We start from the raw sequence: 144,179 nt of genomic DNA, 5'->3' as shown, positions 1-144,179 counted from the left end.
ACACGGTAAACAAAAACCAAAGGCACTGCATGCTCCTTACGTGAAGTACTGCTTGATGTGGTCCATTATGGTCTTGCGGTGCCTGTACACCTTCTCATGGTCCTCTGCAAAGGAGTCTTCTGAGTACAGCGGCCTGGCCACCACATACTGCTGAGCTCCTGGTCGTATCATCTCGCCTCTGCTGCCTGGAGGACTGCTGCTTCCTCTCTATGTGTCTCTGAGATTCATTAATCACATTAGGTAAGGAAGAGGGTCCTGTCTTGTCTTTGAACATCACTCATCAAATAGTATTAACAGCAAACAACAAAGGTCCAGACTGTCAAATAAAGGCAGTGCACAAGAGCCAGGTCAGTACCTGCACTGTGCTGGGCCAGGGGGGATTTGTCAGGCTCTTTGAGCTCTAAACAAAAACACCAGAGAGGCTTGGTTTAAATTTTACCACTGAAATGTGTTCCTAACTTTTCTGAGATCAACTCAAACCCAAAATACATCAGCACCTCTGGAATTCCAGCTGCTCATGAAGATCATCTGATTTCAAAGACTTCACACCCAAAAGCTCAAAAAAAGGAACATTTCCTTGTTCCGGTAACATTTATATCCTCATGAAAAGTTTAGCAGCTTGTCCCACATACCTGACAGTGTCCTTAACTGTCTCAAATCCAAGCTCTCCACTCTTCCTTCTTCCACCTCCCGCCCTTGGAGATCAACTGGGACCTCAGACGACTCTGCCATCAATAAATGCCACCTCTGACGCTTATCACAACTGTAATTATTAACAGCAATTATGATGAAGTCCCTGTTTCGCACCACCGCTGGACTCCTGCCTTATCCTTGACCATTGTTCTTACTGATATCTTCAACCCACAACTTTCAGTGGAGACTTTCCGCCCCCAAAGAGCATTTGGAAGATATTGTACCGATGTGCAGGATAGGGAGGATGTGGACAGGGCAGACAGGACAGGACAGGGCAGGTCATTGTTATGAAGTGGAAATCAAGTAGCTTTTCAGGATGGGAAACACCGCTAAAGGTTGGCTGCAGCACTCTGCAGTGCACGTCAAGGGTAAAAATAGTCTGCAGGAACCGAGATTGTTTGAAGCAAATAATTGCTGAATGCAAGAGTATCATTCCAAAAAGCTATCTATTTATCGAGTGTGTGATTAAACAACACTGCAGGTCAAAACTGATGAATCATTTTAAAAACTGAACTGACCTTTTAATGTTTTCCCTCCACAAAGTTGACAGAACAGAGAGCTAACGGAAAAGAGAAAGTCTTTCTTCAAATTTAAGGCAACACCTACCAAACTGATAAGAAAGAGCAGAAACTGTAGGAGCCTAAGGTGCATGCAGGGGTGGGGGGTTGCTGCTTACTGGTTTCAGGGCAGTCTTATCAAAGTGTCTACTCAGAATTAAGTGGAAGTAATGCCTGCCTGACCCCGTTGTTTGCCCAGGATCAAGCACAGTTCAGGGCAGGTTCATGGGAAATGTATGTCTGCATGTGTGTTTTTATGTGCGTGTGTGTGTGTATGTGTGTGAGACCCCAGATGCATGAATACATCTCTTTGTGAAAATCCAGTCTCCAGTTTTTCCAAATGGAGACTTTCCAAATGGTGCATAATTGTGAATGCACATGTTTTTTTTATCTGTGAATTTGTTATCATGTGTGAAGTTCTGACTGTGGATGCGACCTCATAAAAATGACTATAATAAATTAATCCACGTGATTTGATCGACTGGCCATGATCAGGTGGTTTCGGCCAGCCTTTGTTCTGTCACACCTTGCTCAGTGATAAATGAATGCTGGAATAATGATCAATGACCAAGGTCAGCCACTTTCCACTTGGTATGCATTTATTTCCCTTGATCAGACAAAAAAGGAGACTGAAGGAAACAATATCTTTATGGACTGTGCGGGCATGTGCATGTGTATTGCATTCACTATAAACAAAATTAATGTGCACAAAACACAAAATATGAATATGTTATCCTGTAATTTTTCACAACTATCTGTAATTAAAATAAATCAAATTATAGGTTATATGACAGAACACACCTGTTTTCCTTTGCAAATTATCTTGCAAGTTGCAACTGACCATTTATTAAACCCCTCCCCCAACCATTTTTGGAGTGAGAGCTATATTCTGCTTTTATAAAGAGTGGCGTCTTTTTTGGGGGGGTTCTTTTTTTATGTGTTTTCTTTTTTTTTTTTTTTTTTTTAAACTATGAGGAATGCATTACAGCATGACAGAGTCCAGATTTAGCCAGAACTGTAGAGGCTTCTGTCAGACTCTTTGAGTCTCTGCTGTAGTGACTAGGGCTGTGTTCAAAATCACTCACTACTCACTATAAAGTCCATTAACTAGTGGGCTCGCCATTTTGTAGAGCTGTTCAAATGTATAATGGGATTTATTACACTCTATATAGTAGACTCAGAGTATCCTACAATGTATTGTGAAAAGTAGTCTAAAACCAGTGGTCACTAACCAAGCAATATATCCCATAATACGTTGAGCCAAAGGAGCAGACTGTGTGGGATGGACACAGAGACAGACAAGAGGAGAGAGAGCGGCTCGATTACAACCTGTTGTACATGTTTACAAGATGAGCTCACTACATAGTGCACCACACAGACCTCCCTATGTAGTGAGTAGGGATAAGTGAATGATTTCAGACACAGCCACAGTGTCTAGTGGAGCTTTGACAGTCTCTAGCAGCACATTTGTGTCTCTTGTCCCCTGTCACAGAGGCACTGTGTGGGTTTTGGTCTCTAGTTTCGCCATTCATGACTACTGGAAGGGGAGTGAATTTCTATATAACTCACCCATTTAAAAGTTATTAAGGCTTAAAGTTATGTATAATTAAGGGCCGAGCTGCTTTGAGTGACTGGTAGGTGCCTTCTGTTGACAAGGTAATGCAGGTAATGAAACCATGGTGTGACCTCAGACTCAGAGAGTATCATATGAGCGCTGCCGTCGCTGTCGCCATTTCAGTGTGTATTCAGTTCATGAAAGATAATTATAATGTTTTGGTCACTTAAACATGTCATATTTGGCATAGGGTTGTGTGTTGTGTTTACTGCTACTGCAGAAGAAAGCAACTAGCAGCTTTGTGTCAGAGGCATTAATTGGAGTTTCAGTTTGCTAGTGTTACGCACTTTATACTTGAAGGTCTATTAAATAACATGCCAACAAGAATCTATGTAGTTATGTGGGAAAAAATAATTTAGTGTACGGTTCCTCTTCAACTGCTTCAGCTTTGTTTGACTAAGCAGCAGAGGCAACACACTGAAAGTGGTGGGTCGCAAAGCAAAGTTCGGTTCTGTCTTGTGATTCCACTGGATTTTGCTGGCCTGATGTAACAATCCAATTTTTGCATTTGTTGATCATGAGATATGTTTCTTTGTGTGTATGTTTGCCATATCCATTGCTTATCAGTCAGGAGAGAATGTACTCTTACTACAAATGAAAGCAAAAAAGAAAGCAGAGAACAAGAACAACGTGCAGCTTCAGTACACAGTGTCCTGGACTGTCCTGCTGGTGTGAACAGGATTTGGTGAGACAGATAGAGGGGATGTGAAGTCAGGAAAGTAATCTGCTTGACATTGCAACACTGTAGGGTCTCTGCTCTGATAGTCATCCTATTTACATAAGGCTGAGAAAAACATACACTATCTGTCTATTGCTACTACTGTATGTTAGAATGAAATCGAGGCCTTTGGGAATTGTAGCCCAACAGGGAAAGATGGAGAAAATGAAAGAGACACAAATGTCTGACAGTCGTATGGTATCATCTGTGGCTCTGGAGGAGCTCTCTAAGAGCTACTACACATTAGGTTTCTGTTTCTGTTTTAAAATTAAAAATGATCTCTGTAAACACAAGTGTTTTAGCACCTGAAAACATCATAATCATATCAAATGACCATACATGATATTAGGCTGTACATTAGGCATGCACATTGAGGCATACAGTAAACAGGAAGCATATTGTCAACTCTGTGGTTGGTTGCTTAGTTACAGAAAGTAGTATAGAGATGGACATAGTACGAACCGTTGTATGATTGTACTCTCTTTCCTTTTGCTGGCAGTTTGTTATCCTTTACGTATCTTGTAATTTCTTAACATTATTATCATTACTATTACTTTTATTATGATTTATGTTGTTTTCATCGTCGTCATTTGTGTATTGTTAAAGTATTAAAAACTTAGAAATCTATTAAAAAAAAAATACTATGGAGATGACGGAAAGTAAGACCAGAGATTTCTTTGCATGGACCAACAACGAGGTTGAACTGTTATTAAAAGTAGCATGAGGATAAGACAGGCAGGGTGGAGGAAAACATATTGGGAGTCGGTACAATGCAAATATGGCAAAATAAGAGTGGAACTGGTTGGGCACATTATCCATCATCAGAGGAACCCATGACAATAGTAAAGGAGTACCTATGCAAAAAAGGATAAAATTACAAAAGGTATGTGGACCTAGCAATACTGTTTTGTCCTGACAAGCTGTGACTGAGAAGACCCAATCGGGAAGTGAACGTGATTGTCTGCGTCATTTTTTCCGTAAGTCGTTTCTGCCCGCTCAGACTAAAATGCAACACCTGCTTTTTCAAACTCAAACAAGGTAAGCAGCATTTTCAACGGTTTCCATTTTAGGGGTTCCAAAATAGTGGAGAAGTGTGGACGCTAGGCATAACTGTAGCAGTAGTTGTGTGTTTTCAAACAAAAACATTTAAGTATGGATGTAGCCCAAAAGACTGAGAACATAACCCTGATGAACATCAGTGTTTTCTCAGCTTGGACTTGGAGACTTTTAAAACCCACATTACAAACTGCAGTATGTAGTTTTGAAAACACAAGTTTTAACCGAGCAGGGTAAGTCTAAATAAATACACCTTTGAACAAAAAATCAGGATATTTTAGCATCTCCTGCAACAGTTTGAACCATTTTGTACATTGGAAGTCACCTAACTGTACAGAAGTACGATCCTAAATTACTGGAGTGCCTCTTTAAAAAACTACCATGTAACTCATCCACTGGCTATGTCACTTTTATGCTCTATACTGAGAACCAAAATGCACTTTTAATCTCACCACCAGGGATGGTCTGTTGGTGATGATGGTGGTGAAGGTCTTATGTATTCTACATACACAAACAATGCTTTTGCATTCTCTCTCACATTACAACAGAACAATATTTTACTCAAACTATAGACACCCGGCTCATAAAAAGTATGTTTTTTTTTTTTAATGAAATGCAAGCTGCATAATAACGGCATGCTAACCATATGTTATGAACTCTTTCACTTTTTCTTATTTGCACTGGTACCCTCTAAAATGCATCATAGTAAATCTTAATGAACTGAGAGCAACACCTGCAACACTTATGCATCACTCTATTATATACTGTTATCTCCTCTGGCACATACTGGATAGGTTAGCTTTGATTAGACAGATGGAAATGTTGAGAGAGATACAATATAGATGCCCAACAAGGACATTTAGCCGAACAAAAATTGCTCATAATACAGGATACGCAAGCCAAATTTGACCAAGAAATACAGTCAGGAAATCCATCAAAAGAAATAATCCTTCAGGTAAAATGTTTGTGTACATGAAACACTCTCAGCAACTCAGGCTTAACACATGAAAGGTGTTTTTTTATGACACAGACTTTAAACCCATCACGGGCAATAAATAGCAAATAGATTGTGTACAAAGATAACAGATGCAATCAAAGATTACTGACAATGGACTGATAATAAAGATCAATAGATTTTGGCTCCAGACTTCAAGTGCTGGAGAAACATAATGCAATTTCTTAGTTAATAATAGTTAAGCTGAGAACTTTTAACAACCCTGATACAACAGATTTACAGTGTCATGAAGATACAGAGAAAGTGTAAATATTGAGCAGTTAGAATTTCACTTACTGATGCAGTAGGGTCAACTCATGATCAGGCCTCCAAGTGTTTTTTAAGTCCTTGTTCCAATATGTCTCCTCCTCTACTCTTTATATATTCGCCGACTCACTAAAAACCAAAGTGCTTACAGTGTTCACCCAAGGACCACAGACTGCTGTGACGTATATTTAAAGGGTATTTTCCTGGGGTTGGTGTGTGGGAGAGAAAGCTGTGTATGTGAGCATGTTTGCTTGTGTGACTAATGTTACCAACCATGCAGTGTTCTCGCACGGTGGCTGTAGCAATCATGTTTGAGGACAGAGTAAACATTGTTCTACCATTAGTGGAACAATGTTGATGCTCAGAACTTCAAAGCTTTTCACCCTGGAATCAATGCCAAAATGGGGTACAAAGTTTATAGGTTCACGTGGGCCAAGAAAAAAATCGATAACAGTAAAGAACAGACATGACAGTTAAATGTAGTTTCAAACAGGGGTATGAAGTTATGTTAAAGGTTTCATCCAAAAATGTCGCCTCAAACCAGCTAGATTTTGTCTTAAATTATGGTCAGAAATCTGAAATGTAGTCAAATTTCAGGGTGGATTAAATGTGTATTTCAAAAAGTGCTTTATTTTAAGTAGCCTAATTCATTCTGGTAAATTGCAAGCATTACCTAGAGTCTTTAAGACAGTTGGACATGCTGCTGAACATGCAAAAAATTACAGGCTCTTCATTACGACTCAAGAGTTATGAAAGTGGTGCCAATCTGTTTCAAACTCTTGGAAAGAAGTGTATTTCCCAAAATGCTGACCTTTTCCTTTCAATTTTGTGAGGATCTCTTGTGTTTAAAAAGGTCTTAAAGTATGCTATGTTGTTTTGAAAGCAAAAGTGTGCCAGCTCTTTTCTTATCTGGCACCAGCATGATAATCTGATACTTTTTACTCTGCTTATCACAGACTTATTCAACACTAAAGGGTAAAGATAACTTTTAACCCAAACTAAAAGATAACAGCTGTGTGTTTCTGTCTCTCTCCTTGGGGTCAGTGGTGTTTTCAGACGTCCGGTAGCCCATCAGAAAAAGGAAACAAAGTGTTTATGCCTCCAACCACAGCCACATGGCAAGTAGTCCTAAACCAGAGTGGTATTCCATGTTTATTGTTTAGTTCCTCTCTACGCCCTCAACTCACACTCGAACAAGTGTTGCAGGATGTTTGCAGGAAATGAATACTGAACTTGTGCCAAAAGATGAGGGCTGACATTACAGAGATTGATTGATCTTAAAAATATCTGTAATTTTGTTTGTTTCCACAGAGGCCACCAGACTGATTTAAGGTTACCCTTCAAGCATCATTAAATCATTGCAACATTCATGATGTGGAAGCACTGGCAAAAAGACTGTGAGCCTCTTTATACAGCGCTCTCAGAAAAGGCTAATTTTCACTGACTTCCAAAACGTCTTATATGACCAGCCCAAACACGACCACTGTTGGGCAAGCTGCTTGGAAAATGTATTGAGCTAAGCTGTTAGTTAGGCTACTCTACATCAAAATAAACTTTCACTACATTGAAGCTATCTCCAGAGAAATGTAGCATGCTAAGCTATGAGAAAATGGCAAAAGTAGCTTTATGCTTTATGTCAAATCAGTGTTTTCTCTGTGATAAGAAAAACTGTCAGCCAAACAAATAGGCAGGCAAAAAAATGTCCAGTTGAACTGTTTACAATAAAATAACATACTTAAATTAAAACTTTCTTCATTTCTTTTTTTTTCTGAAGACTTTGTGACATTTGAACATGTCCTCCAATAACATGACATCATCAGTCAGCATATTGCTCTCTCTCTTTCTCTCCTTTCCTCCTACTTTATGCATTTCTCTGTCTTGGTCTTTTACAGTAGGCTATCTGGCTACGTCACTAATTCAAAAACAGAATTCCAAAATGTATTTTCAGCCAATAAAACCATAGACAGTAATAAAAACAGTAAAAATAATAGACCTAAATTGAAACTTTCTAACATGTGACATTAGTATGTCACTCTCTCTCTCCTCTCTTCCTTCTTAATACTGCCCTCTGTCTCCTTAGCTCTTTTCTCAGCCCTTGTGTCTATTTCTCTAGTGTCCACTACAAATGCACTTAATATATACAGTCTATGGGCAACACATGTGAGAGGCATGTCAAGAAGTGCAATGTAGCCAGTCAGAGGCAAAGTAGGGCAAGTCTTGCCAAGAAAAGCCAATAGCGAAGCAGCAAGCACAATAAACTAGGATTAGTAAGTGATGTCATACGGAAGTGCTTCCCTTGTTTACATGCCTCATTGTGTTGCTGGCGTCAGTCACAGTACTCATCCTGAGTTGTATTATTCTTACTTTCATTTAGACCTCGGCAGAAAAAAAATCAGCTGCGGTTCGGAGCTTTTGCTGGGAAAAACAACTCGTAACTTTTATGGACGCTATCGCGCTATGCGATCAATTAATGAACTTCCCTACAGTTAAGCTGTTTGACTCAAAAAATAGTGACGATATTGCCACACTACTGAAAAATGTAGTTAACACTGAAAATGAGATATATTGCCAACATTACACATCCTCAATGTCATTAAACTGTGGCAGTTCAATTTGAAAACTACTTGGTAAGTTTAAGGCAAAAACTACGTAGGTTAGATTTGGGAAAAACATTGTGGTTTGGCCCTTAAATAGGAACTTTTGTCACTAATATAATGTGAAATGTGTCACGTGACATACATCACTAGTGTAGCATGCTACACATACTAGCATACCAGGCTACATTGTTAAAAGAAGTAAATATTGACTTTAAGATGCAAATACCAGTCTCCTGAGTGAAAGAAAAGATGGACGTCAGAGAGGGCAAAAGTACAAATATCCTCTAAAGCCACCAGGATGTGTAGTTTTCATTTTAATAAATAGTAACAAACACAGAATATCAGAATATAAAATATACAGAAATGTGCAGGCTGTTTAACTTGAGGTCTACTTTCTTTTTAGATGTCACACAGAGTCCACCCATTGTATGGATATTCATAGCTTCCCAGAGGATACATTCCAATGACTGTGCTGATCTCCTAGCTTTTCAACATTCTTATATTTACCCAGTATTTTGATTTTAACATTCCCATCAGTTGTGACGGGCAAAAATGAACAAATAAATCCTTTTGAATTACTCTTTTTAGTGTCCAGTATGTATGCATCAACCTATTTAACATCCAAGTGCTCATGAGTCCCCTACTTTATCCACTCAGCCAGTCGCTATTATCATAATGTACTGCTCACACTTCCTGCCATGGTGAGTGAATGAGAAGCAGTTGAATCAAGTCAAGACTTCCATGAGCCAATGCCAATGGTGCATCCACATACTCCTTGAATGGTGGTTTGTCCAACTTTAGTGTGTTCATGAGCTTTAAGTTCTAATGTGAAAAAAATGGATGCTACAAAGATGTGTTGTATTTTTTGCTCAGAGCGTTTTTGATAATAATAATTTACATAGCCTACCTAGATACAAGTGGAAGCTGAGTCAATGAATTAAAATGAATATTCCATTATCATTAACGTGAACTTATACATGATGACTGGCAATGATTGTACATGATGAATTAAGAAAAACTGACCACATATTTTGCAAAAACAATAAGTTTACATGTCTCAACTAAACGGAACTGATACTGGGAAAAGAGTCAGTCCACCCTTTACGACCTATCAGCCATAGCTGTTCTTTGTGTTTAGTAATAGAGTGCTCAAGGGATGACGTTTTCCTAGAGGCCAGTGCCGATGGGATTTTTCTGCTTGATTTCGGATTATTGCAGAAAATAAACCCAGTGGCAAACAATAGTTCAGCAAGATAATCTTCACAAATGAACACCACTTTTATGATTTTTGAAGCCTAAATGCACACTTCAGAAGTAAAAAGTTAATCTTTACGAGACTGTAAAGCTGTGTTCAGCATGATGATGTTCTGTACTCTCGTTTAACCCCTTGTCAGCAACCACCTTTTTTTAAGACACACAAAAGCTTCAAAATGCATGAGTGGGGTATTTACTAACATATCATATGTTGCAGAATGAAACATAAAAACTCTCTCAAGCTTGTGTTAACCACCAACCTGATTTTAGGCATTTGCCCAAAAACTTCCAGACGAGGGAACCAGGAATACTAAATGCTAACTCATTTCTGTGTTTTAGGACTAATTCCTAGGGCACTCTATTGGGCCCAATAATATTTTATTCCATAGACTTACATTGTGAAAGAGACGTCTGTAAATCAGTGGATATTTTTTCTGAGCATCAGGACCCCCTCAAAATAATTTGTTTCTTTGTCACTATTTGATTCATTTTTGTCCAATAACATTTCTAAATCTAAAGAGCCACACGATTAAATCATTGTTGTCCCCATGTAAATTGGCAGAGGGCTGAACTAGAAGTCAGCTCCTTGGCTGACTGAGATTAACTGGCAAACAAAGGTTTATGATACTTTCACGTTTTGTTCAGCAAGATAAACTTCACAAATGAATCATTTTTATGATTCCTGAAGCCTTAACGCAATCTCTAGAAGTAAAAAGCTAACGTTAGGCCATAAAGGAACTACACCACGGTTGCATGTCTTACCGTTGCCCCCACAGCATAACTGTAAAGCTGTGTTCGACATGATGACGTTCTGTAGTCTCATTTAGCCACTTGTTAACAACCGTCTTTTTTAAGACACATAAAAGCTTAAATTTTTACGGGTGGGGTATTTACTGAGGTATTATATGTCGTAGAACAAACTAGAGAGGATACCAGTGCACTACTGTAACTGGACTAGAATGCCACATAACATGGTCAAGAGGCTGATCAGTGCACTGATGATAGTCAAGGACTGAAACGTTTTCTACTGTCTTTACTCATTCTTTATCTTTTTTTGTTTGTTTGTTTTTTGCACTTTGAGCACCTTTTTTTTCTGTGCACAGATGTGTTTTGTGGTTTTCTAGCCCCTGCTGTCCTTTCTAGTTTGTTCAATGTACCAACGCACCTAAGACAAACTTTTTTGTTGCCCCAAATAGGCACAGTTTGACAGCAGCCCTAAGACTAGGTAAAAGAACAAAACATCAATGTCTTTTAATCTTGTGTTAACCACAGACCTTATTTCAGACTACTAACAAAACACATAAAAAAAAACAATCAAAAAACCCATTGATTCCATTGATTTCCAGACAAGGGAACCAGGAGTGCTAAAATGCTAACTCATCTTAGGGTTTTAGGTCTCATCCCCGGGGCACTCTATAGCCTACCGAGTTAATGTTAGTATGCTGATGCAATAACCTAACACGGTGAATGTCCATTCATTTTTTGTAACCACTTATCCTGTCAGGAGTCACAGCTGACACGAGAGCTGGGCGAGAGGCAGGGTACACCCTGGACAGGACAAAAGACTACCCCAGGGCAAGCATTAGCATTTAGCTGGAAGTCCTCACAGAACTGCCAGCATGACTATTTACAAAGTCTTGAAACAGACTTATTGTTACATATGTGTCATTTGACATTTAAAATGTAACACGTGTAAGTATGTAACAATAAGCATGATACAATGTCTTCTCAAGAGATACACTCAGATATTGTATGTATAGTTCTGTAGGTGCAGGATCTGTTATTCAAGATACTCGTGTTGAATTAAGAAAGAGGCAGAGGAAACAAAGAGAGACGTGTGACCTGTGACAAAGGATGCTGTGATTACAAAGCATTCATCTGACCACAACCAGGAATCTCTGTCGCCTCTCATATCTGTTCCTGACGATCATTTTCATCACCAGTTCCTCATAATATTAGTCATTCTGGTTTAGCTTGGTTCTGTCACATCACAGTGGCATTTTGGAGAGTTAAAATCCCGCTGTTCCCTACACTATTTCACGCTAAAATTAATAAAGGCCTATACCTTTTGGGCTAGTGTCAATGTTTATGCCAGGTATGTTTTAAGTTTGGAGCATGCATGACAATGGATGAATGACAAGATCCTGAACTGACTCACCGGACTGAGACTAACATTACAGTGATGTAGCTGTAAACCTCCTAATATTCAAGGATGGAAATTTCCTTCCTGAAATCTTCAAGATTGATTGGGTTGCTATTTGAAGACGAGGAAACAAAGGCAAACACTTTATTTTACAATGAGCTTGGAAACATGTGATTCATACTGATACAGTCAGATTTTATAGACTTGGGGTTATTATCTTGTAGCAACAGTCAGTGGTATTGAACCATAAAATCATAACATGAAACAGATATCACATACCTCAGGTGCACGTGTCAGCTACAGCAACAAGAAAATATTTGTGATTAGGAATCCATTTAGTGACTGGAGGATTGTTAGAACAAACTGTACTAGAGGCATGACTTTGTATACAAAGCAAGTTTATTTTGATGAAATAAATAATAAAATAGGCCACTGTCATAGGTACATGTGCATACACATCAAAACAGCGTTTCTACAGAGCAGTTGCACAAAAGTAAAATAGTTTGAAATCATCGTGCTCTGTAATGTGTCACCTGTAAATTGTTAATGAAACACAAGCAATAACTGCAGCATTTAGTATTGCAGTGTGGAGTTCTACAGCAGGCAGCAACAACTAAAGCCTTTGAATTCTGACCTGACCTGTCCTGTATCTCCACCTTGAGGACTCAGTTTTATTACCTCCCCAAGGGCATAACACATATCAAGCGTGTTCAACTGGACAATCTACAGTGCACAGAGTGAGCTCCCTCATTTGCATTTCCGTGCTTACATTGAGAATGTTTTGGTCCTAACTGTGCGACTGTGTGTTGTTCCTCAAACCATAACCTAAAACGAAAGCTAATGCCACTAGACCTGAATCCTAAACCTACAACCAGGTTGGACTGTTTGAGTGTTAAGACTTGGTTTTAAGGTTCGGGTAAGAATCAGGTTGAGGTTCAATTTAGGATAAGGGTTGAGGTTAGACATTTAGTTTTGATGTTTATGAATAAGGTTTGGGGCTAGGCAATCGAAAACCTCTGGGGCTGAAAGACTAAGCCAACGTGAAGTGTCAGAAACTGCACTTCCAAACATAGCCGCTTGAGTCTGGCTCCAGAAGCTAATTGATCCTCATACACCACCATATTACAATCACAGACTATATAAAAAAACATGGACAACATGACGACTCGAAAAAAAATTAATCAAAAACATATCAATTGCCCCCTGGTGGCTGGTTTCAGTCATGAACCCCGCCCCCGATATGTTGGTGGATGGGACATGGGCCAAACCAAAAACTCAAAGCAGACATCAAATACATTTTTCCCAAAAATGGTGTCTGTTTTCATTCTAGGTAGTTTTAGGTAGTTATGTAATAGCTGACACACTGATGTGTGTTCAAGTGTCCATTTTTCCGCTTGGTTTTAATTAGTTATTTGATTCTATAAAAAGTTGGACTGGCATCATGACTGACAGCTTTGTGTGCCAACTGGTGCGCTCGAAATGGGTTGAATGGATGTATGGGCAGGAACTCAGTACCATGGAGATTACTACTGTGCAGTCTCTGGCTCCAAATGACGTAACCAGTGCAAGATGGCAGTGACCACGTCCCTTTGAGTTGTGTACTGTGGTACTTCTGTAATTTAATATAGAAAATGTCATGGGATTTGCTTGAAATTCTGTTTATAGAAAAAGCTTTTAAGAGGAGTTGGGGGCCAAACAAGGAACCAGTGGTTAAAGATTGTTAAAGAAAGCATCTTCATGTAAGAACTGACATACAGTACAGGCCAAAAGTTTGGACACACCTTCTCATTCAATGCGTTTTCTTTATTTTCATGACTATTTACATTGTAGATTCTCACTGAAGGCATCAAAACTATGAATGAACACATGTGGAGTTATGTACTTAACAAAAAAAGGTGAAATAACTGAAAACATGTTTTATATTCTAGTTTCTTCAAAATAGCCACCCTTTGCTCTGATTACTGCTTTGCACACTCTTGGCATTCTCTCCATGAGCTTCAAGAGGTAGTCACCTGAAATGGTTTTCCAACAGTCTTGAAGGAGTTCCCAGAGGTGTTTAGCACTTGTTGGCCCCTTTGCCTTCACTCTGCGGTCCAGCTCACCCCAAACCATCTCGATTGGGTTCAGGTCCGGTGACTGTGGAGGCCAGGTCATCTGCCGCAGCACTCCATCACTCTCCTTCTTGGTCAAATAGCCCTTACACAGCCTGGAGGTGTGTTTGGGGTCATTGTCCTGTTGAAAAATAAATGATCGTCCAACTAAACGCAAACCGGATTTTTACCAATAAAGATTTAAGTTGAGCAAAATATGACTTCTCAGGTATAAAATTATTGATTATCAGCGCTGAGTCTTTTTAGACCACAAGGCATCACATGATGGACCTGGAAGTTGTAATTCTACAGTTTGGCCACTAAGTCAAAATAGCCCCAAAGCCCGGCGCTGTCAACATGATGAGTATTGGCCAATCACAGCACAGTAGAGACTAGTCAAAACACTTTCGTGGTTCGATGGGTACTGTTTAGCATCTACCCTTCTCTGTGGCTCCCTTCCATCCTTGGAAATAAACAGAACATTAAGGCTACTAAGTTATCGTTTCACATTTTGATGTGTTATATCATCATCATCATCAGCATTGAAGCTCAGGAAAAAATGCAAAAAATGTGTCAACTATATTTTATTTCCCTTTCCTGTTCAGACATTGTCTTTTCTCCTCATATCTCCCCTGTAATGCAAGTGAATAAAGTATTAAGAATGTATTTTTTCTGCATCTCAACTAATTAAACTGAAGGAATGGAAATCAAAAGCTATTTTTATTGGCAGAGCCACCTTGAGCACAAAAGGGACAGAAGTCCTTGTTGCTCCACCCATGGGAGAGTGATACAAACACAGACATTTTTTCAATGTCAGGAAATGAACGGAGTTATAATGATGTTGCTCAGTGTTACTATGGTGTAGAGACTTTAGCAGGATGGGGTCATGCTGTTTGTCTGTAATTTCTATAGATCCCCCATGTCACAAGACTCCTGCAGAGGAAGTAGCACTGATTGGACGGAAGCCTCACACACACACACACACACACACACACACACACACACACACACACACACACACACACACACACACACACACACACACACAGTCTGACTTTGGGCCTCTTCTTAGAAAAATCCCAGTCAACTTTTTGTAAAGCACAGGTTGATTGATTGGCTCTAGATTGGGCCTTTAGTGCTTTGGCCCTCTGTGACATGCCAAACAGCATTGGAAAAACACAAATATTTAATGTGAATTGATTTATTTAGTGGTTTTTTGTGTTTTTGTTTTGGAGAGGAAGAGACCTCTGCAAATAATTCCGCCCCCGAAAAACCTCCTGAACAATGACCACTGGAGGAATCCTAACTGGTGGTTCACGCTTGGCAAACAGGAGATATCTCAGCTGGTTGCAATGTACAATCCTCACTGCTATGCTACTTAATCCTACACACTGCCCCTTTAAAGGGAACCTCTTTCTACAAAATTTTGAGTGGATTTATCCCCTGAAAGTGTAAATCACTTGACTCAGAAAAGGGTTACAATTGATATTAGTAATTGGGCACTAACAAGGGTTTTAAAATACCTTAATTGCCTCCATGAGCTATGAGTCACAGACCTAATGCTTCAACCACTGACTGTGTTCATAGGTGGGAAAAATCATCAGCCAGTCTACACTAAAGGCCCGAACATACTCGGGCAGAACGTATGCCCGGAGCAAAAGCGGATGTCCGCAAGCCCTGTGCACGCAAAGCTCAGATTTTACGACAGCGCGGACTCCACTCTGCGCACCAGTGACTGCTAGGCATGTATTTTTCACATTGACGCGCAAGAATTGTGGGTAATGTAGTGTGTTTCACACTACAGGAAACTGCAACGCCGAAGTGCACTCGACAATGGAAGCCCGAATGAGTCCGCTCCGCTTATAGTACGCCCAAGTATGTTTGGGCCTTAACTCCCCCTTGTTTTCTGAAAACCAGCATGCACCTGTTCCTTTAACCACACATTGGTTTGTTTCTCCTGTGCAACAGCAATCGTGTGTGCCAAACATCAAACAATAAGTACACAGTTTTGAATTCTGACATATACACTGCTGGATCCAGTCATTGCACTTGTGAACACCTTTTCAAATTCAGATGCAATAAGGACATGCTGCTTACATGCTCATTTATGAAATAAGGAAGAAAACTGTTAAATAAACTTTGCTATAGATTATCATGAGGATATGAAAACAATGTTTTTCTAGGTTAAGAAAAGGTATGTACAACTTTGAGATATGTGTACTTTACACATATCTTTTCATTTTCTGCTACATTTGTTGTGAGTTGCTGCAAATGGACCGAAGCACAGAACACAGACAGGATGTATATGACATTTATCAGGTTTATTGCAGGAGTACTAAAGCAGGAGATGACCAAGGTGAGTGAATGGCTGGAGAATTGCAGGAAGGAGAGTGGGAATGGAGCGTAGCTAGTCGGCATGGTGGCACAGGAAGCAGAGGAACAAACAAGCATTAGATGAGGTACAAATACTTCACACAATTCAACAAGCAGAGTCAATATAGTAGAGGCCTGAGTGTAGCTACCACTGAGACTGGAGCAACAGTCTGGAAACGAGTGGAAGGAAAGCTGGGGCTGATATACAGAGGGTTGATGAGTTGATTGTAGCCAGGTGATGAGCTGATTGCAAGCAGGTGTGGTGGTAGGCTGGGTGCAGGTTAACAGCGGGACAGAAATGATCACATGCACACACACAAACACACACATGAACAAACTGGGGACATGGAGTACAAGCAGGGACCACAGGAAAACAATGGATAGACGTGTTGGCAAAGATTCTCAGTCTTCCTAAGTGTTAAAATGTAGGCAACTGGACGTTTCATCTTTACACTGAAGTCTACATTGAACTGAAGAAGCATCTTAGATGACAGGTGAAATGTCTTCAAGAAACTCAAGTAGTCCAGTTGCCTACGATATAGCACTTAGGACAATAGAGAGACAGGAGCATGGCAGTGAAAACAGTATATTCAAAGTCAACTACATTTTAGAGAGAATCAATGTTCTTTTGGCAACAGAAGTTAGAAATAAATATATATGCAAATTTAGATTTTATAAAGGATGATGCATCACTACAAAATAAAACCCAGTATTAAAGAAGCTGTATGTGACATTCAGAGCATATCTATGATTCTGAGTCTGAGCTGAGATTGCCTGCACACAATTTTGAAGATGGAGATGACTAAGCTGGTGGCTAGAGGCTAACAGTACTAGCTCAATAAACAGTGCTGACAACGACAACAATGCTGACAGAGCCAAGACTGTTCACTTGGGGAAACTGGAGGGTGGGCATTATGCCTCTGCAAGAACGCCATCCCAATATTAGGGATAACCGCTGTATGAGCTTAGTGCGACGATTAGCTAGCCAGTGGAACACACACATAGGAGCCTATTTTACACAGAGATTCAGCAATACTGCTGTGACGAAAACCCTTTGTCGTGCTGCCTTGCTTTTTACACAGAACCAGACAACGGCAGCATAATTCCACCCCATGTGCATTAATAGCCTGCCAGCACTGCGGAAACAAAAATAATGCAACATGTAACAGCTTTGGCATCCAGTGTGACATATAACACAAGTGGGCAGTGCTTTCTAAACATTAAGACAACATAACACGGCATTAACAATCATTTACCATCCCAGTTATATAGCAGTTGAGCTCATACTCTGCTCGAAAAGTAAGGAGCTGCCACACCTCATTGACGGCCCAGTTTGCTGGCATTTTCGGTTGCCGTTCTTCTTCTTTGATTAAGCTGCTGCTAGTGGCTTTTGAAATCACTCAGCCGTGGGTTGCACACATAACATTAACATTGACAAAACGTCACATCTGTCCCATCCTGCAGGCTCACACTTTTTACAAAGGTGTTAACTCAGCACTGTTACTACTTCTGCAGCTGGCCTAAAGGGGAGACAACACTGTCTCCCCATTCCATGGTTGTACCAATACAGAATGGCAAGGTGGAATAAGGGGCCGTACACATGCCGCATTTCTTGTGCCCTCAAATTCATTGTCTTTAATGCAGACGTGCGGCAGGCAAGCTCAAATACCAGAGCAACCTTCTTCTTAAAATCAGTCTGTGATAAATATGGAGAAGTTAAGTTTATTTAGTGCAGGGCTGACAGAGCTTCACATCTAGTCACCTGAGATCCCAGCCGACGTTCCTGTCTTTCAGAGGTTATAGAAGGCTGAGTTTTAAAGATAGAGTGATGGTATTGGTATCATATGAAACTAGAAGACATAATGATTGCTACTAGCTTCTCAGGAAGGGGTCTAAATAATGCTCCAAAGTTAGTCTAAATTTTGGCGAGGGAAAAACAGCATGGCCATTTTCAGAGAGGTCTCTTGACCTCTCACCTCAACATATCAGAATGAAAATATTGGTTCTGTGGGTACCTGCAAGTCTCCCCTTTACAGACATGCCTACTTTATGCTAGTCTGATACAGACCGAGCCTAATTTTGTTCATGTGTGGTGAAGTTAGCCCCCACAGTGGACATTTCATTGTAGTGAGACCATTTTCTTAAAACGGATATGACTGTATAAAATGACATTTAGTGATCACAGTCTCATGAAACTTTACAGCCACAAACTAGAGACCTTGAGTATTCAGAGGATGGATGGCTTTCATGGATATTTTTGTTCTTAGCAGTTTCCAGAACAGAAGTGCTCGCCATCCAATCGCAGAAAAATGCTATTCTTACAGAAACAACCAAATATCATAATGTTTTTTCACACCAAATCACAGCATGGATTTTTCTGTGGTGTTCCTCAAGGTCCTGGTGTCTTAATGTGGTATTCTGGTGGGATCTGACCTTTTTTTTTTTTTATCAATTCTGGAGTGGTAACATATGCTTAGATTTAGCACCAAATCTCTGTAACAAATGGTATCAACCCACATATTGCTGCAACAACTTATGAGACATAAGTGAGCATGGGAGTATGGCTATCATATATTTCGATCATAATACTCTAAGCTCTTATACACTCCAAACCTTTAAACTCTGAACAGGCGCCTAAGCAAAACAAAATGTTTCTTACAAATTTATGACATCTCTAATGAATCTTCAGGTTCCCAGCTGATGTAAACCACTTCTGTGTGGCATCTAATGTTGACCTGCTATCTCCCCCAATAGACCCCCCACTCACCTAAAAAAAAACAAAAAAACAAAACAAAACAAAAAAAAAACAAACAGACAAATGGGTCTATGTTGGTCTCAGGTGGTTAATTCAATGCACAGGACTCATTGACCATTGTTATTTCTGGCACCACATAATAGACTGTATCTGCTGTATTACTTAGCAGTGACAATGCAATTAGGTCATTTAAAAAAAAATAAATCAAAGTGAGAACGGGGAACAGGAAGTGTTCTCACCCGGACAATGCTGGCGCCGCACTGTGGTTTTAGGTCAGTGGTGTTGTAAGATATAACTGCTGCAAAAACATGGAGACATGAATAAATTTTAAGAGACAATGTTCAACTTGATGCCTTGACAATAATTTATAAAAGACTGAGACACAGGGAGAATAGACACAGTTTTACGTAGCATCACTGTGATTATAATTCTTTGTCCATCTGGACGGAGCATCAGGCTGAAGGCCAAAAGACGCAGGGAAAACCCATCATGATAACAATGTTCCCCCACTCCTAATTCAAGAAGCAATAAATACTGTTTTTACTGCCCAACAGAACAAAACAACATTGTAAAATATTTATAAAACTGGCTTTGAGATCGCAGTTTATCAACGCCAGTGACTCAGTAATTACTTCATCACACGCTCAGAACTCATTTACCTGTACGTTGTTTTGGACTCAGAAGTTTCCTCCTAAACGTCCAAAACGTTTGGTGTGGACCTGCCACAGCTAGCAATGTGAATAGAACACAATAAAAGAATACATAAAGTTCACGCAGGGGACACATCCCCCTCAATATTTAGAATATGCACATCTCTAACCCCTAAATAAAACATGAAAGTAAGAGAGGAGTTTTATTTTATTAAAGTTAAAGACCTTTCCACCATAAACCAGTGACTCATGCAGGACAGTAAGTGTTTGGTGCTCAAAATTTCCTGGGGGATGACCCCCTGTTTCATATGTGCCCTCCCGATATGAAACCTACACCCTAGTGCAGTGATGGAAAACACAAAGCAGCAAGATTTTTTTTTTGTGATTGGTCAAAGCTGTAGCAAAAGCTGAATAAGACTGTTGTACTGTAGCTTTATCACTGAGGTCATTGACACCAACCAGCAAACAGCCTGCACCCACTCCCTTTTAACCTACTGACCAAGATAAAAGAAGTTACAGTAGGTCCTTGTTTTCTTAGTACAGCACTTCTTCAGCAGCGGTGAGAAGTAACTAAGTACATTCAGTCAAGTTTAGTGCAAATTTGAGATAGTTATATTTAAAGTCAGGGGCGTAAATATAAACAGTGCAGGCAGTGTGGATGCACTGGGGCCCGTGAGGTAGCGGGCCCATGGAGAAAGTGAGCCCTCCAACAATCTGTTGGTTGGAGAATGGGCCCTCATGAGTGTCTGCCACCTTGAAAATATGCCTGTGTTCAAAGAAGTACTGTCATTAAATTAGAAACAGTGCCATTTGCTACATATGTCCTTGAAAAAGGCAAAGCCATCTCCCTCATGTTAATTTTCTTTATTTGTAAAATTGTCAATAGCAACTATAACAAAGTTATATGTTTATTCTATAACTATAAATCCACTATTAAAATTGTTAAATTAAATTAATAATTTCTTATTTTCTTTGGGATTTTTTTGTTATACACAGATATGCATTGATGATTGCTAAGTAATATGTATGCTGATGTTATTCAATGTCAAGTTACAATCATGTGATGAGATGATGTGCGCTTCCTTACACCACTAATTTGAGTATTTCCATTTTCTGCAACTTTATACTCCTGCTCCACAACAATTGCAGAGACAGGCTTTGTGCTTTTTACTCCAACGTATTTATTTCACAGCAAAAAAAACAAACAAACAAAAAAAAATATAACAAGCTCAAAAAATATTGTTGAAGATTAGATAAGAAGACCACTGGTTCCTAACCTTTTTAGCATCTGACTCCAAAAAAGCAGTGTCTAGTTGGAGCCGCTTGTCTCATTTCAGATGTTCATAGCCCTTTTCATACAGCCTGTTTAAGGAGGAAATGCTGTGCCGTTATTCCACCTTGCTGTTCTGTATCAAACATACAAACATGGGATTGGGGGGACACAACTGTTCCACTGTTCAGCCAGCAGCTGAGGTTGTAACAAAGCCAAATCAACACTTGTGTGAACGGCCCAGCCACAACAGATGCTGATGCTGTCATGTCATGCCTCTTTTGCTTGCAGGGATGGCTGCATGCTATTTAAAATCATGCACTCGTGATTCCATATAAAAAACCAAAGCTGGCGTAATGGCAGAGCTTCTTTATAGCTGTATTGCATTTTGCTATGCTAACAACGCTAATGGTTTGTTAGCACCTACACAAATAATGATTTCCCATTTATACCTTTTATATGGTTTCATATAAATAATTGTTCTAAACTAGCTAACTGTATACAAAGAACTAGCTCAACTCCAAGCAGCTACAACAATAAAATGCTACTTAGACATTGTTTCATTAGTATGAGTGCTTGTAATACATTTTGCCAGTAACCTGTGTTTGTTTACTGAATTAGGATTTTAAATGCAGGACTTTTTACTTGTAACAGAGTATTTTTAGATTTTTGTATTGGTACTTTCACTTAAGTAGAGGATCTTCTTTTTTCCCACTGCTCTTTTATGTCATTTACTACATTTGGGGCTATTTATTACTGAAATAAAACTGTGTAAACTGAAACATTTTCTGTTATTTGGGTTTTTTTTTTTTTTTTTTACTTTGCTTAATTTAATAGTCATTCTTAATCTTCTGTGTCTTAATGTCTTTTCAAAAAAATATTCTTGCATACAACATTTTGAACTTGCTTTTTTGGCGTGACTAATGACGCAGTATGCAAGACACACATTTCATACAATGACATATATCATGGGCATGTTGGGTCTGCTAGGATGATATAGCCTACAGTTGATAAAGAAAAAAAAAAGCTGCCACGAATTTCAGTTGCCATGGTTTTGATTTCAAATATATATCTCAGAGGAGGAAAATTTTTCTTTATTTTGGTTTGAAAATAAAAGTGTTTGGTTTAATGTGTTGAAGGAATTTTCAAACAAAAAGCCCTTTAACACCAAATCTTATGATGCTTTATTTATCTCTGAGGAAAATTTGAAAACGTTTGTACTTGAACCTTTTCAACCTCTCTTAATAAATTACACAGAAAAATACACAAATAGACTTAATGGCAGCATCTTAAAGGCCAGTTTCCATACTTCTTCACACTATGACACTTAAAAAACCCAAAAGATCAGTCATGGATGTACGTTAAGAAAACATTTTTATATTGTATATTAAACTGATATAGAGGTCTTGCACTTTCTCACATATTTCTCATATATTGTTTGTATTAAGCCAGTACAGCTAAAAGCATGAAAAGCATGTGTTGTATTATGATTAAACTCTACAGACACTGCTTTAAAGTTTGTGAACTCTTTGACTGTTATTGCCCCCTAGTGGAAACAAAGTGTTAATACAGAAAGACAGATGGCACACTCAGCGCATGGCATCAATGCTCTCTGTACATTACCTCAAGCCATACAGCAAGTGTATGTGTAGCTGCTTCTAGATGCATATACTATAGAATATAGATATTTAGATACCTTCTTAGTAAGCAGACATTTCCCCTGCTCGCAGCTGTGCACAAATGTATTGTATGTACTTAGGTCTCAAGCTAAAGAAATACTCTGGTGCTGGGTAATAGAAACCTCTCAGCAGGGTGCACTTTGTAAAAGGGATGTTCTTTTTTCTGCTTGAGCACCTGCATTGCAAAATGTCTATGCATGGCACTGTGTAACAGGAAAAACAATACAGTGTGTGAACAGCATGCTCTAGTCTCCCCTTTTTAGTCTTTTTAATTGAGAGTGATATTTTGCTGGATAGGAGTTTGTTTCAGTGATGTTGCACAAGCCAAATTTGTCTTTAATGAAACAAAAAATGGGATCGATGTATCAGTATGAGGAAGGACTACCCTATACCCTAAGGCTCACGGATGCGCTGCACAACATACAACATTGGCTGAAAAACACCTGCCTGCAGTTAAACACAAAAAAAAACAGTGTGTATGATGTTCAGCAAACGCCCTACTGACATCAAAAGGTCCAATGTGTTTCTTGACGGGGAGGAATTAGAGCTGGTCTCCCACTTCACATACCTCGGAGTCGTCTTGGACTCAAACCTGACTTTCAAGAAACACATTAAAAAAGTCAGAAACACAGTAAACTTTAATCTATTAAATTTTAGACAAATTCGGCCCTTCTTAACAGATGACGCAGCTAAAACCTATCTTTTCAGCCTGATTCTCTCTCATATTGACTACTGCTTCACAAACTGGGCGTTTGCAAGCACCTCAACTTTAAAACCCATAGAGCAGATGTATAACAGAGCAGTAAAGATATTTGACCGGAAACCAAACTCCCATCATCACTGTAAGGTCCTGGAAAAGCACAAATTTCTAGACTTTGAAAATTTAAAAGTATTCAAAAATGCCTGTGTCATATACAAATGTTTATACGGACCAGCACCAGCTCGGTCAAAGAGTTCATCCATAAAAAAAGACTCACAGGATATGGTACTAGGTCAGGCATAAGAGGTGACTGTGAAATTACACATAGAAGAACCACCTTTGGTCAGAATGTTCTATCCATAAAGGGTGGGCAAAGCTGGAATAACCTCCCAGTTATTATCAGAGAGAGCACCACTCTTAGCACTTTCAAGGGGAAGCTGAAAGCATGGTTACTAGAAAATCAAACATGCGACCACCTGTAACCTGTAATGCAATGCAATTGTTGGGTCATCATCAGAGTTTCTTTCTTTTCCGTTATATGTCTATAAAAATTACGCAATACTTTTGTGTATGATTTTTTCCTCATCAGTAGTGTTTACATAATACATTTATGTATCACATTCAGTGCAATAATTACACTCTTCTGCATGTGCAACTGAGTGTACTGGGCCTCGTGCAATACAAACTGGCACTTTAAACTGATGTGCACCTTAGGGCATTGTGCAATTTCATCTGGCACTCATGCACTTTAGCACTTGACACTTTACCTAGCACCTATGCACTTTACTCAAAACAAAAACAAACAAAACGAAACTCTTATGGTCTCCCTACCTGTGGGCTAGCTCTCCACCCACAGTCAATCTGTATTGCAATTTACCTGTCTGTCTGTATATTATGGTTTGTGTTTTTCAATGTGTTTTCCACTGTTAGTGCTTGTTTTATTGCTACTGCTCCTTTTTTCTTACTGTGAAATGTTGTACTGTCTTAATTTGTTTTTATGTTAATGGGACTACGGATGGAAATTAGCGTCAAGCTACAATCCGGCATCTTTACATGTTTTAACATGTTCATCAATGTGCATTGTCCCTTTCAAATAAACAAATAAACAAATAAACAATATACAACGTCAATTCTAAAAAAGTTGGGACACTGTGTAAAACGTAAATAAAAACAGAATGCAATGATTTGTAATTCCTTTCTGACATATATTTAATTGAATACAGTCCAAAGACAAGATATTTAAAGTTCAAACTGATCAACTTTATCTTTTTTTTGTAAAATATACACTTTTGGGGCACTGAATGGCTGTGACCTTTGACCCCTCAAAGAGCACTATATTTAAACCTGACTTAGTTGTATGAAGGATAGTACGACATGGACTCAGGAACACTTTGGAAAACCATTGTCAGTAAAAACAGTTTGTTGCTTCATCTACAAATGCAGGTTAAGACTACCATGCAAAGTGAAAGCCAGATATCAACAACATCCAGAAGCGCTGCAGACTTCTCTGGGTCTGAGCTCATCTGTGATGGACCGGCACAAAGTGGAAAAGTGTGCATTGGTCTGATGAGTCCACATTTCAAATTGTTTTCGGAAATCATGGACATGTGACACGACACGAGAGGATCATCCAGACTGTTACCAGCTCAAACTTCAAAAGCCAGCATCTGTGATGATATGGGGGTGTGTTAGTTAGTGCCCATAACATCATGGGTAACTTTCACATCTGTGAAGACACCTTGAATGCTGAATGCTACACACTTACTGAGTGTTGCTAGAGGGAAAGGTGATGTAATACAGTGGTGAACATGCCTCTGTCCCAGCTGTTTTAGAACATGTTGCAGGCATTAAAATCAGAATAAATGTATATTAATAAATCATGTTTATGTGTTTGAACATTAAATATCTTGTCTTGGACTGTATTCAACTGAATAGAGGTTAAGGATTTGCACATCATTGCATACAGCGTTCTAACTTTTTGGGAATTGGGGTTGTATGTTTGTGGTGATGTTTATGAATAATTTATTACAAATGACCTTAGTAAAAATGTCTTCAGAAGCAAACCAAACTGTCCAAGGAGATATCAAGTATAAACCCATATAATAGTACATTATGTGACAGTTTCTGTCATCATCATCATCATCATCATCATCATCATCATCATGTGCTGGGGGTCAAATCTGTGTTACATTGTTATGGATCACAGTGATTAATTACTACTTATTGATTCAACTGTCAAAACAACTCTATGAAGACATTTTATACAATGCCGTCGTTCGTTATGGAGCTCGTGAGCGAGCACAGGAGGGAGCCCCGTGACCACACGTCATGACGCCGGCGGCCCTGCTTTCATCATCCAGCTCCCTGCCCCCAAGCAGCCAAAGATCCACAATAAACAAAAGAGCTCTCACTCTGACGTTAGTTTGCAACACGACGTAATCAGACTCCGCTTTCATGGCCTACCGTCACCACAGATATCATGAGACAATCCCTCTGAATGTTATGGGGTTGGGGGTCCACCATCAGAAGATTTTAAGTTTTTCGAGTTCATTCACTAATATGTGCCCCTTTTGCATCAATTTATGGTGAAAATGTCATTATTGGCGTCAAAATAAAAGTCCTATGCTCATATTTACAAGTCTTTTTAGAGACTACAGTAATAATAATATAGAATAACTAGACAAATTGAGGAAACAGATTTTTAGAGGCTACAATTTTATGTGACAATTCAATAGATAGATTGAGTGACAGATTGTAATCCAGCCTCATTTTTTAATATATCATAGATCTTCACCTTCATTTCTCCATCTGAAGTTTATCCAAGGCAACAGAGCGACTTAAACAATAAGGCAAACACTATGGCAAGCCGTTTTAACATTTAATCGCTAGACTGGATATTCATTACTGATATCTGCTACATAATTTTGCCTAGTCAAAACTCTTATTCAAGATATCTGTAATTAGATTTTGCCTAGTCAAAACTCTAATTACAGATATCTGTAATTCAGTTTTGACTAGTAAGATTCAAACTATTTTTGCCATTCATGTGTATGGGGTTTGTCATTATAGATATCTCCAATGTAGTTGCGGATATCTGCAATTGTTATTGCGGATATCTGCAACTGAATTGTGGATATCTGTAATTCCAGTTTGAGATATCTACAATTTAATTTTGACTAGTCATAATTCAAGTTCAAGATATCTTTAATTATCATCAGTTGAAGATATCTACATGGTCCTTTCTAGATATCTTGAATTGAGTTTCAGATAGTCAAAATGACGTTGTAGATATCTTGAATTCGAGTTATGACTAGTCAAAATGACGTTGTAGATATCTTGAATTCGAGTTATGACTAGTCAAAATGACGTTGTAGATATCTTGAATTCGAGTTATGACTAGTCAAAATGACGTTGTAGATATCTATAATGACAAACCCCATACACATGAATGGCAAAAATAGTTTGAATCTTACTAGTCAAAACTGAATTACAGATATCTGTAACTGTTGACTAGTCAGAATGACGTTATAGATATCTGTCATTCAGTTTTGACTAGTCAGAATGACGTTTCAGATATCTTAAACTAAAATTCATACTAGTCACAATGACATTACTACTAGTCAAAATGACGTTATAGATATCTGTCATTCAGTTCTGACTAGTCAGAATGACGTTTCAGATATCTTAAACTAAAATTCATACTAGTCACAATGACATTACTACTAGTCAAAATGACGTTATAGATAGATAGTCAAACTTTGATTAAATGTTAAAACGGCTTGCCATACAAACACATGTTAAACTGAAACTCATTGGTTATCTGGCAAGAAAAGCCTCAGCTCAAACACTCAGCGTTTATAAGGACTACAAACCGTTCTGAGTACAAGACGAGAGCGCATGCGTAAGAATCTTTGGAAACCGGAAGATGGAAAGAAATTTCACAATGGAGTAATTTATCCTTTCAGCGTAGACTATCTGTGTATCATAACAGGTTGCCGCTGTGTGACGTCCCCCAAGGACGTTAAGCTGGTTAAACTTCAACTGAAGAGGACAGGTCTAGGTGTATGTTCATATTCTCCGGGCAGCATCCCCACAGCAGCTGGAGGACGGAGGTAAGAGTCCTGCCTTCATTAGCATCTTCACGTTAGCTTCAGTGCTGAACTGTGGAGAGCCAGAAAAACCCTCTCTCCTGTCACAGCGAGGATAACGTTAGAAACGTTACAGTTGGACGCCGGTTAGTACTTGTAACACGAACATTGCTGTGAATTTAAAAAAAAAATGTATATTTTTTCCACATTTCAGAAATATGTAGTCACGAGTTTGTCCGTTATCAATGCCGCGTTAGTGTTAGCTAGCTAAGGTACAGGAAATGAAAGGCGAGAAAGGCTCGAGGCTGTCAACTGTTCATGCGTCAGAGACTTGATTCATCAGGCAAAGTGATGAGTCCAGGTCAAACCGTGAACCAGCAAATACTGAAACTGCTTTATGTTATAATGATGGAATTCAACTAAAGAACTTGCGTGGTTACTTTCGTCTGTGTTAGTCAAATACAAAAAAAAAAAAAAAAGAAAAGTTACAAAACTATTTTGTCTGAAAATACACAGTTTTCATACATTTAAAAAATATCTGTGAATATGTTTAATTAATTGGAAATAAATCAAAAGCATTTGTGAATATCTTCCTAACATGTAGCCTGTAACTGTCAAACAGATATTTGTAAATCCAGTTTTTTGATTTGTGAATCTAAATCATATGCTCGTGGATTTGCATTTTTTTTTTTTAAATTTGTTTGTTTATTCATCCGTTTTATATTTGCAAAATATTCTTGTGATATTACAATTCATTTCTGTATTGGTGGAAGTTTTATATTTACAGATCGCACATTTACACACAAAGAAAAAGTATTAAGACAAATCTAGCTCCATATTTGTGTATTTGCAGATCTGTTTTCTATTTGCAAAATGTTTTTTTAGTTACAAATCTTTTTTTGAATTTGTAGGTGGTGTTTTATACTTACAAATTATATGTTAACACTTGGCCTGTCTATGTGTTCACACAAATAATAATGAGACAAATCTAGCTCCATATTCAGGTGATGTTATAAAATGTGTGCTTCGACATCATTTAGTTACAGCATTATCAGTCAATTAAATTTCATGTCAGGTACTTTATTCTGCACACAATCCACATTACAAAGATACTAATTTTAACATGGGAATTTCACACAGAACACGTATAACATTATGTGGATGTGCACGCCTTAAAGATATGGCCCTGACAAAGTGGTGTACTGCACTTATTTATCTTGTAGGCAGTGCGATTGTGGATTCAGAGATGTGTATATACAGCCAATATTTGCTAAACGTTCATATTGAATGAAGGCTTTTTTCAGTCACATGAGATAAGTTGACTGTAAATTTACTATGAAGTCCTACACAGACACTTTATAGCCCTGTGGCAATACAGTGACTATCATAAGCAGAGTGATTTATTTCCTGTTCAAGCTATAAACCATATTCTTTTGTCTGACGTTGAAAGCAACATCTTGCAGTGGAATCCAGCTGACTAACTGTACCCCTTAACATATGGAGTACAAAGCAAGCAGGACACTATTTCTTCAGGCTACCCTCTTAGCCAAATATTTGCTTAAAAGGTGATAGCCATGCAAATCCAACTGACGCTGAAGTTATCAGCACAAAAATGCACAAACACACAGGCTTTGTTGGTTATCATCACTCCAAATCTTGTTATCATTAAATAGTATCAAACAAACCAGTTAGTGTTGGAATAATAATCTTGTGTCCTCTTGCCCTCCAAGCAGAAAGAGGAAGTGCAGACGAGGAGCTTTAACTTGGAGCAGTGAAAGGAATGAAGATATACTGGCCAAAGCAATGACGTAGATGATAAGTGGGTGAGATAAGACACACACTGACTACGAGTCCAATCAGCCCTTCTGCCTCTGAAATGGAGCAAGAAGCTGCAGCAAGGGAGGATGCAGACTCACAGCTGATATACAGGATAGAGCGTCCGGTTTATGATGAAGGCTTCATCCGGTCGCAGCTTCTCCACCGCAAAGAAGACTCCACCACCTTCCGACAGAGGCTGGCACAAAAGTTCAGGTAAGCTTAGCCTGAGGAATTTAACCCTTGATTTGTACTGCTCAAGAGCTGTAGAAAAAATTAAATCAGTAGTAGTATATCCACACAAGTCAAAAAGGAAATATTCCGTCCGGGCTCTTATAAAATTGCAGAATGTGACAGTAATAAATCTAGGCTTTGACTTATTTGCAGATACAAAAAGTGCAATATACAAGGGCTAAAATAACTCAGCAGTGAAGCAAATGTATAGGAAATATAAAATAAAATGTATTGCAAACATAAAACTAGAAATCAGTGAGTTGCAAAATATAGAAAGAGTCAACAGTAAGGTGCAAATCAGGTGTGATCCAATATATACAACATAAACAATGACAAAAACAGGTTACCAGTGTTAATGATGAATATTGTATGATGGCTTTTAAATATTTTTGCAGAACTGAGGGAGTTGGTGTAAGAGTTCAAGAGTGCATAGTTAATACAGAAAGTTCAAGACTATATCTATGCTATTTACTTAATGTCACATTATTGCACACGATGTCCTTTGAGTCATCTGGGAGGAGTTGAGTTGAGACAGGAACAGAGACAGTAGGCTGTAGCCACCTCAGGTTCCCTATGACTCCATTATCTATCTCTTGACCAGAGGTGAATAAGTTGTAGAGGGTGCTGGCCACAGGACGACTGGCTTTCATCAGCAATTCAACAGTGAAACTCTGGTAAAAACTTAAGGTAAAGTGAGAAGATGCCCAATGAGGTTGAAGAGCAGATTGTGTGTTTAAAAAAAATGCTTTTTAAATGATTAACCTTTACCTCTCCCAGTGTACAAACAGACGGCCTCTGTGCGTCTGCACTGCATGTGACTTATTAATTAAAGTTACAAAGGCCTGTTGAGAACAGCTGCACTTCAAAATTCGTGTGTCAGACTCTTTCAGTGCATTTGGGCCTTAACCCTCCCATCTCACACCTGGTGATATCTTTTTTGACAGGATGTAAGAGTAATGACTATGTCTTGTCAATGTTTAATTATAAAGATGCTAACAGTATGGGTATATAGGTGATTAGGAGCCAGGTGAGTGGAGCAAAATTACTTTCCATTAGTGTGGAAGAAGATTACAGCGTATCATTTTCTGAAGTATGGCCTTATTTGGAGGCCAGAAACTATAGCAGAAAAACAACATGAATTCTAGGAATACTTTCTGTAGTTAAAAAGATGCCTTTTCTTTATTCTTTTTAAATAACAAACTGTTAAGTTAATCCATTTGTCTCTTTTCATAGGTGTTCATCTAAGAAAGCCAAAGCAGCGGCTTTAAGCTGTCTGCCCATTCTAACATGGCTGCCATCCTATCCAGTCAAGCAGTACCTGTTTTCGGACGTGGTCTCAGGTCTGAGCACAGGAGTTGTGCAGCTCCCTCAAGGTCAGAGCCCTGCAGTTGCAGCAACATCTCTGTCTTAAGTCCTTTTAAGACATGCACGTAACTCAAAACATCAAATGACTGAATCTCTCCAGTGGAGTTCTATAGACTTGAGGAGTCCAGTAAGGGAGCAGTAAAGCTATGCTTTAGGGTTGTGGTTGAAAAACACCTTGCTGAGACACTTCATTTTTCACCAGTCTGTGTGTTTGAAAGCCTAAAAAACATTACCTTTACAGTCCGATGAAGCAAGAATTGTTATGTATTCTAAGGCTTTGTACAGTTGCCTCAAACTAAGTTTGGCCAGGCTAGTCATCTGGAATTAAATAAGGGTTAAATGTGTGAAGGGCCAGCTGCCAACTCCCGGGGGGCTGCTTTCAGCTTCACACTGTCTTTGTTATGGTATCTCTGTAGCTCTGAGGTTGTGATGCAATCACTTGGCTTCTGGGGCTGTTCAGTTTATTTACACTTCTCCTTCTCCTCTGCTCCACAGGTCTGGCCTATGCTATGCTGGCTGCTGTGCCTCCAGTTTATGGTCTGTACTCCTCTTTCTACCCCGTGCTGCTCTACACCTTCTTTGGCACATCCAGACACATATCCATTGGTAAGAAATTAATTGAACGCTCCTTGTAAAGGCTTTGCTTTTGGGTCATTATTCTCCTACAAGCTGTGGCTGGTGCCAATTTGGAGTTTCATTACAAACAAGAAGGCAGCCAAAAGGCAAAAGGTCCCAGGCAAACAGTCAGTATCTTCCCCAACTGATGATCCATGTAGACCACCTGGGTATAAAGTAGAAGCACTGTTCCTGTATTGCAGTGTAGAATTAGTTGTAAGTAGCTGTATGTTTATGTTGCTGTATGATAGGGTAAAACGTAAGATCAGACTGTTATTCTGTTCTTGCACAACGCTGTTTGGCTGCTTAGCTGATGACATATTCGCTGGCATTTTGAACTAGTATGTTTTCACTTCTAGCATTACAAGAGAAAAAGGTCATACATGTGTCTGGCAAAAGTATCTCGTGATGTAAAGAGAAGGGCAGAGCTGCTAATGTAACCCGAAGCTCTGATAGCATCTACAACCAGCTTTTGGTGGTCAGAAAATAGTACAGTGGATTTGCTTGTCATACACTGGCTTTTGTTAAAGTAATCTGTAACCTCACAAAAAAGTGAAGTTAGTCAATGATTTTGTTCTTGGCCTTGGAAGTACTGCTCATTTACTACTTTAGACTGTAAGCTAGTTAGCTGGGCATGCTAAGGCTTACAGCTTACATTTTATGCTAAACTGTGCAATACCAATACTTTAAACGTTCATTTATCAAATGTTGCTTTTTTACCATTTGCTTATTAGACTGATCCTTTGTGTTTTTACCGATGTGTACTTATTATATTGCTTCGTGTTTTTATGCCTCTGCGCCGGTGATAGCTGTAGCTGGAGGCGTTATGTTTTTGGGTTGTCCATCTGTCCGTCCCATTCTTGTGAACAAGATATCACAGGGATGCCTTGAGGGAATTTTTCCAAATTTGGCACCACTGTCCACTTAGATTCAAGGATGAACTGATTGCATTTTGGTGGTCAAAGGTCAGGTCACTGTGACCTTGTGTCTGTTTCATTCTCGTGAACGTGATATCTCAAGAACACCATAAAGGGAATTTCCTCAAATTTGCCAACCATCTCACACACACATGGGGTATGGCACTGCTCTGGATTTTTAGGTTCCTATGAAAGATTCATTGGGACCTATGGATTATATTATCTTGCATTATTATAAATTTTATAAAGATTCAGAAATTTAAAGATTCACAAATCACAGACTGATCCAGATGATAAGATAAAGCTTGCAGTTGTTTTTGAAATGGCACGTGGATGAAATATTTTCACTCAGATGTGACTGGTGTCCTCAGCTGACATGAGCAGCAGGATTGTGAAATTTCAGTGCCCCCCACCCCTGACGTATCACCCATCCAGCTACTTCCTTTCCTAGACAGGGCTCCAACTCATCTCAGGTGTCAGCTCTAAGCCCATCTGACAAATGGACACTATAAACTAAACCTGCTCACCCTTGGAAAAGCAAATGATCTGATCTGGCGTGAACAACAGGAAGCAGTTAGCTTCACTGTTTAATGTTTCCGCCCTGATAACAAGTTGCTGTGGAAAACGATGATCCCATAACTTTTGGCAGAGAGTGAGAGGGAATTACTGGGCTGCTGTTCAAGTGCTGGACAAGATGGCATTTCACAGACACTCAAATTTAAAGTGCATGACCCCACAGTGGGGTCATGCCTGGACATAAGTGGGGCTGCTAAGGTGAAATACATAAATGATTCACACATTATGATATTCGACAGAGGACTGTTTTGGTGTGGTATTGCTCTGTTGCATTTTCCTGCAGTAAATGCAACACTGACAAGGAATCGTGTGCTTGGGTGACCAAGATTAGACATTATGTTCTAAGGCAAAGTTAAGCTTAGAGATAGATATTTATGTATATCCTACAGGCACCAATATCCACAATCTAGCTGTACTTTAACTGTATGGTTACAACTTGGATAAGAATATTAGAGGTACACTGAATTCTGGACAAATCTCTGTATTTCTTTGGCTGAGAAGATAAATGCTATCAAAATGGTAGTTCTGCCATGATTTTTCTACCTTTTCCAAGCTTTCCTGTATTTAAACCTTCTTTCTTACTCGGGGTTTATCATGCCCCATTCTCTGAACCCATCGGCTGTATTCGGCATCTGACTTCCGGCAGACGGCGATACAGCCTCTGGGGACAGACCTCCGATTTTTTGGCTGTTTCCGACTTCCGTTTATATGTAAGTAAATACGCTGAACCATTGCGATGGAGTCAGAGTTTGCAGTGACGCCAATTATGTTCCGCCTCATTAGTTCACCGCACCGACCGTTTAACCTGGCAACAACTGCAGCCTGCTCTAACCTGATTGGTCAATATCATGCGGACTACAAACAGCCTACCACGCGGACTACAAACAGCCTACAACCGGAAACCAGGGCTCTTCCGCTCTTCTTCCAGAGGCAAGATCTCCGGGGTTTGCCTACAGACTCTACATTCACTGAATGTAGAGTCTGTATATAGAGACTAATCATGCCCTAATTATGGAGTTACAAGACTGTACGAACTATCAAAAAACACCTAATTAAATCAAAGGACTAAGGTGGTTTTGGCCTGCCACACTTTAAAGTTTACTGCTGGGCGGCTCACTTAAGCATCATACTGTATCATGGTGAAAAAAGAGCCCAGCAGCTGACTCAAGTGGCTGCCCAGTAGGGCTGCCCCCAATAGCTGACCAAATGTTAGTCGACCAAAAAGGTCATTAGTCGGCAAGATTTCATTGGTCGCTCAGACGCAGTAAGAAACAAAAAACGTGACACTCTATTAGGAGCTGCTGCTTGTCAATATAAATCAAAATCTATATCACAGACACAGGAGGCAGCCACACTCAGCAGTCAGACAGGAGTCACAGGCTAGTTAATAACATGTCGGGCAGGAAATCCAAAGTGTGGGATCATTTTGAGAAGGTGGACGATGAACCCAAGGTGATATGTAAACTCTGCAGGCAAACATTTGCCTATCATTTCTCGATGACAAACCTGACGTATCATCTGAAACATGTAAGTAGCTACGTGCCCATTAGCCACTTAGCACAATCATTACCGCTTTGCCGACAGCGTCATTAACAGGCGGCTCGCTCAGTGTGTGACGTGCACTTGTAGATAAAAAATATAGGCCTATATTAATGAGGTTCATTAGTATGGTTTTGTATTTCTCTGTAATGTAGCACAGTGTTAACAATGTTACTGATACTATTCTTTCTCACACCTTGAACTCAAACTATTGTGTTGCCCAGCCCAAAATATATATTTTAATAATTAAATTAATATCGTAAAACATAATGTAAACATCAATCTGGAAGCAAATCAAAGTACACATAAAAGCACCAAATACTTACATTGATAGTCCAATAAAGAAAAAAGCATGTGTTTGTTTCTAGCCTAAATTATTTAAGGGTATCAAGGACATAGGTGCTCTATACCTTGACAGGCACTTCATGTCATTTTAGCAGTTGCAGAGAGCATATGATATCCCAGCCTTCAACTTTTTCAGGTACTTGCAAATCTGGTATATCGTGAGCAAAAATGTGTCTAATTCTGAGAAAATATGTTCCCATGACTCTCTTGAGAGTATCAACAACTTCAATCCTTGTAGTAAGGAGCAGTTTCCCTACTTTTATCACCTTATATAAAGGCATACTGATGTCAACACAAATGCACTCAAGCAGTATTGGGAGAGTGAGCTGGGTGAAGAGATAGGCAATAAGATTTGGGAGGAGAGTCTTGAAAACGTGCATAAATGTTCAATTAACTCTAGACACAATCTAATACAATTTAAAACAGTGCATTGGCTATGCTACTCCAAAGACTCCAAATTTTCCAGGCGACAGACCATGACCCATGTACCGTGACAGATGCTATGGATGTTTGGTTAAAATGTCTTGTGTCACTACTGTGCTGACATTTTTGTCCCTGTCTGCTGCTTACTCTCTTATATTAAGTGCTTGTTGTGGAAAAAAACTGCTGCCAACATCTGTATTATATATGATGAGCTTTAACTGCCAACCATCTTTGTCCCACACACAAGTTACACATTGATCCAGATTAGGACATGTTTGATGTGCTTGTTGCGGCCAGAATTGATGTGAGCAGCAGGATTGTGACATTTCAGTGAACCCACTGCCTACATCTCGTTATTAAGGTGCTTAAATTAGTGTTCCCTTCTGCTGCCTACTCTTTCATGTGGCTGTACATAAAGCGCTGCTGGTGGAAAAAACTGTCTCCAGCTTCAGTATGGCTTCTTCATTTTGTTGTACCATTAACCTTTGGCACAATATTTTTAGGAAATTTAGTACTTGTGTCGTCCTAATCCAATCCTCATGTTGTTGTTTGTTGATTTATCCTGGTCTGAATTAATGGTGGTCTTTAAGGCAGTCAGTGGCCTTTTCACACAGTCAGATTCTTCCCACAGTGAGTGCCAAGAACAGTATGATGAGGTAGAACTGCCCTACGCACACAGGATGCCAGCTCAAAATAAATCTAAAGATTTACAGTTTACACATTCATCAGGATTAGGAGGTGTTCACGCAGCAGGATTGGGAATTTTCAGTAAACCCACTGCCTTCATCTCACCCATCTGACTACTTTCTTTCCCAGGAAGGGCTCCAAGTCATCTCAAATGCCAGCTAACCTTTAAGTCCATCTGACAAATGGGTACGATAAACCAAACCACAACCTTTATACTAAAGACCTGATCTGAAATGAACAACAGAAAGCAGTTGGCTTCAGCAAGTGGTTGTGGAAATGATGATCCCTTAACTTCTGGCAGAGAGTGAGAGGGCATTACTGGGCTGCTGTTCGAGTGCTGGACAAGATGGCCTTTTCACTTAAAGAGATACTGCATGACGCAGTGGACATCATAATGCTGTACAGAACCAAGTCTGGAAAAATTTAGCACTTTCAGGATCCAGCTGTAAAATATTTTGACACATGACTGTTCTGTTTGTGATCTGCAGGCACCTTTGCAGTCATAAGTCTGATGATCGGGGGTGTTGCAGTGAGGGAGGCCCCGGACTCCATGTTTTATGTCCTGCCTGCCAATGGATCCAACCTTTCTGCTGTCTTGAACGTGGAGGCACGTGATGCCAGGAGGGTGCAGGTGGCTGTTGTGCTCACAACCCTGGTGGGAATCATCCAGGTGAGCCTTGAAACAACCACCACACTCAGCCAGCAACTAAAAGGTTGCTGGCTGAGTGTCAAGAGTATCTATTATTTGGTTAAAGCACAGCGGTAAAGTGATACAGCTTGCTGAAATGTTCTCACGCTCAAAAATCACTGTTTTGCCCACAGCAGCAGGATGTCTGAATCACTGTTGATGTATCAACACCTTGATTTAATGTTTTTGTTTGATACAACTGTATAGCTTGTTTTTATCACCTTACCTCTTTCTTTCTTCTTGCTTTCTTAATTTTGTTTTCCATTCTTGTAGTTTGTCCTAGGTCTTCTCAGGTTTGGCTTTGTGGCGATCTACCTCACAGAGCCCCTGGTGCGAGGTTTCACTACAGCAGCAGCGGTGCACGTTGTTGTCTCTCAGCTAAAGTACCTGCTGGGGGTGAAAACGCAGCGCTTCAGTGGGCCCCTCTCTGCTATTTATGTAAGTTTCAATAGCTTCTAAATGGTTTTTAGGTGGAAAGAGTGAGAGCAAGAGCAGTTAGAAAATTATTCTTTTTTTATTATGCCTCTGCGCCGGCAGTTGCCGAAGGCATTACATTTTCAGGTTGTCCAATTCCCAAGAACACCTTAAGAGAATTTCTTCAAATTTGGCACAAATACTCACTTGGACTCAAGGATGAACTTTTCAAAGATCAAGGTTACTGTGACCTAGCATCTGTCTCATTCTCATGAATGCAATATCTCAGGAAGGCCTTGATGGAGTTAGCTCAAATTAGGCACAAACATCCACTTGGACTCAAGAATGAACTGATTAGTGGTCAGAGGCCAGGTTCAAGGTAACCTTGCGACCATCTCATTCTTGTGAATGCAATATCTCAAGCAGGCCTTGAGGGACTTATTAGACACAAACGTCCACTCAAAAACAAACTTAGAATTTGAATTTGAAAAGAAAAGGTTAATGGCCATAACTCAATTTGTTTGCTAATTATGACAAAATGTTACACAATTGTCTAAAAGGACATAATGACAACATGGTGACATCTTATATCCAAAAGGTTGAAGGTAAACTTCACTGCAACGTCATAAGGTTCTGCAAAAAAACCTTTCTGGACGTTACTCAACGTCATATCTCAAGAACAGAAGGGGTGACATTTGGTCAGATACTTAATAGGTGACACTAATCTTTGCTGTCAACCCTGGATAGTATATCGTCTGTGCTGCTGTGTGTAATGCATCCATGTTGTTTTCACAGACCTGGATATAAACTGTTAGTGCAACTTGAGTGTTCACGAAGATATAACTGGTGGTGGTAATTCTGTGTGGCTATTTTTCTAGATCATGTTTTGTTGTGTGTTTGGTAATTGCAAAAAATAGATGACTTAAATGCATCATAAATTCTATACTCTTGCCCTAGAGCGTCAAGGCGGTACTCAGTGACATCACTAGCACCAATGTCTCCACTCTCATCTTGGGCCTTGTGTGCCTCGTCTTCCTGTACGCAATCAAAGACCTCAACGAGCGATTCAAGAAGAAACTGCCTATTCCCATCCCTGGAGAGATTATTGTGGTTATTGTGTCCACCAGCGTCTCCTATGGCATGTCCTTATCAGAGGGCTACAAAGTGGACGTAGTTGGGAAGATACCAACTGGGTAGGTTGTTACATTCCCTTTTTGTTGGCACAGAATTTTAGAGTAGTGTATTTCAGTCATGGAAATTCATGGAATTTTACAACTGGGGGATCTGAATCTACTGAAGAACATGTTGGTCATATCTTAATTGTATGAATTTTGTATCTTAAGGCTCTTGTTCACCACATTAAAAGAGCCGTCATAACATTGCAGCCAAGATAATACTTACACACTGGGATTGATGAACTACAAATGTTATTTTATGTGCTCTCAGGCTTCTCCCTCCTGCTGTCCCAGAGTTCTCTCTGTTACCCAGTTTGGTCACAGACTCCTTTGCTGTAGCGATTGTCGGATTCTCAATGGGCATCTCGCTTGCCAAGATCTTTGCCCTGAAGCACGGCTACAGCGTGGATGGCAACCAGGTGAGTGTGAACATCTGAGGAGCTGCTGAAGAAAAACAGATCCTTTTTGAGGTAGGGGTTTAGAGAAACCTCATTTCACCAGCTAGATTTGTCCTTTAAGCTGTTTTTTAAACATGTATAAGGGTAGCCAGCATGTGCAGGACAAAGACTTGAGACTGGAAGAATGTTGCTGACACACAAGAGTGGTGGGATGAAAGGAAAGATCAATACATGTTAGCAATATTTCCTTTGTGGGTAAAATGATTCGAACCACAGTTCGACTATTTAGATTTAGAATTGAGACACATTTGCTCTGTAAGGAAAAGCTGTGCTATCTGTCATGTTAAGAGGGGAAATCTGATCACTGACCTGCTTGATATATAGATTTACAGTAACAAGTTGAGTCATATGAATGATTACCTGCATAAAGCAGTTTCTCAGAGTAGCCAGGTTTCTTGAGCTAATGTAAGTTGTACCATGGTCTGAGCTCTAGTGAAAATAAAGGACGTTGTTTTTTTTTTTTTGTATTTGGGATTTTTTTGGTTCATGTTGCTCTATGATATGGCTACAGGAGCATGTAAACAGGAGTCAGGAAAGGAACTATGTAACAGTGAATATTCCAACAATGTGGAGACCTTATTGCTGTATGTTCCAGTATCTGATTAAGTATGGAAAGTCACGTCTGTCACACTAGCCTGACTGGAAATAGGAAGTTACTGTAACTTAAGCTAAGCATAACTGACCTAACTGTGCTTGATGGCGTCATTGACCCTCTCCGGAGGTCATGGTTGTTTGCTCTGGGCTCTTCACTGTAAACATTCACCTGCTTTCATCCACAGACTATTTAGGTTTTTGGGGTCATTTCCTATAGTTGTTTAAGGAGGCTTCCACATCAGAGACCCTGTTTGATTACCTTGAACAATGTGTACTGTTCCCTGGCATGATGCGTCAATCCATGCTCCAGTCCACATGACAAGGTGGTCTCAACTAGTACGGTTCACGTGTACTCCAGTATGGTACACATCAAGTGTGAACACCAACTGTCCAAAACACAAAAGTGGACTGCTATTTAATGCAACTACAAGGAGTTTTAAACCGATAATTTAACAGTCACAATTTAAAACTGACTCCTTAATATCAGATGGCAGTGCAGTCCTCCACAGACAGACATAGATGCGGCTTAGCTGCCACTTCACCCTGCAGTCAATCATACCTATATGAAAAGCCCTAAAACTATGTTTTCGCTGCCTAGCCAGCTGCAGAACATGTTCACATTTTGAATTTCTTTGTTCTGAGACAAAACTTTCTGTTGTTCTGCTTTCAGGAGCTGATTGCCATTGGTCTGTGTAACTTCATCAGCTCTTTCTTCTCAACCTTCGCCATCACTTGCTCCATGTCAAGGAGCCTTGTGCAGGAGAGCACTGGTGGAAAAACACAGGTAGCACATACACAATTCCACTACAGGAGCTAGTACACCATCTCACTCAACTAAATTGGTGTTGTAAAACTGTAATTAGAATGAGGTTATGTTGACACAGTTATCTGTGTGTGTGTGTGTGTGTGTGTGTGTGTGTGTGTGTGTGTGTTTGTTCAGATTGCAGGACTGCTGGCGTCTCTCATGGTGCTGCTGGTGGTGGTGGCCATTGGTTTTGTCTTCCAACCGCTCCCTCAGGTGGGTGAAGCTGTTGCTGATGACGCAGAGCTTCCAGCTTCCTGTCTGGCAGCTCAGCGTCACGGGTGGAGCTACAGTCACTTTTATATTCTGTCCAGTTTGTTGAACAAACAGAGGCTGATGGCTCTGCGTCACGCCTCACGTAATGAGATCGAAAGATTGCCAAGAGTCGTTGCTAATGTCTTCCTGTATTGTTCAACTGTATGATCCTCTGTTGTGTTTCCCAGACTGCGCTGGCTGCCATCATCATGGTGAACCTGTTGGGGATGTTCAAACAGTTCAGAGACATTCCTGTTCTGTGGAGGACCAGTAAGATCGAACTGGTCAGTCTGTTAAATCAAACTCAACATAACAAAAATGTTACAGTGCAGTAGAGGTCCCCACAGGAAACCCGAAGATGTAAAATGAGCTGATAAGGAGCTTGTTCTGCACTTTTTAGTCGACTGTGGTTTTTGGTCAGGAGCTGTTCTCTCAAAGTAGTCTGTCACCAAGAGCAACAAATGCTGCGTCTATAGTTAGAACACCAGAACACAACAAATTATTTTAATGTGTTTTTGAAGGTTCCTAATGTTCAAGACTCTGTGTGTGTATATTTAAGCAGAAGACACAGGCCAAAGGTTTTTCCCCACAAGTTTGCCTGTCCCAGTGAATTTTACAAAAAGCTTTTATACACATTTATGAATCTGAAAAAGAGATTATGCACCTTTTTGTTATAGGCCACTCCCACTCCCACAAGAACTGCTACTGAGGGGTGGGGAAATTGTTGTCGACCGACTGACCAGCAGAGTGACCTATAGAGCTGCTGGTCACAGCTAAAAAAAGAAAGGGATACTGTTTCAAGTGAGAAATGTTAGTGCTGAATGAATTGGACAAGTAGAAGTTGATGGACTTGGGGCTCATCCTACTCTCCAATGTGCTATGTGTGAGCTCAGTCCTGCGTGTTCTTTAATGAAGCAATAGGAGAAGATATTCGGTCTCAGTTAATGTAGTTTATTAAGCAGTAAAGGAATAAAATTACAGAGCTCTGGGTCTCAACTTCACGTCCCTGACGAACAACAAAGGTGTGTCAGTTCACGAAGTCTGACCTCCTGTTCTTTCCCTGACCCAGTATATTTGAGCGTAACAGAGTGTCATTGTGCACGCAAGGCGTTGTCCTCTTCTCATTGGCAGTTCCACTTCCTCCTTCACCACACCACGCCCCTGCCTCGTGTTAATCTGACTCCTTCCCGCTGACAGTGGGGGCGTGGTTCCTGTTTTGAAAGACAAGAGAACAACACAACTCCCTACACGTGCTGTACCTTACTATCTGTTCATCACTTTCTATTCTTTTTACCATATATGAAACTAATTATCTAAGCATTGCAGTATGTGCTCCTCAGACTTCATGTCTCTTCCTCTCCTGTACTTCTCCACTTCTGCAAAGCAAACACATTCAGATCAGCTTAAATCATCTCAGTATTCTCATTGTTCACACATCTAAAATTTATATAGTGAAACACAACTGATAGTAAAACATATAAAATCATTCTATTCCCAACAAAGTTCTGAATGCATTGACTGAGAACTAAGTGTGAACACATCTGGTTCAGAGCTGGATAAGATTACCAAAGCATTAAATACAAATTGGAGGCAGTTTAACAGTATTAAAGTTTACTTTTTGGCTGATCTGGGCCTGATTTCCTTCAGGTCTATGTTGGCTGAGGTCCAGTAGCAGGTAGAGCAGTTTGTGCTTAGATTTTATGTGTGTTATGTGTTTTTATGCCTCTGCGCATGTGATAGCCATGGCCAGAGGCACCATATTTTGGGGTTGTCCACCCGTCCATCCCATTATCATGAATGTGGTATCTCAAGAGCACCAATTTGTCACCAGCGTCCACTGAGACTCAACAATGATGGTCATACTCAAAGGTCAAGGTCCCTGTGACCACAAGTGTCTCATTCATGTAAACGCAATATCTCAAGAACACCTTGAAGGGATTTTTTTAAAATTTGGCTCAAACATTCACTTGGACTTAACGAGGAACTAGATTTTAGTAGTCAAAGGTCAAGGTCACGGTCACAATGACCTTACATCTGTCTCATTTTCATGAACACAATATCTCAAGAAGGCCTTCAGGGAGTTTTCTCAAATTTGGCACAAATGTCCACGTGGACTCAAGAATGGCCCAATTGGAATTTGGTGGTCTAAAGTCGAACGTCAAAGGTCACTGTCACCTCACAAAAAATGTTTTTGGCCATAACTCAAGGGAACAGAAGGGGAGACATTTGGTCAGATACTGAATTGGTAACACTTACATTAAACTGTGCTGATTGTATACATCTTTGGTGCTTCTGGGGGGGAGATGTGTGCAAAGTATCCACGTGTTTTGCAGACATAGATATAAGTGCAATGTGACTGGTGCATGGAGGCATACAATGGAGAGGCGGTATTTCTAGTTTAATGGACTGGTCCACCTCTGGGATTGTGTTGGGTAAACATGTTTAGTTTTGTGAGGACTTCTACTGCTCAGCACAAACAGGATAATGTGCTTCCTTTATCTTGTCTTTCACAGATTCCACCTTAAACCTTGGGCGATCTTATCTAATCTGTGCTCACCTTCATGTCTACCTGAGAAAAAGAAGCATGTAGAGTTAACCATGATAGATTTTTAAACTACCATTTTTAAGTCCATTTCAACAATGCTTAATTGGCCAATGTCTTATTTTTGGGAGCCTCTGTCACATGATTGATGAGTGATATTGCCAGTATGTGACAAAATAAAAAGAAACGGCCTGTTTTTTTCCGCTCAGATGAGGAAAGAGGATGCAGCTGTAGCTCCTCTGCAGCACTTCATGTCAGTATATTTCTGTTTCTTCCCTTTTCTCTCTCAGGCCATCTGGATGGTGGCCTTCGTGGCGTCTGTGCTGTTGGGGCTGGATTATGGTCTCCTGGTGGCCCTCTCATTCGCCATACTAACAGTCATCTACAGAACACAGAGGTACTGATGATAGGCAGCTGCTTGTCTAAAGTCCAAATATGTGTTTATCATCACATCGCTGTAACATGAATAAACTTTATAGCACATATCATAGCATGTTCATACATTTATATGAACTGGTTGAAGTGGTGTTCCAAGTGGTTAATAGAGGAATGTAGTGTAAAAGTTATGAAATTGAGGTAGTTCTGACCTTTCCTCTTTGTCTTTCAGCCCTAAAAGTGCTGTCCTGGGCCATGTCCCCGGCACAGGGCTGTACTGTGATGTGGATGAGTATGAAGAGGTGGGTCTTTCAGGGGAGAAAACACTCAAATCTGAACCCAGGCTAAACATTTTACATCCAGTCCGTTGGTCTGAACTCTGAATGTCTGTGATTTGTGTTCTGTTACCAGGCAGCTGAATATGAGGGGATTAAGATTTTCCACTCCAACTCTTCAATCTACTTTGCTAACAGTGACCTTTATGTGAACGCCCTCAAAGAGAAGGTAATCCTAGCCACAGTTTGTGTGTAAGTCTGTGTGTGTTGATAAAGAACTGAACAGAAGGTAAAAGAAACCTTTTCAAATTGACATCTATGGAGGAGAGGACAATGAGAAACAGTGGAAGTGAAGTGGTGTGACTCAGGTTGTTGAAGTTGCGATGGAGTCCAGAATTGACACTCTTCAATGTAGGTCATCACCACAGTTACCCAGGGACATGTTATTATGTGAAAACTATTTGGTGGCAGATGGACTCTTAAAGATGTGAGCAAACAGTTGTAATGTGACATCAGCAGAAAGAGAAGTGAAAGAGGAAGAAAACGGAGTGCATCACTGTGTTCTTAGTACAAGGATGACCACATCACCCAGATTAGAATGTTGGGGATTTAACATGAGTCTGGATGTTTTTGTTTTTCAAAGCTGTCTTAAAATGTATCTAGACATGTTGTCAGAGCAACAAGTCCCTAAACCAAAACCTGCAAAAGGACATCTAATTGACTGTTTTAGGATGAATCATACATTAGCCATACATCTACCCTCATCTCTGCCATCCTTAGTAAGTTTTTATACCATGTGCTGATGATAGCTGTGGCCGGAGGCATGATGATTTGGGTTGTCTTTTCATCTGTATATCTGTCTTTTCATGTGTACGTGATATCTCAAGAACACCCGGAGGGAATACCTTTATATTTTGCACAAATGTTCACTTGGACTCAAGGATGAACTGATTAGATTTTGGTGGTCAAAGGTCACAGGTCAAGGTCATTGTGATCTTGCATCTGCCTCATTCTTGTGAATGCGGTATTTCAAGAACACCTTGGGGCATTTCTTTAAATTAGGCACAGTCATGTGCTTTGAGTCAAGGATAAACTGATTAGTTTTTGGTGATCATAGGTCAAAGGTCAAGGTCACTGTGACCATGCTTAGTCTCATTTCCGTGAACACAATATCTCAAGAAGGCCTTGAATTAATTAATTAGGCCTTAAATTTGACACAAAAGTCCACTTCAACTCATGAATGAACTGATTAAAATTTGATGGTCAAAGGTCACTGTGACCTTAGAAAATATCTTTTTTGCCATAAATCAAGAATTAATTCGCTAATTGTGCCAAATTTTCACGCAAATGTCTAATAGGATAAAATACTAAAGTAATGACATTTTATATCCAAAAGGTCAACTTCACTGATAACACTTTTCTGGCCATTATTCAATGTCATATCTCAGGAACAGAATGGGAAACATTTTGTTAGATACTGTATACTGTATACAGTCAATTGGACCCAAACTTGTTGAGGCGCTCTGCACATGCTCCACAGTTTCGACCCCATGCTTTGACCTGGAAGTCAAATATCATTTAATGCGTAACAAAGGAAGAAGCTGCTAACAACATGGTGAAATCTACATCCAGAGCCGTGCATTTTTGTACAGACGAAATGTACAGAGCTGTAAAGTTTTCCACCACGGTACCAGATTTCTAACTGCAGCTAACTTGTTTGGCGATTATTTGGTCTGTGAAGTAACAGGTCAACCAGATAAAGGTCCAATACTAACAAGCTGAAAGGGGGCATATCGCCGCCTATTGTAGTAGAGTCGGACATACTTAGGTCAATAAATCTATTCCCCTCCTGTGCTTGTATACTGGGACAAGGACAGTAGTTCAATTAAATGGCCAAGTTAAGGTATAACTGTAGCTCAACTTAATTGTGCATGTAAACGTATTAAGTATTGACATTGTTACGTGAGGGGAAACCGGAGGATGGGTGTTTTGCTTCCGTAAGAGCACAGTATAAAGTGTTAACAATAAGATAGCTAGTGGGACACACTCAGAGGGATTCACATGCACTAACATACACACATAACCGTCTACCACAACATAGCATAAATATTAGTATTTAAGATTACAACACATACAGGATGCAATTACTCCACTACATTTTTATTTAGCAAATAGTGGTTTACTGCTAAATTAATGTACCAAATGTCACATACATAACCTTTTAAAGCTGTTTATGTAGGAGATATAAGTAAGGTTTAATTTTCATAGAAGACTTATGATTATCACATAACATAAATGTCTCTTGCATGTTCGGGTTTATTTTAGCCTGATAACAGCATGTTAGTCTGGATTAGCAGAGCCACGTTTCAAGAATGGGGCCCAGGTTTTTGAGATTAAGTTCATAAAAAACGAGGGCAACAGTATGACTGTTAAAGTTAATAATTAGACATTTTAGGAAATACTGACAAATTTCAGAGGAAATCTGAAAAGTATCTTTTGCTTTCTGCCAAGAGAGATGGATAAGAAAATCGTGGTACAACAAATATGAACCAGAGGTTGTTTTTTTTTTGTTTTTGTTTTTTACCAGGATACCTGTTTCCCCAGACTGGCCCTGCCTCCTGTCTCAATGCTTAACTAAGATTATCTGCTGCTGGCAGCGGCTTCATATTTAGCAAATGATATATCTTCTTATCAAACTCTCAGCAAGAAAAGTAATGAGCAAATCCCCCCAAAATGTTGAACTATTCCTTTAAAAACTATACAGTGAAATTGTTGGAGTTATCATCAATGTAGAAGTAACAAAGAGAGTTATGTTAGATCTATGTACAGTGGCAACACAGATTATTAGTGATAAGCAGAAGTAAAATAACCTTAAAGACTAAAACTGATCCAACGTTACTGTGGTACATTTAAAGGGATAGTTCGACATTTTGGCAAAGTCGCCTATTGCCGTAATCCCTATAGTCATATGAGTAGGTACATTACCTTTAATTATCAGTGCCTGCTGTTCTGACATCGGTGGGGCAGAGCTGCCCGCTGAAATGGAGGTGAACGATACAGCCCCCTCTCTCCCTCAAAACTAATCAAATACACCATCAAATGACTCCAAAACGCTCTAGTGGAAAACACATGGCTTGCGCATTCCCCACGCTATGAAATAATAATGTAATATTACGAGACAGAGTTGTTCTGAAGCCAAATGCACAGCTTTAACTACATTCCAGACATACAGTACTTGCTGGGCGGAGTGATTTCAAACAGCGTATGTTTAGTGCAGTTACTTCCGTCATCAAAACAACAAGTTTGTTGAGAAGAAGCCAGAATATACAGAGGAAGAGTTACGGGTTTTGGAAGAAGAGAGAGCAAGAAGAGAGGCTGAGGCTGCCAAGCAACCAGGGGCTGAGGGGAGACCCAGAGCCGGCATGGATTGGTGGTGTAAATGTGGGGCTTACTGGCCACTTTATTAGGTACACCTGTGCACTCTAACACAATCCAATACAACAGCTACGCCGCACATTCTACGTTTACAAAGCTTTTACATTTTCAGTTTTTGTTGACATTGTCAGAAAGGTGATTATTCTACTTTATTATTGAGATCGTAGTGGGTGGTGCTGGTGTACTGGAGTGTAATATATTGAAAAGTGTTCCTAATATTTTGTCCCCCTCAATTAGACAAAATTCGGAGGCCACCCCAGTACACCACCACCATTCACTATGACCTCAATAATAAACAAAGTAGAATCATCCCTTTCTAGACGATGTCAGCAATAACCGAAAATTTATAAGCTTCGGGGGAAAAAATCATGGTATAGCCGTTCTACTGGATTGCATTAGATTACACAGGTGTACCTAACAAAGTGGCCAGTGACTGTATGTTACATACATATGTTGATGGTAGGATGGGACGAGAGTACACCTCAAAATAATTACTGGAACATGGGGAGAACATGCTAACTCCACACTCATAAATCACCACAACTCCTGAGGGAACAACAACACAAAATGTTCCCTAGCAGTCTGTTTATTCCCAACAATGAGAAGTAATGCCAGTCACTTCACTATATGCTCTGGGCAAGCACTTATCCATAACATAACCACAACAACATTTGCATTTTAGCCTTATTTACCATTGCTTGGGTTGTAGGCTAATATTACTCAACATGGAGGTAACGTTACAGCAGAGGGATTGGCAGATGGTATGGCAGAATCTTTCAAGAAAAGCGTTTGAACCATTCTTGAGCTTTTGCACTCCATCCTTTCACTGTAAAAAATGGTTGGAGCACACAAACATTTTCCAGACCATTTCCACAGGCATGTTGGGATCGATGTCCAGCACAAATAGCCATTGTTCGTATTTTTGGTTGGTACTACGTGAAACTTCACTCTGCTCCATGTCTTCGGCTTGTTACCGCAACCTTTTACAATACATGTGTAAACCATGATTTACAATAACACTCTGTAAACTTTTCTCAAACCTTCTGCTGTGTCCAGCTGACGATACCGCAAATGGCTACAAGCAATAACAACAGCACTGTCTCAGGTACGCACTGCGTCACTCCGAGTTCCGAGTATTTGCTTCATGCGTCGTAATGTTACTTAATTATACATTATTATTTCATAGTGTGGGGAATGCGCAAGCCATGTGTTTTCCACTAGAGCGTTTTGGAGTCATTTGATGGTGTATTTGATTAGTTTTGAGGGAGAGAGCAGGCTGTATCGTTCACCTCCATTTCAGCGGGCAGCTCTGCCACACCGATCTCAGAACAGCACGCACTGACAATTAAAGGTAATGTACCTACTCATATGACTATAGGGATTACGGCAATAGGCGAATTTGCCAAAATGTCGAACTATCCCTTTAACACGACATTGGAAAAGAACATCCAAGCTGCCACTGCAGCCTGGCAGACTCAGACTGACTCAAAGAGTTCGATTGAGTGGTTGTGTTCAAGGGTTTTCAAGGAGTCAGTGAGGTGCAACAGCTGTTTGCCTTGATGGGAAAAGTAGCAGTTGCTACCTCTCATGCAGGACATTAGAATGGGTTATATGAAAGCATAATTGCATTACTCCCTCTCCGTCAGGGCGGATGTTGTCCTCCATGTACAAGTTATTAGATTTACTTTGCATCCAGTAGTCATTATGTTCAGCTGAGAAGACTACTAACAAAAGAAAAGAAGAAATACATATTTTCTGATTAGGTTAAAATTTTGAGTCATATAAGCAAAGTGTTATTTTTGCAGCTTTATTCTAGTTTCAAACTGTTACCTGACTTGTTTGTTACGATTGATGATGTCTTAACAGACGGGAGTAAGCCCTGCCGACTTACAAGCTGTTCGGAAAGCCCACAAAAAACAGAGGGAGAAGGCAAACGGCAACCACGACTCTCCGCTTAAGATGTGTGCCAAGGTGAGTTCTCCTTTCCTTCCTTCTCTCCCTGTTTGCTTGTTGCCTATGTGCACAGCGAGCTTTGTTGAGTCAGCATGCTGCATATTTGCCATACGTGTTCGTCATGTAGGGGCTTGTGAAATCCTGGAGGGAGTGAAAAACTAGTTCTGTACTGTAGCAGGGAGTGACTGACCTGAGGAGGTTTCAACAGATGATGTTTGCCAGGCCTTTTGTGATTCTGTACAGAGAACGGTGTAAAGAGATGGCTGAAAACTCCATTTATCAGAGCTGTGAATGCCATAGTTCACATAGAGTAACAGTGAAATGAAAAAAGAGATATTTAATCATGTTAGCTGGATACACGCTACAGCTGAAATGTTTGGAATCGTCTGTTTTTTGCTTTAGTAATGGCTGTTTTAACGCCAAAAGTATTATTTACATCTGAAATAGTTTTGGCCCCAACAGATGTAGAATTAAATTATTCAAATTAATTGGTGTTCCCACAAGGGCTTCAACTAACAATTGTTTTCATATCAATCAATCTGCCCATTATTTTCTCTATTAATCATTTTACCAATAAAGTGTCAGAAAGTAGTGAGACATGCCTTGTGCAATGTGTGCATTCTTCAATTGCTGGGTTTTATTTGACCCGCAGTCCAAAATTCCAAACCTGTTCAGTTTATTGTCACATACAGTATGTCGAAGAAAAGCATCAAATTCTCATGTTAAGAAGCATGAAACTAGTAAATGTTTTTCTTTTTTGTTAAAAAAAAACACTAATACAAAATTTCGATGATTAAAATATTGATTCATTGATGAGAACTCTGTTGGAACTCTGTTGGATTTTGATTTTGTTTTCCAGACCAGAAAAGCATGGGATGCTCAGTCATTATTGAACCACAATGGTGCGATTAGGCTCAAAATACTGAGTTACTAAAATATTGCTCAGAGGAGTTTTTGTCTCTTTCTGACGTCTCGTTTGTCAGTCTGGTCGAACCGTTGTACCGTGTTTTGTTCTCTGTGTACAAAACAAACCCCTCATGCAGATAACACCTATTTGTAAAGAGGGTTTTCTACAACCTAAAAGCATAACCATTTAAACATTATAGAGTAGTCCTCTCAGACATCTGACTGGACCTAGTCAAGCTTCTGAGGCAAAAGATTTGGATTTTTTTTTACTCTGGCTCCACACAGTGGTAGTATCAAAAAATACACAAACCTGACCACCTGAAAACCTTTGATGTTTGTAGGATTCCTGTCTAAAAGATCCCTTTCTTTGATTGGTTCTAATAAAAGCAGGGAGAGGTGACCCATGAGGTTTTGTCCTACAACCACGTGGCGGAGGAGGAGAGGAACGGCCAGCTGGGGGAAACAAACAGTCAGTCAGACTCAGAGGGTGCTGTCTTCCTGGAACCTCTCAGTGCTGTCCACTCCATCATCCTGGACTGGACATCTGCCAGCTTCATTGATTCTGTTGGAGCCAAAGCCATCAAACAGGTTCTTCTTCGTCTTTTTACTCCAACGAAGACTGTTTTTAATATCAGGTTCACTGCAGCAACAGGATTTCTAACAGCTCAAACAGCTTGTTAAAGGGACAGTTCACCCCAAAATCCAAAATGCATATTTTTCCTCTTACCTGTAGTGCTGTATATCAGTCTAGATAGTTTTGGTGTGAGTTGCAGAGTGTTGGAGATATTGGCTGTAGAGATGTCTGCCCTCTCTCTAATATAATAGAACTTGATGGCACTCGGCTTGTGGTGCTCAAAGCACCAAAAAATACATTTGAAAAACTCAACAGCAATGTCTCTGTCCAGAAACCATGACCTGGTTACTCAAAATAATCCACAGAGCTTGTTGTGAGCAGTTTCATGTAAGAACAAGTTTCTTTCTATTGAACTGCACGCTTCCTTCTGTGCGATGATACGGTTGCCGGGTGAAGTTTGGTAATGTATGTATTTTTGATGAACTGTCCCTTAAGTTTCATTCCTGTGTTGCTGTTGTGTCAGTTCAGGAATGCTTGTGGGAAAATGTGTGTTGCAGAAGAAACACTGGTGTTTGGGATTTTACCTCAGTGAGTAAGTCAGCATTTGTCTCTGCAGGTTATTAAGGAATACGCAGCTGTGGATGTTCGGGTGGTCATAGCCGGCTGTAGCAGTAAGTAATCATTCATCTCTGTATTTGTTTAAAGCAGAACTTCAGTCCAGGGAGATACATTAAATTTTACTGTCAGTTATTGAATGTTGAAATATGAAAACACTTAATTTTTTTTATCTTGACCCTCCCCTGAGTTACAGATATTTTTCCTTGAGCCTCACAGTGACCACAGTGCACACACAGCCAGCATTACCAACATGTGCATATTATGGTTCCCCAATAAATCGTAACACACACAAGAGTGGCAGCAGCGGCCAGAGTGTCAGTAACTTCGCATGACAGCCGTTATTAGATTTGAAAACTGAGGTCTACCCTTTAATAATCAAAAGTGAAAAGTTGAAAATGAAAAGAATAACATGATTTTGATACAATATCACTATTTTTGAGCTCAGAATTGATTATGTTTCTTTATTTAAGCGTTCATCGCACACGATGTGCTTAAAGACCCTTGGATACTTGAAAACCAGATGATAGTTTCTTATTTTCCCCTATTTTCTGGCTATGAGAAATTGTGTAATTTTGGTAATATTTAAAGACATCATGCCTTTCAAACTCACTTGTTGGTTTAGGGTTCGGATGATAAATAAATAAAAAACAGCCATTTAAAGTTGAATTTCCTCCTCTAAGCCAAATCAAAAACACCCTTCCCAGTGCTTAAAAAAATGTGCTCATTTTGCTCCACCCTCTCCCCTCTTAAAAATAATGAACGGTCCCTAACTTGGCTACTGTTGTATTATTAAGAAGAACCTAGTTAAAATGCCTCACTCAGATTTAACATATTACTCTGATGTGGAAACACATTCATTCTCTAACTTGTGCTTCATCTCTATCTGCAAAGTCAATTGTAGTCATTGCAGTATGATGGCTAAATCATGTCTCTCTTTTTTTTTTTGTTACAATTTTTGGGTTGATAACATTTGTTACATAGATTTGTTGCAAAATATAACAATTTTTTTATCACTAAGAATAATAAAAAAAATGGTCAGAAATCCCTCCAAAAAATCCACGCTGTGATTAGGTATCAAAACTTTTTAAGATTTCTGTAAGAATTGCATTTTTCTGTGATTGAATGGCGAGCACTTTTGTTTTGTAAACTGCTGAGAAACTAGTCTCTTACACAGACGCCAATGACGTCAGCACGCTGGCTGACTCTGTCGTCTGTGGACATTCCCATAGAAAAGTTGTAATAGAACTAACGCTGGCTCCCAGCGGCAGTAATGTGATTGGATCCATATCCGTGTACTCCCGAACTTCCTTGACCAACGCCTGATTAGCTTTGCCTTACACCCGCCTACGCCGGAATTGCTGTTCCCCGAATTGTTGTCCGTAATACAACAGAAAAGAAAGTGTTCAGTGCATCACAAGAAGAGATTAAAATGGATATGATTTCATTTGAGTCAGCTATATTGCAGAGCTGCAACGTCTCTGTTACATGTAACACGTGTGCCATACCTATAGCAACACCGTCACATGGTCTGGATATCCCCGCCCATTTCTATTACAAAATGAAAGACGAATGTCCCCAGACTCCCATTCCGAAGTAAGGGAGGCTGGTCATGCGAGACCACTGGGAAACCCCTTATTGTCAATATACCCATAAAAGCCATCCATCTTCTGAATGCCTGAGGTCTCTGGTTTGTGGTTGTAAACTTTCATGAGGCTGTGATTATCCTGGAGGTCACAATAGGTCATTTTATACAGTGAGATGTGTTCAAAAAAAGTGGTCTCACTACAGTGAAATAGCTGGTAACATTATTGCACATGAATCAAATTGGCCTCATTGGATCTAGAAGTCTCAGCTTTCCAGTCATAATCGTCCTAATTTATGCAATCCCAGGACTGTTTAGGCACCCCAGCATGCAGAAATATTTTGTTACACCATTTGTAAGAATAGGTGAAAATAACACAATTGCACACAATTGCATGGTTTTTGCCATTAACAGGAGACTTGTGAGCCTAAAACCCATTTTCATTCAGATACCTCAAGGTATGAGGAAAGACCCTGTAAAATTGGCAATTACAGTTTCCCCCTCACCAAAATTTAGCCTGGATTTGGAACATTGTTTAACCCCTTTACTGACAAGTTAGTAAGACATGGTAAAGCCAAAGGTCTCAGTATCTTCACTCTAGCTTTAAAACTCAGCTGCTACAGTCTCTCAACGAAAGTAATGTCAGCTGAGGATGCTGCCATCCTAGCGGAGTGAATAAAGTTAAACTGTTTGAGATTCTTTTTTACTAAAAGTAGCCAAACGTTTTGTGAGGTGAGTAATCTGGTCAAGCTTAATTTTTTACAGTCTTTACTGGTGTGCTGCTGTGATCAGTTTCCTAGCTCCACCTGAATATTGTAGTATGAGAGCACAGTTTGCATCTGGTCTGATCCTGTATCTCTGTTTGATCTACAAGGGAACCTACTATCCGAGCTGGACACCCTACAGTTTTTCACCGGGGACGTGACTCCAGAGATGGTGTTCCCCACCGTCCATGATGCTGTACTGCACTGCCAACACTCAAAACCCAGCCCATCAGCTGCTCTAACCAATGGAACAACCAGACAGGTGGACGACACCTGTAACCAAGGACAAATCACAGCAGCAGGGTCCTGATGTGTGCAGCCGATTTGAGAGGTCCTGCACCCAACTGTAGGGGTGATGAACTTCAAATGTTCTGGCATCACAATAGGGATGAACTGAGCAATCATTTACACTGAATAGAAGAGTGTTTGTATCACATGTGGAGGATTTTAGTTCACAGGAGTCTGACAAACTTGTTAACTTGAACGTGCCCAGAGCACTGAGATACAGGGCCGTTATGAGACTTTTAGTTTATCAGACATTCATATTGAGATTCCAGCTGACATTCCTACAGCTTTATTCCTCCACGTCCTCTCCAGAGGGGACTGTTTAGAAGTGCACTTTGAAGTTTCATAGTTGTTAAAGTTTTCACTGCTCTGCTGGGAGAAGTACATTTTAAAGTAAGCTGCTGCTGTCCAACTGTCTGTTAGACTGATTTCCAATATGTAGTGGTAACTTGGAGACTGACCAGAAGCTGCCTCTCATCATCATGCTGGTATCATATTTATGGTTACTGAGAAGTTGTGTCCTGATGAATTTGAGTATTCTATTTTCAGCTGTATTTGTGTGTTTGTGTATTTAAACTAGCAGAAACACTATCATTGGTCAACTTGCAGTATCAAGTTTGTTGTTACAGTACATTGCTTTCTGAGTGCAACACGTGTCATATTGTACACCTCAGCATAACCAGTGTTTTACTGTGTTAAAAAAATACATATATATATGGATGTGCTGGAAAAGATGCCTTTAAAGTTACTGTTTGGTTATTTTACAACATTTTATAAATCCCTGAGACTTAAATTTGGAATAAACTTTATTTTTAAGTGAACAAGAATGACAACAAAAGGACAATATTTTTTGACTCCGTTCTCTGCTTCTTCTGAGAGTAAAAAGCCAAACTGGAACTTCTCTCTCTCTCAAACACACACACACACACACACTCTCAGTTGTATGTCATGTATCTGGGCGTGGCGCTGAACTTGGCGTATGACTTGATGACCTTGTTAACGGCCTCCAGGAAGTCTTTCTCTGTGGCGATCTTCCTGCGAGCTCTGATGGCGAACATGCCGGCCTCTGTGCACACACTGCGGATCTCAGCACCTGGCAGCAACACAGACACACACGCGTTAAATTTTGCTTACAGAACAGTTTCAGGATAAACTATAGAAATACTATGTAGAGGCTCAGTTATTCATGTGGCAACGTCCTCTATTTTTGTGGATTTTTAGGTTTTGGGTGTGATGCTTTTATGGTCATTTTGTGATAGAGGAAAGGAAAAAAAAAACGATGTACAAGTATTGTGCTGCGGTTTACTTACAGAGACAGTGTTGTCTTTATACCTTTGAGATACAGTCTGTTGGGTGAGGTAAAACCACCCCTGACTCATCACTGTCTGTCCAGTGTAAATCATATACCTCAAAACAAACTTTTCATGACTCAAAAACAGACTTTGTGACAACGCACTTAAAATAGCTTAAGTAGCCTTAGACGAATGGGAGTTTTTTTTCATCCTTTGATGTATCTGAAAAATTCAAAATCACTAAATTTGGAGAAATATGATGCAGCAACAAAATGTGATAGTGCACCCCTGTGGCCATCCATCAGAACTACACTTAATAATAAATTGAATAATTGAATTTGCAACAGTTATCTTGAGTAACTTGTAGGGCTGTACACCATCTTTTTCTTCATCATCACTGAAAATGACTGCGATAATGCACTTTGAATATAGTGGCAGGGTATTAAATTGCTTTCTGTTTGTAGCTGCTATTTTGTCTCACGCGCCATGTTGTTAAAGCTCTGGCCAATCGGACAGAGCCCTCGCCATTAGGTAGGGTTAAGAAAAAGTTACACCAGGCCAGCTGCCTGATCGGGACAGTGCTCTGCTCGTGTGAAGTCAAACACGCAGGTTTGTTTACTTCTTAGATGAAATGGCAGTTAATCCTAAAACAGCATACAAGTTGAAATGCAAAAGGACAGTCACTGTGTCTTAAGAGACGGACATATGACAAGGTTGATGGCGATGGTTCAGGTTATAAAAGGGTTCCTACTGCTTAAGGCAAGTTAGATTTCAAACTTTTAAGACTTTTTTTAATGCCACTTGAAATGAAATTTAAGACCATTTTTATAATACCAAAATTGAAGATAAAAAACAAAAAAACGACTTCACTTTGTTTCTCACTTTGCATGTAGGATTAAATCCTTTGCATATAATACACTGAGTCGTATGCATTGCCTTGCACCAGTTTCTGTTAGCTTTCCTGATTTGTGTGACGCTAATACAAGAGGCATTTGGTAAGGACGTTACCAATTACGTTGAGATTTTTCAATGCAAAGTCAGAAAAAAAAAGCCCCCAAGTTCTTCTTCCCATGTCTTAGGATTTTTTTTAGACTTTTGAAAGATTGATTTCAGATATTTTAATACCAATTACAGCCTTATTTTTTGATGAATGAATTCAATGACTTTTAACACTTTTCAGGAATCTGTGATAACCCTGTCTAACAATAGCATAGCTCCTCTGGAGATAAGCTCAGTGTGTAGCAAGGGTGTGGTCATGTGCAAGAGAGATGGTGGATATGCTCAGAGCAAACGTGTGTTGGTGATCAGACCAGAGAAAGAATTAACAGGTAAATTGTCACATGGTTGTGAATGGACAGTGTATCTATCAGTTTGTCAATGAATAAATGCTGTAGCCTACAGTATATACACAAGCACAGGTACTGAGCAAGTCTGAGTGCAGAGCTGAGTACACTATAGTGTGTTCATTTATTACAAGTAACATCATTTTTGCTATATTCAACAACTTTACCACATATTTTCCTCATATTGTGCAGCCCTAGTAACAACAGTCTATGTTCTGCACCAGCAACATTAGAGGCAACTGAGGAGAAGAAATTCAGTGTGTCAGAGATCCTGATTCTTAGAACAGGATGCGAGGGAAAACTGATGTAAAACAGATACAGAAGTAAAGATTTAAATCAGCACATTGATAAGGAGAAGATATGTTGGAGGGAAAATGTAGCGAGAATGTGGGTCTGAAGGAGACAAATGACAGAAGTGAACAGAGAGTGAACACAGTCCTACCGGTGCTGTTGGGACAGAGGCGAGCCAGCAGCTCAAAACGAATGTCTCTCTCCACACTCATTGAGCGGGCATGGATCTTGAAGATGTGTGTGCGACCCTGAAACACAAAACAAACAGAGGTGAGACTAGAGGTTCATAAAAAGAGAAGGAGACACAGCCACACAAAAAGAAAGAACACAGAAATGCAAGTACAGATGAGCAGACACAATCTGATTTCATGACTAATCATAGTTTTCTGGCTGATGTATGAGACCTTATCTGCATGTCTAGTGAAGACTTAACTCACCTCCAGGTCAGGCAGGCTGAACTCGATCTTCCTGTCCAGACGTCCAGGTCTCATCAGGGCCGGGTCCAAGGTGTCCGGTCTGTTGGTGGCCATCAGCACTTTGATGTTGCCTCGGGGGTCAAAGCCGTCCAACTGGTTGATGAGCTCCAGCATAGTCCTCTGGACCTCGTTGTCTCCACCGGCACCATCATCAAAACGAGCGCCTGGCATGTTCACACACACACACACACACACACACACACACACACACACACACACACACACACACACACAGTATTCACATTAATGTAGAAGACTGTATTCTGCTTGAGTGTTGTGAGGAGACATTTACTTTCTTGCAACTCAGTTTAGTTGCTTTACCACTGCTTTAAAAACATGGCATTCAGTATTTCATGATCAGGCAAAAGAAAAGGTACATAATGAAAGAATGGTGCACTAAAACAAGCTAAAATGATTTTCTGATACACATTTGTATGAGTTGTTATAACATCGGAGAATTAAAGGTTCTGTATGTAACTTTCAGAAAACCCTGGTTATTAATGAAGCTGTTGGCCATTAAGTGAGCTGCAGTCAGCATCCTGTAGCTCGTGCTTGCACTTCATAGACCCAAGCGAGCCCCTGAGCATTGGCCAAAACAGTGACATGACATTCACGAGAATGAACATGATTGACCTGAATTGTGTTCATACAATGCTGGAAAATAATCTACGATCATATTTAGAACAACTTTACTCTTTGGACCACTGGCGTCATTATACCAACTAGCTTGTCATTTGCTGATGACTTTATCATCTCATGTTTCAGAGTAACCAACAGCAGATCCATGCAGCGTAAGGTTAGCTAGGTCACAGTCAACTTGCTAACCTTAACTAATGTTACAGTTAGCTCCTTGGCCACACCTGTTTTGCATCGCTCTTGGCTAGAAAAAAAGCACTCTCTACTTTTACATCATTTATTGTTGCCTAAATGAAAGCCTGTGGTCATATTACATAAGTTAATATCATGTATTGTGTTAGCTGGTGAATCAATTCGGCAAGCTAGCCAACCGACATATCTACTCAAATAGCATTTTGCTGGCTATAATGAGAGCAAACAAACAAGCTAATGTTAGCCAGCTAACTTTAACTAAGCCACACTGCATGATCTGGTGTTGGTTGCTTTGTAAGAATAGCTGATTAAGTAATATGCAATTGGCAAGCTAGCTAATTTACCAGCCAGATCAGCCCTGGAGTCTGGATGAATTAGCTGACGTGACTTGATCGAGACAGCTGTGTTAGCTAGCCAGCAGTTCTTCTGTGTTAGTAAGCAGGCTAACATTAGCTAATGCTTGCCAGCTATGACCAAATATCACAATATATTTCACTTGTCAGTGTTTCTTTCAAGATTTTTTTCAGCACCGGGGGGCACTGAATTCGATGAATTTACTTTATCAGACCACAAATGAGACAAGAATTAGATAGTTAGCAGACCCTGCCTCCGCTTCACTCCCCGCCACTAGGACACTACTTCGACAACAAGAGAGCAGATGCCAGCATCGGAGATGGACCTTAGCCACTGTCACAACTTGAACCCCCCAAGCCCCGGGGTTCACAGCAGGCTGTGTAATGGCAGCAACATAAAGGTTGCTTATTCAGCAGGTAGTTAGGGCGGACCGGTATCAGACTCCCAGCGCTGGCTGAATTTGAGTTGCTACCAGGGCTAAGGTCAATCTCTAGTGCGGCCATCTGCTCTCCTCCAGGTAAAGTAGTGTCCAAGTGGTGGGGAGTGAGGCAGAGGAAATGCGGGGTCTTCTGTTCCTTTATTGTCATTAGCAGACTCCATTTCTTGGCTAAAAGTAGCTAGTGTTGCATACTGTTAGCTGTCGCGGAGCCCAAGAGAGGAAAGACACTCAGGAGCGCACATAAGGTCACATCCTTTGTATTTTCTTGGAAAATTCATCCTTTACATAAAGTCAGTCCATATGAGATCTCAGTTTTTAAGTTATGTTACAGTTTGTTCACTCACTGGCAATAAAAAATATGGATGGATGGATGGATGTTGCTCTAATGTGAGCATAGTTTAAGCTATTTTTAAAGGATCACACACTGACATATTAGAAAAAATGTTCTGTCAATGTTTTCACACGCCAAAGAATAGGACAGTGAGCCTCACCTCCAATGGCATCAATTTCATCAAAGAAGATCAGACAAGCCTTCTTAGTCCTGGCCATCTCAAACAGCTCACGCACCATCCTGGCTCCCTACAAACAAAGACAGGAATCCAAATTGAATGTTTGTCAGGATTCATCATCTAATAGCTGCTATTCTCTGCCTGGTGTGTTTCTCAAACTCCTCTCACACTCACCTCTCCCACATACTTCTGCACCAGCTCGGAGCCAATGACTCTGATGAAGCAGGCGTCTGTCCTGTTAGCCACAGCACGGGCGCACAGGGTCTTTCCTGTGCCAGGTGGCCCGAACAGCAGCACGCCTTTTGGAGGCTCGATACCCAGATTGACAAACCTCTCAGGCTGGTGGGCAGAGGAGGGGGACAAACAGGAAAATCCGTCACAATGGAAACATGTATAAGTCTGTTTTGACATGGCAGAGAACAGCCATTTTCTTCAGTCCTATAAACTGTACTGAACTTGAAACTTTTTATTCTTTACAGCAGCAACAGAAGTGTGATGGCAGGTCTGTCTGTTAATTGCTCCAAAAATGGTGACTGAGTAGCTCACCGGAGTCTGTGTAAATGTGGCTAAGTAAAGCTCTGATAGTGATATTCAACTTTATGCTTTTCCTCCTTTCTGAACACTCACGTGGAGCAGAGGGGTCTCCACCACTTCTCTCAGCTTCTCAATCTGCTCCTTACATCCACCTACATCACTGTAGGTCACATCAGGCTTCTCCTCCACCTACAACATGAGAACAAAGAGTTGTTGTTGCAGCTCATTTTGTAACTTTTTACAGATTTTTCTTCAACAGTGTTGTGCTCATATGTCCACAGGTGAACTCATACCTGCATCATGGTGACAGTTGGGTCAATTTTAGGAGGCAGAGGAATGTGGATCTGATACTTGTTTCTGTCAACACTGGAAGAACAGAGGGGACACCAAATTTAGCAGATCGTTTAACAAGACATTTGACATAATACCACTACTACTGCTACTTTGACTGATACTACTACTTTTATAATACCATACGAGACATTTAAATAACTTGTGCCTCACCCGACTCTCATGCCCTCCTCGATGTCAGTTGGGGCCACCTGGTCACTCAGGTCCACCACAAACTTGGCAAACTGTTTGACATTGATAATGTATTTGGGGTCCTCGGAGTCTGCGTTGATGATCTTTGTGCATCTGTTTGAATAATACACAGAAACATTTAAGACTATAAAATGACAACAAAGATGTCTTTTATAGTGGAACATTGTAAAACACTGTTTACGACCAATCACTGTTGAATACTGAAGTTTCGTGAAACAAAGTACATTTTATACTATTATTCTGATGAGATGGATAATGCATACACAAGGTATTCATATGAATGCAGTAGGAAAGACAACTTCCCCTTGTGGTATGTGGCAGAAATGGTCATATCCTAAAATATTTAGGATAACATTATGTTGTATTTTTGCCACAATACTAATACTGAATTAAAACCAATGTGATTGATTTTTAACTATAAGCAGGTTTGCCCTACCTTGCAACCTGCAGCGGCTGTTCACTCTGCAGAGTCTGTTTGTCTGCAGCCAGATCCCACAGTGCTGGTGGAGCCAGGCCAGTGTCTGACTCCTTAATGCCTGTCAAAGACAAACAATACAACAGGGACTTCAAACAAAGCCCAGCATCCAGTCACAACATCTGAAGACAGTGATTTACTGAGAAACAGCAACACATTCTCAACTCTTATCAAACACATGTAGTCTTATATTTGCGCAGTTATGGTTTCACCACCCACCTGTCAGCTCGTTAATCTTTTTGAGCAGCTGCTGGATGTCATCTTCCACTTGTTTGATCTGTCTGGAGTAGGTGCTTTGACCCTGGCAACAAACAGCGAGCACCACATTAGAAATATAAATGAATAGTGATGCAAATGTGACCAATTTCACATGAGTCTCAACGGGTGCAAGCTTTGCTAAGGCTTTACTTACATATGTTTTCAGCAGTGCAATGTCCCCTTCATCCAAAGCTGTGAAGATGAAAAAAAAAAAAAACATGAATGAGTTTACATTCTGACATTGTCATTGGGCCGCAAGCACTGTTTTCAAACTGAGGACGCGGCTTATTAACTTACATTGCGGCAACACATTTAAACCTTATTGCTTTTACTTCAAACATCGTAAATGTTACATTTACCAAAGCACACCAGTTATCGTGGCCTGGGTGTTTAAAAGTAGCAGTTTATTGAACGGGCAGAGCTAACGTTAGCTAAGTAGCTAATGACGATGTTCTCTCAGCAAAGAAATTGGATTGTTTAAAGAATTTCTTTTAATTTTTAGATATACCTCTGATAGGTCCGTCATCCTTCTCATCTTCCTTAGTCTTTCTTTGGTCGTCTCCCAAATAGTCTGGCATTTTTAATGTGGGAGTAAACTGTTTCTGACAAAAAAGACCGAGCTGCTGCGGTAGCTAAACTGTACAATTACACAGCAGCTTTGCGTTTCCGCCGCTTTCGGCCAGTCACCGGAAATACAGGTCGGACGTTTATTGAGGATGTACCACCAATAAAAAAATATTTTGCCAGATAAACAATACTCATATAATAAAAAGTCTTAACCATAAACATTTGTTTAAGTTGATACACTTCTAATTAATATCAGGGGGTTTTCAGCGAAAAGGCGCTGCTTCACGATACGCTTTTTGCGGAACTGCAATAGTGAGGAACCATAGTCACAACACGGAGGCGTTAACAGCGTGACAGCGCAGCTCGTTTTTGGTCGGCACTTGGACAGGGAGGCCCATGTGGTGTGTTAATGAGCGGGCCACAAAAAACTTCAGCACTTGAGAAAGCTTTCACTTGATAATTTCGGCACCCGAATGTTCGTGTAGCCCAATCTTCTAAGATGTTGTTAGAAGCGCTGGACGGCGACGAGACGGTTGTCTTTGCAGCCGCTGCCGGTAAGCAGTGAAGGCGGCTACAGGAATGTAGCTAGCTAAGCTACCAATGTTATATATCTGAAGACTGTTGCTATACTGGTTAGCACGCAGCTAAAAAGCAGACAGTAAGGACTTAGCTAAATTGTCAGCTAATAGAGAGATTGTAAGAGTCCCTTTATTGTTATTAACTTGTGTTGTTTATCGGTTTATTCCAAGGGTTTAATTTTCTGTGTTTCATAATGTAACCGAGCTGCTGCCCACTCAGGGGAGCACTTGGCATTAGCTGAACACTTGCTACTTGGCAGCTCTTGATATTTAACACACTTTCACTTGTTTAACATTTCGCCTACTTTTATGTGTCTGCATGTCAGCCATTAACTACCGGTCTGTTACATAATGTCTGGACACCTGTTGTTGTACCTTCAGATAGTCTCACCTGACACCATTTTCAGTGAGGACAAAAATAACTGTAGTTTTTCCTTTATAAGGAAGAATTAAACGTTCAACTCCACAGTGACACTTTACAGTGTAAATTCAGCAAGGTGCTTTTACTTGGAAATGGAGATACAATCATATTTTCTGAAAATATAGTACATATTGGTTTTATATTTCAACTGTGAAATGTCTCACTCAATACGTATCTCAGTCTCAATTCTTTAAATGACAAAATTAAAGGGATAGATTTTTCCTCTTACCTGTAGTGCTATTTACCAGTCTAGATTGTTTTGGTGTGAGTTGCAGAGTGTTGGAGATATCAGCCATAGAGATGTCTGCCCTCTTTTCAGTATAATGGAACTAAATGTGACTCTGCTTGTGCCGCTCGGAGTGCCAAGAAAATACATTTGAAAAACTCTACACCAGTGTCTCTTTCCAGAAATCACGACTCAGTTACTCAAGATAATCTAAGACCTTGCTGTGAACAGTTTCATGTAGGAACTATTTTCTTTCTACTAAGCCACACCCACCAACCGTGTCACGGTGCAGAAGGAAGCGTGCATCTGCCCATGGAGGCTCATGCTTGTGACAACGCGAGCTGTAAACATTAGCTATGTTTCCATCCAAAAGTGATTCGAATCATTGGGAAATGCGCATTAAAACAAATACGAATCCTGTGTGTTTCCATGAAATGTACGGACTTTGGTGAAAACTACGAACTCGCGCAAGTTTTCCGCAGAACCAGAAACAAAACAAGTCTCGTATTCTTCTTCTACGTTTTCTGGCGGTTGGCAACCAGCTTGTAAATGCATTACTGCCTTCCTGACCCGGAGTGTGGATATCACCATGGAGAGAGGTGCGCTGCGATGTCAGACTTAATTCAAACATAACTGTTTCCATCCCCCGTTTTGCGAATCAATATTTTTTCAAATCAACCAAAACCCGGCTAAAGCAAGCGTATTTTAGTTTGTGCGAATCAGGGGATTTTTATTCGAATTTTGGCGTTTCCATCATAATTTTCCGATGCGATACTTCTAGACGCGCATCTAAACAGGCTGATGGAAACATGGCTATTGATGGTGTCCTCCTTGGCTGAGATGTGACATCAGCTAGCTCATTGGTGCTAAGTTAACTAGCAGTAGATGCAAGCTTCCTTCTGAATGGGGATACAGTTAGTGGGTGTAGTTCAATAAATAGCACTACATGAAGAGGAAAAATATATGTTTTTGATTTTGGGGGGAACTGTCTTTTTAAGGGATCCTTATGTATTTATCTAAAAAACAGTCCCATATTAATATCAGAATTGCAGAACTTCTCACCTCTCTGTCTCCTCTCAGCATCTGTGCAGATCCAGGTTGAGCCTGTAGGTCGATGGTTTGAGGCCTACGTGAAGAGGAGGAACAGGAATCCATCTGCCTCCTTCCAGGAGCTGGAGGAGGAAGAGGAGTCCTCAGAGGAGTCAGAGGATGAGGAGTTTCAGCTGGAGGAGTACCCGATGCTCCGAACACTTGACCCCAAAGACTGGAAGGTATCAGATCAGAATATTATCTTAGACTGTAAGCTGTTTGGATGCCTGCATGTAGAGCTGACATGATTAATCAATTTGGTGATTGACAGAAAATTTATCAACTGTTATAATTTATTTGTTTATCACTTAAGTCATTTTTTAAAAACAAAAATAGCGCCATTCTGTGGTTCCAGCTTCTCAAATGTGAGGATTTTGTTAGTGGGTTCTGAACTGATGGTTGGATTGAAGGCATCTGAAGGGGACACAGTCGGCTCTGGGAGACTGTGGTGGATATTTCTTGCTATTTCCTGACATTCTATAGACCAAAAAATTTAAATAATAAATCATGAAAATAATCATTAGTTGCAGCCCAAAAGTCTTGTACCACTTTTTTGTGATATTTATTCAGTATATGTATTTCTTGAGCTGGACACATATGTTCGCAGTAGTTGAAGTAATCCTTCATATTTAGTAGAGTTTATTTAAAGACTTCTAAAAATCTAATATATGGTTGTGAACATCAGCTTGTTATTTGAACTCTTTACTTATTTGTTTGTCAGAATCAAGATCACTATGCTGTCCTCGGGCTCCCACACTTGAGATACAAAGCCACACAGAAACAGATCAAAGCCGCCCGTGAGTATATTTCTTCCTCCTGCTCTTAAAGGGTTAGTTCTGATTTTTTTTCAAGGGAAAAGGGGGAAAAGTCTTTTTCTTTGTTCTCAGTCTCCAGTTGTTTTAATTATGATGGATTAATTTATTAAAATGCTTTACAGGTGATCTGTAGTTTATGTTCATGGTTTATCCTCCATTTGACATGAATTCTCCTGTAAATCAGCATCATATCAGTTTGACCTGTCCCCTCAACTACACAGGCTGAATAAACAGTGCTTGAGTATAAGGTTAATATTTTCAGAGGAAAAAAAAATACAAGACAACAGCTTTCATTAAGGCTCAGTCAGATACAGTCAGGGCTTCACATCTGATGTTATTTTAAGAGTCCTCACATCCCACTGACCACAAGTCTCTGTGTTGCTAAATACTTCAATGATTAAACCATCCAATATTAATATAGTACAGTAGACACTGTGTTGTTTATGATGAATGTAGGCCTATTTAGTCTCTGGTGACTAAACTTCACCATCAGTCACACAACATGTTTTCTGTTCACACAATAAACCTTCAAATCAGACAAATACAATCTTAATCTCTAAAAATTCACACAAATGAGTAGTTTATCTAAAACATCATATCGTTGAGTCGACATCTGAACCAATCAGCTGTTAGATCAGGTGAGAGCCACGCGGTGCAGTCTGTGGAGAGCAACTGCAGCTCCTGACTCTAAAAACTGCGGCCGCCTCGCTCTCGCGGTTTTATCGCCGTCCACTTTTGTACTACGTAAGAGCAAGTCGGGATGAAGTCGGACATGGTCCAGTTATATAATAATAATCTTTATTGATAAAGAAAACAGAGTCACAAAGTGCTTTACATGTCAATAGTTAAAGTAGAGAAGACATGAAATTAACAACTTTTAAAAGACCTCATAGTTTAAATTAACTCAAAACTCAAGTAAAATGAGGAAAGACTCTCCGATAAAACTGTTTTTAGAAGGGACTTAAAAGAGATCACTGACTCGGCCGACCTGATTTCCTCGGGCAGATTGTTTCAGAGCCTCGGGGCCCTGACAGCAAACACTCTGTCCCCTCTAGTTTTCAGCTAGACCTCTGGAACAGACAAAAGACCTCTGCCTGAGGACCTCAAAGTGCGTTCTGGTGTGTCAGGTACTAAGAGATCAGTGATATTAAGCTGGGAGAGACCATGAAGAGAAGCCAGTGTGAAGAGGCTAAAATTGGAGTGATGTTATCACATATCTTGGTTCTGGTTAAAATCCTGGCAGCTGAATTTTGTTCAGTCTGGAGTCGAATAATAGATCTTTGATTCAGGCAAGACACAAGGCTGTTGCAGTAAAACAGGCGTGAGGAGATGAAGGCGTGTAAAAGTGTCTGTGTTTTTTAAAAATGAAACTGGGTAGTATTTTAGAAATATTTCTAAGATGATGAAAACATGATTGCACAAGCTTTGTGACACGCTGCTTAAAACTTTCCTACTACTTATATACTAGGTTTTGATCTTGTTTTTTTTTTTATGTTTAATGAATCATAGAGAACATATTTTAAATATTTTGAAAATCCAAAATTATTCAACTTCAAAGCATGTTGTGTAAAATTACATGCGATTTTTTTTTTTTTTTTTTCCTTTTTCCCCCCAGCACTGTCAAATACCAATTACAAAATACTTCAAAGTAATTAAAATGCATATTTCAAAAACATGTAATGAAAATACTGCCTTTCTCCAATACTGTTTTTCATGGAGGCTCCATACATGAAGTCAAGGTAATGCCATTATGTACTCTGAGAATCTCAGGTTGACTTTGATGAAAAGAAATTGCTCAAATAATAGAAGTCACTCCCATCTAGATTTTTTTTTTTACAGCTAGTTTGATGCTCATTTCCAGATTTCTATATTTATTTTGGTATTTAGTTCTTTCCTTTTATCAGCCTATAAAAATCCACTATCGGTCTACCTCTAATAAGAACTCTTACAACCCCATTTAAAAAAAAAACATGAACTATTCCTCTATGATTCATTTCTCTAGTTGGTGGAAATGACTTGTTGTGATCACGCTCTCTGCCGTTTCTCGACAGACAAATTGATTGTGTTGAAGCACCATCCTGACAAGAGGAAAGCTGCAGGAGAGCAGATTGTAGAGGGAGACAACGACTACTTCACCTGTATAACTAAAGGTATATAACACTGTCTCGTATTCATATCAGCAGTAACGTGTTATTGCTGGAGGGCCCTGAACTGACTGTCACCGTTTCCTCTGTCACCGTTCGGACCTCAGCTATAGAAATCCTGTCTGACCCTGTGAAGAGGAGAGCCTTCGACAGTGTCGATCCAACCTTTGACAACACCGTGCCTTCAAAGAGCGAAGGCAAAGAAAACTTTACAGAGGTGTTTGCTCCAGTTTTCGAGAGAAACGCCAGATGGTCTACCAAAAAGCACGTGCCCAAACTTGGAACCATGGACTCCTCTTTTGAGGAAGTCGATAATTTTTACTCTTTTTGGTAAGTGGGGGAGTTTTTTTGCTGCTCCCTAGTGAGAAATGAATTTGATTAGAAGAATTTGAGTGATCATTTGGTGTCAGAACAGAAAAAAAACATTTAGCAAAGTAGAGAAGAAAGTGTTTTAATGTGTATGTCACTCACCGTTAAAGGTACAACTTTGATTCGTGGAGGGAATTCTCATACCTGGACGAAGAGGAAAAAGAAAAGGCTGAATGGTAAGCTAGTGTGTGTGACAGCAGTCCATTGTACTGAAACACATTTCAGATCCACTGCTGTAACTTCAGTATCTGACTGACATGTTTGTGTCGCAGCCGAGATGAGAGGAGATGGATTGAAAAGCAGAATCGAGCTTCCAGAGCTCAGAGGAAGAAGGAGGAGATGAACAGAATACGAACACTAGTTGGTACAGTCTCTCAGAGCCAGCACACACTGCCATTAGAAATATCATAAAGATACATTAGGCTGTTAAATATGTAGAAATAAAAACAATGTTCATTTTATGAAACAGTCTATAATATGGTACATGGTCCAGGAACCCCCTGCTGAATATCAGTGAGACTGATGCGTTGTATTGCCTCACTGCAGATACTGCCTACAGCTGTGACCCTAGAATAAAGAAATTCAAAGAAGAAGAAAAAGCCAGGAAGGAGTCAGAGAAGAAGGCCAAAGCTGAAGCCAAGAAGAGAGAGCAGGAGGAGAAGGAGCGAGTAAGTCTCATTTACAGTCATTCTAAACACAACATCATGACCATTCTCTATGTCTGTGGTGGGTAACTCAGTAAGCACCATCTTTACCTTTCAATCTGATGGTGACAAAATAAAATTTTAAAAGTCTCCAAATTCAAAGGCTCTTGCTGTGGTCATGGCATATGGACGGTGCTGTTGTTGGCATCTGTCAACTAAGACACACTGTAGCGTGAGAAGTATATAATTTCATTTAAAAAAAAAGGTTTAATAATTTCCTGAAACTGTAGTTATTAGCAAACGTTACCCAAACAGGAGGAAGTAGTTTATTTGTTGGGGACTATTTTCAGCGGCGGATTCGTCCACATTTGGTGTTCTACTGAGTATTTGGGGCAGCAGGACGGTTTATGTGGGACTGAGTCAAATAAATTACAGTGTGTGTCATTGTAATGAAGGAACATGTCACCAAGTGCAACAGTGTGGTTCAGTTTTTAATAATTTTTGGAACAAAGGAGCTGTATGGCACAGAGGAAAAAGAAAGGCTGTGGACACACGCCATAGACTGTGTATAAACATGGACAAGACGTCTCCACTTACTGTACGTTCACACCAGAAGCTTCCAAAGAGGTAAAGTCTGTCATGGACGCCCAAGAAGCATGATTGTCAAAAATATTTGTGGCAGCTTTGGTCGCTCTAGTCGCTTAACACGTGAATCATTGAATGTTCGATCGTGCTTGTCAATTTAAAGGAGCCGCAAAGCGGACTGCTGGCTTGAAAGCAGCGTAGTTGCTGTTGTCCAGTCAAAAAGCTCATAGTTGGCCTACAGAAAGTTATGTTTGGTCAATGAAACCAGAAAACGTATGTCATCCCATTCAAACCAAGCAAGGGAGACTTGCATGCTACGTCCCAACATTAGCCTACTGTTCTCTCCTCTGTTACTAACATTACACACTTTAAAACTCACCAGACCAACCAACTACCTCTGCGACGCGGAGCCTCATTCTTTTTATTTTGGTCTCTGTAACCGAACAGCGACACATTATAAAGGACTGAGTAGGTAGAACGCAAGTAATAAACTTCTCGATATCCACTGTGGGAACAAGTGTGCTGTAGGATCCAAAGTTACATGGCTTGTTCTCTGGGACCCGCTTAATCGAAGCACGTCAGCATTCCGACTGGTTGCCACTGAACTGCGTCAGAGCTCATTACCATAATGTTAAACGAGTTTTAACTCTCCCCCGGACCCACTCTGGTCGCTTTGGCTGACGAACAGGTCGCCCAAGTCGCAGTGCTCTCATTGAAAATGAATGACTTCCACTCTGGTCGCTGTTGGTGTGAACGTATACTCATATTGTAAAACAGTTGAGCCAGAATATCTAGGATAGTGCCACTGCCATCTGTGCAGTAGTGGGGAGGGTGGAGCCGCGGTAAAGAGGTCAAAACGTCTAGGCCACGCCCCTTTTGGGAATGAAAAGCCGAAGATCCTCTTGATGTCACTGCAATGTGATGTGTGTTGTGAACTTGTGTGTGTAAAAGTGTAGTAAATACATTCCCTGTTGATCTGGTTCTAACTGTGATATACCTGACAGGCTGTAAGTAATGTAAAAGTGTCTGAAGAGCATACAAATGGAGATACCTCAAGGTAGCCGATATAATATTTCACCCTGTATGATCTTTTTTGGACATGTAGCTAATAGAAATACACCTAAAAAGAATAGGTCAGAGGTGAGATTATGGTGACTTCAGTTTGCTTTTGAAATGATGTCGTCAGTTCGGCAAAAACTCAGCAGCCAGTCTCCTGTGTTTTGCAGGCCCGGCAGGCTGAGCTGGAGGCAGCTCGTTTGGCGAGGGAGAAAGAGGAAGAGGAGGCCAAGCAGGCAGCCCAGCAGGCCAAGAAAGAGAAGGAGATCCAGAAGAAGGCCATCAAGAAGGAGAGGCAGAAACTCAGGACTACCTGCAAGGTTCATCTTCATCCAAGCTCTTTGATAGTCTCAAACCTCAAGTACCTCTGACACTTGAGAGCTGCATCAGTAATAGAGCTTTTATCAGTGTTTTTCTGTCTCCACGTCTTTCCTCACTCCTCAGAACTGGAATTACTTTGCTGACAATGAAGCTGACAGCGTGAAAATGATGGAGGAAGTGGAGAAGCTCTGTGATCGTCTGGAGCTGACGAGGTACAGTCAACTACAGGATCGTTGTTTGGATGAATTTTAATGCTCTTGGGCACATTAAATCTAAGATGATCCTAGTCCTGTTGTCATTATATAAACTGAGATCATCCCTGCCTTACAATGCTCTCAGGAAACAGCCCTGAGGAGATGTGTAATAGTGTTTTATGGTGCTTGTGTGTTTCCAGTCTGCAGTCCCTGAATGAGGTCCTGGCATCAGGATCAAAAGAGGACAGCAAGGCAGCCGTGGAGAAGCAGGTAAAAAGGCACTTTTGTTTTTAAAGATTTTTTTGTGGCATTTCGGAGGAGATAGACGGCAGAGACCACCAGGAGAATGCGTGTCAGTCGATGATGTCCTACAAACATGTTGGTGTCCCTCCCCTCAGGTGCAGGAGGTGAACGCCCAGCTGCAGAGGGAGAAGGAGGCCGAGGTCCAGATGAGGCAGGCGGCTCGCAGTGCTGAGCAGGCCAGCGGAGGAGGAGGAGCAGGGGGGAAGGGCTGGAACGAGGAGGACCTCCAGCTGCTCATCAAAGCTGTCAACCTGTTCCCTGCTGGGACCAACGCCAGGTACACACTCACACTGTGTTTGCTAAAGCAGCTTCAGTGTTCAGGCGCAGTATTTGGACAGGTAAACATGTTTACAAATATGTACCTACATGCTTGTTAAGAAATTAGAAGTGCTTGGTTTGGTTAAAATGGATCTCTCCGCTAATTCAAATGTCAGCCCTGTGATAGTCTGGCGACCTGTCCAGGGTGTGCCCCGCCTCTCGCCCAATGTCAGCTGGGATAGGCTCCAGCCCCCCCACGACCCTTAATAGGATAAGCAGTTATGGATAATGAATGAATTAATCTTTAATATGCAGCCCTGCTTTGCAGTGTGTTTGGCAGTTAGATATTAAAAGAAGAAGTCAAATGTAATTGGTTTTTTTTTTCGTCCAGATGGGAAGTTATTGCCAACTATATGAACCTCCACTCCACCAGTGGCATGAAGAGGACGGCCAAAGACGTCATCAACAAAGCCAAGAATCTACAACGGCTAGGTGAGCTCATATATGAAGAAAATATGATTTGCATAACCTGCTGCAAACTAGCTTCAACACCTTTTAGCATTACTGCTTCTGTTCCCTTAAGGTGTGCAACAGTCATGTTCAAATGAACAGTATTTCCATGAACAGATTCTGTATGCGTGTGCAGTCTGTAGGCAACAGGGAAAGATTTTGGTGTCGGAAGTGATCTGGTTTCCATTTGTAGTCTGAGTAGTACTGACCAATCACGTTTAAACAGCAGATAAACAGTCTGTAGAGAGGTGAAGAGGTGAAACACATCAGCCGTTGTCTGACAACCATTCAGCTTTAAATTAGCTTTTTAAAAACATGACATTCATATGCAGATATGTGTTTATAGAGATTAACTGAAATTACTGGTGCACAGAAGAGGAAGTCTTGGTCTGGATATCCACTGCTGACTCCGGTACAGCCCAAACTATTGGCTCTCACCTCCAGAGCAGAAGCTTCATTGTCATCAGACAGTGGCTGATGGATTTCAGGACTGAAATCAAACTAGATTAAGTTATTTTAAATACACTACTGCTAGTTGACTTGTGGGTTGGCTATTTAATGGCATGCAGAACAAAGTGCAAGTTCTCTTGTGCTGAGCTTCACTTATTAGTTGATAAAACAGTTCATGTATGTCTGAACTGCAGTGAGTGTCCCCCAATCCTGCAAGTCAACAGAAAACTGGGTGACAGGCTGAATTCTAAAATGCCAGAGAGTTCTTTCATTTTCTGAACATGTTGGGGTACAATACACAAGTCTCTGCTCGGAATAGATAAAGCTGACCCAATATTGCAGACTGTTTTTTTTTTTACCTGGAAAACCACATTATATACATTATCATTATTATATTAACTTTTAATTTTGATCAGAATACTATTTGCCATGCTGTTTTGGATGATTTTAATTAGCTAAAATGTTCATCAGTTGTGTTGTATGAATGTCATCTCCACAGATCCAGTTCAGAAGGATGAGATCAACAGAAAAGCCTTTGAAAAGTTCAAGAAGGAACATGGTTCTGTAGCGCCCACCATCGACAATGCTGTGCCCTCAGAGAGATTTGATGGTGAGTGTGTCTGTACAGCTGCTGGATGTCTCTGAAACGGTATGAAAATATGCTCCAGGCTAAAAACACACCAGTTCAGTGAGTCAAGACAGGTAACTCTTCAGTGCTGTGTTCTCATTGACATTCACAGTATATTCATTTTTTTTGCCCTTATTCCAAAAAAGGCAATATTCCTACTAAGCTATTTACAACGCTAATGAAAGTCAACATTCCACTAATACTTGCATTTACATGCAGCCACGCATACATCAACTGACATGCATTAACATGTCCTTCATCATGTCAGTATATGGAAATGTGGAACAGCTGGAGCTGCTCTGCCATTTTGCCTCTTTGCATCAATATAGGACTTTTTCAGAGTTTTCCGCCAATGGTTGACTGACTGTGTGCACATAGCATCCCTCATTCCCTCTACCACCTTTCTGAAAAGGTTGGTATCATGATATTTGCGCATACCCAAAAACATGTTGACATCCAAGTCTTTCATAATAATGTTTCAAAGTAGATGTTTCTCCTTCTGACCAGAAATGTGGGCTTTCCTCTTGGCCATGCATCGCTACACCAGCCGTGAAAACTGTTCATTTGTGTACAGCGTTTCCATGACAACGCACAGAGCTGGCCGTTAACATACGTAAAGAGGCTGTGTGTTGTAAACTGCTGTTAAAAACCCCAACTAAGAAGCAAAGAATGCTTTTAAAAGCCAAATAATACCAGCATATCCCACGTCTTACTGTAAGATGCTTATAATGGCGGAATAAAGGTGTCACTCTGTCAGTGATGCAGTGGCTTTTTACTTATGCCCTCATCAAGTTGGTCCTGGAATATAGGTGTGCATGTGAACGTAGTCACTGTGAATAGTTAATTTGTTCGCTCTACAAACAGTTGCTTAAGGAATTCATATTGAGGAAATGTTTAAGACAAATATTCTGTGTAAAAGTGCCATTTTGAGCCTCTGTGTCTCGTCCCTCAGCCACTGGTGGTGAAGGTAACGCCGCCTCCTGGACCACCGAGGAGCAGAAGCTTCTGGAACAAGCCCTGAAGACCTATCCAGTGAGCACACCTGAGCGGTGGGAGAAGATCGCTGCTGCCGTCCCTGGACGAAGCAAGAAAGATTGTATGAAGAGGTACAAGGTAAGATGAGCGCCTGTCGCGGAATTCTCTAATATTTTGTCCACTACATTTACACTAACGAGGGCAGACTAAATATTAGAATCATCTGTTGGTGCAGTGCATTTAAACCACCTTAAAACATCAAAGCTGCTCTGACTCATTTCCTCTGTTTCTCTGACAGGAACTGGTGGAGATGGTTAAAGCCAAGAAAGCTGCACAGGAACAAGTTGCAAGCAAGAGTAAAAAATGACAAGAGCCACAAAGAATAGTATCTGTGTTATTTTAACATTATTGTGTTGGTCTTTATTTTATAATAAAAATTAAAGGAGGAAAAAATACTACAGAAGATACTTAAATACTGTGTGTGTGTTTGTATGCTGTACAGCTGACGGGTAACTTGTCCCCAGAGCCGGTCTGCTCAGGTTCTCATCCAGAACATTCCACTGCGGATCTGGTTGTAGTCTGGCAGCCGTTCAATTGGACCTGAGAGAAAAACAGGTTGTTTTTAATGTCATCACAACTGTACTGCACTGCTTGTAAAGGAAAACTACAGGTAATCACAATGTGGGGTTTATTCCTGTCGCTGTTAACATTGTTTATGCTGGTTATAATAACACTGTACTCATTGTGATCATGTTTCTTGCTGAATATGTTTGTGTTCCCAAATTTCAGCAATTACTTTGGGTAGTACAATGTTATTATGGTCAAAGGCCCACCTAAAAAAATCAGAATCAGCTCAAGTGTACACTGTATTTAGAATTTCACAGCTTTACCTCTCTTCGAAGCCACCAGACTCCTTCCACAAAAACAGTAATTTTACCACGTAGAACACGGAAGCTGCTCGTGTACTACTGCCTCGATCAGATAGTTCATGTTACTTTGTGATTTTGGTAAAGCCACGCTTTATAACAGTTTAAGGCACACTACAACACACACACAAACTAACCGACCACGGTAGTAGTGGACAAGCAGCTCCTGTGTTCTGCAATGTAAAATTACTTCGTTAAAGTCGTCTGGTGGCTTGAAGAGGGCACACGTAACAACAGTGTCATGATGGAAAAGGCTGTCTGATGGAAAGGTAAAGCTGTAAAAATATCCTCAATATAGTGTGCAGTTAAACTAATATTAATAACTTGTAGGTGTCTAAAATATGTTTTGCTGCTGCCCCCATCCGCAGCAGTACACTGCTCAGTTGATGTGGTGGTACTCCTGCCTGCTTCTCCAAACTGGGGGCAAGCCAACCGCCATCTACTGTAGGTAGTACACTGACTTTTGATACATACCTCATACAAGCCCACTTCAAAAAATTCGGACCTTCCCTTTAAACTGCTCAGGGACAATGAGCCACTACATATTTGTCAGGTCTGCCTACTACAGAGTGTATAAGTTGTACTAATGCATGTTACTCTAAACCCATTAGGGAAAAAAACTACATACCAACTGCTGCGATGGCAGGAGCCTTGTTGTAGATATATTTGGTACACACGTCCTTAATGGTTGTAGCATCTATAGCCTGTTGAGGAGCAGAAAAAAAACTGAGTGTAATGGTTTCTTAAAGTCATTAGGGTGGTGGTACAAGGCCTAAACAGTGACCATCATTCTGAGCTATTAACAATGACATCAGCTAAGGAGAGAAAGGCGAGCTGATTTATCAGAGGCAGATTATTTTAGAATCTCTTAATGGGAAGGTTGAAGTTGTTTTTAATGTCTCCAGGTGCAGCACAAAGGACATCAATACATATTCAACACCTTCCAGTTTCATTTCTGAAATGTTTTGTCAGATTATTAGCCTCCACAGTAATTCATCAGTCTGTCAGAGGAACAATACCTGAGATCAGGAGTTAAACATCAGCCTTTAATGATTATAATTTGAAAAAGTGACAAAACATGCCACAGCTGACTGCTTGAACTCCACTGAAAGCTTTGTAATGAGATGGAATTGAGGGAACCTCTTAATGGATGAGATTTGACTGTACCCACTCACATCAATTCTGGCCTCCAGCTCATGCAGAGGGATCCTGCGACTGTAACACAGCATCTGTCTGCCGATGTCCTCACAGATCGGGGTGGATCCTGGACACAGCAGATAAACAAGCTGATGTCAGTTAAAGGAAAGTGCTACATTATGTTTCTCTGATCACCAGTGCAGCTGGATGTGATGCGGCCTCACCGTCGAGGTGCAGGAGCATGTTGGTCTTGAGCAGATTTTTGGCCCGTGCCACCTCGCTCTCCGTCACACTCGTGCAAAGAGACATCCTAACAAGGAACAAGACTCATCATCACACCAGGAGCTGTTATGATCTCAGGTTTTATATTTAGACTTGTTGGCAGACAGCAGCTACACAAACTCAGCATTTGACCATTTCTACAGTATATCTGATCTGTTGGTGGACTCACCATTCCATCTGAGTGAAGTGCATCATGTCGCTGATGGTGCCGGGCTCACACACCATGTAGAGCCCCCACAGGCCCGTGTCTGTGTAGCAGGTGTTGAAGGACTGGAAGCTGTGGCACAGGTTCCCCTGACAGGCCATCTGAGCCAGTTTACTGGACAGATTCTGGGTTCACAAACGAAATGATCCAACAGGGACGATTATATGATGTGTTTCACTTCATTAATACATACAGACCCCTTGTATGTGTCTGTTTATAAATACACTACTAGAAATATTCCTCACTTTCCCATTATAGAGAACAAACTGCATATTTCTGTGTGGCAGGACTGTCCACCAGGTTGGAAGGAGTCCACACCATAATACCAACAGCTTGACAGGATATACGTAAATCAAAATGATTTTTAGGAATTGTTTTTCATAGTTTCATAGCAAAAAAAATAAAAGTGGGATCTTGACTTAAAAAGCTTGCTTCTTCAGACTGCAAACACATTTTATCATCAGACAAACAGTTTTCCATTTTGTTATCAAAGGAACTATTATACTTTGATTGTGACGCATCAAGTGGTCGACACATTTTTCTCACAATCAGTTTTTGTCAAATAAAAAAAAAATTATGGTTTCTAAAAACAAACCTTTTTATATGAAAGGTCCAATGTGTAGGATTTAGGGGAATACACTGGCAGAAACTGAATGAAATAAGTATGTTTTCTTTAGTGTATGAACACCTGAAATTAAGAATTGTGTTTTTGTTGCCTTAGAATGAGCTGTATGAGCCAGGTCTGTTTGTTTTGGAGAGGAAGAGACCTCTGTGGATAATTCGGCTCACAGTTAATAATTTCTAGATCAGAAATAAGGTGAGCACACATTAAGTTATCAGAGAAAATAGCTGATCATCACACAGTAGCCGGAGCTGGGCTCACAGGGTATCTGTGATGTGCCAAACAGTGTGAGAGACACACTGATATGTAATGTGAAAGTGCTTTACTCAGTGTTTTTACCGGTTTAAATCACCAGCTCTGTTTGTTTTGGAGAGGAGGAGACTAATGCGCATCATTCGGCTCCCTGTAAAAACCTCCTGAACAGTTAACACTGAAGGAATTCTGACCACTAAATCCCCCTAAATCTTACACACTGACTGGACCTTTAAGATCAGAAAACTATACATCCCTCTGTGTGATCATAACAATACAGTCAATTTAAAAGGCAACTCAAGTGTTGCTGACCAAATGTCCCCGTTAAAGGGTTTTTTTTGGGGAGTTTTTCCTTATCCGCTGTGAGGGTCATAAGGACAGAGGGATGTCGTATGCTGTAAAGCCCTGTGAGGCAAATTGTGATTTGTGATATTGGGCTTTATAAATAAAATTGATTGATTGATTGATTGATTGATTGATGTCTGTGTTTATGTATGGCTGACAGAATTCTAACATTTGACATGTCTACTATTGCTGTAAAAACTAAAGCCCCACGTCCTCGGACATTTGTACAATTCAATAAATTCTGATAAACGTGACATCAGTTATGGTTGTCTCGTGCTGCTTGGTGTAAGAAATCCAAACTGAAGCAAACGAGTTGAGTCAACTAGACTGAGACGTTTCTGTACTCACCACACCACCACCAAACGAGCGGTCCCAGTTCCCAATAAGTGTGTTAGCCACCATGAGGGGGATGGTGTCGGGGTGTGACCATCCAACCGCCTCCACTGCAATGGCGATATGAGCAAGAGGCATCTTGTCGTCACGCACACGGTGCTGAAAAGACATAATTTTTCCACCATCACTAAGGCTGAGCTATTCTTACCTGTTTTCTTTCAAATAAACAGTTGATCATAAATTATCTTTTTTTGATAGGTGACAGTGATAATAAACATTAAAATTTTATTAATAAGGCACTTTTAAGATCAAAAACGGGGGTTTAGGATTAAAACTACAGGTGGTAACTGACAACTGCGTAAGAGACTCCTCAGCTCTGATTGGTTGTTTTCGTTAATGTGCAGTGGATTATTGCAAATGCCATTAGGAGCACTACAAGGAGGAATATTATTTTCTCACAGATTATCTGTCTCATGTACTACTGTCAGGATGTAGTGACAGTTTTAGCAAATGTGAGTTATTTTTATTTTATTTATTTAAAAAGTCACCAACTACAGCTTTAAAATGATTGTGTATCTCTGCTAGTGCTATCCGATAAAGGAATATAATGTCTCCAAATAATCAGAATAATATGATGACAAAAAACATGTACTGTAGGACGATTTAATGAAAAACTTAAATAAGTTAAAAAACTACAACTCAATAATAATGTATTAGTCTGAAGATGTCCACCTTACCTCACTTCCTGTGAAGTGGCACGGAGGAAGTGCTGGGGCTTCACCTTTATATCTGCCAGGAAGTTTCCCAAAATGATACTTGGCCAAATCAATGAGCTCATCCTGTGAAACTCCTGATTAGAAACACATCACAGAATAGAAGGTCAGAAGATCTGAACAACCTCAAACTCATATTTTACTTTGGTATGAATTCATGACTTTGGTGGAAGGCTGGTGCAGAATCAACAGCCGTGTCAACTTACTTTAATTAGTACCTAAAAACTCATTATTGTTTCACCATTCCCAAAAAACATTTTAAAACATATCAGCCTGTATCAGCCACACAGGTGTGGAGATGAAGAGCTCTGACCTCCAGCAGCAGCCAGCACTATCCTGGGGCCTTTGTAGTGAGTAGTGATGTACTCCACCAGGTCTCCTCTGTTGATCGTCCTGCAATCACACACAGCTGACTGACTAGCAGGAAAGAAACATGTCCAGGACAACATTTCTACAGCAAGCAGAACCACGTGAAACCGATACACACACTCTGTAGATCAGAGCAGCTGTGCATCTGAACTGAATGTTGGCTCTTACTTGATGTTCTCTGTGGGGCCCAGGATGGTCCTGCCCAGAGCTGTGGACTGGTACGCAGTAGCATGAAGGTAATCAAACACGACTTCCTGCAGATTGGTCTCTACTTCCTGCATCTCTCTGAGGATCACCCCTCGCTCCCTCTCGATCTCTGCCTCACCCAGTGTGCTGTTCTGGATGATGTCAGCCAGGATCTCCACAGCTTGGGACAAAGACAACAGGAAACAACATTTTATGAATGAAACAATGATTTCTTGTCATTAAATATGTTAGTCTGGGCCATCGGTGGCTTAGTGGATGGAGCAGGTGCCCCATGTACAAGGCTGTTGCCGCAGGGGCCCGGGTTCGACTCCAGCCTGTGGCCATAGCCTGCATGTCAATCCCCCTCTCTCTCTCTCCCTTCACACTTGTCTGTCCTGTTGATTAAAGGCTAAAATGCCCAAAAAAACAAAAACTTTAAAAAAAATAATAATAAAATTAAATATGTTAGTCTGTGATCAGGGTTCCCACACGTTTTTGCCAATGAATTATAAAAACTTTTCCTTAACTACTTAATATTTTACTCCATTTAAGTAGTTTAAAAATGGTAGGTCTATAAAGCGATACAGCCATACACTGTTAAACCTGCACTTCCCATGCATTTGCAGATTAGCACACTGATAGTACTTGCTAATTTTACTGGCCAAAACACCAGACTGACACATACAGGTACGACACAAAATGTCAGGGCAGTGCCCCCTTTTTTTGTGGTGGGATGTCAAGACAATTTGACGTGTGTTTGGATATATTTTTGGAGTTTAAATGATTTTATTTCTTGTGAAAGACAAGTTTAATAATTGTTCATTACAATGTCTGTTACATTAGTGTGTGAGTATCTGCTCTGCTGTCCCTTTAGTTGTTAACCCATCCAAGTGGATCAATGACCCAAAACAATGGTAAGATATTGATTATCTGGACATCTGTAAATGTTAAGATATTCGGATTATGATACCTGGTGATTCAATAAAATATGTATATTTGATTTTTATTTAGTGCTTTATCATGCTGACTGTGAATATTCAATATCTTATGAGCCTCAAATCTCAGTGTGAGAGCCTCTGTTAACCTGCTGAACAACGGCTTTTCAGCATTTTTCTAGTTTTCCTCTGGATGTGACAGCATATTATTTCCCCTAAAGGAGTCACGACCTTGGCGATGATGTGACGTCAGTCTGGTCTATGTGTGTCATGTGATACCAGTGACATTTCAAAGGTCTCACAGCTCAGCACTAGATTTTTAATTGGTAAGACAAGGAATGCATTTCACATAATGCTGGACAAGTTTGGGGATTTTATGAACACCCTTTAAACAACGGCCAAAACAATGTTTATTCAAAACTTTTCCATCCCAAACCATTTCCAGGCCTGGAAGTAAGATTTTCAAATTTCATAACTCTTCCAGTTAGTATATTGTTTGTGCGATAATTTATTATTTGGTTTACTAACATCATCAACCTCAGTCTGTGATTTCCTACATTTCCCAGATTGCCTTTTGATGACTCCCATTTGATATGTCTGAATTTGCTGTACTGTGACTTATTCTTTTGTCATGTAATCACTTTTTTAAATAACCTTTAAATACTCAGCTCTCAAATAAATTAATTGACTCTACAGCCATGACTGCAGACATGTTATGATTCCTCCATGACCTACAGACATGTTGTCTACTGAAAGTCTAACATGTCAACATTGAGGCTTTGTTGCAATCTGCTCAATTAAAGGAACTTTCACAGAGTACAAATTGGTCTCTCTGCCTCACCTATGATGGAATTCTCTCTTACAAATAGTTGAACATCTGTGTATGGTGACACCAGGAAGAAGCCCTGCCACTGTGATCATATAATCTGATATGCAATAAAATGTATGCTTCGATCATCCCCACCACTTTAATCATCCTGATGGTTATTACCACGTCACTGTGACCTTAATCTCACTGTAACATTCAGCTGCACTGTACCTCGTGGAAGATCTTTAGAGAAAGCCTTGGCGTAATAAACTGTTTGCTCTCTGGATGTGTAGGCGTTCAGGTGAGCCCCCATGTTCTCGATCTCTAACTCCAAATCCAACTGGGAGCGTTTCCTGGTGCCCTGTCACACACACACACACACACACACACACACACACACACACACACACACACACACACACACACACACACACAGGTGAACCAACCTTAGGATTTGTTTTGCATTACTGAAGACGAGACATGTACCATATTGTTTCTTTTTTTGAGCCATAAACATTACATTTATTAGTTTTGCATTATGTTACTCTAAACATTGTGTCTATGTTACTAACATGTTGTTATTATCTAAAGTAAACTGTCTTCATGATAGCTGCAGATGTGCAAATAAAGAGTGGAAGGTAAACCAGTGAGTCCAGTTAGCAGGAGTAAAATCTGCTGCACTGAAATCCTCTCACCTTAAATGCCATATGTTCCAGGAAATGTGCTGTGCCATTATTTCTCTCGTTCTCATAGCGACTGCCTGCATCAATCCAGAGGCCCACCTAAAAGAAGTCATAATGAATATCCACAGATTAATATCCACACACTCTCTGCTGCTACAACTTCAGACAAATACCTGCAGTGAGGCCACCTTCTGTATTTATGAAGCTAAACTCTTATTTAGGCACTGGGATAAAACCTGGAAAAGTACAATCTTAATTTGGAGGACATCTTCTTGACACACACCTACTGTCTGAGGACAGATTACATCACATGTCTCATGACACACAAATACACACACACACACACACACACACACACACACACACACACACGCCCCTCTGTAAATAGACTTGTAGCTCTGAGGTTGTCCATGCTACAACTTCTGTTCTGACTCCCTCTGACAATGTTTCATGTTCACTGTGATGCACACAATGAAACAAACAGCTGAATACAACTGAGCTCTTTTCTTCTCTAATAAATGAATTATTTTATATTCCGGACACTTGCAAATCGACATAAATTACTTTAATTACACTTCACTTTTTGAAAAACTGCATTGGCAAAGAGTCCAACAGTTGAAGAACATCATTTCTCAGCACACAATTGCAGGAATTTAGGGATTTCATCAGCTATAAGCCACAATATAATCAAAGATTCAGAGAATCTGCAGAAATCTCTGCAGCCAATATTGAATGGCCGTGACCTTCAATCCCTCAGGCTGCACTGCATTAGAAAGCAACATTACTGTATACAGGATATTGCTACATGGGCTCAGCAACACTTTGGAAAACCATTGTCAGTGAACACAGTTTGTCATTGAATCTACAAATGAAAGTCAAGACTCTACCATGCAAAGTGAAAGCCAGATATCAACAACATCCAGAAACACTGCCCGCTTCTCTGGACCTGAGCTCATCTGAGATGGACTGACACAAAGTGAAAGAGTGTGCTGTGGTCTGACGAGTCTGCATTTCAAATTGTTTTTGGATATCATGGATGTCACTGTCAAAACTTCAACAGTAGGGGCCTCAGTTCCCAAACATTTACTGAGTGTTGTTATAATAAGGTAATGTAACAAGTGGTAAACATGCCCCCGTCCCAACTTTTTTAGAACGTGTGGCAGGTATTAAATTCAGAATGAGTGCATATTTACAAAAAACAAATGGAAAAAAAAAAACACCAATAAGTTTATCTGTTTAAATTGTATTACCTTTGTACTGCATTCAATTAAATACACATCAGAAAGGATTCGCAAATCAATGCATTCTATTTTTATATACAACTTACACAGTGCCCAAACTTTTTTTTGGAACTGGGGCTGTACACAGGTGACTGATTGAGGAAGAATCACCAACTGGAAATCCAGTTATTTCTTACCACTTCTTAAAAGGTACTAACAATACTATCCTATAGATTGTAGTTTGTCTGTATGATGAGGCTTAGTTGCACTCAAGCCCTGAGTCAAGTCCCAAGTCAAGACTGACAAGTCTGGAGTGAAGTCTCAAGTCCTAAACTTAAAGTTTAAAGTCTAAACAAGTCATAATGTCCTGTTCACCCAACGTAATGCCATTTTAACAACATAGTAATAATATATGAATTACAAAAATCTTGAATGCTTTTTAAAATTTTTATTTATTTCCTAAACAAGTTTGTTAGAACAAGCACAACTGAACTTATTCTTAAAAAAGTAGTGCAGACATTGTGCCATCATCGCATACAGCTCTGTTAACCAGCACTACAGCAGAATGACATTTGTATGTTTCTATTTTGTCAAGTTGTATATTGTTAAAGTCGTAAAACAGTAAATAAAATACTTTGAAATGGTAAACAACATTGCCAACCTTAACATTCTTTTTAATATTTGGGCCTGGGGGAAGGTATCAAGTATTTTCAAATCAAAAGACTCAAGTCCAAGTCAAGTTAAAATTGTTAACTTTGTGATTTCACACTGACATGAGTCCAAGTCAGCATACAGAACTTGCAGAACTGTAATCTGACTTATACAAGTTCACAGCGCTACTGTATATAAAGTAACTGGACCCAAGTGAACACTGTGTGTGTGTGTGTGCGAGAGAGAAAGAGAGAGAAAGAGAGAAAGAGAGAGAGAGAGAGAGAGAGAGATTTTAACCTACTGTGCAGGTGGTAAGCCCAGAGTCCTCAGAGGCCACCCGGAGTCCATTCTCTAAAGTGGTCACCTTGGTCTCAGGAACATTTAGAGCCACCTGGTGAGCAGCCTGAGTAGCTAAGAGCCTGTGAGGTCCAGCTGTGAGCTGCAGGTGGAGGACACACAGGAATTAACAGCCGGTCATGATGATACTGCAAATTTAGGACAGTGACGTAAGCTGCTACCAGCCGCCTGTTAGCGACAATTCCCCGTCATTGTACTGTATTACACAAACCAAAAGTCAGATTTACTTTTAGAAATTATCTCACAATAACCGCGCACGTCGCAGCTGTAAGCTAGCGGTAACTGTTAGCAAACACTGAGACTGACAGGACGTGTCGCGGTGTTTGTCCTTGGTTAGACGGTTTTCTGATAACTGTCGATGGCGTTTTGTATTGAAACACTACTGTAAACACAATTTTCTTACCCTGCTTAAAGAATTTGTCTTCAGTATGTGTCTTTGAAGGAGATATCGCCCGGCAGACGTGAGGCGCTGTAGGGACGTCGCCATATTGTTTATCCGTCACGTTGCGCATGTGTCGTTTCACTGACGCAATCTTACGCTACATCCGCCGGGGTGACAACATGATTTTATTAAGAGAATAAAAGCCAGAACACTAAATAAGTCCTAAAAAAAAAGTCATAATATAAACAAGTTATAATGGCAAAGAAGAAACATAAAATAAAGGTGGATGAAAAAAAATCTAAGTGGGTATATTTACATTTAATCGATGGGTAGTGGATGTAAACTTTGCTCATTTAACTAATTGTATTCTCATTTACTACTTTTATCCTCACTTTTACTTTACAGTTAATTTCTAAATTAGTTGATATTTAAATCTAAAAAGCAACTGTGCAGTAAAATGTTCCACATTTCTATAATGTATTGATTAAATTCATAATCAGTCTTAGGGACTGTTCCTTACTTCAAATGTGGGATGTGAAACGGGAGTCATATAAAAAAAAATTTAAGCACTGAGGACGGACTTGTGGTGTTTTTTTTGTTTGTTTGTTTGTTTTTTAATTCTGGGAGATACAACTTTAAGTGGTTGTATTTTGTATTCATTCTAAATACATTTTGAACCCCAAAAACCCACCGGTGGGTTTGAAAGGATTTTTTTTTTTTTTTTTTTTTAAATGTCACCATGATTACACCAGCCAGAAACTGTAAAAATACAAAATTCTCGTCAGATTTTCAAATTTTCGATGGTCCTTTAACAGATCATGTGGGATGAATGCTTTCATGAGGAAACATAACCATACCTACAGTAAGTTTAAATATTGATATTTCATCAAAATCCCTTTATTCCACATACCTGCTAACTGTTTGCACTAACCACATCCAGTAAGAAACATTAGATGCTGTGCTCGTGCATGCATGGCAATAGTGGAAAAAACATATATATGTGTCTCCAGAATACATATACTCCAGAATTTTGTTTTCAGCATTTGTATTTTAAAAACATTAAATCAATTCAAACATCAAAGGGTAAATTTTTTAAAAATCTCAGAGCAGCCACCATGCTAAGTTACTGATGTTACTCCAGCCACTGCTGCCACCCTTGTTTATTTGCGGTTTATTTGGGAAAACAATTATATTGCTAATGCCAGCTACATACTCTAAGAGAATTTGCATTTTGCTTTAGCAACGACCTGTTTGTTTTAATGATATCTGTCGCTCCCTCCATACTGTTTGCTTGTTGCATTGGCTCCAATATCTACTTTTGACATGAATATAAAAAATATAAGTTTTTTTTTTATGGTGGAGGCAAGGTCAAGCATTTTCCACCGGTCATTAGGGAGGCTCAAGGAAAAATATTTGTTGCTCTGGGGAGGGTCAAGATAGAAAACAATAACAAAGTCACACCACAGCCACACCCTCCTCTTGTTACCTACTAAAAGTCCCTTACATGTACTTGAATATGTATTTGCAACTTTTTTTGATGATATTAAATATACTTTCGTTTGTATGCTTTGTTGGTGTTTATGCATGCTCAGTATTATTACGTGAACAAAGTCTTTATTTCTAAGTCAACATTCACGTTTATTCTGAAAGGGTCTGACAATGGGACGGCGGAAGTGTGGCTTTAGCCTAGCGCGAATTTTCTTCTATTTTCTTCAGAGATCTCAAGTTTAACTATTGATTGATAGCCTACTCATTTTAGTTCACAGTGAGTGGAAGAGCCAAATAAAGCAAAGATACATTTCATGCAGAGCAGAGAGTCAGCTGCCGTGTCAGATATTTGAAGGTATTTCTGTTTTAAACTCAGTTGTTTGATTAACACCTGCCGTGTTTCATATTAAGTTCTGTATATAGCTAGCTGCTAATGTTAGCTGTTATAGCTAATTCGTAGCCTTAACTTTAGCTGATGCGTTGAAACAGCAGTCAACAGCCTTTATCTGTGGTGTGGCTTCCAGGCAAGAAATGGCGCATGACGGAGATCTAATGGACGGTGATCTGGAAGATGGAGAGATCTCCGGGTCTAACTCGGATACTGAAATGGGAACCGCCGCCGCAGCACCAGCTCGACCCCAGGTTCCTCCAGCGTTTAGCGGCCAGTCCTTCCAGAACAGAGCCGCTGCCCAGCATCCAGCCACCGCCTACCGCAGCACCAGTAGGACGGTGGAGTCCAGTGACAGTGACCTGGACTCTTCGGACGAGGAGGCGGCTGTTTGGCGCCGGAAACGCCAGAAAGTATCCAGTGCTCCCCAGCCGCCTGCCTGTACCGCCCGGCCAGAGCCGACCCGCATGCCCGTCCCCGGCGCCCTGGGAGGCCGCAAAGTGAACAACATTTGGGGCTCTGTGGTCCAGGAGCAGTGTCAGGATGCCGTAGCTGCAGAGCTGGGCATATTCGGTATGGAAGGTGAAGTTAGCATGTCCAGCAGAAATGTGGAGACTTATAACTTTGTCCTGGCCCGTAAGATGATGGAGAAGGAGAGGGAGATGGAGAAAGAGTCGAATGAAGGAGAGGTGAGCATGCTGGACGCCCAGCTGGAGGAGTACATGAGGGGGAGGGGAGGAGGTGATGCAAAGAGGAAGAGGCCAGCTAAAGAGAGACTAGGCCCCAGGGCTGAGATGGACATTAAGGGTCGGTATGAGATCACAGAGGACGACCCTGAGGATAAGGTGACGGATGAAATCGCACACAGGCTGCAAGAGCCTAAAAAAGACCTGATAGAGCGCGTTGTTAATGTCATTGGTAAGAAAAAAGCCATAGAGCTGCTCGGAGAGACTGCAACACTGGAGGAAAGTGGTGGTGTGTACACCATGGACGGCAGCAGGCGACGGACACCTGGTGGGGTGTATCTCAACCTGCTGAAGAACACACCCAGCATCAGTAAGTCCCAGATCAAGAAGATATTCATTGAGGAACATCAGAAGGAGTGCAAGAATAAGAAGGCCGCCCAGAAGAGGAGGCGGCACATGGTGGCCAAGAAGATGAAGCAGGCCATCGGCACGCTGAACCTGCAGGAGCACGATGATGTCTCCAGAGAGACTTTCGCCAGTGATACCAATGAGGCCTTGGAGTCATTGGAGGAGGCTGCAGAACAGGAAGAGGAGGGTCAGGAGGAAGCTGCTGTGGGCACTGAGGAGACACCAGTGGTCTACAATGCTGTAGACCTGGAGGTCTTCTAAGGGTTGTCTGAACTCTGGGAGATTTAAACAGGGACATTTAAGATTAAAGTCAAACGCAACACTGAAAGCACTGTACAAGCACTGTCTCTGCTGAGTACAGAATCTCACCTGAGTGTCCTTTTTTTTTTTTTTTACCTTAGTAATAAAAGGAGAGATTTTGTTAACAGAAATATGGGTTTTGTTTGGTACAGCGTGTATTTGTAAACACAATTAAACCTTCTGCAAGTTAGTGTGATTTGTGATAAAAATGTTGTTTTCCTTTAAATCAAATTCTTGATGATCAAAAACTCACCTAAGTTGTTGAGATGTATTGGAGTAAGTGAAGCACTCTTGTTGATTTTGAAATATAGTAACTTTCTTTGTTGTAATTTCCATCTGGAAATAATGAGGTCTTGATATATTAAATTAATTTCTGTGATTGTGGAATATAAATAAAGGTGACTCGGGTAAAATTACTTCAAACAGGAATTTGATTGCTCACTTTTTTTTTAATGCTGCTCACTGTAAGACAACTAAATTTAAGGCTAATAATTATAATTGTGATAGAGGTTCAGTCCCTGATATTTGAGTTTTCAGCAGGTCAGGATGGTTGAGCTGATTATCAGAGAGAATTATTTTTTTTTGTACATTAAAGCTACAGTTGGTAACTTTAATAAAAAATAACTTTTTTCATATTTGCTGAAACTGTGACTATATTCACACAGCATTAAATGACCAAGATAACCCGTATACTCCTGCCTACTCTACTGCCTTCTAGCATTTCTAATGGCCTTACCAATCAGAGCCAAGTGAATCATGACAATCACTGCTTGTGAACTATACTCAAACTGTCCAATATGAATCAAGATTGTGTAACTGCATTGCCTATTTCTCAACTCAAATGTTTTCAAGAACATATTTTAGTGTACTGTTTAGCTGTAACATGAGAAAGTTTGTGACCCAGCCACCATGTTGGATACAGTTAAACTGAATACCAAGTACCGCCTACCAGCTGGACCAACTGTCTCATTTAACAGCTAAACAGTACACTAAACTATGTCCCTGAAAACATTTGAGGTTAGAAATAGGCAATGCAGTTACACAATCTTGATTGATATTTGATCAGTGCTGCCTAGTTTGACAGTTTGACCACAGTTCACAGAGTGATTCAGAGCTGCTTTAAAGACTTCTCAGCTCTGGCTGCTAGTTGCTGACCGCACCACAGTCTGACTCTAGTAAACGCTATTAGAGACAGTAGAAAGAGAAGGAGGGGCATAATTTTTTTCCACAGACTATCTGTCTCATGCACTTCTTTCAGAATACAGTGACAGTTTCAGCAAATATGACAAAAAGTTATTTTCATAAAAGTTAACTGCAGCTTTAAAGAGCTACACAAACTGTAAACTTCAAGACAAAGCAGTTAAGACAGCCATTGTAGTGAAGAGGTTTGTCCACTAGATGGCGGAAAGACACTATTTCCCATAAGGACTATCTATATACCCAATGTTTAGGTGAAGTATTGATCCCATACAAGGAAATGAGAGGATACCATTTAAGAAGTAGTTTAATAATTTATGTCAGATATATACCAGGAGAAGCATGTGCTATAGGCAATGTACTTTTATTATCAAAAAATACACTGACTCTGGAATTAAGCCAAGTAAGAAAGGTAAATAAACTAAGAAAAAGAGCACTTAAAGTGGGATTGGGTAATGGAATTAAGTGTCTATAGATAACAACACTTGCATTTGGATTGCACTTGAATGAGTATGCTATCCACTTTGATTGACTTAAAATAGACAGCAGCATGATATAACATCACTGGCAGCAAGTAGTGTACTGATAATGCAAAAGATTCCACACACAGTGTCTTGGTTATTCTGCGTAAAGCACACACCAAAGAAATAGTCCCTATGAATACTTAGTGGATTACCAAGAGTAACTGGGATATGGGTTGTGGAGAGATTTTTGTTTGTTTTTAAATTTATTGCATTTACTAGACACAACATGTGGGTGGCAGCAAAGGTCTGATTATGGTGGTGGCAGCAGCACATGGCTGTGGTGACCTTTGATAAAGAGTCAAATATGGGATGAATGTTTTGTCCTCAGCAGCCTTTTGGAATATGTATCCAGTGTACCTGAATGAAAAGCACAAAAATAGCCCATACGCCATTTTTATATCAGAAAAATTATCCATAACACCTTTGTTTACAGGCTGTTACTTCCCAATAACGTCTTGACGATGTAACTATGTAATTTAGTACTAATTTTAGGTAGAATTTAGATTTAGAATTTCTAAATTATGTGAATGTTATTTTAGTCAGTTGACTTAGTTGTGCTGAGTTCATGAGCCAATTTAAAGCAAGGCAAATATTTATTTATCAGTTATTCATTACTGGTAACTTTATTCCTCATATATGTTGAATTGTTTGCTTGCCTGTAGACATATTGTACACTGACCAAAAGACTCTACAGTAAGTTAGAGTAGCTGAGGATTTACTTGGAATCAGATAATTGGAATGCTACCAACTGAACACTGTCTACATTTTACATCTAAATAGTGGGAAACTACATGATTCTTTCTATCAAACATCCTGGTAAATTTTTAGGAATTTACGGACATGTAAAATCAAGTTATTAATGAAATGAAAAAGGAGACATTATTTAAAGATGCATCAACTGATTTTTGGGAACATGTATAGCTGCAGCCACATTTTGTTTGGAGGCTACACAACACTCCCTACAAACTGACCACCAATCCAAGACAGATCCACCAACTCCAGTTATTTGACCCCTGCTTGCTAAAATGGGACATTGTGATGAGTAAATATGGGTCTGAATGTAGCAACAATCCAATATTATAATTCATTATACATAAAGATGTATTTCACCTTATATGTATGGAGATTTTAACCCTTGCCCTGACCCTATTTTTCACTTAAAGCACTCTTATATTTCCATTTTAATTTAATTCTATTTTATACATATTTATTGTTATTATTTAATATTTATTTTTAATACTCTTTTTCTCGAAAATAAAAAATATATTTTTCTAATTATATTTTCTATTATTTATTTAAACTGTCATTTACCATTGCTTGATTTTAATTAATGCACAAAGCTAATGGTGATCTTTCCTCTGTACCTCCTGAGCAAGACTACTAAATCATTTTAAAGAATTTCAGACAACCATATGGTTTTTATAAAGAATATTTCAAAGTAATTTTACTCACCTGGTCCTCGTGTGACAATTCCCCTGTTAGCACTCATTAGAGTGCTGCATTTTAACCCAAACCTAACCTTAACTGCCTCTCTTTTAAGATAACACATCATAGCTAACTAAATTAGCTAACTAACTTGGACAGGTCACGTAGCTGCACCAGTCACAGATACATTTTCTCTGATTTTTGGCTGCTTAGGGGCAGACACACAAGCTGAAAACACATCTGACAAACTGCCTTATTCAGTTGTTGTGGCTGACATGTAAGCAAACAGTTGCCCATTTATGCCTGGTACACACTACACGACTTTTTTGTCCGTTCTGAAAGTCACGATGTCACATTACACGATTGTGGAGTCATAAAATAGTGCCGTGACTTGGCAGACAGAAATGACACACTACACAATGGTTCACACCAATTATCTCTGGTCATCTTTCACAACGTGCGTGATGTCATTGGGTTATTCTTGTCCTGTTTTTATTACTCTTACTATTATTTTAGTCGCTGTGTCTGTTCATGTGCCAGCCGAAATGTTGTTGTAGTAATGTTAAAAAGCGGCACCAGATGGCAGGAGCTTCATTTAAAGTACTGTAGGTAAACATAAAAGTCACTGAATCCACTACAAGTTCCTGCAAATATTTCACAATAAAAGCCTATTTAGAAAATGAAGGGAATAATAAATAACCGACTGTTTAGTATATAGTCTATTTCACATGAAGCCGGTAGCCTCTGCAGTTGTGGTAAGTAAAAGCTCCGCCACTATTTTTTAATTTTCCTACTTTATGTCCATCTCCATTATGAAGAAATAACATTGTCTGCTAGCTTGATGCTAATGACAGTACTCAGCAGGATGCTAAATTGCCTCTGCTGTTTCACACCATCATTCTTCCCTTTTTACTCTGTGTGGTAACATTCCTAGAGAAAATATTAAAAAGGCTGGGGTGTTGATGACGTACAGTGGTCTACGGCAGCAGATCACCCTGTGTTCCTATTGGTCAGAGTGACGGCTGTGGTGGGAGCAGTTGTGGCCGACAAAAAAAAACAATCAGAAATGTTACACTTTCTGTTGGAACGTCGTGAGGCATCCAAGACGTGGCGTCGGTTGTCATTAACTATGACACACTACACGAGATGAAACGATGAATTGTTGCTGACAACACTCATTGTCAATTACGATCTATGCCGACACTGTATGTCGTTGCGTCGGGCTAGAATCAGGTTGATATCATGTAGTGTGTACTGTAGTGGACTTTGGATTATTGCAAAAAATAAGCTCTGTGACAAATGCTTATGACACTGTGTTCAGCCAGATAATCTTCACAAATGAACAGAACCTTTATGATGTTTGAGGCGTAAATACAGTCACCATAAGTAAAAAGCTAATGCTTGGCTATACACAAACTACACCACAGTCAGATGACTTAACATCGCCACCACAATAAGGCTGTAAAGCTGTGTTCTGTAGTCTCATTTAGCCATTTGTTAGCAACCGCCTTTTTAAGATATGCAAAGGCTTTAAAATTCACAAGTGAAATATTTACTCGGGCGGCACGGTGGTATGGTGGTTAGCACTGTTGCCTCACAGCAAGAGGGTTGCCGGTTCGATCCCGGGTGTGGGAGCCCCTCTGTGCAGAGTTTGCATGTTCTCCCTGTGTCAGCGTGGGTTCTCTCCAGGTACTCTGGCTTCCTTCCAAAGACATACAGATTGGGGATAGGTTAATTGATAACTCTAAATTGTCCATAGGTGTGAATGTGAGCGTGAATGGTTGTCTGTCTCTATGTGTCAGCCCTGTGATAGTCTGGCCACCTGTCCAGGGTGTACCCTGCCTCTTGCCCAATGTCAGCTGGGATAGGCTCCAGCCCCCCCGCGACCCTCAAGAGGAATATTTACTGACATACTTTTGTTTCATAGAACATAATGTGAAAGTTTCTTAAGCTTGTGATAACCACAGACCTTATGTCAAGCATCCAACCAAAAAGCCATTCAAAAAATTCACTAACTTCCAGACAGGGGAACCAGGAGTGCTAAAATGTTAATTAATTTCTGGGTTTAAGGACTCCGTCACCAATCTATTAGCATTCTTTGGAGTCACGCCTCTAGTGACCTGATGAAGTCTAATATTCACTCTCTTTTTAGCTCTGTTTTGCTCTCAACCAATGCCCCAGAATCTGGGATTTAGGCTGCTAAATGTTTACTGTCTTCACCAGCTAGTAGCTAACATTATCTTTTTTTTTTTCTTTGGTGCTGAGCAGGTAGTATGCAGTGGGCTTATCAGGGCTTGTTTTTAAAGCTTAAAACAGTGCTGATGAAAGCAGAGTAAAAAACAAAAGATTGAGTTAAAAGAAGCTGAAAACGTAGGTTAAGTCAGGTGATAATCATTACTTGGTACATTTCACGTTACACATACTTATGTGTGTAGTTATGTGATTCTTTTTTCAATACAAAATTATTGGTAAGTGCAGCTTTAATGTTCCATGTACACCAGGAACAGTAAACTAGCATACAGTTTGCCATCCAATATTTGCTTTACAAATCTGAGTTTTTACTCGAGCTAAACAGACCTCAGTAAACAAATGCCCCCCGTTAGAGCTGCTGCATCTAAATCAAAGTAAGAGTATACAGTTGCCCCATACAGCTCCAGGCGAGAATGAAAGCCTTTAATGGTGATGGTGGATTTGTCAGCTGAAGCGCCTTGGAAATGATCATTATCTCAGCTCATGGCTGCCACATAAAAGGCCCAGCGTTCTGGCAGAAACACATCTAATAATCCCACCACTTATGGCTGTTTTCATATTTGCTGGCGGATATGTCTTCTCTGATAAGCCACCAGTGTGTACACATCATGATTCCATGCGGCAATTAGGCAAGCTGATTAAGGTTTGTAAAAGGTGCGGAGATCAGTTTCCGGCAATTGAGTTTTACAGTCACTTCATCTGCTCACCTGCTGGGTTTATTGCATTTGTAACAGATGATGAAGACCGGAGGTCACAGTTCATATGGTGACTAACAGATGTGTATTGTTTGCTTTAATGGTAAAGGCGATCAAAGCAGGATTATCAAAGAAATGTGTGAGTTGCAGGAGGTGACTGATGTTCTGCCTTGTCTTATTCATGTGGAATTGTTGCACGCAGTCTCTGGTCTCAGGACCTCTGTATCTGTCACCTGGCAACGAACTTGTTGCCTGGATACAACACGCTGTTTCTTATTTCCATTGGATCAAACAGGACCAGGGTTGAAAGACTTGTATCTTTAGACGGGAAGGGAGGTGCTGCATGATGTCAGCATTCAGAGAGGTTGTGGACGGGTGTTTTTTTTGTGTGTGTGTGCAGAAGATTAGCATTATTTTGACAGACACCGCATCTCTTTGAGCATCTGCTCTTTGAGATCTGTCCACAAATCATCGAGCTGTGTCATGGATGAACAGCTCAATGCCTGGTATGTCACAAAGCAGGAAATCAAAGGGAGCTGTTCAAAGACTCTTTCCTTCCTGTAACGATCACACGAGCAGAAGTAAAATGCAATCTAAGTTTGTCGGTGCACCCCTGCTGACCCATCAGAGCTAATCTTGGAGACGTTGACAGAGAGGAAAGAACGCCACCACCACAATTAGACAACAGATCCACGCTCCAGCAGAGAGAGGTTGTAATTTTCAATGTGTCTTTCTCTCACAGTAACATGTCTTCTCAGAGCTACTGCAAGCAGACAGAAGAACAGCAGTAAAGGTGAGTTAGATAACATCATCACAGGACTATTGAGAACAGGTGGTGACTCATCACTTTCACCGAAACAAAGGTGACCCAGTTGGAAGGAGAAAAGAGACAATGGCTCACGTTCACAAAGTATGTCAGCTCTGGGGATGATGTCACTTTAGTCCCAAGACTCTTATTGTTATTGAGGAACATTTTGCACCACATCAAAGTTTTCCATTTGTTGCAATTAGGGATGTCAGTTTCTGTTGATTTTTTTTGATAGTCAACACCCATTAACCAGTAACTAATTAGTCAATAAAAAATAAAAACATAAAAGACATTTTCTTTAAGCCCTGCACTCCATTGACTCAGTTAGCTTTAGTGCTGCATTATAAAGTGCTATCCATTTAGAGGTGGTGAAATTTAAATGTTTTGTGATGTAAATGCTTGACTTTTATTTTATTTTTTGTTGGCTTTGCTGACAGACAACCGGCTAGCTGCATTAACATGGGAAATGTAGTGCCCACTGCCTGCCCTCCAGCCCCCGCTGGTTAGCTAGCCTTGGCGCACTCCACTTTGCACCACCTGGGTCGGGTGGGAACTAGATAGCAGAACTGCTCATTCAACGATTTTCACTGGTAACGCTGTACTGGCAGCAGGAAGTGTTGCTGCGGAAACGTGGTGGCCACCCTCCAGTCTTACCCAGGTTGCCCCAGTAAGTAAGCAGCTTTATTTTGAGTCTTAAAACCCCTTAAGCATTGGTAACTACGTTAGCACAACTATACAATGCTGACACTGCTAATGGTACCAACAGAGATTACATAAGCCCCTTTTCCACCAACATTTCCAGGAACTTTTATCACCAGGAATTTATTTGCCTGGGTAAAAGAATTCCTGGTAATCTGCGTGGTTTGCGTTTCCACCGCACCTCAAAGTTCTTGAGCTTGGCTGGTTACGTGCTGGTGTAGAGAGTTGGGGCTGTTTGTCACAACCAGCAGCTAAGTTTAAAAGTATTTTAAGATAAGTGTCAAACTAAGTTAGTCTCTTAATTTCACTCAGTAACGAGTGTAGCTGCCACCAACTCTCCAGTCATTTTCGTGTTGTCTTCACTTTGTTTCCACCATGGCCGCTCGGCTGTTCACCGGTTACCGTGTCATGTAGGTGTGTGTGTGTGTATGTGGAGGAGATCAGCACCGGCACAAAAGAACTGATACCGTTAGCGCTTATACTACAGTTTTGGTAATTTAGCCCCGGGGCAAATATAGTACCGGGTTTTCGTACCCATCCTTAATCAAAACACAAAGTGAAGCTTTGTGTAGCCTGTAGAAATGAAATAAAGTTTGCAGACACACTGACACAGAAGTGCGGAACGCTGCAAGTGTGTTTTCCACCAATCAGCATTCTTCAGCACACAGCCCCGCCCCTCAAGAATTCCAGGTAATCTGAAAAGTCCTACCCCCCTACTACTGTAGGTACTTATTTCAGGGAAAGTTTGGGGTTTACTCGCGTAATTTCGGAGGAAATGCGCCAAGGTTTTCCAAATCCCGGGTAAATGATAAAAGTTCCTGTGCTGAGCAGGAAACTGAGCTGCTAACTCTGCGGGTCGACCTGTAGGGAGACAGGAGGTTGGGCACAATGTTTCCACAACAAAGCTGTCGGGTTGAGACAGTGTTACTAGCGGTAATGTCGAATGGGCAGCCCTGCTAGCTAGATCCCACCCAACCCAGGTGGTGTACAGTGCAGTTAACTGAAGAGTAGCAAAATTAACCAACAGACCAACATGCATAACTGGTCAAAAATATTCATGCTGGTTCAACGATTAATGGTTAACTGTTGACAGAGTTGCAATGTTAGCTCATGAACTTGTTGTCGGTGCTTTTCACTGTAAATGGTAACAGAGATAAAAGGAAGTAGATGTGATCTAAATGATCGTAATGCACTGGCCTGGCCTAAAATTGAGACCCAGCACTGGGCTCCGACTACACAACCATTTTGTCTGTTCCAACAGTCACTATGTCAGATTGGGTGATTGTGAAGTCACAAAATTGTGCTGTGACTTAGCCGACAGACCTGTCAGACATGTACCCTGGTCGTCTTTCACAACATAAACGGTGTCATCGGATTATTCTTGTCCTTTTTTTTTTTTATCATTACTATTTTTTAAGTCATTATGGCTGTTCATGTCCCAGTCAAAGTGTTATTGCAGTAACGTAAAAAAGCACCACTAGATAGCAGGAGAAGTTTGAAGTCGGCCTACCACATGCAAACTATGCAAGTCACTGAATCCTCCAAAAAGAGTTCCTGCAAATGTACAATAAAAGCTTTTTTTTAGAAAATGAAAGGATTCTTTCAACCAAAATCATAAGGGGTTTTTAATTTTAAACGGATACAGGAAGTGCTGAGTTCGAAATGACGTTGCAATGCATTAACGCTAACAGCGAAAACGGGAGCGGATTAAAAGTAAAAGTAGAAAAATACAGATGGAATAATAAAAAACAGTTTGTTTCTAATGTAGTCTGTTTCAAATGAAGCTGGTACCCTCTGCAGTTGTGGTGAGTAAATGAATTTCATTCATTTATATCCTCCATTATGAAGAAATAATATTCTTTGCTAGGTTGATGCTAATGGCAGTACTCACCAGGTGGATAAAGTGACTCTGCTGTTTCATGCCAGCATTTTTCCCTCTTTACCCTGTTGTGGTAACATCCCTAGAGGAAATATCAAAAAAGCTGGGATGTTGTTGCCGTACAGTTTGCTCAGTGTTTCTACAGGTCAAAGTAACGGCTGTGACGGGAGAAGTCATGGAAGACAATGCGAATATCAAACATGCTAGACTTTCTGTCGGGATGTCATGAGGCGTCCCAGACGTGACGTCGGTTGTTGTCTATGACACACTGCACAAGATGAAATGATGGATTATCCTGTATGACACTCGATCTGAGCTGACACCCTAAAATGCTGCATCGGGCTATAATCTGGCTGAGATCGTGTAGTCTGAACCTTCCATAAACCTATCCTGATACAATAGCTGGTTCCATTTTAGATCTGGTTCCAAGATATATATTAAAATACTAGAATTCATTAAACTCTGCAGCCAACAGATCCCTTATTGAATCTTAAATATCTAACCTCTCTTAGGTAGTCCCTTTTGCCTCCTTTTGGCACTTCTGGCATCTGCAAAAAAATGGTCATGGATATAAATGTGCTAACTCAGTGACACAGTTGGCAAATGAACATGTGGCAGACCATAAATGCAAAATGCAATATTTGTGGGTGGATACACATAACAAAGGGGGAGCAAGTCCCCTGCTTTAATATTTGTCTTGTATCCATCATGTTTAAGTTTCTTTGTCTGGCATGAAAACATTCAAAGAATTTTAGCTTCAGATCAAACATACAATTTATACTATGGGTTCAAGGACACTATAATAGGCACATTTCACTATCTCTGAACAATTTCAAGACAAACATTTAATCAAGAAAATAATCAGCAGATGAATGGACAATGACAGGAATTTGCTCATGAAGCTGCCAGTATATCCCATCAGAACTGCAGTGCAGGCTCTCATTTTTTCATTCTTTAGATACAAACAACCGAGTTCATTACTATTAATCTCCCCCAGGAGAGCTTGATAGTTTTTGATTTATTTCAGTCTGAACTAAAGTGTTGGACTGTCAAACCAATGGCTGTCCCTCTGTAAAGCAACACCACCAGCGTGGCTATAAAACAAAATCAAAAAGTCCTTTCAGAAATGCTTGTGTCATTAAAAGAGTTGTTGGTCATTGTACATGCGAGACAAATGAAAGACGCTGAAAAGATGTTTTTAAATATTCCTATTTTGCATTGTAGTGATGCAGCAGCCCAAGTGATGAGACAGTCTTTTCAAATGAAGCATGAAATTGATCAAAGGCTGACAAGAAATCCACACATTCAGTTCCGATGAAGTGCCATCCTTTCAAACCGAGCATGAAATTAATCATAGTGGCCAGAAATAGAAGGAAGAGGGAAATATTAATGTCATATCTATTCTGACAGTGAAAGCACTTATTACATGAGCTGAAATAATGATAGATGCTCCAAAAAGTATTGTGTGTAGTCCATCTACTTTCTTTGTCAGACATTTGATTTAGAAATAATTCATGTGGTCATTGTGGTCAGTATGGCAGGGTTGCCATCAAAGAAAAAAAAACTGCCATCAGTCTTCAGTGAAAATTGGTGATGTTTTTCTATTAATAATAAAAAGTGGGAAGGAGATCACAGAAAATATGTCGTGTCAGTACACCAAGGATGTTTTTGGTTACTAATCTTAAAGCTGCTACAATCGGTTTTAATTTCAAAATCATAACTATGTGTGTGACTGTGATTTTTGTCACCAATAAGGACATCCACAGAAAATGATCATCAGCACCACCACCACCACTTTCTTTCAACTCTACAGAACATTTTGGGGTCTTATAAGTTTTTTTTTTTGTTTGTTTTTTGTTTCATGACCCACAACTTAAGTGGTTGGTTGACTCTCACAGCTCTCATCCACCAAATTTCCAGCAGCAGATGTTTTCAGTAAAGAAGCCCTCATAAACCACTGTACTCTAGATGAAGTTAGCAACATGCTAGTGGTCAAATATTTAGCAGCTTAAGTGTGAGATATTTCTCTTTGTATATGTCTCTCAGAAACACAGCTAAAATAGAGTAAACATCTGACATATTTGACATTTATGTGATTTTTAGAGAACATGATTCCAAATGAGGGCGGCACAGTGGTGTGGTGGTTAGCACTGTTGCCTCACAGCAAGAGAACTCCTGGTTCGATCCTGGGTGCGGGAGCCTTTCTGTGCGGGGTTTTCTCTGGGTACTCCAGCTTTCTCCCACAGTCCAAAGACATGCAGACTGGGGATAGGTTAATTGGTGACACTAAACTGGCTGTAAGTATGAATGTGAGTGTGAATGGTTGTCTGTCTCTACATGTTAGCCCTGCAGTAGTCTGGCAATCTGACCAACCTGACCTCTTGCCCAATGTCAGCTGGGATAGGTCCAGCCCCCCCACGACCCCCAAGAGGATAAGCAGTTAGAAAATGGACAATCTGGTAAAAAAAAAAAAAGAAAAAACAAACTTTTTTTTTCTTCCTTTACCTCTGGAGGCACAGCCCGGAGTTTTTCGACAAACTGAAGTGCAGGGGCCTCGGCGATCGCTCACACCCTTCACTTCTGGCTGTGCCCCCAGGGAATCGCTGTGTTGTTTACAAATACTTTGGGTAGAAAACCAGCAGAGTTGAGCTATATATCACATTTTTCACGTCACTGTATCACCGTGTAGATAATCTGATGTTTGTTAAGTCTATAAACACGATTGAACAAACGTTACTATTTCTGTGTGCACGTTTTGTAATTAATAACATGGTTATCGTAGATTAGCTGGGCTAATCATTAGCTGTTAACGTTAGCCGTTAGCGGTGTCTGTAATAACCATAGACTGTATAAAAATAAGGTAATAACTCCATAAACGGTCCGTGAATAAAATATTTTTTCCAGCAGATATCTTAGTTACAACATGATTGAGCTAGCAAAGCAGTTTTGTGTTGCTATGTGTGGTATTTATTCAGTTATGGGAAATCACAATGTCTAGGAAGCATCAGTAGCTGCAGCTGACAGGGACAGTTAGCTAACATCAGGACGTCATCTGTTAAAAGCCTCCCGTTGTCGGATACGACATGAAACTGCTCCAGTTAGCTCAATCATGTTGTAACTCAGACATCCGCTGGGAAAAAAAAAAAAAAAAAATTCACGTTGACGAGACGATGTTTTGGGTGGAGCGGTCGCTATGGATGCGGAGCTTGCTGTTTCTGTAGGTATACATTTCCTGGGGACACCTTCATGTCTCGGCCACGCCCCCTCCATTGTGATTGGCTAAAGCGCAGCATCGTTCAAACTCAAAGCCCCCCCGGAAAAAATATTTTTTAATCCAGTATCTTTGGTGAAGTGAAACTGCACTGATTTCAGCACCAGAGAGGAAATATCTGTTGCCAGATCTCGCAAGAGTGTGTTGTTGAGACAGAGACAGGTCTTGAACAAAGTAAATTTTCTCCTGATTAGTCCATCTGAAATTTGCCATTTTGGTGTCGGAATGTTCTGAAGATATGTGGCTTGTGATAAATGGGTCCAATATTTGCTTCCGTGACTATGGGGCGAAAGAATCGGCCATAATCTGTAATCACGTTCATTTCTCCCACTGAAGTCAATGGACTCAGGACCTGCTGTAGTCTCCTAAAGGGGTGGGGGGGGGGGGGGCGCACCCCACGTGACACTGATACAGGAAACTGACTCGCAGTGGACCGTCTTGGTTTATCCACCATCTTTGATACAGCCTCTGGGGGCAGACCCTCGATTTTTTGGCATTCCGGTTTGATTTGGGCGAAGGAGGCGAATTTCTGTTTCCGACTTCCGTTTATATGTAAGTAAATATGCTGAACCATTGCAATGGATTCAGAGTTTGCAGTGACGCCAATTATGTTCCGCCTCGTTAGTTCACCGCACGGAGCATTTAACCTGGCAACAACTGCAGCCGACTCAAACGTGATTGATCAATATCACGCGGACTACAAACAGCCTAGCACCGGAAACCAGCGCTCTTCCGCTCTTCTTCCGGAGGCAAGATCTCTGGGGTTTGCCTACAGACTCTACATTCACTGAATTTAGAGTCTGTATATAGAGACTACAATAAAGTTAAATAAAGTGAGGTCATAATAAAGTAAAATAATATAACATTAATAAAGCATTGCTCTTGTGTGTGTGCGTGGGTGTCTATGTGTGTCTGTGAGAGGGAAAGAGCCATAGGAGAGGGCAAGAGAACCAAACTACAGAGTGAGTCTCATGCCGGTGTTTTAAAAAAATGTGACAATTTATATTCAGTGTTTGCAATATAGTCATTTTATACATCGCACTTGGAATAAGCTGTGATACATTAAGTATAAGAGTACATGACAAATGAAAAGTTTTGTATGTTTTTTAGCTGGGGTAATGAGTGAGTGTTTCTTCTTCTAACAGAAATGAGAAACAGCTTGTGCTGCTGGTTGCTTAGGTACAGCTGAAGCAGGTCTTCATCTCTATTTTTTTGTCCTTGCTTATCTTAGCTGTAAGCTTAACATGAAGTACCCTACAGCAAGCAAAACGATTCAAAGATAAGAACCTTATGGGTTTGATGAAGCTGTGGAGTAGAGGAATGGGTTTTGGTTGATGTTGATTAAGCAGAGAAGAGTGAGTGTGTCTTTGTGTAAGTGTAAGCATAAAGCACAAAACCACTTTGTCCGAATGTAGCTCCAATGCCACTGGTTTCCTTTCATACAGCCCTTGATGAACTATAACTGGCATGTTTTGAAGCGTTTCCTTTTTAGTGATGTTCCTCATGGCTTGACGTGGGTGGCCTTTTTTAGTCGCGGTTAAGCAGCCAACTATGCCAGCACTATTTATGACTATATCCTTAAAATGATTCAAGCGTGTATGACGTAATTCCAAACAAAAGCTCGCTCTGATTATTCAGACATACAGTGGGTTAATACTTTGGCTGTGACGTGGGAGGACCTTGATTTGAGTTTCATAGAAAAAGAAATCTCTTAAAATATGACCGACCAAATGTGAGTGGGTGGTTTGTGTTAAATGTAGCTGAGTGGGTAGAACAAGACATTAACACTGTCAAGGTTAGAAGTTGCTTCCTGCTCGTGCTACCTACTGGCTGTTTTATTATTTATTGTTAATTGTTTGCATTAATGTCACTTTTGCATTTACAAAGATTATTTTTTGAGCCTGGAGTTTACAGCTCATCACAATCTTTGCTCGCTCCTGGAACCAAGAAAATCCAAATTGTAACAGTTGAGTGAGGTGAGGTGGTTGTCAATAAAGGCAAACATGACTAAACTGGTTCAAAAGAATACATCAGAAGAGATTAACTCTGCATTTAAGACCCTAACGTAATGCAGCGAAATGTATTGACTTTCTTATCTTTAAAATTATTTAAAGGTCCCATATTATGCTCATGTTTGGATACATACTCTTATTATGTACGCGGGTTTCTACTAGAACATGTTTACATGCTTTAATCTTCAATAATCACATTATTTTTCTCATACTCTCTGCCTGAAACACTCCTTTTTCTCTCTTTATAGGTCGTTTCAATGGAGTTACATTGCTAGGCAACAGCTTGGGTCTATGTTTACTTCCTGTCAGTTGATGTCATTCACATATTTATATAGCATCTACTTGCTTTATTTGCAATATATTACATTTTTCAACTGTAAATTATGTCCCCAAAGGGAAACTTTGTCAACATCAGTTTTTTTGTCTGTTCATCTCACTTCAGCCTTTTTTTTTGCAACAGCAGCAAAATCTAGTGGACTGACAAAACAATTGGTTACATTGCTAAGGTAGGCTACCTAAAGTTTAATTTGTAATGGTTGTATTAATAATAGGGAGGCACAGTGGTATAGTGGTTAGCACTGTCGCCTCACAGCAAGAAGGTTCCTGGTTAGATCCCAAGGGGGAGCCCTTCTGTGAGGAATTAACATGTTCTTCCCGTGTCGCGTGGGTTTTCTCCAGGTACTCCTGCTTCCTCCCACAGTCCAAAGACATGCAGGTTAATTGGTGACTCTAAATTGCCTGTAAGTGTGAATGTGAGTGTGAATGGTTGTTTGTCTCTATGTGTTAGCGATCTGTCCAGGGTGTACTCCACCTTTCGCTCATTGTCAGTTGGAATAGGCTCCAGACCCAAAGCAGAAAAACCCGACAGCACCCACTAATAAGTATAATACTTTAAATATAGTGGATTGCTAGGCTCCAGACCCCAAACGACCCTCAAGAGGATAAGCAGTTACGATAAGATGATACTGTGTGATGATACAATATTGCCCAACAAAAATATCGCGATTCTATACTATATCGACCCCCCACTACCTTTTTATAAAGCCCCCACCTCACCCCATACACCACCACACACTCCTACTGCATCATAAGTGATGACTGCGAGGGATTACTTCTATACATTGTTTAAGGAAAACCATACATAGTATATCTTTAACTTTCAAAGTCATAATCATTAAGATTTTTTTGTAATTCAAATTAGTGGCAGAGTCCGCCATTCCCGCAATAGATTCAGATCGCCTACCAAAGCCTAGGGAATAATTTTTTACAATTTTATTGTCAGTAAATCATTATAAATTTTTGCATATAATGGAACAAAAAGGGGAAAACTATGTTTGTTTTTTGCAGCATGAAACCAGATCTCAGATGCAATTATTTTTGACCGACGTCTTTATCAAAATGTGACTTTGCTTGGTTGTGCTGTAAAAAATACACTACTCTTCTGTTGCAGCTGACCAAGATGTATCAACCAAATCAATTAAGGATTACAACTATAACTACATAAAACCATATACATAAAACACTTGCACACTAGCCAAGGATAAGATTCCAAACAACTATTAATTTGATTACATAAAAAAAGATTAGTTCATGATTATATGGTGGTGCCAATGTAGAGGTGGAGGTTCGGTGCAGAGTTTGGTTGTGCACAGATTTGATGGAAGCATTCAGATGACTCAGCATCCGTCTTGCAGCCACTTTGACTTTAATTTTTCCTCAGCAGACATCTCTTTCTGCTTCATGACGCTTGGTGACCCAGCTCGGCTCAGCTCAAGCCTCAGCCGCCTCCTCAGCAGGCTGGCAGCTGCCTGAATTCAGCAGCTCTGGCAGGTAGACGGGCCAAACATGGCCACCATCATTACTGTCAGTCTGCACAGCAGCCACGTGAGGAGTCAGGACACTGTGCTCAGGAGTTTGGGGAGGCTGTGAGGAGCCTTTCAGCATCAGGGTCCAAGGTTGTCCAGACCGAATGTTTCTTTCTCTCTTTCAAGTGACACTAGAAATCATAGTCTTGAAACGCTGATTAATGTAGATCCTCTGAGGCTTAGCGTTGCAGAATGTGCCTTCAAGTAAGGATGTGTTTATCTTGTTTAGATGAAGAGTCCACTTGAATGATAAGGTATTCATGACTTTGTAAATGTAAATGTTCTGAAAGCTGTGGGCAGATGTTTTTAAAATGTTAAGAGTCCATGGAAGTTTCCTTTTTCTTTCCAGTGATTACTTTTGCTTTCCTTTTTTTGTTTTGATGTGGTTCTTTGACACTGAAATGCAGGAAACAAATCAGTGACCAATTTTTGAAATTATCTGAATGCCAATCATATCATGTACTTGATTTCCTGTGCTTCCTGTGGCATCACAAATTTGATTCCAATATAACATGAAACCTTCTAAGTTCCAATAAAATGACAGCATGGAAACTTTTGGCATTCATCTTTTCACATCCATTTTTGAAGTATTCATTTTGTGTCATGGGGTAAAATGTATCTGTTAAATTATGATGAAAACTAGAATGACTGCCTCGCAGTTGTATGCCTCTGCAAACCAGTCAAGTTGCAGTTACAATTTACAGTCATGTCTGTGAAAACACACACATCTTCCTCCCTGCAGCAGAGATCTATACAGTCAGCAGAGTTTCAGGATGTGTCACCAATTTAGTATCTGATTAAATGCCGCCTTCTGTTCCTGAGATATGATGCTGAGTAATGGCCCTAAAAGTGTTTTTACAGAACATTATGATGTCACAGTGAAGCTGACCTTTGACCTTTTCACGATAACATGTCATGACTTCATCATTTTATCCTATTAGACATTTGACATTTTTTGCCATAATTAGCGTATGAATTCATGGCTAAAAACAAGTTTTATGAGGTTACAGTGACCTTTGACCACCAAACTCTAATCCGTTCACTGTTGAGTCCAAGTTGTTTTGGGGCCAAATTTCACGAGAATGAAACAGACACAAGGTCACAGTGACCTTGACCTTTGACCACCAAATTCTAATCAGTTCATTGTTGAGTCGCTGATTCAACTCGAGAGTAAGAATTTCTAATGTAGTTTGTGGTGGTGTTGGACTGGATTATACTAAAAGGTGCTTCTAATATTTTTTACACAGGAATATAAACATTCTTAACACCTCTGATTTCCAGTCACACCGTCTGCACATCAGCCATTCTGTATCTGGTAGTTTGCTTTTTATATGCTTTCATAATGTGTGTGTTGAGGTGGTGGGGAATGTGTATGTGCATGACTGTGACTTGGTATGAATGTGTGAGTGAGCTTCTCACAGTTATCTAAAATCACTCACTGTGATCAGCGCTACCGTACACACAGGATCACTTCTGTGTGAAAGACGAGCCACACGGATGCAACAGTGCAGGACAGACATGTCAATGAATGAGAAAGCCTCGTCAAGTACACAGAGTGACAGATTGCCCTGAGAACACCATTAACCCCCCAATTCAAAGCTGAATGAGGGATCATTTGCATACAAATAGTGTTCCTATATGACTCCATGATGGATGAGCATGCCAATGTAGGCTCCATCACTGTTTCCACTTTTTTTTCTGAAGGACACAGCTTCAGAGGAGCTGCATGACGGAAAAGTCTAAAGGAAATGGCTGATTGATACAAATGTTTCTCTGAGGCAGAAATGATTTGAATGGTTGGGTTACAGTTCTGATAGTGGTAAGTTTCAGTAAATTTCCTGAACAAGTACGCAATTTCAGAAAAAATACACCCACTCTGCATTTTTAAAGATATTTTGTTTTTGTCTTAATTTAGAAAATATTTTTTGGGGAGCTTTGAATCAGTTGTTTTAACTCAATCAATGACATTAATCTTGCCTCAAAAGCTCTCTGCCTTTTATAAATAGTGTAGCCTACTTGTACAAGTTTAGGTCCTCAAATGGCCTGGACACATCAGATGTGGCACACCAAAGCAACCAGTACTAGAAGACACTAGCCTCTTTTACACTGTCTGTTCAAGGCGGGAATTTTGCATTGTTGTTCAGCCTCATTGTTCTTTATAAAAGGTACGATTGCGAAATGGAGGGACAGAGTTGTCTCACTTCTAAGCCAGCATCAGAGGTAGTAACAGTGCTGAATGTCTGTGTGAAAGGGACAGCAGGCAGGACCATGGACAGGACAGTTGCGACATTTTGATGACATGTTATATGTGCGACCCACCAAATGTTAAAAACCAGGCAGAAGCAGTTAGTAGCTAACTCAAAGAAGAATGGCCAAAAATGTCCACAAATTGGGAAAACAATCGGTATGTTTACATGACATTAGAGAAAATCGTACTCATGGGATCTGGGGATCCCTATCCTCCGAGCAGAGGACAATATCAGGTTACTTGTGGCAACCACTAGCTAGATGGTAATAAGCTAGCATTAGCTTGCCACTACAGCCTGCCAAGCAAACATACTTGCTAAGAATTAGCCTGGTTGCTTACAGGATAGAAAGTTAACAACCCATGTTCAGCAGATACATTTTAACTACTAACTAACACCATACCGCTCTTTTTCAGAGCAGTTTATTCTCAGTAGAGGAGAGCAGTGGAGGGGTGTATGAAACTGGACAGTGTGACACAGCTAATATTGCATCTTCCTAGTCCAATTAGATCTAGAGGCTTTTGGTCTGTGCCCGTTGATAACGCCCTTTGCAAATTAAAAATAAACTCAGAGGTTTCTGACAAACACATCTGCAATTTAGTCTGGTCATGGCAGGTGAGCTGATGTTCACATAAGAATGTGAACAATGAACGATGTAGCAAAACAATCTGAAAACACTTGTAGGATTATGTTAAAGCAATTAATATAGAAAATGCATGCCCAATTTTGTTTCTAATAATGATTTTTGATATGTGATAAAAGTGCCATCATATTTTAGCAGCATCCAGCATCTTAAAGTGTGCTGAAATTATTTCATCATATCGTTATTGTGTCCCCTCCACCAGTCTTTGGACATCTCTCTTTACAGGTCACTCTTTGCTAAATGTTTTGGCTTGGACCAAATGGCAGTGCCCTCGAACTGTATGTTGAGCTCATTAATCTGCCGGGTGACTTTACCACCCCTGTCATTCCTCTCTGGCCCTCAGATAATGGGCTTCTATTATGTCGACCAGTGTGTAATCGCCCAGACTCTCAGACCACTAGGATTGCTTGGGTCCCATCATGGCCTTGTAATGCTCTAGGCACTGCACGTCTCACATTTGTCTCTCACATCAGTGAGAATATAGGTCAGTGGTAATGCCTACTGTGACATGGAAAAGAAAAGTTCTGGGTTTCCAGCCTGTCTGGAATTGACTGTAACCTGTAAAATGGTGAATGTCTTTAAATTAAAAGACCAGTCCAACATTTGACAAAATGCAGTTTTCTATTAAACCCAGAGCCAAAGAGAAGATTGATATTCTTTCTATGTGTTCTGTAGCCCAGCCTGGTTCCAGACATCTGAATTGCTGCCCACATCTCCATTTTTTTCAGTGATTCAAGTAGGTCAGCAGTTGTGCTCATTAATGGTTTCCCTGGTTAGAAAATTGGCAATGTTGGTTGCAAAAATGGCAATGGATGAATGAGACCAGTGCTGTAAATGCTGCTGTAAGTCTGCTTACAAAAATCTTAAACAACTTCTAAATTAGCATATTTCCTCTGCCAACATGACAAAGTTAACTGCACCAGAAACTTTCATATCAACAGAAAATATTGCTGGTGGGAGGGATACCTTACCCACTACTACTGGTTACAACCAAACAAAACCTCCTGAGCAAAAACTGCTAACATGTCCACAATGCCAGACTGAAATGATGAAATGAAAGGGGGACAAAAAGGCAGCTAAAAGACATAGCAGAGACAGCCTAGCTGGAGGCTGGAGGCAGGGAGAAAAGCTAAGCCTAGTAGTGTCAGCAATAAAAGAATAACCTTACAACTCTATACACCATAACCCCACTCAACAAGTTTTTTTCATGGCACTACTGCCAGAGTTTGACAAATTATCACTATATAAAGTTGTCATGACAAACAATTTACATTTACATTCAGCAGACACAGAGCAATATTAGCATTCATTTGGAGCTCTGTTTCTGGCTTCCTGGTGAATTTAATGCTGTGTTCCATTTACCTTGGCAGTCAAAAGTTGGAAGTTGGAGCTGGAATGATGTCATAGCCAATTTGACTACGTTTCAGTACAAAAAGTCAGAAAACCAATACGGTGTTAGCAACACCAGTTCTAGCCAGTTGATAACTGTGAGCTCTGTTCACCAGCTAGTTGCTAACTTCATCTGCTTTGCTGTTGTGCAGGTAGCATACAATCAGTTTATCAGAACTGTACTGATGAAATTAGATTCCAGATTAAGCTGGAAATGAAGTCGATGAGATCTGTGAGAGAGAACTAAAATGTTACAGATACTGGCTGTAAAACCAAAACAGTGAGCTCAAAGACCCTAAACTACTTCCATGAACTGAGGGAAACTTCAGTGTTGGTGATTATTCTGTTAGTTTGTCACAGTCAGCAACTCCTTTTACATGACTCATAGTAATTTGATACATTGTTTGTAAAAAAGAAACAGCGCAGCTCTAAGTACATTATATATATATTAGCATATTAGTTTTTTACTGTGTCATGGCACCAGTGGAATCCAAAATTCTACTAAACTCTGAATCCAACACTCCACAGGCAAATTTCATCCTTCCAACTCTGTCCAGCTTTGTCAGCTGAGATAAACAGAGCTAATCTGCTGAGTCAACCCAGAGAAATGTTTTGTGTTAAAATAAAAGTCTGAGTCAGTCTGGCTGCCCAGTCAGCTGAGATGGTCTGATAGACACATTACAGCAGACATTCCTGACAAAAAAAACAAAACATAAAAACTATCATTGAATTATGGGTGTCTTTCAAGCATCAGGCCAAGAGAAGTGAGAGCTGTCCTGACTGTCTCCGGACACATTTGGAGAACCAAGACTGAGAGGAAAAAAGTTAATGGAAGGGAAATCTTGTCCGGCATGTCGGAAGGCCGTGATTGGTCAGTGGTTTGCTGGGACACTGAGGGATATCAGAGAAACATGTTGACTACAATGAACATGTAGATTCCATTACACTGATTGAGTGTATAGTTTGAGCCTGTGTGTCATGATTCAATGACAATACACTGTAATAAACAGGCATAACAAGTGAACACAGGTTGAACCCTGACCCAGGGACATGATAACTATGTAAATATGAATCCTCTTTATTATAAATAGAGTTAGATAATAACTATGGTTAATAAAGCTGAACCTTGAACACAGAGACTATATCAATGTTTGTTCTCTAACAGACTGTTCCAATATTCCAAATTAAGTCATGTATGACAAACAGTCTGAGTTAAGGCCATTGCACACTAAGACCTTTTTATGTCCAGAATTGCTGTGTTTTAAAATAAATACAACCTAATGTAATGCCAATCATGTTTATACACCAGCTCTGAAACTTTCATCCGTCATTAAATTATTTGGAACATGTTCAGTTTTTTGCATATTTTTTGCATCCGTCAAAAAAACGTGCAACAAGCTTGGGCTTGGGTATCAATACCCTCAAAAATACAGACACTCCTCCTTCTATTAAACTGATACAGAGACGCTGTATTGAGGCGATGCATTGTAGTGTGCAGCATGCGCCAATAGGGGTCAGTCTCTACTGGTGGAACAGGCAGCTGAGCTGAGCTTTCTGAACTTACCAAACTGTTCTAGCTGTTCTATTATTTGCCTTTACCAACTTTGTCATTATAGCCACATTACTGTAGGAGCAATACCTTTAGAAAATGTTTACAATTGTAATAAATTTAGGGGCATCACCTTCCTACGGAGGGAAGTGACTAATCAAATTAAGAACTCTGGAAGCCAATTATTAATTTGTCAGTACACTTATTAATAATGAATTAATCTCAATACCTGGGTTATGAACTCTCTATACAGTGATCTTAGTTCCTGCTCAAAAGAAATATCCACAGACAATGACTTAATAATGAAGATAAATGAAGATTTATTTAGGGCTAAATGTTGAACAACGGAGTAAATAAATAGTAAATGAGGAATGAGAAATGACATAAAATCAACAGTATGTATAAATGGATTAAGACAAGAGGTAACACTTTTGTCAGTTATTTAGTTTGGCGATAGTGAGAGAGTATGTGACTATAGATAAATTGGGAACACAGGTATGCGTAAAACCATTTACCTAACGAAACGTAAATTAAGAATAACTAAGTCTCCTATTCGACTTCAACTCTTATCACAACACAGCGGTTGCATCAGGTGAGGGAAATTCTTTGCCTACTTTTAGCAGCGTTGAATCAGGCGAATGTTTCTCTGAGGACCCCAGACTGTCAGTTTGAGGCTCCCGGGCTTCACTTCAAGGCCTCCCAGTAGGGTGATGCAAACTGGAACGTAGCGGTGAAGGGGCGGTGGAGCCTGACTGCGATGTCCTTCAGGTGGTCCTCAAACGTCGGTTTATCTTAGGCTGTGGAAAGTCTCTTGGTTTGGCAAAAGAACCCCTGCTTTGCAGTCACTTTGACACGTGGCTGGCAGTGCTGGATCCAATGAATCTTTGATGGAGTTGCAGGTCGAATAGTCGCTCATCTATTTAGCTGTGGCTACTCGCTTATAATAAGGTTGAAAACTATCTCGCGGGCATTCGATATTGTTATCAAAGTTATTATCAATGCGTAGAAAAATGTTTCAATCAGCTGGCTTCGTCGCTTCAGGTATAAGGTTACTGAAGGCACAGACAAAAAGAAATAAAACTCAGGACAGACAAGACAATCCTGGATGTGTTGAGCAAAACTTGAACGTTTAAAATAATTTCTATCGTAAGAAAAGAAAGGGTTATGCAGGAACCAGGTTTAAGAGCGTAACAGGTTAAGGCATACAGAGTATAACTGGAAGGAGGGACGGCAAAAGAAAGAAGAAGAAAAAGTAAAAGTAAAAAGGAAACACAATAAAAAATAACAGAAAAGTAGTGCGGAGATGCACCAAGCTCAGTAGGTTTATCCGACCAGGTTGAGTGGGCATGTTTAAGGCAAGGCGGGTCTCTTAGTTTAACATTACTTTACTTTGGAGGAAACTTAATGAACTTTATTTTGCGAGATTATATACTTTAACATTTATGAAATAATTTGACCCACCCCACCCTGCCCCCGTCACTATTAACATACCCATCTTGTGGCTCTCATGCTTGTATAGCTTATCACAGGAATTGCACTTCACGTAGCCAATGCTGTCATCTGCTGCACTAACTACCTCACAGAAATTGTCCCAAACATGAGATTTAGCAGCTCTGTACTCTCCCAACCGTAATCTTTCCCTCACTTCTTCTTCCATCTTCACCGCTTCATTGATTCTGGTTTGTTGTGGCCGCTGCTTGGCGCTTTTGTGACGTCAGGTTGCAGGTTGTTACGTAACATGCATTTACCTAACCTACAACAGTGTTGTTAACAAGTAGGCTATATCCGACATATTTAATATTTAATGACCCGCCCCACCCGCCCCACCAATAAAGTGAACATTTCTTGACCCGACCCAACCCGACCCGCGGGTAACCCGCGAGACCCGCACACATACTCTTCCCATTATGGTCAAAATCGGCTCTTAACATCAAATTAGATTTAATGTGATTATTATACCGCATATATCAGTGGATCACAAGTACAAAAGTGTTTTGTGCACAAACAAACCTAGTTCTGCAGTTACTTCAACATACTAAATGAGAAAGCACGTATTAATAAAGACAAGTTGAATGATCACAACTATATTTTAACTTGAAATTTAATATGGGATTCCTGCAGGAACCCTTCTTAACTATCGTCACAAGATGTGGAAAAAAAATCATTCAACTAACAAACAAGGATTATGCACAGTTACAATGTTAGAACATGGATAAAATGTATAGTTTTACTTTCAAGAGACATTTCAAGCTGGTTACAAGAGAAACTTAGTCTCTGCTCAGGAATACATACTGAATTTATGACTCACACATCTGTTTTTCTTATCTCATCTTCACCCGCGAGCGACCAAGATGGAGCTGGGGTGGCACCCACAGATGTCACAAAAAGGGGAGAGGATGTGGTGAACTTTAAAGCATAGTTATTGATACAGGTCTGGCAGTTAATCTGGCTGAGTTGTCAAACGCTGGATTTTCCCAGGATGTTAATCCGAAACTTGGGATCTGGAGGGTTTCCAATTAACACCTTTACCAGAGAAAAGAAGTCCAGCTCAGGTGTGTGTAATTATCTTGTCTATTCAAGGGGAAACTGTGTGCTCAGGGTTTACACCCTGAAGAAGGCTGTTTGTACCACTACGCGTGGGTTGTATCCCAGCTCCATTTTTAATATGTATTAGTGTGTTTTACGTTTCATCATGAAATAGCCATCAGAATAAAGGCTTTTTACATTTTTGCTAGAGGAGTGCCTTGGATTTTTTTCTTCTTTTTTGACACCTTTACTACTCTTGACACCAGGATGACTGTGAAAGAGTTCATCAACTTTGAGATGAGACCGGGACAAAGCAATAAACATTTGACCCTAAGAGTGGCCCATTTCACACCTGTCCATTTACTTTAGGTTTTGGGAGAGTTCAGAAGGGGTGATTCTCCTACATTACTTATTATGTAATATGTATGTATGTAATCATTATTTATCAAACCTCTCATTCTGTAAATATTTTGTGAAAGCACCAATAGTCAACCCTACAATATCAATATTTAGGTATTTAGTTAAAAATATTGTAATACTTGATTTTCTCCTCATCGCCCAGCCCTATCCATTCACATTTCAGGTAGCCGCTGTGCCAAATGCAAGACGTGGGCAGAGAATGGTGACAGCCCGAGGAAACACCTCCAGTGGCAAGGAAACAAATGTGTCTTTCCATTTTGTCTGATTTTGCAAATGTCTTTAGTCTTTAAGGCTAGGTGATAGAGACAATCCAATATTACAATATTTTTGTCAATTACTTCCATATGGACTGTAGGTTTGACTATTGGTACTTTTATAAAATATTTGCACAATGAAATTTTTGATAAATAATCATCAGTAATGTGAATGTAACGACTAAGTGGGTAAAGACAAATAATAGAACAGCTAGAACAGTCTAGTAAGCTTAGAGAATTACATCATTTTACTGTAATGCAGCCTTTAAAACCAGGAAAAGAAAATACTTACTATATGACGATATCTAAAATCTGAGACGATATTTAGTCTCATATCACGATAGCAATATAATATCAATATATTGTCCAGCCCTAGTCTGAGTTCAAAACTTTGACCATAAATTGTTGCACAACCATGAACCCATCACTATTTTTGGCATACTTTATAGGCAGTGCCAACGTGCATCATCTGTGCAGGTTTCATAATGTATACACAGTCCGGTGGTCTTCATCCAAAGTAACTGTTCCCTATTAATTCCAGTGAGGGAGAGGAGCACGCACACTACATCTACACGTTCAACACGATTAAGGAATAATTTTTCATATGAATTGCTCCTAATCTGTGCGACTCCTCTGTTTAACATTAATTGGCTCATTAAATCACTGCCAGCAGGCTGACACCAGTGTAAGATTAATAAGCTCCATGATGTGGAGAAATCCTCACAGCTTCAGTGCAGCTGCTGCTTGGCCGCCGCAAAGGGTCGTGAGATGGATGAGGAATGCAAGGAAGAATGGCTCTAAATTAAACAAAGTTTTAGGCGAAGTCATCTTCAATTAATCTGAAGTAGATGCTCTGAAAGTTAGGGGTCGGAGAAATATTGTTCTTTTTAACATATGAATCAGTGGTCTGTACTAAAAATACCCAGCAGAGCAAGCACATCAGTTTACAAGGAAGCCAGATGAGCTGCTATATTAGTCACTGGGTCTCCACTACAGTCACAAGTACCGCTGATTGCTTTTGTTTCCTCCCCCGGAAAATTACTAAAAGCCCATAACCGTGAGTAGGAACGCTGTATTACTTTACAGAGCTGCACAACACAAGCTGGAGGTTGAGAGAGATCACTGCAGTTAAACTGTCACTCTTTCAATACAGAGAATAAAATATTAATATTATGATCCTCATTTCCAAAAATCTGCCAAGATTGGAGTACATTTCATAATTACATTAAAGGGACTGGTTTTATTGTATTATTTTCATTCTGACAATTGAAAGCAGAGTAACAGTTTCAATAATTAATTTCTCAATAAATAATTTAAACAGTAATGTTTTAAAGGGGCACCCCACTCGTATAATGTTTTCTGTGGAGCCTTTCAAAGTCAAAAAACTTGGATGTCATCAGGGTTATCTTTGATGCAGGAGTGCCTGTGTAAGGTTTTGGGTGTGTAAGGTTTGAAAGACGTGCATTTAAAGCAAGGAGGGTCTCAATATCCGTTGTGGGACTTTAAATATCTAGCGTTCTGCAGTTTGACCCATACTATATTCTTATGCCACGTTTACACTGGAGTGCATTTCTCTGCGCTGGTCAGCAAGCGATTCTGCTCTTCTGCTCTTTTCTAATCACACATATGCTTACGTGTGTGTCCTCGTCTCTCTCTCGCTCACTGTTTTGACACAACTGACAAATACGTGACAAATATGTGGTAGCAGTGCATGCTTATTTTATAATTTATCATAATCAGATCATTTATGAGGCGGCACGGTGGTATGGTGGTTAGCACCGTCGCGTCACAGCAAGAGGGTTCCTGGTTCGATCCCGGGTGTGGGAGCCCTTCTGTGCGGAGTTTGCATGATCTCCCTGCGTCAGCGTGGGATTCTCCGGGTACTCCGGCTTCCTCCCACAGTCCAAAGACATGCAGGTTGGGGATAGGTGAATTGATAACTCTAAATTGTCCGTAGGTGTGAATGTGAGCGTGAATGGTTGTCTGTCTCTATGTGTTAGCTCTGTGATAGTCTGGCGACCTGTCCAGGGTGTACCCCGCCTCTCGCCCAGTGTCAGCTGGGATAGGCTCCTGCCCCCCCACGACCCTCAAGAGGATAAGCTGAGATCATTTATGTCATATCTAATGTAGACCTAGCTTTTAAGGCCCTGACACACCAAGCCAATAGTCGGTTAAAATAGATTATTATAAAATAGATTATTAGAGTACTCTTTTGCCAGACTTGCAGCTTGCAGAAAAGAAAACAGATGCCTAAACAGTTGTTGCAGATCGTAAATCGGACGCAGGTCGGACACACAGACTTTGCCGGGCTTCTGCAACCATTCATGTCCAATGTGTCCCACAAAAGGTTCCCTGCAGCCACATTACAAACTGATACCTCCTGGTGGTGTAGCATACCGTCATGAAAGATGAAAGGTGGTACTGGTGTCTGACACTGAAATCACTGACCAAGCAGTGGTAGTTGTCAAGTTCGGAATAAGAATGGGCTGCATAATCTTGATTTACATTCAGTCAGCACTGCCTAGTTTTACTATTTGATCGGATTTCAGTCCGATTCTGAGAGAAAGAGAGAGAACGACGTGGGTCTGTCTCTTGATCTGCTTGCGTAGGTGGCAGGCAATATGAAAATGCAGAAGTGCAGCTCGTAGTTTGAACAGCAGCCCGGGAGATCCAGCAAAAGTCAGCAGGATGACACCTTTTGTGTCATTCGTGTTATCTGGCAGAGTTTCACCAGGGGAGAGGATTGAGATCTAGGCAGTGGTGAGATGGAAGGAAGTTTACCACAATTTATTTACACACACTACCCACATTGTTTTGATATGAAGCTGGTGGACAAATAGCATATTATGAGGACTCTAGCAACTCTGTATTGCACTCACATGAAGGTGGGAAAGAATCACATCAGAAGAGTCTGAAATATACTTACAGTACTTTTAGTCCCTAGTATGGGTCAAGCTCCATTTTTAACAATGCAACAAACAGCATCTTTATTGAGACCCACCCTGTCTGGAAAATGCCCACATCTTTCAAACTTCACACCCCCATGTAATAACACCAATATTCCTTTCAAAATGATCTTTTAAGCTTTATAAAACATCATATATCTGTTTTCAAAAGTTGAGTAATATTCATTTCATTTCAATTTTCATTCATCACCAGTTAAGTGACCTTATATAAAATCAGTAGGGTGTAAGATACAGGGGTGACACAGGGGTAAGATAAAGAACTGTCTGCATTACAACTGCAGTTTATGGTCATTCAGCTCCATAACACGTAGTAGCACCTTAGTTCATCCAGGATAAACAGCAACCTGAGAATGCATAGTGTTTGGTCAGACGTGTGCTACCGTGCAGTTAGAGTGGAATCACATTGGTAAAACCATCACATAATTACCGCTGTGCTTATAACCAATACATTTACCAAGATTGCGTTTGCATATTTCCATAACAGAGGCTGCTTTACAAGCACGAGATCATTCACCAACCAATGTACTGCAAGAATAATGTGGAATAAAATGCATCTACATTTTTAGTTTAGCACAGCACAGAATCATGTTTGTGGCTCATGCAACCAACCTCTAACTAAAATCAGTGTAAGTAAGTTAGTGTCACGTGGGTGCTTTTAAAACCTTTCTGTGGCTCAGTAGTTTGCACTGCATGCTCCACATATTTTAGTGTTCCACATACATAATACAGTGTGTTTTATATCAACATATTCATAATGCATAAATTACCATCAAAACACACATCCTGAGGTGCACAGGGAAAGTTTGGAAGCAAGAAAGTGCAACTGCCTGTTGTGTATATCAAAAAGCGTGACATTTACCATTTCCATTCAAAAACTGAAGGAGTTTTAAAACTGTGATTATCCTCTAAAGAAACAATTGTGACAGAAATGATTACTGGGATGAATGTAGAACAGAATGATCTGAACATTTTCTTTGCAAGTATGTTTCCAGTCGAGTTTTTAATTAAAAGGTCAAGTACTTAAACAGATACAGATAACTTTATTCAGGCTGGATACATATAAACAACATTATTAAATAAAGGTCTAAAGTTCTTTATTTTTCCAATGTTAATTGGAAAGAAGGTCTGGTGAGGCCATGTGGCATGAAGGATTGCGGGAAAATATTCTTGATTTCTCTCACATGGGCTCAAAACTTTAAGGTTAAGTGAAGCTCAAGCACACCCTTCAGGAGAATGTAGTGGTGTCATCTCTGCATGAAGCGCAGCGAGTGTCTGTGATTGTATGAGAGCTTTTAATCAGACAGTGACAGACATTGACAACACTTTCTCTGATCTCTCTCTCTGCTCTTGTCTGACAATTGTGCACTACGAAGCCACTATTGGACACTTTTTAACTCAAAGACAACAACTGCATTTCAATTATTATACTTTGCATTTTCAGTGTACTTGTGCAAAAGAATAACTTCCTGATCAGAATGTTATTAATGTTAAAAAGCTGTTGCTAGTGGACTTGGGCAGTAATTATTTTTTTCCCACCCTCACACCTTTCTGACATATTACTGGGGTGTACAGTATTTGACACTATTTGTGTAAAAACAAAATAAACAAACAAACATAAAAGCTGAGCTGCTGTTGTTCTAAATCATTGTAGCATGTATGTCATCGTCTAGCCTACAAAATTTAGTGTCTAATCAGCCTACTTCCAAGTCTTGCTTGGTTTAAATACTTAAACTTGCACAGAAAAATGAATAGATCTTGCTGGAGGACCTGATGACATACAGACATTCAGACTGGGCTGAACGGAGATGATGTATGGGGCCATACATGTTGCATTTTTTGCGCCCTCAAATGAATGGTTTTCAGTGTAGACGCCCATTTTTCAGGGTGCAACGGCTGCGATCTGGGATAAACTGAGTTCAACTTTTGGAACACAGCGGCGTGCACCACGTGTCATGTGATGAGGAACAACCAATCACAGCTGACAGATATCTTTCCCTTCATCTGTAAATATTAGCCTGTGGTAAATTTAGGAAAGTTTATCATTTTGGTGCAGACCTGCCAGACCTTTTCATCGGCCCCACAGGCGATTTGCCCTCACAGCGCCTGGAAGAAGGTCAGCACTACACTCAGGATTTCAGGTACATAGACTATGATACAGTGCTTGCTAAGATTGCTTAGCAACCTCAGATGCAACCTGCTGCTGTGGTCTTGAAAACTGGCTCAAAAAAGGCACAAAAGTAGCACCCGACCTCGCGTTTTCCAAGTGCTTTAAGACACTGCATGTGTACGGCCCCGAAGGGTGGTGGTGGCCACTGTTGGGGCTAACGTGTAACAAAAGTAACACATTACAGTAACATATTACTTTTAGTAGTAACTAAGTAATTTAACATGTTATCAACAAGATTTCGGGTAATATTATTACATTTACAATGTCACATAATGCGTTACCACCCAGAACAAACTGTTTATTGTTTTCCTTTTCATTCATCCATACTGATCCTTCAGTTCCATACTTCCACCATCAGAAAAAATATCCCCTATATTGTCATGTCATTATAGGGAGTGTGCATTAGCATGTTCAATGTGATTCTATTCATATAATGTGCTTATAATGTCTATAGTGTATCCCTTTCTGCTTTTGTGTCTTTCCCACTGAAGCGAAATCGAAATCCAAGATGGCGGCATGTCTGTTCACGTCGGTGTTATGTGTCCTCTGTTTTTACTAATAATGCTCTTATTCTTTTAACATTCATTTAAATTAAGCAAAGAACCTTCATAGTGCATATATGCACACTCTTATCTAAAAGTCTCCCCTTTCTGGCTCATCGAATTGGATTTTAAACTGATCCGATCCTCTGAATCTGATTGTGGTCTACGCATTGGCCACTGGGCCCTCTTGCGCCTCACCGGCTCTACCTGCCTGGCCTCTCCTCCTGGGCTTTGCCACTGCATCTCCTACTCCGGTTCCCACCCCTCTCTACCGGCGGCCTGCTCTCCAGCGCTCCGGGGTTGCAAAAATCCTCCAGGCCTCCCAGGCTCTCACCTGCCTCGCCACCCGGCCTCCCCACCACACCCCCTCCTCCTCCTTGACTGCGTGGCCTTGGCTGACGGCCTGCAGTGCGCTCGCTTGCGCTGTCTCTGTCTCACACACACACACTCACACAGGTACGCACACACGCACACACTATCTCTTGCTGGACAATGAGAATGGCGTTTCTTGTGACTCTACTTTTCGCGTTATCTGTCTGGGACTTGCGAGCAAGTGATCTCTCCTGGGTGAGTACATCTAACAATGAGTTTGGCCTGCAGGACATTGCGTATGGAGGCACTTGCGCTTTGACTGTGTTTAAATCCGTGCAAACCCCGAAGTGTTTGGCACAGGACATAAACATTTCACAAACTTTGCCCAAAGACTTGCTCCGCCTTCAAAGCCTACTGACTTTAAATGACTGTTTTACATTGAATGAGAAATCTCAGTCGGACCAGAAATATGAGATGACGAAGGTTTCCACATGTAACTGTGTCAAACGGAGGTGGTTGATTGTTTTGCTGTTGCTTATATCTGGTAATGTGAAAGGTGGCGGTGTGGCCATTTTTGTAAAATCAAAATTTTGTGTTAGGGTAATTCTGACTGAATCACTCAGCAAACAGCTGGAATTTCTGGCAGTGAGTTTAGAATTGTCTAAGGGTCTCTGTTTAACTGTTGTTGGGTGTTATAGACCCCCATCTGCACTGAGGGATGCGTTGCAGTCTTTGATGCACCTTTTATCCAAACTAAATTATAAAGAAATTGTGTTAGCTGGTGATCTTAACTGGGATTGGCTCAAGCCAGTATCAGATGAATTTAAATCATTTTGTGACTCTGTCAATCTTACCCAGTTGATTAATTCACCAACTCGGCCAAATCCTAAACAGCCCGAGAGATCCACTCTAATTGATTTGATCCTGACTAATGTTCCTCATAAATTTTCAGCTGTTGGTGTTTTTTGCAATGATTTAAGTGACCATTGTGTTGTTGCTGCTACTAGAAACACTAAAATCCCTAAATCCAAGCCACGTGTTATTTTGAAGAGGGATCTTAAACACTTAAATGAACAGGGGTTTTTTCATGATTTGTTCAATTTTAATTGGAGTAGAATAGAGCAGATCCCTGATGTTGAAGCAGCATGGACATTTTTTTATGATGGTTTTACACAAATTTTAAATAGACATGCACCTTTTAAAAGATACAGAGTTAAGGGGCGTGATAACCCCTGGTTTCCCCCTGAACTAACTGAATTTATTCATGCACGTAATGTGGCTTGGGCAAGGGCAACAGGTTCTGCTACTGACTGGACTATTTTCAGACAACTGAGAAACAAATGTTCCTCTCTTATTAAGAAAGCAAAATCAGAATATTATTTGTCTGTCATCACAAAAAATTTAAATGATCCAAAAATGGAAATTTTGAACTGTTTTAATGAGCATTTTGTGGCTACTGGCTCCCTGTTTGACTCTGCTTGCAGTGCGTCTGTGAAACCCAGTACTGATGTGTCTGTCTGTGTTGGTCAGTCTTTTAACTTTGTGCCTTTCTCTGCACAGGAAGTTTGTAGGGCTCTAAAAGAACTAGACCCGAGAAAACCTTCAGGACCTGATTTGATTGATCCTTATTTCTTGAAATTGGCAGCCGATTTTGTGGCCGAGCCTCTTACATATCTTTTTAACCTAACTTTGCTGACTAAGGAAATTCCAAGAATATGGAAATCTGCCTTTGTCCTCCCCTTATTGAAAGGGGGAGACCCAAGTATTTTAAATAACTATAGGCCAATATCTAATTTGTCAGTACTGGTTAAAATTCTTGAATCTCTTGTGAGTGCTCAGCTAAAGGAGTTTTTATACACCAATGATATTTTATCAACATATCAATCAGGTTTTAGAAAAAAGCATAGCACTATCACGGCTGCACTGAAGGTGGTAAATGACATTTCTGTAGGTCTTGATAAGAAGCAACATTGTGCAGCACTTTTTCTTGATTTGTCCAAAGCTTTCGACACAGTCGACCACGATGTTTTAAAACTTAGACTTCTGAACTCAGGTCTCAAAAGAAGCAGTTTCTTGGTTTTCAAACTATCTTAGTAATCGGTCTCAGTGCATTAGGTATGATGGTCTATGCTCAGATTTTGTGTCGATCCACAAAGGTGTGCCACAAGGCTCTGTATTAGGTCCACTTTTGTTCACTATTTATGTGAATAATCTGGGTCAAAATGTGTCAAATGCTACTTTCCATTTTTATGCTGATGACACTGTTTTATACTGCTGTGCAGCATCTCTTGCACTGGCAGTTGAGCACTTGCAAAATGCTTTTGTGGTTGTTCAGGATAAACTGCATGAGCTGAAACTCGTTTTAAATGCAGATAAGACGAAGCTTATGTTGTTTACCACCTCAAAGGCTAGGTTACAAAATGTACCTGTGGTGGTCACTGTTGATGGAAAGGAGATAGAAGTTGTTAACTTGTACAAGTACCTGGGTATCTTGATCGATGACTCCCTTAATTTTAAACCTCATGTGCTGAACCTGGTGAAAAAACTGAGGCTAAAACTGGGTTTTTATTTTCGGAATAAGTTGTGTTTTTCTTTTAATGTAAAAAAGCGTCTAGTTGCTGCAACTTTTTTACCTGTATTAGACTATGGTGATCTCTTGTACATGCATGCCTCTGCTCAATGTCTCCATATGGTTGACTCAGCCTACCATGCGTCCCTAAGGTTCATTACAAATTGTAAAGCACTGACTCATCACTGTGAGTTGTACTCTCGGGTAGGATGGCCCCCCCTGGTGACCCGTAGGCTCCTACATTGGTACACCTTTATATATAAGGCAATTCTTGGTCTGCTTCCATATATTGTGTGTTTTCATCACGCAAAAAAACACCGGGCAGTATTCACTGCGTTCTCAGGACCTCTTTATGCTCTCTGTCCCAAATGCTCGGACTGAAATTGGGAAAAGGGCTTTTGGGTATTCTGCACCCTCAGCCTGGAATTTGTTGCAGAATGATTTAAAACTGAAGGAGCTCGTGTCGTTAAATGTTTTTAAATCTAAAATGAAGGACTTGGAAGCAGTTTCTATGGGATGTCGATGTTTTTAGCTTGACTGTTTGTACAAATTACTCCCAGAAACACTCGTCTTGATTTATTGGTAGTTTTTCTTTATGCAAATTTTAGTGCTTGTGAATTGTACTTGTTCTCCCTGTATGTCTCTGTCTGCAACTTTGTGTTTTTGCTGCTGACCGTCTTGGCCAGGTCTCCCTTGAAAAAGAGATTCTTAATCTCAACGGGACTAACCTGGCTAAATAAAGGTTAAATAAATAAAAAATAAATAAATAAAGGCTGCTTGCAAGCAGCGGGGATAAGGAAACAGGCTTGCATTTTGTTTCGTCCTCATCCCAGTGATCAATACATCTGGGTGACACTGTCAAATGTCCCTCTGCATGTTGGATGTTTTTCCGTTCACATCCCGGTGCAACGTCAATGCTCCGTCCCTTCTTACAGGCCTACACAACTCTCTCTCCAGTGCTGTAGCTGACTGGTGCACCGGAAACTGGCTGGCTTGTCTTCCAGCTCTGGTGTATTAATTTGCGCTGGTCATATTGACTGAGTCGCACGTTAATCCGTTTGTTGTGCTATCTTCAGCATTTGTTGAGTTACATATGATAGACCTACACATATTGATCCATATCTTATAACTGATCAGACTTTGATGTTCTGACTGCCTGTCCCTATGCCCAAGGCTTTTTGTTTATTCAAAAAGGTCAAGGCTTTTTAATTGTTCTATATCATCATCATCATTATTAGAGGGTGATTTTAATACAAAGTGGTGACCACATGTAAAGGCATGGATGGGCCAGATCTGCACGCTGGAGCTATAACAATATCGTCCACTACTGGTTTTGTTAAAGCACAAAGTCTTCGCAAGTGGTCATTTATTGTCTCAAACCAAAGCGCCACATTAGATATATAGTTGTGATTGGCCCAGGCCATCTGAAGCCGTCTGGAAAACAACGTTAACAGGAAGGGTATCAGACGCATCTGCCAAAGCAAATAAAACATGCACTCGCATGATTCCCAGGCTAGATTAAGAGGGCAAATTATGTAATTAAGAGTGCCAATAGCCATGTTTCCATCAGCCTATTTAGATGCGCATCTAGAAGTATCGCATCAGAAAATTAAGATGGAAACACCAAAATTCGACTTAAAATCCCCTGATTTGCACAAACTTAAATACGCTCGCTTTAGCCGGGTTTTGGTTGATTTGAAAAAATGTTGATTCGCAAAACAGGGGATGGAAACAGTTATGTTTGAATTAAGTCTGACGTCGCAGCGCACCTCTCTCCATGGTGATATCCACACTCTGGGTCGGGAAGGCGGTAATGCATTTACAAGCTGGTTGCCAACTGCCAGAAAATGTAGAAGAAGAAGAATGCAAGACTTGTTTTGTTTCCGGTTCTGTGGTTCATATTTTTCACCAAAGTCCGTACATTTAATGGAAACACACAGGTTTCGTATTTGTTTTAATGTGCATTTCCCAATGATTCAAATCACTTTTGGATGGAAACATAGCCAATGAAACCTCAAACAAAAATAATGACATTTACATTTTTTTTTTAAATCTAAAAACAAGTGGATATAAATGCAGCTAATAACATATGAGCTTCTTAAAGACTTTTACACAGTTAGCTGCCATCACTGTGCACCATCAGCTGATTACATACAGTAGCTATCAGACAGCTCATAAGTTTAAAAGACACACTATTACCATATTTTTAGGAAGGACACAGATACCATTACTGTGCAACCCCCAAAATGTTACCACAAGCATTAATTACCCCCACACGTCCCTGCATTACCACCCCGTATCTAACAAGATACTTCAGCAGAAAGGTGTTGGATAGATGCAGTCACATCTGGCTAATGAAGTGCTGGTGTGACCAGGTGTAGACAGAATGACAATAAAATGTATCCTTAAGACTTTCCTCTTTTTTAAGATATTTTTTTGGCCATTTTTGCCTTTATTGGACAGGACAGGTAAGCGTGAGGCGTGAGGCGTGGGGGGGGAGGTCATACAGCAAAGGACGAACCCGGGCTGCTGCGGCAACAGCCTTATACATGGGGCGCTTGCTCTGCCACTAAGCCACCAGCACCCCAGCCCCTAGTTAGGCTGACTTAGGCCTAGTCTGCTGGGGGACCTCCTATAATACACCGGGCACCTTCTCCTTCTTTCTCTCTCTCTCTCATGTCCTGTTACTGCATCTTGCTAACTCGGCCATACTGCATGTCACTAACTCGGCTTCTTCTCCGGAACTCCACTGTCTCTCAGGTTAACTTCTATCACAGCGGTGCCTGGATAGTGTGACGTGTGTGGTTGTGCTGCTGCCGTGGTCCTGCCAGATGCCTCCTGCCACTGCTGTTATCATTTGCCATACTTCTACTGTTATTATACAGAAATGATTATTGTCACACACATATACTATCAGATGTTAATATTTACTTTCAACATATTGTACCACAATAGCCAGAAACATAATTATAATATTATTACTTTCATTAATGTTGTTGTAAGCTATTAACATTATCGTCTGTCCTGCATCTCTCTTTCTCTCTCTCTCTCTCTTTCTCTCTCTCTGTCTTTGTCTCTCTCTCTCTCTCTCTTTCTGTCTCATTGTGACATTAGGATTACTGTTAATTTATTATGTTGATCTGTTCTGTACGACATCTATTGCACGTCTGTCCGTCCTGGAAGAGGGATCCCTCCTCAGTTGCTCTTCCTGAGGTTTCTACCGTTTTGTTTTTTTTCCCCGTAAAAGGATTTTTTGGGGGGAGTTTTTCTTTGTCCGCTGCGAGGGTCCTAAGGAGAGAGGGATGTCATATGCTGTAAAGCCCTGTGAGGCAAATTGTGATTTGTGATATTGGTCTTTATAAATAAAATTGACTGATTGAAGCGTAATGAACTCAAAGAGTCCATGTCTGGATCAGTCTAAAAGAAAGACACACAAAACCTTTATGATCTGCAGTTCAGACATGTTAAGGCTGTGGTTAAGTGGGGCGTGTCTGCTGTCATCACCCCTGATGCCATCATGAATAAACAGACCCATCTGGAGATGACATGCCTGCGTCGTGTCGAGCTGCAGGTCTGAAGTGACGGTGTGGAGCTGCTGGCACTGCAGCACTGCAATTGGACGTGCCTCCTTAAACCTGCTTCAGTATTGTAGCTCCCTTAGTCTCGAGGAGCAGAGTGGAAAATCCAAAGTGACTGGAATTATGTAAAGTAACACACTACTGGCTTTTTATAGAAAGGGACCGCCTCCCGTCGGCATGGTAACTGGCCGCCGTAATTGGCCCCCCATTTCTTGTGGTGTGAACTGAGGCAGTCCTCCCTTCACTGTCTCGTGTGTGCTCCTCTGGATAATCGAGGTGGTGACAGAGAGGTGAACGAATCCAACTTAGGCTACACAACAGGCTAATCAACACACACACATTTCACTTTCACCTACTCCTTAATAGCAGCCTCTCCTTTATTCTCTCAATCAGCTGCTCTGACACGCTGCTGTTTTCATGCAGCTTTAGCGTTTGGCCTGCTTGTCTGATGGCATCAGCCATAAATTGCCTGGATAGCCGCAGTCTTATAAACCTCTGACATGTTTTTATTTCTCCTTCAAACAGCACACAACCTCTGAGTGTCCCAAATCTCATTTCTGCCTTCACATCTGACACAGATCTGATATTTTCTAACCAACATGGGCATCAAAAAGCAGTCAAAGTCCCTTTTTTGCATGTTGATCTGGGCCACGTATGGGAAATCCTCATGCTGAAACGTGACCCACATGCGACTTGTATTTTTAACTCTTGCAATTTGCTGGTGTTGCCATGACAATAAGTGAATCTTTTCACCTGAGACAGCAGTTGGTCTTTTGGCTCCATGGAGGACAATGAGACACGAGAATGGGAAGAAAGACAAACAGTGGTTTGATTGGTATTTGGGGAGACACATCAGCTCAGTTAAACACAAAGTTGATTGTGATGAAGACAAGAGGGAGAAGCTGAGCCACAGAAACAGATGTGATGGCTTCTGTTACTGTCACTTGCTTTTAGAACACTGCTGTCAGGTCGCATTGTTACCAGACATGGATTACAACAGGGAATGGCTATGATTAAGGTGTGAACACAGCCTCATTCACACCTCCTTTCCTTTGTATGTGTCTATCTTTGATTTAAACAGCAACCTTCTTATACTATGACACACATATATGGTGTATATTTACACATACGTGCCAGTGTGGATCTTGCCTCTTGTACATCCTAAACCTAGAAATCTCACACGAATAAAACTATCAAAACCCTCACCATCTCTTAACCCTATCTACAGCTCTGCACATATTCATCGCTGCTGCACAGACGACTTGATAATTCAACACTGATATACTGCAATCTGTTTTTTCTTTGACAAGAAAATATGCAAATTTCATATGAATAGAATAGAAAATATGAAGCTCCAGAGCATCATTCAAGATTTAAAAATGTTGTTTTTTTATTTTGATTATAAAATGGCTCATCAACAGGTAATTAATACTTAAAAATCAGAAAACACATTTGCTGATAATACTTTTGACCGTTTTTTAAGATAGCACGACGGTAGTGGTATCTTGTGAAACTAGACAACCTAATGCATCCATTGGTATCAACCATGGCATAGTTTGCTGGGAAGGGGGCTAAATAACACTCCAAAGTTAGGCTAGATGTTAGTGAGGGAACAACAGGGATGGCCTTTTTCAAAGGGGTCCCTTGAACTGTCTCTCACCTCAAGATATCTGAACAATGAATCACCTAACACGTATAGATACATTAAACAGAGGATTGTTTGTGGAACTGAAAATGTCACTAGCTGTACTAGTATTTGTCTATGCACAAGATAATTAGTAATATCAACTGTAAAACATTCTGATTCTTTAACCCTCCACACTGACATAGTTTTCAGCTAGCCTGAATACTTCAACAGCATAATGGAATTCCTGAAATTCAGTTATGGCTTTTGGTTTTGGTGCCACCCCAAGATTTTCAGTGGCACCATCTGGCCAATAGCCACACATCCCTGTTACTCCTTTCCTCAAAAAAGACGGCAGCTTTGGTCAGTTTGGAGTCCATCAGTAGATTGCAACAGTGACCTTTCCTGGGTTCTGAATCATTCGCTTGATCACTCATTAGGCAATTTCAGACCAAACAGTTCCAGGTACTTCCTGAGAGGAACTGGCCATTAAGGTGCTCCCCAAAAGCTACATACCTTCAAGGGTCTTTTTCCTGTTTGCATTCACACCGCCAATAGCAATGCTGAAGTGACATAAGCAAGTCGCTGGTTGGTATAGCAACGCCACTTTTGTGTGACATACAGCAAAGACTGGAGTTCACTATCGGTCCATTTGTCCTTTTTCTCCCATTTTTTTCTTTACATGATGTTGTTTGTGTTCAAATGGCTTACAAGCTTTACAAAAAGGCGGTTGCTGATGCCACACTGGCTCATTTGTTCTGCCAATCCATGTACACTTATGCGTGGACCAATCAACTCTGAAATAGGAGCTAAAAAAGTCGTTAAAAACAGCGTTCTAAGAACTACAGTTGTTTCTAGTACTTAAGGTGCAGACACAATAAAAAGAGGGTGGTTCTTAGGGGTGTCGGTGGCTTAGTGGTAGAGCAAGCGCCCCATGTACAAGGCTGTTGCCGCAGCGGCCCGGGTTCGAAATCAACCTGTGGCCCTTTGCTGCATGTCATCCCCTCTCTCTCGCTCTCTCTCCTTCACACTTACCTGTCCTGCATTAAAGGCAAAATGGCCCAAAAAATATCTTTAAAAAAAAAAAGAGGGGGGTTCTTAGAACTCTTAAAACTATGGAAAAGTTCGAGTCCACAAGCACCTATTCACTACTCCCTTAATAATAAACAGTTGAAGTCTCTGTCTCCTTATACAAATACATACACTCCATTTCCATCAATCCTAGTCTACAGTAAAGTAGTAAATGAGCGACCCTCATTCTAAACACCATATTGAAGACAGATAAAGAAGAAACGGAAGGAAAGCAGTGAAGCAGAAAGAACACGAATTAAAAATGCACCAGCAACCTCAAAACACCTTAGTGGGCTGCAGCCAAGTGCTCTGTAACAATAGCTATATTCTACACAGGTGTTAAGCAGTGTTGCTATAATACTAACTTAACTGCCAATATTATTTCACACTTCAAATGAAGACTGTCTACAGTTTTCATGATATCACTTACTGGTTGTTGAGCCATCACACTGTATCAGATAAGTGAGAACAGGCTTTACAGACATCTTGAAAAGTGACAGGAGACCATGTGACTGCAACCACTCTTGTTTTAAATAGCACAGTCTCTGGTTGTCTTGAGGTTATAGACAGTGTGACATCAGGGTCAGTTACAAACAAACACTGAAAAAAAAGAACATATCCACCGTGATATCACCCACTAGTTTGCAGACTCCTGTTCTGTAGCCTTGAGTCTGGCATTTTTGCTTTTGCCATCTTGGATTTTTGGAGCCAGAAGTGACCAAATTTGGATGAGAGGGTGGTGCTAACCCTAACACTAGCTGCTAGCTTGGTTAGCATATTGCATTTACAGACAAAAACAGCTTAAAACCATTAAAACAAAACATCCGACTCCTTAGAGAGAATTTTAGTACAACCAATTGACTTTCATTGACTGAAAACAGGCTAAAAATAGAGAAGGCTATGGCCACACATATTTTGTGAATCTGGGGTTACACCATGGTTACTTTACCTAACAACCTTTACCATGGTAGCGCATTGTCAATGGATAACATCCACCCGCAACCACACCCTTAAATATGCATAAAGCTCAATAAAATTTAAATAGGTGGGTTAGCTGTAATAAACATATGCAGTATTTGAAAATAAAAACTATGTTTGACTATGCGACAGGTTGTCCCCTGTCAATAGCACCTTACTTCACCCTACATTAGTGCGCTAGCTCCCTGGCTGAAGTCCCACTCTGCAGATGTGGGGAGTGTTAAGCCCAGTTCAAACCGAAGATTTGGAATGAGATGAGTTAAAAGTTGCAACAAATCAAAATGCGCCAGTCTGCAATGTCCTGAAAACCTGCCAGTTTACGGCAATGGGATCAGGCGAAACGTTTTTTTTTTCCCATAGCAACAACTCTCTGTGCTTCTGATTTCAGCAAGCAAAAACGGCATCTGTTGACAATTTTTAACTGACCTGGCCAGTGGATTTCCCTGCAAGCCCATTGGCTGTTAAGAGGTCATGTGCCTAAGGCCTCATTTACACCGCAAGCGATGCGTTCGCACAGCGCTCGTGAGCAGTCGCTGTTTACTCACATTTTCATTTCGGCGAGCATGTTAACAGGTTAGAGCATTCACACCGTCTGTTCTACGCGCTGCTCGAGTCGCGCTGCTTTCACGAGCAAGCTTGAAAATAGAAGAGACGCCGATTTTATGCGCAAGTCGCAAGCGAATGGTTGCAGTATTCAACAAAAAACACAAGTTTTTCCCCCTTGTCCAAGTGACACTTGAGAGGCACATGTTTCATGTACCTACCCATTTGTAGAGCTAAATATTAATTCTCCAAGCGCTGGAATAATCAGTGGCATGTGAACTTGTCCACCCTGGGCTTTGGGTCCAAACTCACTTCTTCTTCTTTGGGGTTTATTGGAGATTTGCAAACATGATGCACTACCGCCACCAACTGTTCAGGTGTGGTTTGTATTTTGACGGGACAGTAGCGGCCAATGCACAACTTGTCTGTTCGGATTTGGTGTGAATACATGTGTGCTGCCACTACGTTTGTGGACTGCTACGCGAATGCATCGCTGGCAGTGTAAATGAGGCCTTATGTTCTAAAATCAGCCACTGATGACTTGACAAGTTGAGTCGCTGACAACACTGAAAGTTGTTTATAATTTACTCAGGACACTGCTTTGTTGCTTTATGATCCACTTGCACGAAACCTGTGATATTTTATAACAAGCTTACCTGAACCGCCTAACCTGAACTGGGTCGTCCTATACATCACTACAGTGCAGTAATAGAATCTTGGTTTATATGTGATTGGCACTGCTGTCTTATACTGTTTGATCTGAGTTTGGTCTAAGATTAAGAGACAGAGAGAGGGGCAGGTCTGTCTCTTGATGTACTTCCATACCCTTTATAACTGTGGTGGTGGCATTGGTGCATTTTGCGTCATGCGGTAGAATTTCACTGAGAGAGGAACAGGGGCGTCTAGGCACTGGTTCAGTGGAGGGAAGTTTACCACAGTCCATTCACACACACTACCCACATTATTATGATACAAAGCTGGTTTAAAATCCCTTTAAGGTTTCTGATAGATTTCATTAAAAGCTAAATGGGAAAAATAATATCTCACAACCATAAGTGCTAATATCGTAGACAACTGGACTTGCTTGCATTTCTTGAAGACATTTCGCCTCTCACCCAAGAAGCTTCTTCAGTTCTAAATGACTGGTAAAAAGTTGCAAGCTATAAACCCTGTGTGGGTGGGAACCCTTGCAGAGTCGTAGGGGTCACGTAAGCTCTTAGCTTCAGAGTCGTTAAGGTCACAATGTGAGTCGTTGACCCACCTGGCCACCATGTGAGTGTCGGTGAAGATTCTCAGTCATCCAGGTCATGGTAATCTTAAGTGCTAATATCGTAGGCAACTGGACTTGGTTGCGTTTCTTGAAGACCAGGTGGGTCAACGATGGCTACATGATGGCTTCTCATTCAGAATGAAATAAATCTGAATGAAATCATTCGGAATTAAAGTCTTTCCAGGTAGTTTACATGAGAAATATTCATTCCGAATGAGGGTTTACACGGGAGATCAGTTTAATCGCCTTTATTCGGGTCTGCGCAAGGTTTGGGGCAGGGAAGGTTTCTGATTGGATAGGGGGCGGGGCAGATGTTATGTGTTTATGTTTACCGGAAGAAAACACTGTAGTCCTCTCCCCGGATAACATGATGCTTGACAGTGCTGTTCTTAGTGCTTTTTTCAGCTTTGTTTTGCTTATATTCTTGAAGCAGCAGTGCGACAACAACCTTGTTCTGCTAATGCTTCGTCTGTTGAGGAGGAGAAGACCGTTTACATGACCACTTTTAATCGGAATGGCCTTTCATTCCGAATGAAAGTGGAATTAAACTGTCCATGTAAACGTACTGGGTGTGACCTTAACGACTCTGCAACTAAGAGCTCATGTGACCCCTATGACTCTGCAAGGGTTCCCACCCACACAGTGTTTATAGCCTGCAACTTCATACCAGCCATTTAGAACGGAAGAAGCTTCTTCGATGAGAGGCGAAACGTCTTCAAGAAATGCAAGCAAGTCCAGTTGCCTACGATATTAGCACTTACGATTACCATGACCTGGATGACTGAGAATCTTCAATGACAAATATATCACAACATTAAGAGAATTGAGCCTACAATGCTATTTTGGGTTTTTAATCTTAATCTAAAATGAAATGGCTGCTGTTTTCAAAGTCATGCACAGGTTTACATTACACAAGAGATGTTCTTACATACATGCAAAGTTAGTGCCTTAGCACTGTGCTCAAGGCCAGTTCACACCAGTTTGATTTAGATTATCTATGTCAAAGAACTCTGTAAATAAGGAGCTGATGATGCACAGCTACAGCGGCTGACGCTTGGTGAATAGAATGTTGTGATAGCTGGAGTCATACGGAGGTTAGCTGAGACAAGTTGGTCACAGTCAACAAGCTCGCCGCCGATCATCTGGGAGACGTTGAAGGCAGAAATGAACTGTGTTGACAAGCTGCTCGCTCTCTTTCAGACGCTGCTGATTTAGAGGAGAGAGGAACAACATTACAGCTTTGATTTCTATCAGTGACGCTGCCAAACTGGAGACTCTGATAGAACAAACTATTGTCACTACCAAACAAAGTTCAAAGGTCACAGTCAGCTTTTATTAGATCTATGTTTTTGCTTGGTAATCAGTTGACGTCTAATATTCCTAACAACGATATAGCTTATGAGTGACTCTTACAGGTAGCAGCAGTGTTGCAGGGTTCTCTCAGCTTTGTCAAACAGGACTGTCTTGTTGCTAGGAAACATCTAGAATTTTGACCCTGCTCATCACTTTGTTGCTGTGAGCACTGCTTATCTGTGTTGTCCAAAATGTGTCTGTCTGCTTGTTAGGTTCGTCTCAAAGACTTGCTGCATCAGTGATAGCTGATGTGTTCCAACTGCCCCCCAAGTCCACTGTGTGCTGTTGTTTGTAATTGTTTGATCAACTGACAAATATGGATCATTAAAGCACAACATCACCTGAAATGACCCAAAGGTGGTCCTGCATTATCTGGGACCTGCACCTGTAGAGATAGATAGTCTAAAAATGTAGTTTAGAGCCTTAATTATTTTAGATAGTGTTTAAGAAGTGTATATTCCCAAATTAATTTAGGTTTAATCAAATTACATTGTAAGATAATTATTTTAAGAAGATTATTATAAGATTATTAATTATAAGAATAATATAACATGACAAACCTGTTGGTAGTATTCCAGGATATCCTGGGGGCTTTCTAGGGCTTGACAGAAAACAGATATAATATAATTGAATTAATGAAGATGGCATGTGTATTATTTTGTGTGCATTCATTGTGGATATACTAATCCACAGCTCATTTTTACCCCAGGTCCCAAAGCAGGTTTACCTGGCCATGGTTCTCACGATTATCTTTCAAACACACACACAAAATTAGTTTTGTTCTGTCGCTGTGTCATCAACTCTGTGTGTTACACATCCTTTTCTACATGCAATCATTTTGGACTACCTTCCTGGCACCTGTTGACGATGATTGAGATAGAGCTTCACTGCCAATGACAGTTTACAGGCAAGGGTGGATAATAAACTGATCAAAGCTGTCCCCAGGGGCCCTAAAAGCCCCAGGTTCCCTCCATATTAATTGGTTGTTGTATGTAAATTGTATCCATTGTAAATTTGTTATGAATTTGTAACACTGAAGTAAAACATTAACTAAGACAGTCCCTCATTACCTCATCTTGTGGCCCTGTCTTGTAGAGGGACCCAGTGTAAAAATCTGGTTGTAAAACCATAATTATTTAGATACAATTTCCAGAAGCCCAAGTTAACATATTTAAATGTCTTGTTTTGTGTGACCAACAGACCCAAACCTGAAGACATTAACTTTACCATCACAGATGATGAAGACAACCAACAAATACTCACATTTGAGAAGTAAGATAAGTAAGATTTTGTTTTTCATTTTTGTTAAAAAAAAATCAAAAGATTTATCAATTATCACAATTGTTTTTAATTAATTTTTCTAATCAACTGTACAGCGGCTGTCGTATAGTGGAGGTCAAAAGGGGCTTCGCAACAAATTTATGCCCCAGGGCCCCTTACAAATTAATGCGGCCATTTTTCCTTTTACATCTTGTGATTAATGATTAACTAGAAAAGTGAACTCTATAGAGTGCAGATCTCTTCTGGGCAGGCACGTTCCGGCTGCTACGTGGCCGTTGGAGCTGGTCATGGCCACGCAAGGCAGTTCTTGTTTCAGACGAGCCACAGCATGTTTCAGAAGTGTCCCAGAAGCTAATGAAAATATGTGGCTCATATATATTTCATAAAGCTGTAGCCTGTTGCACAGAGCAGATAGAGTATTCCTGCTGACAGGCACTACATGTGAAATATAAATCTGATGTAATTATGAGGATGAATGTATTTTTAATTACTCTAACAGCCACAAATCTTTGATCCATGTCAGGGTTTCCCACACATTTATTCATTTGTGGCGGCCTGCCACGATTAAAACTCCTGATTTTTGATTTTTTATTTTTGGAGCTGGACTGTTCATTAGCACTGCTGGAATATATATACCATTTGGTTATACTCTGCATCACATACTCTCATAGCACAGACCGTACTCTGAGCACAGATGGAGATGTAGAACACCAGACACAGGGAAAGTTTTACTTAAGTTTACATTCACTCATAAACAGCTGCTCCTACTGATCAGTTCTCCACCCTGTGACTCAAAACTCCACAAACTGCTGGTGTAGGGGAAAAAGAGTCCCGTCTGCTCTGCATACAAAGACTCGCAAAAACCTCTAAACTTAGAGGGGATCCACAGAATGATACACAAAAGCCCTTTTTAGACCTTTTAGAGTCCTGTCTTTGTGTCTCCTTTGCATTTTTACACAAAACCAAACGATGGCGGCATCATTCCGCTCAAGTATATGATTATACACTGCATAGCGGCTTTGAAGAATCAAAGAGGCGTGACAGCATTGGCTTGGCATTAACATGTCAACATGTTCTCTACGCAAAGCATGTAGCAGTGAACCCAGAGATCTGAGCTAGCACAGCCTCTAAAGCTAGCGCTAGCAGTCAGCCTCATCAAGCCACACTTTTCTACAACTGTGAACACCAATTAAGCTGATTGGTCCATTAGTTTGTGAGATTAGCCTGCCAACAGAAATAAACACACGCAGACACACACACACACACACACACACACACACACACGACTGCACGCATGATCCCCAACAAGCTTTCCCCTGGAGATGATACTGATGGAGGACCTCACCGATGCTGTTTATTAAAATGATGCTTTGCAGTAGAAACAGAGATACCCATGCACTAAGCACATGTTTACATCCATAACTGTGGCGGAGGAAATCAGGCCTGTAAATATGGGAACAATTTCACAATGAATAAGATTTGTAAAGAGAACCATGTGTATGCACAGCTTTATATATTGAAAAGAGTGTGTATGCATATTTCTGTCCTAGTGTGTCCACAGTGTTTTAGTTATGAGTTCTATGTACCACCACTGAGAAAAAAAAATGCAAATATTGTCACAGAAGACAATAAGTAGTCCAACTTTCTGGCATATTGTTTCCTGTGTATCTTCACAAAAATCCACCACAGCAACAATAAAACAACACTTCCACCTACAAACAGCACACGTTAGGATGGTGACCTCACTTCCCCTTCCCTCCTCCTCAGTCCTCTCCTCTCCAGATTGTTTACCTCCTATCAGCGTCTTGCAAAGCTTAGTTGTAATCTCACTGTTTTTCATTTCTTCTTGAGCTTGGAGGCTGCTGTTGCGACTGATTAATGCCGACATGTCAGTTGCGTGATGCAAATGTCTTAAGGCTCATGGCATTTTCTAGTCTAACCTGTGATTTCCAGTTGACCTTGTGGAGTGAGACTGAAGTGTATAGTAGATCCACCTCAGGGCTTTGTGTGGTGCTGCATCACAGTCATGTCCATAATTACGGTAAACATCACTCTAGTGTAACATCACATCATGACACTGAGTCACTGGCAGTGGCAGATCTATCATCTTAGCATGATGTTTGACTTTTCAGCAGCCTGCAGCTGCAGCTAGTACACACACAGAACTCTTCTCTCATGCTCTCATTGATGAATATGCCACTGAAGCTTTTACCACCCTCTGTATCATGGTTCAACCAGCAGGCTGTTCCTGAACCTGTAGTTTGGAGATGATGCAGGAAATAAGTGATATATTGTCTCCGTGTTTTAAATTTCCACTTAAATATCTGACATCTGAATATAAATATTCAAAATTGAATACTGAATCTCAGGGATGCTACAATTGTGAAAATCTGGGCCGATACCTATGTTCTAAAAATAAAAATTTGGTTGATAGGTAATACCGATGTCTTGTTGTTGTTGTTGTTGTTGTTTATAATGTTTTGTTATTTATTCCCTTTTGTGTCAGGAAAACAAAGAAAACTTCATTATAAAAAAAATAACTTTTGTTTTAAAGTCATTCGTCCTTCATTACACTTTCTTTCAATGAGTATAAATTCAATGATAAAATTCATTAAACAATCTTTAAAATAAACCTCTTTTACATGATTGTTCTTAAAAATAACTGCTTCAAAAGCCTTTATACTCTAAATAATATACCATAATTCACCCTCAAATATATACCTTATAATGCTGTGAAAACATCAACAAATTTCTCCTTCAAACAGCTGTATTAATTCAAGTTTCTCACCAAAAACATTTTAAAAGAATATTCTGAATACGTCATGAGAATGTTACAGTTTACCTTTGCCCACTACTCCTCTTTACAGAAGAGAGCTTGAACGCATCATTATGCGACTTAATGCAACCACAGTGAGCTGTTAGTTGCGGCCATAGGTTGACAACAGCTAACAGCTTACATTATCTAGCTCTCCTCCTGCTGATGTCAACACAGATTTCTTGTTCACAATGTAACATTATCAGGGAAACAACAGGGAGTGCTCTCTAACATGTCAGCAGTAAGTTTACTGCGTCCTTTCATCCTGAAGGCATACCGGGGAAGATCTCTGATCCCAAACAGGTTTTCTGCTGTTGCTGGGACAACGGGACATTGTAAGTCTCAAGCCCTGCTATTTAGCCAGCACACAATTAATGTGACACAACAGAAAAAGATTGCTCACTGCTATTGGGAAATGTCATCTTATTTGCTGATAGGCTGATACTAGTTAATAAGGCGAATACCAGTTATTACTGATGTGCGGCCAATAAATCAATGCATTCCTACATATGACAAATATTTTTTTAAGGCTTTGTCATTTAATAAATTACGGTGTTATGGAGAAAGTAGGGCAGCCCGGTGGTGTAGTGGTTAGGGTTTTCTCCAGGTACTCCAGCTTCCTCCCACAGTCCAAAGACATGCAGGTTGGGGATAAGATAATTGGTGACTCTAAATTGGCCGTAGGTGTGAATGTGAGTGTAAATGGTTGTCTGTCTCTACATGTCAGCCCTGCAATAGTCTGGCGACCTGTCCAGGGTGTACCCTGCCTCTTGCCCAATGTCAGCTGGGATCGGCTCCAGCCCCCCCGCAACCCTCAAGAGGATAAGCGGTTAGAAAATGGATACCGATGGATGGAATGGAGAAAGTCAAATATTACAATACTTCTGACCAAATACCTCAATATCAATATTGCAACGATATTGTTGGGTTGACTATAAATTATCATCAGTAATGTGGATATAATGACTAAGTGGGTAAAGGCAAATAACAGTAAAGTCCAGTAAGTTCAGAAAATGACATCACTTTACTTGCAGCCATTAAAACCAGGAAAAAAAGACAACACTTATTATGACATCCAAAACTAAGAAGGTACCTAGTTTCATATCAAAATATCGGTATTATATCAGTATTGCCCAGCCCTATTGAGAAATCAGATATATAGTATATTCAAGTTCACTCCGTGCTAGACTGGTAAATAATGTCCATTTTTGTGTTCATTTAAATTTCCGTTGTTTTGTCTGTGTGTGTGTGTGTGTGTGTGTGTGTGTGTGTGTGTGTGTGTGTAACAAGCTGAGTGTATGCGTGTTGTGAACTTGCCTATACAGGTGCATCTTGCTATCTGAATAATGTAGGAAAACACTGCACCATTCAGACCTTAGACCAGGGTTTTGTCGCTCAATAGTGCAACCACTTTCCACTGCCTCAAAATAGCAAGCAGCCAACAATGCACCTGACCACATCTCATTTTAAGATTTGCGCTCCCATAGATGGGTGCAAACATATTTACCACTTACACAACATGGACACTGGCCATGAAAATGACAACTGTGTCAATCTGAAAATCACAATGACAGTTGCGCTGTGTTGTGCGTTGCTTTTTGCCAAATTTAAAATGAGTCTTTGTGTTAACTTTTTCCCCTTCTATTCTTCATCTTTCAACAAAGACTACAAAACAGAGGTTCAGTTTCTGCTATGAGGTTCACAACTGGCCCAAATTGTACTGATAAATGAATCTACTACACACCTCCAGCTTGTAACACAGGCCTTCAGTTAAAAAATGTGTATTCTCTAAGCCCAAACTGAGATACCGGTAAGCCTAATGACATTATTATGACATCATCAGGGTTATTATGCTCCTCCAGAGTAACAGAGGACATGATGCATCTGTTTTCACAGACTGAGAAGTACTCTTCATGACAAAGGCGTTAAGTTTTTTTTAAATTTTTTTAGACTCACTGTGTAAGAAATAAGGATATTAACCCTGTACATGTCCCGCTGTTATCCCAATCAGAATAGCTGGCCCTGGCATACGTCAACCCGCTGCAGCTGTAATGTGAGTAACGGTGATTGGAGTAATAGAAGAGGCAGCTGCTGGAACGGAGCGTCTGCTAAATGTTGTGAAGCGAACTGTTAGGATGATAATGATCTACTGGGCTCGGTCATCACATGGAAGAGGCAGGCAATGAAGTAGAGAGATTTAAAAAAGACCTTCAGATGACTTCCACAGCAGGAGACACGCTGTAATGGAGCTAAATTGAGTAATAAAACCAAAGAGTGTGCGGTGGCGGGGATGGTGGCATTTGCAGTGTGTGTGTGTGAATATACGTGTGTGAGTGTTTGTTGATTGCTCCTCAGAGTAATAGCAGCGACAACACTTAAAGCCACAACGTACAGTACAGAATCAACACTACCATTACTTAGGTGGGGGTGTAAAGATTGTTTTTAACTGTGTTTAACCCTGCACAGGGAACTGCAGAGTGTGTATATATATGTATGCAGGTGATAAAGAAAAGTAGTGAGGATAAAAAAAAAAAAACATGTCATAAATATGATTTAAAAAACAGGGAGAGGACTGGAGAGGTCAGAAGCCGTTAGGATAAGGGCAAAGAGGTCATGGTTAAACCTAGTATTAATCATTTTCAGGACTTCTACACAGGAGACTTGGATTTTAGTCCTGCATGAGTCAATATTGGCTCATTGTTTTTAGACTTAGTAGACTTTTTTATTTTCACTTTATAGGATGTGTAAAGCTGCTGAATGCACACTGTGTAGATAAACCTTATCAGAATAGCTTAATAGATCAGTTTGTGTTAATGTCATATTTCAATGTTTTGGGATGCCAAGAAACATATACACCTGGGTGTATATGGCCACATGACTCTGACTGAGAAGCTGAGGACATAGTTGGCAGTCTGTCACCCAAAGCGGCCCCATCCTTAAATATGTGTAACTTTAAGCTTTATATGTGTAAAGTTAAGCTTTCATAAAATCTAAAATCTAATTCACAGCCCTGTACAGTTGTCATGAATGTTGAAATATACTGTTTTTAGTACCAGGCTGTTGACATTTTTGTTTCTGTTGTAAAGTTGGACATTTTAACATGGGGATTATCTGGTAAAGCCTCAAGTGGCCATTAGAAGAACTGCAGTTTTTGACACTTTGGTTTTGGTTTCATTTTTCAACCCCAGAGGTTGCTGCCTTGTTCAACAGCAGATTCAAGCTGTTTCGGTATTGGTGTGTTTTGGTTGGGACTCGGTGTTGGATGTTAACCGCAGCACTTTGTTAGAATCTTAAAATCATAAATCCCAAATCTTAAATTGGTTGGAGCTAGTATGCTCTTTCTGCATTTCTGTTTAACAGCACTTTTTCAGGTGCTGTCAGCCTCTCATGAACATTTATGTAGGTCTGAAAAATATTTGTGTCCTGCATGTTCAACAGCTTATTTCTTGGAATAACAAATGTTTTTGTTTTTTTTTTCTCCAAGATATTTTTGGGGGCATTTTGCCTTTAATGGACAGGACAGATATGGGTGAAAGAGGGAGAGAGAGGGGGGATGACATGCAGCAAAGGGCTACAGGCTGGATTCGAACCCAAGCCGCTGCGGCAACAGCCTTGTACATGGGGTGCCTGCTCTATCCTCTAAGCCACCGATGCCCCAGAATAATAAATCTTGTTTAAAATATGTGGACAAGGAATACAGGCCTGGATTTAAAATCAATTTATGGTGGTGCAGTGGTTAGCACAGTCGCCTCACAGCAAACCCCGCCATGGTCTACATGTTGTCCCTGTGTCAGCGTGTGGTTTCTCCAGGTTCCTCCCACAGGCTAAAGACCAGCACCCCCACCACCCTAAACAGGATAAGCGGTTACAAATAATGAAAAAGAATAATTTGTATAATATCATTAGATCACCAACACACACAATATTGGTCAGAAAAGTAAAACATATTTTCCTCAAATCGTTCAGTCCTACCATGTGCCAAGATTTCTGGTTAAAGTATCAGTTACAGGTCGCTGTATTTGTAGAAAACAGGATGAAATCGGAAGTGGAGGGTCAACATGAAATAACATCATGCTGTGTGTGACACACACAAGGAGACATTTCTTTGCTGTAATCATGAACAAAGTCACACTACAAGATCAAGTAGTAACACAATTATCCTGAGAGGAAGCTATACACTGTGTATAGCTTTCGTATTCACACACAGATGGCTCTCTTTGTCCTCTTTGTCCTTATGGAGAGAAGACATTATAATGAGCATTGTCCTTCCTTGTGACATTTCCAAGAGCCCTTCTTTTTCTCATCTGACCAGCAAAGTAACCTCATATTTGTAGTCGCGACTTTAAAAGTCAGACAGGTTTCAAATTTTCACAGTAATTTGCTTAAAATGCCAATTTCCAAATATTCTGTCACAAAATCAGTACACAGTGCATCAGAGGTCTGAATTGGTGTGATGGCATTGTTTTCTATTGGAATGTCCTAACTAGCCTGAGCTGAACTTCTGTCTGACGCTGTGTCTTTATGTATTCCTGTTGCTCATCTGAAGGCTCTGCAGTGGGTGAACGGCTGATTTGTGAAGTTGACAGCAGGAGTTATTTACAAAACAGCTCCTCATTTCACTATAAAAACCTAAATAAGGTGGCAGCTGGTTGGTGGGAGACTGTCAGGGAGCTGAAAGCTTCTGGTAAATGATCATTGCTGGTACAACCTACTTACTATTTGCTATATTGTACATCTTTTCCAGTAAATATTACAATATAAAACATGCATTTTCAGTTTAAAAAGTACAACTGTAAAAAGATAGCAATCATTTACCCATCTTTGAAGTGGTTACATCTCCAGTCTGATCTTGAGCACACAGCGGAAAGGTACTAGGTTTCATAGGAGTATATTTCTGGGGGGACACATCCCTCTTAATATTTAGAATATGTTTATTTGTCCCCCTTAATGTAAACATCAAAGTAGCAAAGGACTTTTGTTTTGGCAAAATTAAATACATTTACATAATAAGCTGATGCAGGAAATGCACAAACTGATGCATAAAAATTCATCAGAATACAGGAAAATACGTATTTGACGCTCAAAACATTCTGGCGGAATGTTACATGATGCAAAGTCAGACGCTCATTTGCTGTTAGGAAACAGTGTTAGGCCTAAATATTCCCACAGGAAATTATTTTCATTGAACATTATTGCTGGAGATATTAAATAAGTCGAACCTCAACAGATTTCCTGTTAAAAAACTGGTAATTAACAGATGACAGAAAACCTGGTGCAGTGTCATGTTTTTCTGTGGACAAACAACTGCATGTCCTGCAAGCTTGGCTGCAACCAGTAAGACCCAAAATAATATTTTAGGCTACTCTTGGTAGAATTCTTTGGTGAAGGTACCAGAGAATATATAAGGAATATACTAATTTTTCTTTGGTACCTTCAGTGGTACAGTGAAGGCACTAGAAGTACACTGTGTGCATTTTTAATGTCATCACAGCTGTCTTTATGATAATTTAGTGAAAATTATAAACTGGTTTTGATACTAGTTGGCAGCACAACCGAGTTTATTTGCCTGGGTGTAATCAGTCTTTTTCTTAGATTTATAGCTTTTCTGTTGTGACCTTAAGACACAAGTGAATCAGGCTTTACAAATCTGTGACACAAAAAAACATATAGACAGAAAACAGTACAGAGAGGTTGTACATATAGTTATATGATATCTGTATAATGCACAGCGATAAAGCATATCAGTGGGCTTTTTCTAGTCCTGTGATTGGGAGATTCCTCACATGATTATTACTTCACCACTCTCCTCAGTCATGAGTGATCCTGTTTCCACTGGGTCGATGATAGAGGTCAGATGAGATCAGATAGATAAGGTGGTTGCTGGATATACTAGTCACGGACATGAATTTTAATCCTGAGTCAGTATCCGCACTCCTGACATCAAGGTCAAGGTCAATCAAGGGGAAGCCCCTCAGCCGTCTTCTTCACATACAAAGAGAATATCTGAGCCCAAACCTGTCAGGTAACGACTGAAAATAACTGCCTAAATTGAGTTCAGTCTGTGTCTAAGATAGACTCAGTTGTGAGAAACACTGCAGTGTGTATAATAAAGTCGACTCTTCATTATTTGCATTATTTGCAACAGCATTTTTCAGGGAAAGGTTCCATTCAATTTCAATTAAAAAACAAATAGAATTTCTTAAAGCTGCATTAATTAATATATTTATGGATCAAGTAACAAGACCAAAGCAAAACAAAAAGACAGTGAACACTGGACTTTCATTAATTATGTGAACATGAATACAACTCTCAATGAGAGCTAATGTTACTCCATGTCTGCTGATAAGTTTGCCATACAACTTAGAAGGTAGTATTATCATTGACTGTATAAAATAATGTACGTAGCCACCCTGATGCCACCCACTGGTTTGTGGACTCCTGTTTTTAAGCCACGACTTTGGCCTTTTTGTTGCCACCATCTTGAATTTTTTAGAGTCAGAAGTGACCATATATGGACAAGAGGGTGGAGCTGACCCTAAAGCTAGCTGATAACTTTGTTAGGACGGTGCATTTAAATCTATGGTTAACTGTGATAATGCTAATGGCAATTTTTGCTAGTGAAAGACAGGCTTACAACAAAATGAACGCATCGTAAAAACTGAACACCAAACTCCTTAGAGGGTCTTTTAGTACAATCAAAGGCTGGATAAGACTTTTTTAGGTGACCAAAATGTTATGATCAGCTGTCATGAACTGAAAACACTGAAATAGCTACAGTTATAGCTCCACCTACACTCTGAATCTGGGGTTATGTCACAGTTATGTTGGCAAACCAACGCTGTCGCTGTGGTAGCGGCTGGTCAGCTACCCCCCCTCCCTTAATTATGCCAAACCTTAACCCTTAATGGAGTGGTGCAGGAATGAGTCCTAAACCCCCAAAATGAGCATTTTAGTGCTCCCTGTTCCCTTGTCTCAAAGTCAGTTGTTTTTTTTAATGGGTTTTTGGTTAGAAGCCTGAAACATCATCTGTGGTTAACACAGGCTAAAGTGACGTTCTCATTTTTGTTTACAACATAAAATATGTCAGTAAATACCCCACTTGTGAATTTTGAGGCCTTTAGATGTTTAGATGGTTGTTGTTGCTAACAAGTGGCTAAATGAGACTCAAAACATCATCACGCCAAACATGGCTTAACACCCTTGTTGTGGTGGGAATGTGAAGTCATGCAACCGTGGCATTGTTTGTTTATAACCTAACAACGACTTTTTACTTCTGATGATTCCATTTACGCTTCAAAAATCATAAAAAGGGTGTTCATTTGTGAAGATTATCTTGGTGAACAAAATGTGTAAGTGTCATAAAAGATTGTTTGTCACAGAGTTAATTTTTTTTCAATAATCCAAAATCCAATGAGAAAATCTTATTGGCTTTTTGACGAGGGAAAAAGTACAACCATAATTTATGCAGTGACCTTCAAAATGAAACATCATTATTGTACTCTATAAAATGTAACCACATGGGTTATATAAAAATTCAGCCACGGTTACCACTTGGGTGACAAATATGTCAGTGTATGTTTTGCTTGTGCTGCCCCCAAGTGGCCAAAAAAAAACCAATAAATGCAGGTTTAAATAAACATCTTATTGTTATCTAATTATAGACTATTTGTAATAATAGTTTTTCATAGGAACTTAGGTAATACAGTAAAAATTCAGACTTCAGTTTAGTCTCATTAAATGCTGCAGTAGGTTTTGTTGGGGTTATGACAGAATCCAAATCTCCTCTGACTGATTCAGGCACATTTGTTGAAGATCAAGCCTCTAAGACACAGATGGCTGAAATAAGCTGACGGAGAATGTCACTGAGGCATTTGGTGTAACACAGAGAAGATTATTTCAGCATGGAGGGCAGAAGTGAAAAAAAAAACAGCACTGATGACAGTATCACTGCAACAAAACCAGCCATTATCTCCATTAAATCCTCCCTGTGTGACCCGCTGTGTGTGTTGGTGGTAACCATGCCAGCCACAGCCAGGAGAGGAGGCGGCAGTGACATCATCAGACCAATCAACCATTTGGCTTCTGGGAAGGCCCCGCAGCCCTCTCACTAGATTGATTCGGTTGGCCCCTAGAGGCATGGCTCATTGGGTGCACGATGAGCCCACTCCCACTTTTCTGCCTCTACCTGTTATCATTTACATTTTGATAGGTCTCTACATGGGATGACTACTGATTTGTATCAAGGTCAAAGCTGCAACACCTGAAGGAAGACAAGAGCAAAGAGAAAGAGAGGGAATCAGCGCTGATGGTGATGGAGGTGAAGGATGGGAGGGGACACAGATAGATGCTGGGCGAATGACTGAAAGGACTGTGACGAGTGTGATTGGACAGGTGAAATGAGGATGAACAGAGACAGGAGGAGATGAAACAGAGAGGTAAACGAGTGGGAGGGAGCGCAGCCACTGAACAATGGGTCCACACTGTGCAGTTTGGGCAGTACTGTGCCAAATAATGGCATGTGATTGAGAAAGGTGCGC

At 40.3% G+C, this 144,179-nt stretch overlaps 6 protein-coding genes across 11 annotated transcripts in view; 3 read left to right on the top strand and 3 right to left on the bottom strand.

Annotated features, from left to right (window-relative positions):
• LOC125882963 (chloride anion exchanger-like) overlaps positions 1–6,134 on the bottom strand; it is a 25,100-nt gene extending 18,966 nt beyond the window's left edge. Inside the window, exons 1-3 of one of the 3 annotated variants that reach the window (XM_049567010.1) lie at positions 633–1,139; positions 356–400; positions 41–217 (exon numbers count right to left, since the gene is read on the bottom strand). In XM_049567010.1, the coding sequence (XP_049422967.1) occupies positions 41–171 (131 nt within the window). In that variant the 5' untranslated portion in view covers positions 172–217; positions 356–400; positions 633–1,139. Of the gene's footprint in view, positions 1–40; positions 218–355; positions 401–632; positions 1,140–5,930 lie in introns of those variants that run through there. The other 2 variants (XM_049567007.1, XM_049567008.1) reach the window with 2 other exon arrangements.
• A 21,212-nt stretch (positions 6,135–27,346) lies between these two features.
• Positions 27,347–54,548, top strand: slc26a5 (solute carrier family 26 member 5). 4 transcript variants are annotated; one of them, XM_049567375.1, is made up of 18 exons: positions 27,347–27,523; positions 29,230–29,530; positions 30,782–30,921; positions 31,409–31,519; positions 36,504–36,685; positions 36,977–37,141; positions 38,075–38,310; positions 38,564–38,711; positions 40,015–40,128; positions 40,285–40,362; positions 40,590–40,685; positions 43,234–43,340; positions 43,551–43,620; positions 43,730–43,822; positions 48,895–48,999; positions 50,278–50,475; positions 51,078–51,132; positions 53,536–54,548. In XM_049567375.1, exons 2-18 carry the CDS (start codon positions 29,376–29,378, stop codon positions 53,733–53,735), a joined length of 2,253 nt encoding a protein of 750 aa, XP_049423332.1. In that variant the 5' UTR covers positions 27,347–27,523; positions 29,230–29,375; the 3' UTR covers positions 53,736–54,548. The 4 variants fall into 4 exon arrangements, with proteins under 4 accessions (XP_049423332.1, XP_049423330.1, XP_049423328.1 ...); XM_049567373.1 differs by having other exon boundaries at positions 27,348–27,523; positions 29,233–29,530; positions 50,275–50,475; XM_049567371.1 differs by having other exon boundaries at positions 27,348–27,523; positions 50,275–50,475.
• On the bottom strand, positions 54,499–61,731 carry psmc2 (proteasome 26S subunit, ATPase 2). Its single transcript, XM_049567378.1, has 12 exons — positions 61,561–61,731; positions 61,207–61,244; positions 61,014–61,095; positions 60,756–60,855; positions 60,281–60,412; positions 60,070–60,142; positions 59,870–59,965; positions 59,417–59,581; positions 59,225–59,312; positions 57,074–57,276; positions 56,788–56,884; positions 54,499–54,803 (listed from the first exon to the last, which is right to left on the bottom strand). The coding sequence occupies exons 1-12, from the start codon at positions 61,628–61,630 to the stop codon at positions 54,646–54,648; spliced, it is 1,302 nt and encodes a 433-aa protein (XP_049423335.1). The 5' UTR covers positions 61,631–61,731; the 3' UTR covers positions 54,499–54,645.
• A 239-nt stretch (positions 61,732–61,970) lies between these two features.
• On the top strand, positions 61,971–73,622 carry dnajc2 (DnaJ (Hsp40) homolog, subfamily C, member 2). Its single transcript, XM_049567376.1, has 16 exons — positions 61,971–62,173; positions 63,925–64,115; positions 64,655–64,730; positions 66,800–66,898; positions 67,000–67,222; positions 67,372–67,437; positions 67,534–67,625; positions 67,808–67,929; positions 69,717–69,866; positions 69,991–70,079; positions 70,262–70,331; positions 70,460–70,641; positions 71,014–71,114; positions 72,082–72,192; positions 73,163–73,323; positions 73,484–73,622. The coding sequence occupies exons 1-16, from the start codon at positions 62,119–62,121 to the stop codon at positions 73,550–73,552; spliced, it is 1,857 nt and encodes a 618-aa protein (XP_049423333.1). The 5' UTR covers positions 61,971–62,118; the 3' UTR covers positions 73,553–73,622.
• On the bottom strand, positions 73,569–83,813 carry pmpcb (peptidase, mitochondrial processing subunit beta). Its single transcript, XM_049567377.1, has 13 exons — positions 83,673–83,813; positions 83,214–83,351; positions 81,054–81,140; positions 80,590–80,719; positions 78,598–78,796; positions 78,374–78,453; positions 78,025–78,137; positions 77,303–77,446; positions 75,700–75,860; positions 75,473–75,558; positions 75,287–75,375; positions 74,740–74,815; positions 73,569–73,785 (listed from the first exon to the last, which is right to left on the bottom strand). Exons 1-13 carry the CDS (start codon positions 83,754–83,756, stop codon positions 73,721–73,723), a joined length of 1,452 nt encoding a protein of 483 aa, XP_049423334.1. The 5' UTR covers positions 83,757–83,813; the 3' UTR covers positions 73,569–73,720.
• Positions 83,814–83,909: 96 nt separating this feature from the next.
• Positions 83,910–87,344, top strand: phax (phosphorylated adaptor for RNA export). Its single transcript, XM_049567379.1, has 2 exons — positions 83,910–85,494; positions 85,664–87,344. The coding sequence occupies exon 2, from the start codon at positions 85,671–85,673 to the stop codon at positions 86,880–86,882; it is 1,212 nt and encodes a 403-aa protein (XP_049423336.1). The 5' UTR covers positions 83,910–85,494; positions 85,664–85,670; the 3' UTR covers positions 86,883–87,344.
• Positions 87,345–144,179: the final 56,835 nt, after the last annotated feature.

Source organism: Epinephelus fuscoguttatus, linkage group LG22 (assembly GCF_011397635.1).
Source record: "Epinephelus fuscoguttatus linkage group LG22, E.fuscoguttatus.final_Chr_v1".
Taxonomy (NCBI): Eukaryota; Metazoa; Chordata; class Actinopteri; order Perciformes; family Serranidae; genus Epinephelus; species Epinephelus fuscoguttatus.
Note: the sequence above shows the minus strand (reverse complement) of the source record. Positions and strands in the feature narration are given on the sequence as shown.

Coding starts and splice junctions, on each gene's coding strand:
- slc26a5 (XM_049567373.1), top strand. CDS start 29,376: ATGGAGCAAGAAGCTGCAGCAAGGGAGGATGCAGACTCACAGCTGATA. Junction 31,520..36,503: donor ATCCAGACACATATCCATTG/GTAAGAAATTAA, acceptor TGTGATCTGCAG/GCACCTTTGCAGTCATAAGT. Junction 43,621..43,729: donor ATGTGGATGAGTATGAAGAG/GTGGGTCTTTCA, acceptor TTCTGTTACCAG/GCAGCTGAATATGAGGGGAT.
- psmc2 (XM_049567378.1), bottom strand. CDS start 61,630: ATGCCAGACTATTTGGGAGACGACCAAAGAAAGACTAAGGAAGATGAG. Junction 59,966..60,069: donor CAACTGTCACCATGATGCAG/GTATGAGTTCAC, acceptor CTCATGTTGTAG/GTGGAGGAGAAGCCTGATGT. Junction 59,313..59,416: donor TGCAGAAGTATGTGGGAGAG/GTGAGTGTGAGA, acceptor CTTTGTTTGTAG/GGAGCCAGGATGGTGCGTGA.
- dnajc2 (XM_049567376.1), top strand. CDS start 62,119: ATGTTGTTAGAAGCGCTGGACGGCGACGAGACGGTTGTCTTTGCAGCC. Junction 67,438..67,533: donor GAAAAAGAAAAGGCTGAATG/GTAAGCTAGTGT, acceptor TTTGTGTCGCAG/CCGAGATGAGAGGAGATGGA. Junction 73,324..73,483: donor ATTGTATGAAGAGGTACAAG/GTAAGATGAGCG, acceptor TTTCTCTGACAG/GAACTGGTGGAGATGGTTAA.
- pmpcb (XM_049567377.1), bottom strand. CDS start 83,756: ATGGCGACGTCCCTACAGCGCCTCACGTCTGCCGGGCGATATCTCCTT. Junction 80,720..81,053: donor TGGAACATATGGCATTTAAG/GTGAGAGGATTT, acceptor TGTGTGTGACAG/GGCACCAGGAAACGCTCCCA. Junction 78,138..78,373: donor AGTGCTGGCTGCTGCTGGAG/GTCAGAGCTCTT, acceptor GTTTCTAATCAG/GAGTTTCACAGGATGAGCTC.
- phax (XM_049567379.1), top strand. CDS start 85,671: ATGGCGCATGACGGAGATCTAATGGACGGTGATCTGGAAGATGGAGAG.